Source organism: Anas acuta, chromosome 1 (genome assembly GCF_963932015.1).
Source record: "Anas acuta chromosome 1, bAnaAcu1.1, whole genome shotgun sequence".
NCBI classification, from domain to species: Eukaryota; Metazoa; Chordata; class Aves; order Anseriformes; family Anatidae; genus Anas; species Anas acuta.
In genome coordinates, this window is record NC_088979.1 from 125,730,365 (window position 1) to 125,835,724 (window position 105,360).

The 105,360-nt window shown below is 41.6% G+C and overlaps 6 protein-coding genes across 6 annotated transcripts; 3 read left to right on the top strand and 3 right to left on the bottom strand.

Moving 5' to 3' along the window:
- Positions 1-4,166: 4,166 nt before the first annotated feature.
- LOC137865791 (ovostatin-like) lies at positions 4,167-34,686 on the bottom strand. Its single transcript, XM_068701242.1, has 35 exons — positions 34,385-34,686; positions 33,352-33,535; positions 32,471-32,627; positions 31,522-31,574; positions 31,014-31,034; positions 29,991-30,159; positions 28,363-28,447; positions 27,548-27,665; positions 26,702-26,822; positions 26,373-26,482; positions 25,597-25,755; positions 24,598-24,825; positions 24,313-24,370; positions 22,930-23,075; positions 22,338-22,487; positions 21,449-21,619; positions 20,742-20,871; positions 19,283-19,370; positions 18,333-18,561; positions 17,624-17,750; positions 16,683-16,804; positions 16,011-16,062; positions 15,638-15,721; positions 14,446-14,622; positions 14,059-14,140; positions 13,034-13,190; positions 12,497-12,571; positions 11,034-11,199; positions 10,201-10,421; positions 9,539-9,754; positions 9,275-9,399; positions 8,892-8,982; positions 7,221-7,292; positions 5,837-5,939; positions 4,167-4,840 (listed from the first exon to the last, which is right to left on the bottom strand). The coding sequence occupies exons 1-35, from the start codon at positions 34,447-34,449 to the stop codon at positions 4,788-4,790; spliced, it is 4,365 nt and encodes a 1,454-aa protein (XP_068557343.1). The 5' UTR covers positions 34,450-34,686; the 3' UTR covers positions 4,167-4,787.
- A 22,956-nt stretch (positions 34,687-57,642) lies between these two features.
- On the top strand, positions 57,643-59,804 carry LOC137850234 (late histone H2A.2.2-like). Its single transcript, XM_068670343.1, has one exon. It carries the CDS (start codon positions 59,245-59,247, stop codon positions 59,752-59,754), a length of 510 nt encoding a protein of 169 aa, XP_068526444.1. The 5' UTR covers positions 57,643-59,244; the 3' UTR covers positions 59,755-59,804.
- A 4,801-nt stretch (positions 59,805-64,605) lies between these two features.
- LOC137850233 (olfactory receptor 2A2-like) lies at positions 64,606-65,544 on the bottom strand. The gene has a single exon (XM_068670342.1). It carries the CDS (start codon positions 65,542-65,544, stop codon positions 64,606-64,608), a length of 939 nt encoding a protein of 312 aa, XP_068526443.1.
- Positions 65,545-70,506: 4,962 nt separating this feature from the next.
- LOC137850235 (late histone H2A.2.2-like) lies at positions 70,507-71,982 on the bottom strand. Its single transcript, XM_068670344.1, has one exon. The coding sequence runs from the start codon at positions 71,064-71,066 to the stop codon at positions 70,557-70,559; it is 510 nt and encodes a 169-aa protein (XP_068526445.1). The 5' UTR covers positions 71,067-71,982; the 3' UTR covers positions 70,507-70,556.
- Positions 71,983-82,516: 10,534 nt separating this feature from the next.
- LOC137841092 (C-type lectin domain family 12 member A-like) lies at positions 82,517-91,383 on the top strand. Its single transcript, XM_068653570.1, has 7 exons — positions 82,517-82,781; positions 86,022-86,120; positions 86,845-86,988; positions 87,777-87,934; positions 89,476-89,588; positions 90,424-90,618; positions 90,713-91,383. The coding sequence occupies exons 1-6, from the start codon at positions 82,691-82,693 to the stop codon at positions 90,593-90,595; spliced, it is 777 nt and encodes a 258-aa protein (XP_068509671.1). The 5' UTR covers positions 82,517-82,690; the 3' UTR covers positions 90,596-90,618; positions 90,713-91,383.
- A 3,091-nt stretch (positions 91,384-94,474) lies between these two features.
- Positions 94,475-103,286, top strand: LOC137841085 (natural killer cells antigen CD94-like). Its single transcript, XM_068653557.1, has 6 exons — positions 94,475-94,926; positions 97,062-97,160; positions 98,310-98,396; positions 98,698-98,852; positions 101,586-101,698; positions 102,053-103,286. Exons 1-6 carry the CDS (start codon positions 94,695-94,697, stop codon positions 102,171-102,173), a joined length of 807 nt encoding a protein of 268 aa, XP_068509658.1. The 5' UTR covers positions 94,475-94,694; the 3' UTR covers positions 102,174-103,286.
- Positions 103,287-105,360: the final 2,074 nt, after the last annotated feature.

Genomic DNA, 105,360 nt, shown 5'->3' on the forward strand with positions numbered 1-105,360 from the left:
CATGTGGAGAAGATATGGAACTCATATGGAAAAATATTTTAGTGGACAACTGACTGACTGCAAGATGACATGCTTGTTATTGTCATAGTTTTCTATGCAGCATCTAATTTTTTGCATTATTTAAGAATCAAGACTTTATTACGGAGCTCATAAATCAATTTAAAATTAAATTTCTTAGGTAGTGAAATACGGGGAGAAAGAATGAAACAACATAACATAGAGATAGACAAGTTTCCCAAATTTTCTGTGTGAGCTACGGGATTGTATAGATATATCACAGTGAGTCAGGTGAAATAGCCCCAACGCACTATTTTTTACTTCATGACAAACAAAATTAAAATTTCAAATAATTGAGAGTGTGGGATATAGTTTAACTTGTCAGACTTGTATTACATTTGAGTGAACTCCCAAGTTCCTTCACCAGCAACTTCACATGATGCAAGCTCCGTGAGAAACAGTCTTTAGGTCACTAGATGTACTGGAGGTAAAACAGGAAAGTTATAGATGTAAAAGGTTATAAAATGCAGATTTTACTAGATACCATTGACATTGTCACAGCCACTCCCTCTCAGCCTAGCATTTTGGAAATTTGTAACAAAATTTAAATGCTGTGCTTTAGAAATAAGCTGCATTTCATATCAGTTTCCATCTGACCAGTCTTGCAGTTGACCATTCATTGGAATGGCATTAAACAAAGGCCTTTGTTTTACAGCAGATTGAGTGTACACAGCTGAAGAAAGTGGTTTGAACTAGCCTGATTTACCACTCTTTAAGCTCACACAATCTCTGCTGACAGGGATGGGAGAGTGAGGAGGAGCCTGGGGTCACTAAAAAGGCAATTTGGCACCATAATGTCCTCAGAGTCATAGCTGATTCCTCAGCAAGTGGCCATCTGTAGCAAATACAAAAACATTGTTTTGTGTGACTTTTTAGGTCAGGTATTGTGCTCAGGGGAAAGTTTCTTATGGGGATAGAAATACTGGGGACAGGACTTTTGGGTTTTGAGCAGAACTAGAAGAAGTTAAAGCCAATCACCTCACAAAATCTTTTTCTCAAAAGGTTATTCTTTTTTTTTTTCAAAATGTGTAGAAGCTCTCAACATTCACATTGCATGGCATTCATTTGGAATTGCCAGAGAACTATTTATTCCTGTCCTTCAATAAAGCAGCACCTAAATTCAACCCAAAGGAATGATCCCCATCCCCTTTTCTGTCTTTTCTCAGGAGAGTATCCAAAAACATGACATGATGTGCTTGTAAATATTCTTCGTTACAAGGGCCCCTTCAGACTTATCTGTATGCACTGTGTTTCCACATGAAAAGCTGCCAAATTCTGGGCACTTTCAAATGTCAGGTGGTATATTTGGAAAGTTGAAAATAAAGTCAGAGCATGGATTCAGGTTTTTGTGGGTGTCAAGGCACTTATCCCACATCAGCCTGCATGCCTGCATTTAAATTCACAAAAATATTGTGTCACTTTAGGGTCCTATGCCCAAACCTTCAGCTGTTTAGAACAACTGTCCAGCTGGTTTCCAAGTTTTCCCAGGTCCTGATGTTGCTGAATTACTCTGAATTCTACTTTTTTTTTTTTTTTTTTTTTCCCTAGACTGTGCTGCCACTCCATACTGAGCAGAACAGAGGGGAGATTCACCTCCCTTGACCTGCAGAACATGCTTCTTTTGATGCTGCTCAAGATACAGTTGGCTTTCTGGGCTGCAAGTACACATTGCCAGCTCATGTCAAGCTTCTCTTTGACCCAGACCCCCAGGTCCTTCTCATTAGGGCTATTCTCAATCCATTCTCTGCCCAGCCTGTATTTGTGCTTGGGATTGCCCCGATGCAGGTGCAGGCCTTGCACTTGACCTTGTTGAACTTCATGAAGTTCACATGGGCCTACCTCTCAAACCTGTCAGTGTCCCTTTGGATGACATCCTTTCCTTTAGTAAATTGTTTGGAACTAACATTATTGAAGCCCAGACCTGTCTCCTGTAGAAAAATATTGAAAGTAACCAGGTAAAATGGGAAGACTGCAGACTAGAAAGTGGCAGCTTTGGTTGCAACATAGGTGTGATATTTCCTTGCAACCTTCCTTCTAAAGAAATGCAGTCCTAGTACAAAGATCTGAGACCTGATAAACTCTTAGCAAAATAATGGGATAACTGTGGTTGGACCTCAGGAAGAAAAAGACATTTTTTTCTTTGGAAGGAGCGGGCCACTCAGGAGGACTATAAAAATGTTATGAGGTTGTGCAGGGAGAAAGTTAGAAGGGCCAAAGCCTACCCGGAGCTCAATCTGGCTACTGCTGTTAAAGAGAATTTAAAAAGTTTTTATAAATACATAAACAAGAAAAAGAAGACTAAGGAGAATCTCCATCCTTTAATGGATGTTGTGGGGAAACATAGTGACAAGAGATGAGGAAAAGGCTGAGATACTTAATGCCTTCTTTGCCTTGATCTTTAGCAGCAAGGCTGATTGTTCTCCAGGTATTCAGCCTCCTGATCTGGTAGATAGGGACAGGGAACAGAACGAAGCTCTTACAATCCATGAGGAAAAGCTTAGTAACCTGCTACTCCACTTAGACATACACAAGTCTATGAGGCCAGATTGGATCCACTTCAGGGTACTTAGGGAGCTGGTGGAAGTGCTCTCCAAGCTACTTTACATTATTTATGAGCAGTCCTGGTATCAAGGGAGGTCCCAGTCAACTGTCAGCTAGTAAATGTGATGCCCATCTACAAGAAGGACTGGAATGAGGATCTGGAAAACTACCGGTCTTCCAGTCTGCCTTTGGTGCTGAGGAAGGTTATGGATCAGATTATCTTGAGTGACACCACAAAGTACCTACAGGGCAACAAGGGGATCAGTCACAGTCAGCACGTATTTATCAAAGGCATGTCCTGCTTGATGAACCTGATCTCCTTCTACAATAAGGTGATGCACTCAGTGGATGAGGGAAAGGCTGTGGGTATGGTCTACCTAGACTTCAGTAAGGCTTTTGACACCTTTGACCACAGCATTTTCCTGAAGAAGCTGGCTGCTCAAGTCTTGGATGGGTGTATGATTTGTTGTGTTAAAAGCTGGCAGGGTGGCCTGGCCCAAAAAGTCGTGGTGAATGGAGTTATATCCAGCTGGAGGTCAGTCACTAGAGGTGTCCCCCAGGTCTCAGTACTGGGGCCAGTTCTCTTCAATATCTTTAGCAATGAACTGAATGAGGGAATTGAGTGCACCCTTTGTACGTCTGCAGATGACACCAAGTTAGGTGCAAGCACTGATCTGCTCCAGGGTAGGAGTGCTCTAGCACAACAACCCCATGCAATGCTACAGGTTGGGGAAAGAGTGGTTGGAAAGCTGCCCACTGGAAAGGGACCTGGGGTATTGGTCAATTCTGGTTGAATGTGGGCCAGCAGTGTGCTCAGGTGGCCAAAAAGGCCAACGGCATCCTGGCTTGTATCAGAAACAGTGTGGCCAGCAGAACTAGGGAAATGATTGTCCCTCTGTACTTGGCTCTGGTGAGGCCACACCTCAAGTACTGTGTTCAGTTTTGGGCCCCTCACTACAAGAAGGACATTGAGGTGCTGGAGTGTGTCCAAAGAAGGGCAATGAAACTGGTGAAGGGTCTAGAGAACAAGCCTTATGAGGAGCAGCTGAGGGAGTTGGGTTCTTTTAGCCTGGAGAAAAGGAGGCGCAGGGGAGACCTTATTGCACTCCACAGTTACCTTAAAGGAACTGACAGTGAGGTGTGGATCAGTCTCTTCTCCCAAGCACCAAGTGACAGGACAAGAGGAAATGGGGAGGTTTAGGTTGGATATTAGGAAAAATTTCTGTACTGAAAGAGTACAGAAGATCATCTGATTATGTTTAAGATCATCTAATAATATGAAAGATCATCTAATTCCACCTTCCTTCCCCCTACCCACCATAGGCAGGGACACCTCCCACTAGATCAGGTTGCCCAAGGCCTCATCCAGCCTGGCCTTGAACACCTCCAGGGATGGGGCATCCACAGCTTCTCTGGGCAACCTGTTCCAGTGCCTCACCACCCCTTGAGTGAAGATGTCATTGATGTCAGTAAGTCATTGTCACTGACTGACCTGTTGATTATATGAATCATTTAGTTTATGAAGAACCTTACAGTCCCCATTTACAGCAAGAAGTGGAGATTGAGACTATCAATCAGAAGGTTTTATTCCAAAGAACAGTAAAAAATGAGAGGTTAATCTGGAGAGAATCCCTCTTTCCAAGTGGAAGTAAAAATTGCATAAAGTTGTATTCCTGTGACTAGAAGTCTAACATCTGTAAACAACATTCTCCAAGCTCAGTCATTGAAAAATGTGAGAATCAATGTCATTTCTTCAGTACTTTCCTTCAGGATAAATGGAAAGACCAAAACAAATCAAAATCTACAGAAGCAGCAACAGATTATTCTCCTAATTTTAGGTTTCTTAAGAGGAATCGGTGGCCAAAAATACATGTTTCAGGAGTTTACTTTTACATAAAGCTACCACTGAAATATATGACATGAGTTTCCAAAAAGATGGGTGGTTGCACAGTTATCTCCCTTATTAGGAAAACCACTTTATTTGCAGTTTCTGATCCTCACTGACCCAAAACATTTTTAAAGCCTGGGCCAGAATGTGTCATTTTAATCGATGTCACATTGGGATTTATTCTTCTATACACTTTTCATTGCCCTCTCCATAAACAACCAAGTCTCTTATCCTCTTCTTCCCCTACAAATGCTTGTTTTATACCTTCTGACCCATTACTTCTTCTGGCACGTATCTGATTTCAGTTGGAAGATGCAGAGCAGGGTGTTTGGTATTCTGCAAGGGCATATTCATCTGGAAAGGAAAAAAGAAAGATGACAGTTGTATGAGAGTAAGAAATCATTCCGACCCCAGTCCCTGTGCATAAGATTAACACATTATGCTGAATTGGAAAACATCTTATAAATTTTGCTGTGGTCTTCCAGTTGTCAAGGCATTCAGTTGCAGGTCTGCACAGTCAGTGCCTAATGCACTCCTCTGGCAGTGTTTGTGATTACTGTTATGACATGGGATGTGGATCAGGTAGTAGAACAGGCACTCCAGAATTCTCTGGATGCTGCTGCTATTCTGCTGAGATAGTTCCCAAAGGTTATACCATTGGGTTATACTTGAGAAAAGCTTCTGAGAACCTGAGTCACAGTTTTGATAACAAAACTGCCACAATTGGGTAATGCCTGATATATTTGTAGTTCCTTGAGGACATATCTAGAAAGGTGGTCAGGCTCTTAATATTCTAATTACATGCTTAAGCTTCTGTTGAGTTCAGCAGTACTGACATTCCTACTTAAGTATTTGAATTCCAGTATAGGCTAGTTTTTTGAACACAGCCTACTGTGGCCATGTAAAGTAAAAATATGAGACAAGCTAGATTAGTGAAGTCATGAATGCTGTTGTCTTTGGGTTACTGATTTTATGTCATCATGTCCAAACTGGGGAAAGAAAGCGAAACCACACTTCTTTCTGTATGTAATTTGCAAGAAAGCAACTCATGACACATCACTTTCTAACCTGCTATATGTTTAAATGAAGCAAGAAATGAAAAGATGGGGACATCTGCTGTCTATGTTTCTGAAAACCCTTTGCAGTCTGGTAAGAGAAAGCAGAAAAATTGCTAGCTTGCTTCTCTAACAAAGAGAAATAAAAGCAGCAGAAACATGAAGAGAAGCTTGCACAGAGACAGTAAGGGAAAATCCACTGTCCTCACCCAGCAAATGCTGAGATAAATATTTTTAATTATTATTTTTTATTTTATTTTTTTGGTGTGCGTGTGTGTCTGCTGAGGTCACCTACCTGTTTCATAGTAATCATAAATATGTACTGCTGCTGGTTTGATATTTGACACAGGCAGGCTTTGCTCCACACTGAAGGAGAAGCTGATTGCTTTCTGGGAGAGCTGGAAATGGCAAGACAAAAAGATGAGGACTTTTTCTTTACATGTCTAGTCCTGAGGCTAAGGTTGAGTAGATGCATTTGGGCCAGACTAGATGACAAAGTACCATTCTACACTTCTCTCCAGATTGTAATCTTTAAATCAAATCAGACATTGTTTAAATGTTGTTGCTAAACACGTTTTGTTGCTAAATATGTTTTGTTGCTAAACCTGTGAGCTATTTTCCTTCTTTCTTTTCATACTTCCATTGCCTATAATACAACCATTCTGTGATTACTGAAGCTTTCAGCACATCACCATTCTTCCTCTCACTAAAAGGTAGTTATTTTATTTCCTTGCTTTTTCCCAGCTAAAACCACCTTCCTATGAACTTTCCCCCCCCCCCCTTTTTTTTCTCTAATCACATTGAATTCAAGGCTCCCACCCCCCCCTATTGGTTTGTTCCTCAATCCATACTCTTGTAGCCAGACCCAAACATTCCTCCTTACTCCTCTTCCTCATCTTCAAGCTTTCTGCTTTATGTCTGGGACTGTGACCCTGCTTTCCTCTCCATTTCTTCTTGTTTCTATCTTGCTGATCTCTTTATAGGAATGGAGCCATGGACAGGGGTTCTGTAGAGCTTTCTGCAATACCGGTGCCCTGCTGTGTAAACATTCCCATCTCAACATCTCAGCCTCTCTGTGAATTCAGAATACTGCCTCCGATCTTCCTTACTAGATCCTTGCAGACCAACTGATAACAATTATTGTATAAAAGGTAGATATAATTCATTTTGCTTCCTCCCTCCTTCCCCTTTTGGTATTTTAAGATACCTTGTGTTTTGATTTTCTTCCTTCTCCCTCACTCCCTTTGTTAATGTCACTGATGTGGGAGGAGCACTCTTTTCATACATACCTCTCTCTAAAAGGGAGGGGATGATATTGACTTCATATGATACACTTTCAGCTTTCATCAAATGATGAAAAGTGTCACTTAGAGGCTCAGGAATATTATGCTGACCGTGATTTTTTGCAATATGGAATGCAACTTTGCTATGTTTGCAAAATGTTATTTAATCACATAGCATTCTTCATGTATTAAAAGTAGTAACAAAGCTCTTCACAGTACACTACAACTATTGTATTTCTAGGTAACTTACTTACTTGAGGTTGGACAGGGTAAAGTCCCTTTAATTCTTTAAGGTTTGTATTCTTAATCTGCTTTTGATATGATTTTTCTTTTTCTCTGGGAGCCTATTTTAAACTTCCATTTTAACAAAACCCAAAAGAAACTTCCCAAACTTACCTTCTGAAGGTAAAAGAAGATGTGGTTGTTCTTGATGTCTACGCGATCCACAACAGAATCTTGGTACTGAAGCTATGAATAAGGCAAGTGATACCAATTTTAACGTGAGGTTTGTCAAGGAGACTTACAAATAGCTATACGCTAGCAAAATGTTTAAAGTGGTCGCTGTGCTCCTGTTGTGCCACCGTGACATCTAGTGGCCAAAATAAAAAATGCAAAAGGTCGGGTGTTTTCATACAATGGCAAGCTGAAATAAACCACAATGAAAATTATCCTGGTTTTACTGGTCAGGTTTGGTGTCTGTGTCTACTTATCAGCTTAAGCGTAGTGTCATTTCAACGAGAATTTAAAATCACACGATAATTTATGCAGGTTGAACTAACTTGCTTTCTGTAGTATATTTTTTAAAAATATTACAATAGTACCAAAAAGTTTTAGAAAACTACATGAACAAAATTATTTTACTATTAAAAAATAAATAAATAAAATATAATGTTTCAAATGTTAAAACAAGCTATTTTTTTTGCCAAATGGATGCAATGAGTGGGATGTCAATAATGTCATCATCAGGGGGTTTCACCTTCCAAAGAAAAGTTACGAATGTCTTACAGTTCTAGACAAAAAAAAAAAAAAATCATGCCTGAATGATAAGTGCTTTTAGATGTACCAAGCTGTGAGAAGATTCTAAAATAAATTGCATTGTTCTTTTTGTTTACTTGGAGTTTAAGTTTCATGATTGCTAGTGTATATCAAAATAGAATAACAGGAATAACAAGTTATGTGGTTTGGCAGCCAAGTTTTGAAGCAGCCACAAGTCTGGGCTAAATACTGAAGAGACCAGAGGATCTGACTTGGAGGGACCAGAAAGTCTGGGTTAGTTACTGGAGACACTAATAAGGTCTTGGGGTCACATACTGGACAGGCCAGCAGTCTGGGCTAGCTAGCAGAGCAACTTGTTTTTGTGTGTTTGTGTCTGTATGTGTCTTCATGAGGCAACTGGGAAAACATACAAGTCCGGCTATATTATTGACTACATACCTAAGGTCTATGTATTGGAGGTGCCCACCGTGCATATGTGTAGGTGCAAGAGGTCTCAGTCCCAGACACTGGAGTGGCTGGAGTGGCCCTGAAGGTGTCCAAGTGCCAGTATAAGGCAGTGTGTGGCAGACCAAAGAACCAGGGGCAGCTACTGGTCAGACTGAGTGTCTGAGGCCAGCTACCAGGGGATATTCCACATTATGTTAATGCATATATACCTATATCACTTCCAGAAATGAGCTTTCATCCTAATCAGACAGAAAGAGGAAAAGGATAAGGCCACCTGTGCTATATGTGCCTTTTCTGTCTTGATTGATCTGTGTGGCCAGTCATTTATAGCTGTGTAGGTGTATTGTGTGCATGTGTGCCTATTGGGAACACATGCTCGGCCTTACTTGCTGACTGGACTTGGAGAACGCAGTCTCACCTTTTTTGAGCTACTGAATTTGGCAGATCCTAACAGATTTGTCTTCAGCAGATGAAGAGCTGCAAATTTGACAGAGTATGTGACAGAAGACTGTGACCAGGGACTTTGTAGAATCCCCATTGGTCCACAATTTGCTAATCAGTGACTATTTTTGCCAACCTCCTCTATTTTCAAGGTTTACCATTCACTTTGCTCCCATTCTTTACCTTTTTCAGGGAAGATCTATCGGGAACAAAACCTGAGAGCATTTTCACATCAATAATAGCCATGTTGGAGACGTGGCGGTTCCCTGTGTAACTGAAATGAGAAAACTTCTATTAATGTCCAAATGAAGAGGAGACTGGTGAATGAAATTTTCAGCTCTAACTCACAATCAACTCAGATAATCTCTAAACTGAATGGCTCTGATGTTCCACTGGTTTACAGCAAGTGAGAGAAATTTAGTAGTGAAGGATGAGAGAGTTAGGATATTGTCCTGTTTGTCTTCCTGCAGGCGCACAATAATGGTTAACTGCCTGTACTTAAATCCTCCCTTGGGTATTTTACCAAACTGAGAATGCAAGAAGGTAGATCAAGAAGAGGAAGTTACCTGGCAGAGATGACAAGGTCAAACTTTGGTGGGAAGTTGTTTGTGCAGGATACATTGGCTGTCTGTACAGAGAGAGAAAATCCTGCAACTTGGATTGGCAGATGCACGTTGTATCTCAAGGTTGTCTAAAAGAGATGGAAAGCATGAGATGGTCACAGATCTACAGATTTTGGTGGCTTTGGCATGAGGTATAGAAAAAAATGAGGTAAAGAGGACCCCTGCTTAGTTCTCACCAGGGTCGTGGTGAGTCTCCAGCTTGCTTACCTGCAGATAGACACAGCCAGTGCCATTCACATCCATGCTGTAATTCCCTGGAACAGTGGGTAAGGAAGCCTGCTGCAGTAAGAAGCGGTTCTTGTCATTCACCTGGAAGGCCTTACTGGGCAACTGCATGAAGCTGACCTTGACTGTGTTACGGCTTTCCTTAGAGAAGGTCAGGTATCCATACTTGGCTAAAGCTTGGAGAGCAACAACAGTGTCCTGAAAAGAACAATACGATCCCTAATTAGACAGATACACAACTGTGAAATAGAGCATGAGATTGCAAAATTACTGTTTTCCATTGTCAGTGATCAGTCATAAAAGGAGGAGGCCTTTGTAAAGAGTTAAGGAGAGAAGATACAAGTTCTGGGTTAATGGGATCGAATTATCCCAGAAAATCTGGTATACATGTAATGCTCTGTCAACAGTTACCCTTATCTTCTGCTAACTTGAAAACTGGGTAAATTCCCATTTCCTGAAACTCAAAAATGTATGAAGCTGCCTACGAAGACCATAATGTGCCCTACCAAGGGGACTTATATGAGCACCATTTGTCAAATATTATTCAAACAAATATGTGATGAAGAAACATGATACTTTTGAGATCCAGCTTGCAGGCTGGACTGTTCCCAGAATCTATTCTTTTTACCACACCCATTTGTCACCTGGCTGGATGAGAAACCTCCATATGGGTTCTGTTGTTTGACAAGCCAGTACACGATGCGAGAAATGTATGATAAGTCATCTGGAGTGAGTTCAGCTTTGTTGAGCAACGCCAGCAGCACATAGCTGGTCATTTCAATCTCAGCAGAAGGGGCACGGGAATAGAAGATGGGGTAATGTTCTGCTGGTGGCTTATTTTCTCTCTGCCAGTGAACTGAACTACCTGAAAAGAGAAAAGCAGGATGTAAAAAGCATGAAAATGTTACTTGCTGATTAATTCACTGCAGAATCACATGGGAGATATGCATACAATTCCTCATCTTCCTTTACCTAAGAGTTTTTTTTCAGCCTATAATGTTCTGAGTTGTATGAGTTTTAGTTTAAGTACAGAAAAGAACACAGGAAGGGATGGGAAAGGAATTAATAAAGTGAAGCTGTACAAGTCAAAGTGGGGGATGAAGTGGAGGCAGAGCAGCAGTAGGATGCCAATACGGTCATGGAGTGGAGCACATGACACAGTAAAGGGAAGGCTGGATTTGTCCAGCCTGTAGAAGAGGAAGCAATGTGCAGTCTTCCACTACCTTGGACTGGAGTCTTCCTGACATCAATTACCACTTAGATTATTTCATAATTCTAAGAACACCAGGCCACAGATCAATCTTTTGTGAGGCCAAAAGACATGAAGAGAGATAATAGAGGTAAACTCAGTAGCATAGCTGACAGGAAATGAGAAGGGAGCAACATGAATGAGAATACTGTACATCAGAATAATTGCATCATAACAAAGGCCTTCCCATCAGCTGTATTGCCTGCATTAAGGCCATACTTCACTTACCATCTCTGGTAGCTCTTTTATCCAACTTCTCAAGGAAAAATTTGGATTTTTCCTCTTTGTCAGCTAAGCCATAAACATAGGCAAAGAGGGCCTGGTTATACAGGTTGTGGATCCCATTGCTAAATGCAGCCTCCAAACAGTTCATGCCACTCTGAACCACAGGATGCTAATAATACAAAATATAGTAGGGTTGTCAGGTTACTTGGGGTTGTGTCTCGACATCTTTTTAAAGATCTTCATCACTTCTTAAGCTGCCATCACTGACACCTCATGCTAAGATATATGCAGTCCATTACATGTTTAAAGGCCTGCGGTGTGTGTTCTATAAAATATGGTCTTGCAGCAGTGTTGCCTTCTTTCTGCATTTATTTAGAGGCAGCATGACTAACAGAGCACGGTTTCTTTTCCTGACTTGTGTGATGATCTTATGCAGGTGAATCCTTTGACTCTTGGTTGCTCCATTTATAAAACAGAGAATATTTTTACAGAGTTATGTAAAGTATATTGAGCACTCACGATGAAGTACATTCTCTCAGATGGATGTTATTACTCATTGCTAGCTATAGCTATCAAGAAAACTCTTCACCCTTTTAGCCTTACAGAGTCTCTCTATGAGCACTGCTTCAGCTCAGGTATCACCACCACACTGTTAACTGTAGTCTGACTGCAGCCTTACTTTATAGGGGTGACACCAGGCTTCAGAGATTCTCACAGACATTGGGAACTAAGTCCACAAGACTGAATCATCCTGTAAAATGTTTTTATCCTGTCTATCTTAGATACAGAAATGATGCCTCATCTCGCAGCATCTAGTCTTGTAAAACTCAGTGTGCTTAGAATACATTTGTCAGACTGGGAACAATTCTCTTCTTCCCTATTTTATGGAAGAACAAAGATTTGGGCCAGGGTCTCGAGGATATACAGGAGGCGTATTACAGAGAACAAAATTCAGTTCTCATTCCCCCAAACCTATTAAGTATTCCAGCCAGCTAAGTATTCAAAAATCTCATCATTTCCTTCCAGTGTTAACAATGACACAGGAATATAGAAACATAACTTGGATATAAAGGCACAGAGAAAGTTGTAGGACTGGAGATTTGGATAGCTTAGACTTTGGACTGGACAAATTCAGAGAGAATTCTAGACTGGACTCTGGATGGAGTGGGCAAATTCGGTCCAGATTTTACACCTACATAGACTGTGATTGTTTAACACAGTTGGATTCCTCAGGGATTTTACACCTTCAGCTGAACTTATACAAACTAGATAAGTAACTAATCTATAATACACATCAAATGCTTCTGGCAGCTGCAGAGTTCTGTAGACAGATTTCCCGAGCTGACCATACTGTCCTAGAATCAATATTTAAGACATAAAAAATATGGATGGGAGGATTATGACTTGCACATTATTTCATACATGGCTGACCAGACTAATAAAAGATAACAATATCAAATATCTACCTCAACAGAGTGTCCAGCCTCCAGCAATGCTGCCACAACGTACGCTGTGAGCGAGTATTCACCTTCTTTTCCACCCTGAAGAAAACACAAGCAAAAATAGGTCAGTACAGCTATCCTAGAAAGAAATGAAATATGAATTCATTCACGGTCTAGATAATAGAGTAGAGACCAGAAGCAACTTCCATCTCCCTGTGTGCACAAGAACAAGAAAAATAAAGATCACTCAGGATAAAGCCAAAATTGTAAATTTTTGGTGTCTTTTTTTTTTACATGTCTTCAATAAAGCACGTTATAGCCTGGAGCTAAATGCAGTGGTGGAAAATAAAAGCTGAGACTTCTAGCTTAGAAAGTTCTACTTGTTTCTACCTAATAATCAATAAAAGACATAACAATCTTGCCCAGCTTATACACGAGCAACACTAGAGAATGGTACTAGGAAGAGTACGGGTGTGATAATAAATTTGGGTCTGGCAGAAATAATATAAATCAGTCCCAGTGGCAGGACTGGAAGTTTCAGAATATACTGAACTCAGTTACCTTCAAAGCATTGTTGAAATGTGACCCAACATTTTCAAAGCAGCCATCTGATTTCTGTTTGCTTGCCAGCCAGATCAAAGTTTGTGACTGGACATTGTTGTCGATGTAGATGTATCGTTTGGCTTGTGCAAATGACTTGTACACAAAGGCAGTGAGCCTACAGGTGAGCCAGAAACAGAAAGCAAATAGTTGTGAACAAGATAAAGAATGCTTACCAGCAATTGGATATGCATTGAAACAAACATAGAATGAATTCCATAACGTTTGTGGTAAAAGAAATGAGTACTTTATAAATTTTAAATAAATTATTAAAATCCTGGTATTACAAACTGCCATGAGACTTCTCTATTACTGTGCTAAAGCCATTCCTTCAGAGCAGGGGTAAAGCATAGACACATCTTGATGACTGATGATAGTAATTTCTTATCATAACTAATGGAACTATGAAATAATCTGTGTGGGAAGGAACTTCTGTAAGTCTGCAGTCCCACCATCTGCTTAAACTAAGGCCAACTTCAAAGCTTGATCAGGTTGCTCAGTGTCTTGTCTAGTCCAGGGATCCAGGGATGGAGATTTCCACACCCACCCTAGGCACCTGGTTGAGTGTTGCACCCTTCTCATGGAAAAGACTTTTTTTCATTCTGTCCAGTTTTCTCTGTCGTAATATTTGTATGGAAAACTCTTTTCCTTACTCTGTGTACCTCTAATAAGAGTCCAACTCCGTCTTTTCTACAGATCTTCTGGTCTAGGTAGTGGAGGGCTGCACCTAGTTTATCCATTAGACTCCTCTTCTAGAGGCTGAACAAATCTAGTTCCTTGTCTCTCCTTGAACATCATGTGTTCCAGTCGATAATCATCTTATAATTGTTCTGTTGCATTCTCTCCAGTTTATTAGTATCTCACTTACTAGGTGATCAAATTAATTGAGCTATGTCCATTTAGACAATTAAAATTAAAAACCATTTTAAATTTTGAACTTGTTTCAAAGATTCTGAACTAAGGAAATAGAAAGTGCCACCACTTACCACACACTCCCTTCCCCATCTCGTGTCCCAAAGGAGCTGTAGGATCCATCCCGGTGTTTGTATGATAGCTGTTTTTGGTAGCCTAAAAGTACAATAAAGAAGACATATTCTTATCACAGAAAAGGACTAGTCCTGCTGTTTATTCAACTGAAGCAGTAAGACTTTGGTATTTAATATTAAGTACTACATGTCTGGTGAATAATATCAGCCATTAGGATTTCTAGCTATTTTTGCTCCTGAGAGTACCAACTGCTTCTTTGGGGTGCTGTCATTGACTGCTTATGTGCAGTACATGTGGTGCTAGAATTCAGAGATCTGTGTTCACTGTCTAGAGTTCAGTGTGTACAATCACAATGATCACAATGGAATAATGTGAAAGGCTCTCACCTGTAATTAAATAACCAGTACCCTTGGCTCTAATCTCTTCAGTCAGCTGCCCAGTTTTATTCAGATAATCAAGGGCATAGATGTTGGGTGTGAACAAGGCCATGTTCTGTTCTCCACAGCCATATGGCATATGAAGGAGGTTTTCCATATTCCTCAGAGCTGTGCCCAAGATGTCTCCTGAAGAATGAAAGGTATAAGGAATCCAGTTCAGTTCAAATGTTTATTTTCTTACACATTTTTTTACATTGTTTTATTTTACATTATTATGAGCACATTATTATGATACTCTATATGACCAATACATAGTAAGCACAGTAACCAAAGACACAGCTTAGAAGAAAGACCGAAGTACCCCCATGTTGATTTTGATTTTTGATTTTTGGTGCTGAATGCCTGCAAAACTGCAAATTTGGGAAGGAACCAATCACTGGAATGATTGATGCTGACTGGTATGTTTTCTGAGAATTAGCTGTGAATGCTTAGAAGGGTTAGAATACCCTGGCCTTTACAATGTGCTTCCCATTTGGTGGGTACATATGAAAATGAGGTTTGGGGGTATATTGCTGATGGGCTACAGAGGCTGTATTCCACAGTACCAGCACACCACACACTGACCCAGACATGCAAAACAATTACTTTTAGAAAGCAATCGGAGTTCAGAACCTCATTGAGGAGAACTGTTGGTCTTAATAATGACTTTAAGGTTCACAGAGCTGATTGGGATGTATAAGTCTCATTCTATGTGTATTTATAAACTGACAAACGTTTTTCATTATGCAAAAGTATAAATTTGAATTGTGCTGTCAGCATATCTCTGAAGTCTTCTTTCCAAGAAATAAAAATGTGTTGGTTTTGTTTTTTCAAGAAGTCTGCTCTAGCTTAATTTTCAGCTGAATCAACTGTTTTACTACACATATACATACACATACTACACTATATGCTAATGCGATATCACCTGGAATGTAATATATTATAATAATCTGACTGTTTTTTTCTATCCTCTTTTGATACAATATGAGATAATTCTGAGCAACTTCTGTCTTTGGCATTTTGGAAAGTAGAAAACATTTTCTCTAAATCCAGATCAGTAGCTCCTCAACTTTAGTTTTGCATATGTATACATGGTGGCTCTGGGTTCATTGTAAGGGAAAAAATGCTTTACTTTTAATTTTAGTCTAGATACTAAACTTACCGATGACAGAGAAATAAGCTCTGGCTGATCCCTCCACCAGGTTTCTTGGCAGGTTGAGAGACACTGGTTCTGAAACTGTTTTGCCTGACAAGAAAATACAGCTAAGAATTGTTGAAAACATCCTCCTTCCCCCAATCTTTACTTTCTATGCATTACTACAGTTATTATTTGCTGTCTTGGTAAAGAAACCACTGCAGAGCCCATACCCAATGAGTCTAAGGTATCTCTGAAAACTCTGAATTGTAGCCCAGCTCCTTAACCCTGAGACCATCCCTCCTCCCCTGGGAAGATCTCTGTTTTCATAGGAGAAAATCAAGAAGGCAGTGAGGTATTTCCATCAGTTACTTCAAATGAATGAATAAATTTGCCTTACCTTTTGTGCAAACTAGGGAGCTCTGAGTCAATTCTTTTTTGATACCTTCAGGCTGTTTGATTGCAGAGAAGTTGTCAGAGAGAGAAAAAAAGTGTAAAATGTCACTATGAAATCAGGAACAATTAAGCAGTGCATAGCATTACATGGAAGTGGCTATCCAGAGAATGCACCCTCCTGTACCCTGTCCTGCCATCTCCACTGCAATATCTCTTGAGCTGTGGCTTACTCTCTTTCTTAAACCACAGACTGTGCTGAGCACCATCCTTCTTAGAAAACAGTTATAAAATAGACAGTTCCAGCCTCTGAGAAGGACTTGAGGACAGTCATGTGCCTGCTGCTTTATGATGCTCAAGGTAAATCCCATTCCTTTCATATCTGTCCTCTCCTCCCTGGTATTACAGTCACAGGTGAAAGGCACATACAAGTAAGGAATTAAATGTCCGCTATGGCTACAGCTCTGCTCACATTCGAGGAATGTCAGGACGTGTATGCTTTTGGATGCCATGGATCATTGTGAATTCCACTCTTGGATTCATAAGGAGACGCCCTACTGCACATAGCTCCATCTGTCAGCTGTCTTGCCTCCTCACACTAGTTAACTGCTTCTAACCCACAGCCATAGGCACTGAATTTTCCAAAAAGAATTAACCCCATGCAGATTTTTTACTGTACCTCAACTTGTAATGTTCGAATCAGGGTGTCCCTGCGAATTGTCCTCTCTTCTGAAGACGTGTTCTTTCCGGCATCCTTAGTATCCAGTTTGGCCTCAGCAGTAATTGTGAATTTCACCTCACCTGGAGAGCCAGCCACCAGCCCAAGAATAAAAAGTTATTTTCATCATCTGCAGTTACACCTGGCTTTCACTGCCTCCTCCTAGTCTGACTGACAGCTGATAAATGTATTCACTCTGAAGGCAATGTAAACAAATTTCATTAAAACTCCACATCTGTCCACTAGTGGCAAGGAGTACTTGCCTAGGGACATAGTACAAGGGATGAAATAGGGATGGATCCTGGCTAAACAAATGACAGTACTCGCTATCAGTTTTCACCATCTTTTAAAGAAAAGTCCTATCTGTAGTTCATTTTGAGAAGAATCTTTGCTAATTTAAGGTTTTGTTTGTTTGTTTTGTACTTCAGCTTTTGAGGCACTAACGTATATAAACTTATAAACTACTGTGATTGCTTTTTTAAAAAGACAATGTTGACTTCAAGGCAGTGTAAATAGACCGTACTGTTAAGCTGTGAAGGATCAATATCCTCTGCCTATTGAGAAACCACTACAAAATTATTAGCAAATTATTGAATACAGTTCATTAGGTGTAAAACTGTAAACTGAAGGATCATAGGCACATGAAACCCTGCCAGTATTTCATACATAATGAGGCAAGTGAACAGTTCTTCCTAAAGTAGACAGGAAATGAACAACTCACTGATTTTTCAGTGCATATAAGAGAACTTTAGCAGAGGTCCAATATTAAATTTTTGACACAACTAATGGAGTTGTCCAAAAACGTTTGCCTGTGGATTATTGATGCTTCATTAAAGAGTCAGAGCAACAAAGGTAGAAAGATAAAATAAAGATAAATCAGGGTAACCAAAAGACAACCTTACCAAGACTGAGGGGGCTAACAGCCCAAATATAGGTTTTTCTTTCATTGGCACACACCCTTGCTGTGTTTCCCTCTGGTGAAAGGACTTCTGCCTTGTAGTCACTCGACTCTGCCAGTATGGCACTGACCTGAGAAACAGAGAGAAAGAGCAAGATTACAAATGAAGTAGACTGTCCCTAAAATTAAGCTGCAAGTCACAGGAGATGGTTACTTGCTGGAGAAGCTATTTGTCATCTGATTCTGAAGGATGGGTCTGGGAAATAAGGATGGCACGTTTCTCTAAGGAGGTAGCAAGCCTGTTTCTTTTCCACCCACTGTTAATGGCTGTTTTTTTACAGAAGTGTGCTGAGGTGTCTGAGCTTGTTTTATCAGTCAGGCCTTCTTATGACTAACTGCTACATACTACATACTCAGTATGTATTGTTTTGTACTGCACAGTACCCATACCCTCCACTCAAGTTCCTCCCTCAAGAGCAAAAATAACTGAATTGTGTAGGGATAAGGAGCAAACTTCTGTGGACTAGTTGGCCTTTTCTGATGAACCAAGAATGGATCTTGGCAGAGAGGGTGAAAGAGTAATATGTCAAGCTACGGCATAACTTAAACACTTATTTCTGTATTTCTAACGTGTTATGCAGGATACAGAAGCAATGTTAGGAACTCTGGGAAACAGGCAAACCGTATCAGAATTGAAAGGGGACTTGATGTACCTGGATGCATTTGTCGAGGTAATTGAAGACGTTGGCTATTAAATTAAATTTTTCCCCCCGAATGACAGAGTATGGCAAGGTGAGATCCACAAAGAATGGTTGGAATGCTGTCAGCGAAACAGGTGATGAGATGCCAAAGCCAACATCATTCTGCAAACAGAAAGCACTGGCTTTCCATTCTGTGATAGTGTCGGGGATGGTGTAAAATACATTAGCCTGTCCACTGGAACTGAGGAAAACAAGAAAAACAGATTAAGAAGTTATCTTTGGCACTTTCGAGGCAAATGACAGAATAGGCCCCTGGCTGAGTTAGTACTTCTGTTTTCATTTCAGTTTCTATGAGATATCTCTCCATATTTTAAAAGCTATAAAGTTGGAGGTAAAGATGAAGGTGTTGGTGAGCTATGTTTTAAAAACACTTGGAAGAGAACTTGTTTTTTTAAATTTAGAAATATAATTTGTAAATGTTGAACATACTGAAAAAAAATGAAAAAAAAATAGAATGGATGCATAGTTAAGACAGAGATATTCTCTTTGCAGAAGCTATTATAACTTGGAAAGAAACAAAAACAAAACAAAACAAACAAACAAACAAAAACAACAATAACAACTGAGTTTTCTGCTGGTGGAAATAAAAAATATAATGAACAATAACAAGTTTTCCTCCTGTTTTTGTCTAAACAAATTCTCTTATTTTATTCTTAGCCCTTATTCTTTCTCCTCATCAGAAGAATAGTAGCAGAGAAAAGAGCAGATATGAGTCACGGTTCAAGGAAGCTTGATACTGTAAACAAGACTGGGATGTCAAAGATCTGTGAGCACAATGAGTAAAGGAGACTCATATCTACAGAGTAGACATACATTCCATTGCTTCTTCCCAAAATTAATTTCAGCAAGATGCAGCAACTCAAAATTCACAAAAGGTAAGAAATGAAGGTAAAAATACTCACTCAGTATGAATCAGATCCCAAATCCATGTCTCAGGGAAGTATTTCCGAACAGTGTTAACAAGGCTATTACCGATAATCCTTGACTCATCTAGGAAGATTGTATATGGTTAAGTATACTATTAGAGAGGTCAGGCCAGAACAAACAATTAAATGAGATCTGAACTGCAATCAAATATGCTTGAGAGCATAAATGAACACTAAGTATTCCATTGGAGCATTTTTCCATTTTTTCCCATATGAAAAATGAAAACTGTAACAAATATAGGGCATAAGAAGGAACATTTTTTTTACCTATTTTGCCTTCCCAAGGGAAAATACTGGAAAATGTAGATATTTCACAAGGCACTTCACCTTTTTTCACATTGAAAGGTCTCATCATCTAGTTACAAAGGCATTTTTTTGTCCTCTGTCACTAGCTCTCTACAATTTGCGAATGTCAACACTGACCAGAATTTCACCAAAGTATATACAGCTTTACAAACCTCCCTTAGAACTCGATCATTTTACCCTGTCCAGACAACTAAAATAGAGCTGAATACCCACTCAACTGGAAAACTACTTTGATTCAGATGACCAAACTACATGACTGAGATTAAAAACCTAAGACCATGGTCCTGTGGACTTGGATGAGATGTTAAACAAACAATGTAGCATGGAGGTGTTTCCAATTTCCTCAGACTTGTCAGTTATATCATGGAAATTATAGTACTTTGCTATTTTGCTGAAATTAGAATCACAGAATCATAGAAAAAAATATAGGTTGGGAGGAACTTCTGGAGTTTTCCAGTCAAATCTCCTTGAAGTAGGACAAACTTCAAAGTCAGCTCATGTTGCTCAAGGGTCTTGTCCAGCTCTGTTTTGAAAACCTACAGGTATGGAAATCCCAAAACCTGGAGAACCTCTTCCAGTGCAGCATGGCTCTTATGGGGAAGAACTGCTTCCTAGTGTTGAACAGTAATTTCCCTTGTGGTAACCTATGATGATTACTTTTGCTCTTTTGCTGTGAAAACTTAACTAGGAGGAAAAATAAATCATACCATTTGCTGATCTATAAAGTGCTTTTGAGACTATTTGCTAAGTATGCTAAATGCTGTGTGAATTCTTAACATTGGGAATTTGCATTATTTTTCTTCATTGGCATTTCCTTTTATTTAAAAGGAATATATATATATATTTAAATATTTAATTGTGAAAAAAATAAAAAACCTTGAAAAACTGATATCAATTTATGAAAGCAGCATCCCAATATTCTCTGTCTTTCCCATATTCACCTTGTACCTAAGTGAGAGGGAAGTGACTTCACTTCTGTGAGGACTGTCAGCAAGAGATAACAAGAGGCAAACTGTGAAACAGAGACCTATTTCCCAAAACTCATCATGCTATCTGGTATTTTCTACATGCAGCAATTTTGAAGACTAGGCATACTGGGAATGGAGACACATCATGAACTTTCTTTTACCTGCGCCATAGGCACCACCAATGACACCATGTTCTAAATACATATGGTCATCTCCTCGATTTGACATGTCTTCGTTGCACAGAACTGGCTTCCGCAGCACAGAGTTGGTGAAAACCTTCAGGCCCATATCCTGAATGTAAAAGAATCAATGAATTTTGTCACTCAGTGCATGTACTAGCTATCATGCTATGCTATGTTATACTGTGCTATGTTTCCCATCTGGGTTATCATCCCTCATCTCTCTTCTCCCTCCTCACAATGCCAACCTTTCAACCTTGAATGTCACAGGTCACTCTTCTCTCCTACATCTATGTCATTTCTATGATGCAGACACCTGGTGTTCTGTGAAGAGCAGTATTGACAGAGGTTCATTGCAACTGGACAAGGAAAGTCATGGAGACATCCATGGAAACCAGTGGCCTGCATAATGGACTCGGATCTTTACTAGGAATGCTGAGGTCATGAGCCAAGGTCATTGTCCTGTTTAGGAAATGTGTACTGAAACGTGGGCAGGTTCCCAGTGAACATGTCTAATAGTGATTCTCAGTCTTCCTGAGTAAGATGTAGGGTTGAGAAGGCAGAAATTGTGTGACTGGAGGGTTAAGGTAGTTCCAAGGATCAGAATCACCGCCTGAGAAAGTTTAATTCTAATGTGCATGAATTCTTCTGGACTACTTCTCACTTAAAGAGCCACATAGAGCACATACCCTGAAAATCTTGTAGGCATCACCATCACGACTGACATTAACAGGTTCATAGTACAAGCCATCAAAAAAGGTGGTTTTGACTGGGGTGCACTCCTGGGTTTTGTCATCTTGCAGGTTGAGTCCATTGTAGTAATAGCCATGTAAATCACTCAAACGAAGCCGGTAGTACACCTGGGAGGTGAGAACAACAGATGTAAAAACAAGGAAAGGTCCCAGGCAGGTGCAAAATTCTGCTTCACCAAAGCCCTGGGCTTTGGTGAGCCAGCTCTAAGACACGGTGATACAGTATAAGGGCTCTCTCTGTTATACCATGAAAAACTTTCATGAGTGCAGACTGAAAGTGTAGTAAGTCCAGTGAAAACTATGTGACAGGATTTACAATGCAGTCCATTCTAAAGCATCCTCATGGTGCAGCATGTATCCACTCTCTCACTTCAAGACAAAATGCCTCTGAAAGCATGAAATGAGCAGGATCTCTATAGTTTTTCAAAAGTATGGGGCTCTTTCTTTCTTTCTTTTTCTTTCTTTCTTTCTTTCTTTCTTTCTCTCTCTCTCTCTCTCTCTCTCTCTCTCTCTCTTTCTTTCTTTCTTTCTTTCTTTCTTTCTTTCTTTCTTTCTTTCTTTCTTTCTTTCTTTCTCTCCTTCTCTCTTTCTTTCGGCATACTGTTGAAATGTGTAATGCTGCTGTGCATTCCAAAATTAAGTATTCCACTACCAGCTTTGAAGTGCACAACTGCTATTATTTTATTTATTTTTTTCAATCACTGAGGTGCCTGTTTATATAGGAAAAAGAAAAATGCAGTCAGCAACAGAGAGAGAGATGGGCATTGGAATTGTTATTCTGGATTTCCCTAGATCAAAACAACACAACCCGGGGGATGTGGCTTACGCTCTCAGCAGATAATTCTCGCTCAGGCCGAAGAAGAAAGACACTCTGATCAACAGCTCTCAGAGCACAGTAGGAGTTGGCAGCAGCTTCAAGGTGGAGACTGATGTTAGAGCCTGGGAGACCCTGCTTCTCAGAGAATTTGAGCCGGAGCTGGAAAAGAATAAGTCAGACAAACAAATAGAAATTAGGAGAATTAGCTTGGCACATACATCTAAATCTTGCCTTTCACCAGCATGCATTCTATTCTCTATTCTCTGTGGGGCAAAGCTCCTGCTGTTAGACAGCCCTTCTGAATCTCTGTTCACTGAAAATTCCTAGTCACTGTGATTCCCTAGTCATCTCTTCCTCCCCACTTCATTGAGAACTTAGTCTGAGTTTGAGCATATGTGTCAATTCCAGGGACAGCTTCTCAAGTTACTAGGCACGTCTGTACCTTTTCCATTCCTAAATGCCATCCTGAGTGCAGAGTTCATAATGAAGTCATTCCCTAACTCTTCCCTCAGGAAAACAAACAAACAAACAAACAAAACAACAACAACAACAACAAAAAGACACCAGGTGTAGCCCTCAATAAGAAAGCAAAGTTTTTCACCTTGTTCTTGAAGCATATATCACTGTGTATCCAGGAGCTGTCAGCCACTATCTCCCCATGAGGATGCACTGTGTAGAGCAACAGTCTAGCACTGGGGGCAAGCTTCTCACTGACGGTCAATGTAATGGAGAATGTACCTCTGGGAACTGTGGAAGAAGCATGGAACAAGGGAAGAGAGGCCAACAAAAGAGATCAGACATGGTCTCAGCATTGGTGGAAGGACTATGTATTTGTTCATAACCTACCTACACCTGCAACTTTTAAAACAGGGATGCTGGATACTGAGAGACTGATCTTTCAGTGGCTGAGGAAAAACTCCTATCAGCAAAATGCCAGATACAAACTAGATAATGCTGTGAGCAGGATACTTTGCAAAGAGGGTTCTGAGCTCGGTATAAGCTAGACAGCAAAATCTGTGCATGATTCTACAAAAGAGCAAAACTTTGCCTTTGGATCTCAAACCTAGAACCTCCTATATCAGATGAGATAGACCAGTTATATAGACCAGCTAAAAGATCATTCTTTAACACTAAGAACTATGAAGTTCTTGTCAATATGGATCACAACTACTAGAGCAGGGGCTAAGCTTTCAAATATATTTTGGTGAGTTACACATTGTTGCATACCTTACTATTGGTTAGCCACCAATAATATGGGAAAACCACATGGCTTCAAGCTGATTTAATGAAGGGAGAACCATGCGACAGGGCTGCCTTTCTGTAAACTGTGGTGAAATACATACTGTGCAGCCATAGTGCCTGAGTACCCGGAGAAAGACCAAAGGTGACAAATACTAAACTACAGGTCCTATATGTGGAGTTAGGCTTACTTAACACACCTACTGAAGACTGGAAACGGACCTGGTTCTGCAAGAAAATATGTTTTTAACAATGAAAAAAAATTTTGAGTTCTATTTGTTGCATTTGCAGGATTAAATTCTTCTCATTCATTGGAGATTTCCAAAACTTCAATGAATTCCAAGCAGTTAATTGCTAAATATCCCTCTCAAAGGGGACACCCATTCTTTAAATTTCAGAATTTTTTAATATTTAATTGGTGAAGGCTTGGATGTCACAGAGTAACTGAAATTGTAAATATTCTTTGAAAAAAAGAGATAAAGAAGAAATAAAATAGAAAAGGTTACATTCCTCCTGTTTTCATCTTTCAACTTACAAGATCAATTTGATTATTATATGGAGTATTAGTTAGAATCTGCATCAAAAGTGAATGATACTGTAAGTGGTGAAATTTGATGAAGTTTAAGATCTAGCATCTGATTTAGCTGTAGTTTTCTGCTTTCATCTCATCTTACATAACTTACTAATGCTCTGCTGCTAGGAATGGTGCTTTGAAGTAACAGCAGTAATGCAGCCTAGAACTTACCTTGAGAGATGCTGACTTGCTTTTGGCCATTGAGAACAATTTTTCCTTTTGCCGTCACCTAAGCATAGAAAAAATGTATGAGATGGAATCAAAAGCACCTCCTACCTTCCCCCACAAAATGGCATTGAGTGGTATTCTGAGAAGCTCTTCAGGGGCTATCAAGTCAAGCTGTGATTTATAGCCACTGGCTGACCTGGAGATTTCTACCTGGAGATTTCTGCCTTGTATAGTGTTCAAGAGAAGGTGGAAGAAAAGAGGCATTGTGGGAACTGAGGTAGCGCTTACCACATAGTAGAAGTTTGTGTGGTTGGCATTTCTATACCCTTTTCTGTTCAGGACATAGTGAACATTGATCTTTCTCTGCTGGCCACAGCTTAGTTTCTCCTCCACTGGCTCAATTCTCACAAAGCTGTTGGTCCGTGAGTAGAAGCGACGGACAAAGAACAAAGCTTGAGGTTCATTGTCATTTCTCCACATCAAGAAGTCTGCACAGTCATCTGGTGCCTGTGTGGCCTATGATGCAGAAGAGGTATACATGAGGAATCAACAAAGTGGAAAATAATAAATTGACAGGTGAGACTAAGGCATCTTTCCTCTAAAATAACCTGTTGGGAAATTGGTTTTGTGGGGTTGTTTAAACTAAGAGCAAGAGCTGGTGTGAAAAATTTGTGTTCCTTGAGTCCACAGTGGAAGCATTTCTGGATACCTCAATATATCCACACATCCATGGCACATTGCAGGAGGAATGGTATTTCAGATTCTTGATGGACTGGAACAGGTTGTTAGGACTTAATGTTGAGTTGGAATGGCTTTGGTCTCAAACACCATGCTGATTCTCACCTCCTCCCATCACAACAGAAAAAAGACATGAGAACATGAGAAGACCATGTTGTGGTAATGGGCATGGACATCTGCCAGCAGAAATGCAGGGAAGAAGGTGGGTGTGCTACCAAGCTGGGTGGGGAAGGCAGGGCAGGCTGTGAAGAAGGTCCTCTAGTCCACAGAATAAAAAGAAGAAAGATGGCAGCACAAAGGGCTTCTAAGCTGAGGAAAAAGTAGGGAGGTGATGAAAATCACTGCAGACAAAACGCTCCTGAGGTGCAGTCTGCTGCTTCTCGGGAATTAACATTTTCTCATACTGGTTTTGCACAAGTTGCAGGTGTTGGTGGACTGAGTGCCTGCTTTCCCCACCTGAAACAATTTGCCAGCACCCGCTGTTTGCTTCTATAATTCCTCTCTCTGATGAAGTATTTTTTCAGGAGTTAGACTGGGGCTCATACTTACTCTCAGCTTAAAACTGGGATCAAAGAAGTCAGATGTGTTGATGGAAAAGGCAGCAATGCCATTCTTGTCAGTGGTGTAGTTGGCATGGTATTCTCCATTGACCTCCAGCACGACTATCCTATTGGCAAGAGGCTTGTCTTCCATATTTGTCACACTGATCTGAACACAAAAAATACACAAAGGATTTGGGTTGGAAAAAAAAAAAGTAAGAAATTTTCTGCTCACCAGAGGATAATAACTTAAGCACTAATGACATTTTCGGGGAGTATAATTCAGTAAGCTTCTGGACATCCATATGCAACCTTTCTTCTGCACTGCATATACGGACAATGCTGAATAGCTCATCCTTATTTCTGTGCCTGGGTTTATCCTGAATGTGCAGGTTGGGAAGAATTTGGATGTTCTCTAGCACTTGTACTGCTATAAGTAAACATCTGCATGACTGTGTGATGCAATGTAGGGTAAATTTTGCCTTCAGTTAGGCACTGCTGTTGCTGCAGTAGTTTCTTGCAGACCTGTCTTCACCACATATGACCTTTCACTTACCCATCTCTCAGGCATTCTCTAATTATGGCTGAGGGCATTATCGATACAATTTTCTTATTTTTTCTAGGAACATCTAATATAATGTCAGAACTATGCAGCAATCATTGCTATGCAACATTATCAAGGGAAGCTATCAGTACATACTAAAAGGGCAGCCATAAACAGGGCAACATAGAAATCATGCTGGACCTGAGGGAGTTCTTTCTAAATGTATCTTCTCAGCTACTCACCTCACCAAAGTAAGGAATTCCCCTCTTGTAATACAGATCCATATTCCTGAACATCACTCTGTCATTTTCTTGGTTAACTGCAACATAGTCATAGTCTTTTATCTGGATACCTGTAAAACACACCCAGTATAAAGGGGAGAAAACAGAAATGGGCAGAAAACAGTTTCTTTTGAAAGTTATATGGAGAAGTGGTGTTCTGGAGGAAGAGCTACACATAAAATGGTGATTGTTCACCATTTGATGCACAGATTGGGATCCAGGAGATTCCTCTCAAGAAGTATTACCCTTTAGACTTACTCAACTACTTCTCAACCTTCACTTAGTGTTACCTGTCCCATTTTCAGTGACGATGGTTTCTACGTTGAGCCTGGCATACATCCTGGCATAGCTGCGGTAGAGCTGGAAAGTTTTGGTGGAGATGACAGTGCTGAGACAACCATCCTTCCCAAGCTGAAAAAAGAGCACAAATAGAAAAGCCCATTGTCCTCAAGGTTTGGAAAACTGCTCCTCAACCTGTATTATCAGGTCTCTGAAGAGCTTCATGCCTCTGCTCACATTTCCTTCAGCTTTTACTTTTTACTCACTCCCCTTCTACCTTACACTTCTTACCCTCCAGCTCCCCACCATTTCACGGAGAATCTTCTCTCCTCCCTGCCCCTCATCCTCTCTGCACTCACATCCCTTCTCAAACCCACCTTGTATGATGCTTGAGCTCTATTATAAGAGCTTCTTTAAAGCACTTTGAACCTGATGTAGTTGAGAAATTAATAATCAGTTTAACAATGTGTCCTCAAAGACTCCCAGCAGAGGTCTGCTGATTATCCCCAGTAAGAACACAGACCTAGCATTTTAGGAATAATCACAAATTCATAGTTTTATAAGTTTCCATCCCTCCAATTGACTCTTAAGTGTCAGAACTTAAATTTCTAATGAAAAATTATTTCCTTTCTCCCCCTTTCTTGAAGGGGAATGGCAAAAGCCAGCCTCCTTATGAGGTCATTGGTAAAAACTACCTTTGTGGTCTTTCAGCATTGCCTGTAAGATACTGAGACAAAAATATGCCTCTGGGATTATCTCTCTGGTGTTCCCCAGGAAATGAATGGGGCCTTCATACACTGTGTTACATGCTGAGTAGTAAAGTTCAACAGGAAGAAAGCCTTAGGCCTGTATCATACCAGTCCGGTGACAGCTTCACAGGTTGGTTTCCGGCTTTGCTTACATCGTGGGCTATAGAAACGCTCCTGACACACATTGATTCTTGCATTCCCCTGCACTGGTTGGCCATAAGTGTACCTAAGAGAGGAGAAGAAACAAGAATCCAATTATGTCAAATTAGCATGAAACCTGCAAATACTGTGGGGTGTTGCAGGCTCTAAATCCCTCAGAAGTGCCCAGAGCACAGTCAGAAGAGCAGCTAGGAATTAGGACTAGTTAGCCCTACCTGAATTCCCTTCAACTATTTTTAGGCAGTCTTTGGCATCTTATTTTAAAAGCCCGCTTTATGATTGATTTGGTGCAGCCATTCTTTAAGGCCTACAGCTGGAAAAGGATGCTGGACTCAGGTTTGGGATATTATTCCCTCCTGCTTGGTTTTCCTCATTATTGCCTTACACAAAGCAGGACGTATTGCAGTCCTTGGTGCTCAGGCTTATGCCAATCTGTCTTTTGGCAATGTTACAACCAGAAATCCTATTTATCGTCTGTCCTCCTTACTATTTCTCTCCTCTGTACTATAAAATCAACAGCTATTGAGCATGTACCATTTGACACCTTCAGACTGCTGAACAAACACAAATCCTCCCGGTTCTAATTCTTCTATGGAGCAGAGTGGAGTTATCATCATGTTTCATGCCATGGAAGCCATAGCTAAAGGAATTCCTACAGTCCATACATGAATCAGCAGCAGGCTTCTTGTTTCACAGCATGTCACACCTTCCTCTTTCCCATGTTTCTTGTTCACATATATGTCATTCTCAGCTTTAATACTTACGAGGCGCAAACATTCACCCTGATTTCTTCATCAAAGAAGGAGATCCTCCTAGGCACACTAGTTGTCACTTCAAACTTTGGCAGCACTGGGAAAGCAAGGTGAATATGATTGATCAGCGGTAGCATGCCATAAGCAGGTGTGTATGAGGAAGACAGTAAAAAACAGTAGTTGGCAAAAGCATTTTCACCAACATGGGAGAAAGAAGTCTACCTAGGATTTCACTGTATAATATTATTGGACAATAAATTTAACTTAAGCAGTAAGATGAATAACTTTTAATGCAATAATAACCATCATAATAATGATAATAGCCGCAGTAGAAACTATGATAAATCACTTTAGTTGGGCATGCATTTTCTTCAAGGGAAATGTGGGAGTAATACTGATGTGTAAATATAGTTAAGCCCTGTAGAGCAGAAGATACTACGTAATCCAGCCCTACTGAAGAAGAAAGGTCACTGATTAAGTGAAACAGTAAAATAAAACAGGTCCCACTCCTTTGTCACACCCTCTTTTCAGCCTATCCTTTATTCCAGGTCACCAGCAATAACAAAAACGCAGCTGGAACAAGCCTTTTTTTCACACACCTGTACACAGGAGACTGAAAGGTATGAAAGAAATCTGGTGGGTGAGCAGGAAAGGTGTTACACTGCCATAAAAAAAAAAAAAAAGAAAGAAAGAAAGAAAGAAAAAGGAAGGGAAAAAGAAAAAGAAAAAGGAAGGGAAAAAGAAAAAGAAAAAGGAAGGGAAAAAGAAAAAGAAAAAGGAAGGGAAAAAGAAAAAGAAAAAGAAAAAGGAAGGGAAAAAGAAAAAGAAAAAGGAAGGGAAAAAGAAAAAGAAAAAGGAAGGGAAAAAGAAAAAGAAAAAGGAAGGGAAAAAGAAAAAGAAAAAGAAAAAGAAAAGGAAAAAGAAAAAAAAGAAAAAGAAAAAGAAAAAGAAAAAGAAAAAGAAAAAGAAAAAGAAAAAGAAAAAGAAAAAGAAAAAGAAAAAGAAAAAGAAAAAGAAAAAGAAAAAGAAAAAGAAAAAGAAAAAGAAAAAGAAAAAGAAAAAAAGGCTGGGAGTTGTCCAAGCCTTCTCTAGGCATTATTAGGGAAAACCTGCCACAACCTATAAGATGAAAAAATTGTGAAATTAAAATGAATTGGGTGACTCCCCTGTAAGGGGATCACTATGAATGCTTTGACACCTCCACTGCTCATTATTTTCCATCTTGCACTTCCACTGGTTATCCAGCGTCTTCCAGTAATGACCTGGTAACCATCATCTACTGTCTGATAGAAAACCTCCTCAGATTTCTGCTGCATATTTTATCCTAGTGCTCTTCATACAATGATACCTCCACAAAACAGGACAGGAACGAGTCAGGTCTCATTAATTTTGCCTCTGAACAAATGAAGAATGTAACACCTGAGTGATAGGGCATGGATCTTAATTCATGAAAAATGTTGTCTCTTTCAGCATTTCTTTTTTAATTCTTGCCTTCTCTTGCTCCACCCAGCTCTCTCCATGTGTTTCTTTCTTAGACATAAACAGGATATTTCAAAGATCTTAAAGTCTTTACTAAAACCTCCCATCCGACTTGGACAGAGCCAGCTTCTGACGCAGTGAAGTTCACAGCACCTGCTTACCATATTCCTCCACTGTGAAGAAGTGGTACTCTTTATCCCCTGACTTCTTCTCCACAACGATGTGGTAGGACCCCAGGATTGGCTCCTGGATTAATGGGAAGGAAAGCTGGACAATGCCATGTGTAGATGTTACGTCCAACCACTGCAGGATCTGGTTTTGCTCTGGGTCCTGAAGAGTGGGATAAAAAGAAAAATGAAAACCTTTGTCACCCTCTTTTTTCTCTTCTTTAAGTTTTGTATCCTGGCATGCTGGCTTAGTGCATTACTGTATGAATGGGAGTTTGGGCTGATAATGTGCATTCTGATTTACCATTAGTTTTCCAGATCTTTTTGCGCGTTAAACAAGCCTAAGTTTTTTTTTTTTAAAAATGATTGTTAGAATTACTTGAGAAGGAACCACTTGCAACCTCTACAGCAGTGTGTAATTATTTTCTATCCAAGGTAATAAAGTGCATGGGAAAAGGTGAAAACTACGTCTTCCATCATCTAAAGATGTTAAGTCCTGCTGACCTAAATCAATGCTGACTTCCAAAGATTCTGGGAGAAAACTTTCAGTTTCAAAGTTGTATTAAAACAGTTGTAAAAGAGGTGGAAGACCCACATCTTCTGACTTACAAAAATTTGACACATTTGACATCTGTGATTCTTAAATATAATACATCTCTATTAAGAATGAATGATTTGAGCTTTATTTACAATTCTGGTAAATACTCTTGCGTAGTATTAGATAAAAACCTTTTTCACACAAGCATTTGAAAGTGCACTACTTGTATACTAGAGCTGATATCATCTAGGAACACTTTTCTGTGAGCCTTCTCCCATAATCTGTGTATGACAAGTTTCCTAAATTGTGATGGAAATAGATTTCATTTGTTTTGGATACTCGGTACTCACAGAAGGGCTAGTGAGGAGTATGCATTTGAAATGGCAAATGAGAAAACCATGTTTTAGGAATGCTGAAGCATTGCAAAGGCTGTGGCCTTTCCAAAGAAATTTACACTTTAATGATGTGGCGTATCTTACCTCAATGATGATTCGTGGATACTGGAGGAGAAAAAAAAAAAAAGAAAAGAAAGGAAAAAAAATAATCAAAACTTCAAGAAATTAACTGTGGAGCTTGAAAAATACTAGGCTATAAAGAACACTGTGAACCCCTTTCTCTGAATACAGAAGACTGTGTCAGGGAAATGATCTGAAATTCATGTCTGTAATTTAAGAGATAATTCTAGGGGGATAACTTGTTTATGAATTTATGTTTTCTACAGAAGCATCCAATCTCTTTCTACAGATCTGGGGCAGGTGAAGTGAAGTGACTACCAAATCTGAGCACTGTGAGAGATTTCCAGGAGTGCTTTCAGAAACTTTGCCCTCTATAAAGGCAGGAAAGAGATGAGGTGTCAACTAACAGAAGTTCTCCCAAAATAGCAGGAGGCCTGTTCCAGTCCCTTATTCAATATACAAGTGAGAGAGTCTCTTTGAAAAGGTACCCCACAAGAGAGCTTGAAAAATCTTGACTATCACTCTTACTTACCATCTCCTGCACAGGTCTGAACTGGCTATCCAAACTGACCACACGAAACATCACTGAAAAATATATAGGACAAAAAAATATTATTTACTTTAGCAGTGGTAAATTACTTTCAATGCATAACTGAAACAAAATTTGTTCAGGCTTTTAGGAGGAACTAATAAGTACTTGGAAATTAGAGAACGAGAAAACATTTTCTTATCCTAGCCAGTGAAAAACAAAACAGAACAAAACAAAACACTTATCAGCTGAAATGTCTTTGATACTGACCATCCAGGACTAAACTAACTTATAAAGTGAATACAAATATCCTACATTATCATCAGTTGTTCTTGAAGGATTCAGTTCTTTGGAGTGTTTCCTAAGAAACTACCTATACAAATCACTTCAATGAAACAATCAAAATGAAGGAAGACGGTATCTTTATTCTGATTTTAAACCCTGCAGCACTGTAACTTGCTTAAACAAAAGACACAACTAACTATAACACAGACAGTAGTCATTTAACTATGGTAATTAAACCAGCTCTAAGAATTAGATTAGCAGTTAACTATAAAGAGCTGTTGACAGGAAACAACATGCTCAAATTATTTTTATATGAATTTTAATTCCAAGCTTAACCTATTATTTTCTGTATTTTTTCAGGATGCTCTTTGCATGATTGATCTCAGTAAATCTGGCAGAACTCAAAATTATGTAAATGAAATTAACGCAGAAAAGGCACATGAACCTTATTTGTTTCTTGCAATTCTATGAAATGGTTCTGTTTTTCACTGACTTTTGATGTGCCCAGAGTCAGATGACAATTACACACTATCTGATGACAATTATACTCTATACACTGTCTTCGCAGTCTGCTGTCTTTTCCTCCACAAGAGAAGTCCTTGTCATTCATGACCCACCCTTGCACTTATTTTCCCAGGTCACTATCTGACTCAAACTCCCAAGCCACCTTTTTGCCCTGGTTTGTAGATGGGTTTGTCCGTCTGGATGAAAAGAGTGTTATCCACATTCTCGATTGCCACTGATCTTCTCTCAGCTAAGTGAACTGTGGAGCCTTTGGCAGAGAAAGAAATGAATGCCAAGGGGTCAGAACCAGCAGGAGGAACCTGGAGAGAAACAAAACCCCAGAAGAAAAGTGTTAAATGAGGCATGTTGAAGTGAGCTGATGCTTCGGATTCTTGAGTAAGATACTGACTGTGAAGTGAATCATTAATAGCTTGTGCTAAGTCATGAGAAACCCCACATTTACCAGTGACATAGTCTCTGGTAAACTATGCTGTGGAAATTTCTGTCACCATGTAGCAAGGTTTTAAGCTATGCCCTATCCTAAGCATTTGCTCATCTCATGTAGCTACGTGCCTATAGGCAAGCAAGCTTCCTAGCTGTACAGCTCAGTTCTGATGTGTTTATCCTGCTGCATTCTGGAAGATGTAATCTTGGGTCTTGTTTGTCATATTTGTCCTGATCTTGCAGAGTCATAGAAAAGGGAATGAGCATTTCCCTTCTGGATTCTCCAGTGACTTGACAATTCTCCCTTAGCAATTATGACAGTTCCATAGGACATATGCACCTGGGATGGCAATTAAAAGCGTTTTTCTATTCACTCCATGAAGGGAGATGAAAAGCCTTTCTCCAGCTCTCCTCTACAACCCAGATATCTTTATTATTTTTTTTTCTGTCTTTATTGTCAGCTTTTCCAACAGTTTAATATTATTTTTGTCATATTGTATGCCTGCACTTTTCACCTTTATACTCTCACTGACAAAGACAGTGGCACTGAAATATTTCCAGCTTCTACACCCTCTTTAGTAGTCTCAAAAGAGAAAATACCTTGAACTCGCAGCACTTGAAGAAATCATTCTTTGTTACAAACTCCTCAAAGAGAGTTGTCTGGATGTTGTTGTATTCCAGGACAACGCTCAGGGACAAAGGCTCGCTGAGGCTGTGGAACTGCACACAGGCGGTCTGTGGAGAGTCGCTCCTCACTACTGTTGGTACCAGCAGCACATACTGACTGCAAGAAGGCAAGACCAGTTCAGAGAGTTCAGTCACAGAGGAAAGCAATAGCAAACAGGACAGGAAAACACCACAGAAATGCTATACATGTGAAAGAAATAATGCATGACAGCTGATGATTTAGGTCTTCAATGCAATATGAATCACAATCTTTTCTTGATAATTCGATCCATTCCCTCCTTTCCCTCCATCTCGATTTTTGCTTACTCATATTGTCTTTATTGCTATTTTCACTTGCTTAAGTCAGAATGTATGATATTCAAAGATCAAAATTAAAATAATAATTAAAACAAAAATTAAAAACAACAGTGTATCTGAGAAAGTTAAACACCTCACAGTGCTTTCCTTTTGCACTTTTGAGAAGGGTTAAATCCTTTTCTCAAATGGTGTACTTTTGAAAACTGTGACTGAAATCTTTGATTTTCATAAAGCCATAGACACTGACAGTAGTGTATAAGCCCTCATAGCATAGCAAGTGTAGCAATAACAATAACAATAATAACAACAGGATTACTGTTCAGCATAGCTCCTTGGAACCAGACATTACCTGCCCAGTAGGACACTCTCACTCTGTACTGATCATTAGTATTACTTGCTAAGCTAGTCTTGAAAGTCCTCTCAATGCACTTCAGATTTTACCTACTCTGGTTTTAGGTTTCTGTCACTCAAATCAGATTTTGCAGCAGGAGAACATCATTCCAAACCATACTTCATTGTTATCTACTTCAATTTCAAACATATTTCAGAATCTAGGTTACATTACATATTGATGTTCCATGATAAATTAACTACAAGGAAAAAAAATGAAATATTGTATCATAAAAACACATAAGGTATTATCTCTTACGGTTCAGAAGACACTGTGGTGATCCAACTCAAGCAGAAAATACTGAGAAGTATCCTTGACCACATCTCTGTCCTTGAGGAAGAAAGAAGAGAGACTGATCTCAAGTGGACAGCCTGTCTTCTGGCTTTTAAACTGGCCTGGGATGGTGCTCCTCCTTCACAGCTTCAGTCATATTCTAACAAAAAATATCTACATAAAATTTGCATAGGTTCATCTTCCTCTCACCTGTATGTTCTCACACTCTTAGAATTCTCAAACAACAGATTAGGAAAGCTCTCATACTTCACATAGCTTTGTGAGCTAGCCAGACCGGTTCCTGCCAATCTGTTTTATTGAAGCTTAGCTCTGTGATTAACGTCATTGTGTGAAGGTTGCTTAATGTTTCAACTTGTTAATTTTTGCCATTGCTAAAGTATTTCCTTGTTCTGTGAAAATTTTTCCCTAGGAACATCTCACCAAACAGAAGTAATCATAACTCAGGGCTATTGTATGTCTACATAGGAATCTGGGCAGCAAAAATACAACATTCAGTACAACACAGAAGGAAACTCCTATTCCTAATCTGTCTCTGTTACTGCACTCAGTACTATTCAGGAATGGTGTTGGCTAAATGTCTACCATTGTCTACCTGTCAGTGGACAGGACAAGTATATCTCTAGGGAAAGGAATTTTATAACCTTATTTTATTTGTTCATTCATCTCTCTGTCAGTCATCTTTTTCTTCCTCTCCTGCTCCCCTCATCATAGAACTTTTAAGCCGGTTGGTGAATATTAAGTAAATCAGACCAAGAAGGAGAAGTTTTAGAGTAATCAAGCTATATATTTAATCATAAAATATTTTTTCATTGAAAAAGACCTTCTGATATTGTCTCGTCCAATATTTCATTTTAAGTAAGGCTAACTTCAAAGCTTATCCAGTCAAGTTTTGAGTATCTCCAGGGATGAAGAGTCCACATCATCTGCTCCCATGCTTAACCATCCATTGTTGTGAAAATATATTTTCTATAGATATATATAGATAGATAAATAGATAGAATATATATATATTTATATATATATATATTTTCTCTATATTTTTTTTCTTTAAATCAGAATTTCTGTTACTATATTTTGTGTCTTGTCCTTTCACTATGCACCTCTGAGAAGATGTCTTCTCTATAATCCCACTTTACATCGTGGAAGACTGCAATTATATTCCCTTTTTGTTTCTCCAGGCTGAGTAAAACAGACTGTCTCGGTTTCTCTCTTTGTTCCAGACACTAACCATCCAAATTACCTTCCACTGGACTCCCTCCAGTCTACTAATGTTGTTCTTGTACTTGGGAGAAAAATCTGAAAACAGAACTCCACCTGTGGTCTCACAGTTGCTGAGTGGAGGGGAAGAGTGAATTTCCATGATGTGTTAGCTACACTCTTGCTAATATATCCTGAACATAGAAAACTAAATAATCTATGTTGGTAGGGGACTGCATTCACACTCTTCTGTATGAAAAGGAAAACCAAACCAACCAACCAAAAAACAAAAAACAAACAAACAAACAAAAAAACAACCAACAACAAAGTAATCAACATGTGTGTAACTGCAGCCTACCCTAGGTAGTTTCCCCACATTTTCCTCTTCTTCTTCCTCTTCTTTAGCCAAATAAGTGATAAAAGGGGAGAGAGAGCTGAGTATACTGTAGGAATAATTAGGGACACAGAAGAGAGCTAGGGGCAATGAAATAAAGGTTAGGCAGTACAGGGTGGGCCTGCAATTATCTAAGGGTTGTAAGAAGGAAATGAGGACTATTACAGTAATGTGGTACAAATGGATGTAGAACTGCTGAAAGCCTGACTATCAATTTTATTTCTCGTGATATAATACATGCTTACTAATGACTCAGCCATACAGGGGTTATTATTTCTGTCAGCACAGGCAATACTCTAAACTACTCCTGTCTAACCAGTTCCTCTTTCCCAGAAACTTTCTGATGACCAAGTTAGGACACAAACAGAAGTGCCTAAGGTGCTGCTGGAGCTGTCTATTCCCAGTGAGTTCCTAGCAAGAAACATTGCACAAAGCTTCCCCAAATGTCCTGTCACTAATGGGACAATTCTGCATGGCAAGTGGGTGATGTGCAAACAGGGCAGAAATGTTGTGAGGAAAGCAACTGCATTGTTTGGAATCAGGGCAGAAGGCAGCTAAGTGTGTTGGGTCTGTCTGAGCTGTGTTGGAGATGTGTTTGCATTTGTAGCTTTGAAGTACCTCAGATCCCATGTATCACTTCTAGCAGTCCACAGCTCCTAAGCAATAGACAAAGAAGAATTAAAGAAGGAGAAGGAAATGGCAATCAATTCCTAGGCTTAGGTGCAAATCATTCCAGAACATCACCTTTTATTTAAGTGCAGCAAGCCTTGTTCTGAGTTCTTGGCAGTAAATGAATAGACTTTAAAAAAGGAAAAGATAAGGCACTTGAAAATCTGAAATTTTATGACTTTATGTTCGGTTCAATTAAATGGCACCTGCTTCTCTGGAAGCTTGACATTGAATTCATTACATTAGTTAAGTTACTGATCCCAGAAGACCACATATTCCAACAGCGGAGAATTCAAACTCTCAGTCAGTATAAATCTGAAGTCATGCCTGTTTTCTGTTGTGTCAGAGAAAAAACAGCTAGGATAGAGTTAGTTTTTCTCCTAGTAGCTGGTATGGTGCTGTGTTTGGGGTTTAGAATGAGAAGAGTGCTGATAACATGCTGATGTTTTAATTGTTGCAGAGCAGTGCTTACACCAAGCCAAGGACTTTTCAGCTTCTCCCTCTGTCCTGCCAGTGGGCAGGCTGGGGGTACAGCAGGAGCTGGGAAGGGACAGACCCAGGACAGCTGACTCCAACTGGCCAAAGGGGTATTCCATACCATAAGGCGTCATGCTGAACAATTAATATGGGGGGCTGACCAGGGTGGGAGGCCTGGCTGCTCAGGGGCAGGCTGGGCATCAGTCAGCAGGTGGTGAGCAATTTCATTGTGCACCACTTGTTTCATACAAATTATTATTAGTACTATTATTATTATTATTATTATCATCATCATTTCTTTTCTGTCCTAATAAATTGTCTTTATCTCAACCCACAAATTTTCACTTCTTTCCAATTCTCTCCCCCACCCAGAGAGGGAGGTGGGAGGGTGAGTGAACAGCTGGCTGTGTGGTGGTTAGCTGCTGGCCGTGTTAAATCACAACACAGTGAACATATGTTCAGTGGAAGAATGAAAGGCTTCCAGCAGTTCAATAGGAATGAAATAGGAATGGCTTTCAGCAGTGAAGTCTTGGATTTTCCAAAAGAATGAGTAATATGTAATTACTGGCTTCTCTTTGGCAGTTCCACTTTACATTTGCATAACAGTCAAGAACTGGGAGTACTTTCTAAGTTGTGACTTAACCTGAGATGAAGGACAAACAATCCAACCTACACTGCATTACCTCTTCTTCTCCTCCTTCTCCACCTCCTCCTCCTCCTCCTTCTTCTTCTTTAAAAATTTGCCTCATTTTTGTCTCTAAAAGAGATACATCAGGAGTCAGAGCCCCAGCTTCCATATCACTTATGCAAATACCTTCATCAAAGGTTCCAGACAGTTTGCTAGCTTTCTAAAGGAATTCTGTTGTAATCTGAGAAATGCTTTCCCATGACACATTTATCAAACCCATTCTGACAAAATATTTTGTTTTAAAAAGCCAACATGTCTCTTAATAGTGTTGTATATATCTCAGAGATTAGATGTTTTAGATGAATTTACCTTCATTGCCTTCCACTCTTCCAAGGCCTATCCTTATCTGCAAGGTTTTAGGCTATCAGCTGATGTCAATATGTTTGCCAGCAGCAGGCAGTGTGTAGTGCTATTGATATAGTATGCTGCATCATTTCATGTTGAATGATGGAACATTTTCTGATATTGGATGTTTTCTGTAATAACAAAGATCAAGTAACATTAAGCATGGTAACACCTATATATGGAAAAGTAAACAGAACACTGTTCAGCTCCCACAAGATCTTTGTTATAGGTAGGCTATTAGTAAATATACTAGCATGCTATCAACATATGTTTTACAACCTCATATGGAACAAAACACTCGAAATACCATTGATTTTTCTTATCTATAAAGTTTAACATATAAGGAAGTCTCAAAAAAGCCTGCTGTGTCCAAAACATGAAAATAGGAGGACATTAAAGTAGCAAGGCAGGCCAAGAGAGAGTTTATAAAAGAGTAACAAAACCATTCAAAACTAATAATAAATCTTTCTTCAAAAACAATGGGAATAGGGAGAATTTTTTTGCCAGAGAATCCACAGAGACTCATGACAAAAAGGATAGAAGATAAGGTCAAGAAGAGTGCAAGAGCAGTGCAATTACTGTTACTCACTATTGTTTTAGTTAATCTAACATGTGTTAAATATAACTGCATTTAAAGAAACTATTTTATATAAAAAAATCAATTTTTCAAATAATAACCAACAATCTATGGACAATGTAATTCTGATGCTTTAGTTACATCACTGTCATTCTGAATTAGCTCAAAATCTTCAAACAAAAGCATACTGATTTAACTTAAGGCTTCGTTATTACAGACTTTTGCCATAAAGAACCATGAACATGTATTTCACTTGATCACAGAGGACAAAAACAAAACATTTTGAAGGGTAAAAACCAAACCAAACCAAACTAAACCAACCAACCAACCAAAATAAGCAAAGGAACAAACAAATAAACAAACAAAACAAACAAAAAACTTCCTTCAACAGAAAAGTTTTCCAGTCTTTATTATATCCCTTGTTCTTTTACTCAAATTGTTTTTTGTTTTAGCTGGAGATAGATGAAAAAAAGGCAAAGAGTAATTGAGTTAAAATAAAGAAACAGACTTCAGACTTTCCTTTTTGAAAAAACAGCATCTCAGATTTTGCATTCTATTATAAAGAAAATGTATTAGAATCACTTCCTCCAGGTTCAGATTTTAAATAACCTACCACTCTCTGTGGTTAAAGGAGTTAATTTGGGGTCTATATTTAATTTTTCAAAGAGAACAGTAAGTCTGCCCTTATGCTAGCCCATTCAGCAATCACCCATTTCATGAGATACTCTTGTGTTCACTCTCCTGGAAACCTGCAAACTCTGTAAGTCAAAAGAATATTTTGCAATCACAGGAGAGCAGAGCTTGACACCTGAAAAAATTGCTGCTTTTACTGCTTTGAGATGATCCTTGGTAATAGAGATTTCACAAGGTATGCTCAGTTTGAAGCTGTAGCTGAGCCATGAGCCAGAACAGACCCTCACTCCTTAGTCTGTACCATCAGCTAGAATCAAGTCAGAACAGACACCACGGAGCAACAGTTTCCCAGCTCTTTGGTCCAATGGATCACTACCAAGTGAACTACCACATGCAGGTAAACAGGCATCTTGATCATGAAACTGTTAATTGAAAACATTACAAAGACTATATGACTATATTACAAAGTACATGTATATATGTATATATTACAAAGACTATATGAGATCATGGATAAGCTAAGAACTAGTTAATAAGTCTTATGAGATGCCAGTGGTTCAGGCAAATCACTAGTTTTAATAAAAGATACTATTTAAAGTGATGACATCCCACTTTGTATTTTAAGACCTGCTTTTCCCAGTCTTTTGAGTAATGCGTGAGTAATGGCTACAGCACGCTTCTCAACTCTCAGACTTCCATTTAGTACAAGACATTTTTTCAAGCATGTTATTTCCTGTAACAAAGGCTTAGAGGCTGCTGAAAATGTCTTCCTGATGGTATGACCTAACTGCAGTTTGCCACATGTACCTCCCGTGGTACCCACTGTAACTTTGTAAAGGGTAACACTAAGCAAACTAACCTGTAAGTGACCAGAAACTGGAAAATACTTCAAGAGCAAATCTTCAGGCAGCAAAAACAAGGCTTTTGCATCTGCCTAAAGATCTTGTCACTCTTGCAAGGATCAGGGAACAATGATTACCCAGCTCAAATTATTTTGTCCACCTCACCTTTTCTAAACAATGGGATCACCCTGCACTCATCTTCTTGAAGAACCTTCATTTTGCAGGAGAAACACCTTAAATACTACAAAGCCCCAAGAGGGTTTTACCACCTTTCTACACCTGTATACTCTCACACATCACCTCTTCCACTGGTACGTATCATGTGGTCATGACCTTCTCTTTCACCAAAATCTCATTTTCTGTGTATGTGGGTATTTTCTGCACTATCAGATCACCTGGCTCCCATGTCCTAGTTCCTGGTTTGTCCACCTTAGATGGTATCAGTTCACCTCAGTGAACCATTATGGAATGAACCAACCAGTTCTGTAGATAATTCATTGCAGGTACCAGTACTTGAGTCATGAGGGGTTGGACCCATCGACATTAGGTCTGCTTTTTGTTTTGCCAGTAGGCTTTGTACTTGCAGTCACCTCCACATGCTTCCATTAGACATGTCAGGACATATAACACATAGACCTGTGGATTGCAGCAAAGTCCTCATGTTATTTCTGCATTTACAGAAAAGACGTGGCCTAAGACTGCGCGGTTCAGACACCAATTTGTTCTAGACCCCTGAGTTGGTGGACATAGGGCATTTATCATCACATGGTTTGATCAGAGAGCCCTCCCTAAGGACGATGCATTTAGCAGTGGAGATACTGTCTCCATTGTCTCCTTTTGACCGTCCATTAGTTACAGCAGGAAATATGAGTGCAGGACATGTGATATTGAGGAAGGTCACTTTCCTCTGGTGAAGTGGAGGCAATCTGTTTACATCTCTTAGTGGAGTTGCTCTTTCCTATTGGTGACTTGAAAATCTGTAGCTCATACTGAGTAATTTGAGCCCTACAGATCTGCTTGTGGGGTAGTAACCACCAGCAGATGATTAAAAATTACCTCGGTGTGAGCTGCTTAGATAACACACAAGCTCCAAAATGCAATACAGGTCATGCTATTTTCATTGTCTAAAGGAAAATATTCAGCCTATAGAATGAAAGAAAGTGAAGCATGGTACAGACAAGGGTTGTGATCTTAATCACAATGCATCAGAAATAAAATGCGTCAGAAATAAAATGCGAAGCACATTTCCATGTTTTAACTACCAGATTTTTCTTTCTCAATCGGCTTGTTGATAGGACCTGATGTTTGAGGAGCACTGGGTTGCACCACAGCTGATCAGACGCAAAAACAAAAACTTGATTAATAGCTGCCTTCACTCAGTGACAAAAGGAGCTCAACACCAAAACTCATCTGATGTCGAAAGCTGGATATTTTCACTGTTATGAGGACAAGAAGCTACTTCTGACAATGAGATCTCAAACCAAATGACAGAAATATATCAAAAGCATTTTTTTTTTTAATTCCAAAGTTACTTCTGGAATTTCATCTATCTTTATATAGCATATCTAAGCCATGGAAATCATTGCCTATCTTTTTTAAGTGACTTGATAATATTTTGGATTTCACGAGAGTGGTAAATTGAAATAAAAAAAGTTAACTAGTCTTACATGTAAGTAAACTGTCTAGATGAAGTGAAGGCAATCTTTGCTTTCTAGGTACATCTGTTCTTGGCTCCTTCTGTACAGAAGCTTAAAACAGGTACTCTTTCCTAAGCTATTAATGATCAAAATTATATCCACATTGTCATGGAGAACAGTTCTTAGATTTATCCAGAGAAAATTAAGAAGAGAAATCCTTTCTGAGAGTTTGGAAACTGAAACATCAACATGAAATCATTATAACAATCAGAATATTGTGTTTTAAGATGAATAGCAGGAAAGGGATATTGTTAGTTTATGTGACAAAAAGCTCCTCTGCACATCCATAAAGAAGCAGAGAGAAACAATGGCAGATGGAGGAACCCAAATAATACTGTATCCCAGCTAACCTTTGGCCCATCAGCTCATTAAGGGCCCATCTCCAATGGTACAATGGCATCTGGGAACCCAAATTAAGGACTCAGAAGAATGGATACCCTTCCTGGGCCCCTCCCAGGGCTGTCTCAGCCCCCATGTTCCAGGTGTGAAACCCATCTTAGGCAGACTGAGTATCCAAGCCCAGCTGCTGGAGGTACCTTCTGTATATACTTATGTGCTTCCCACCAGTGGACCTCTGTCTGGCTCAGCCAGAGAGGGAAGCAGGATTGAGGCTGTTGGTACCGTTTGTGTTCTTGTGAGTGCTCCATGTGTCTGTGTAGATCTGTGTGGCAGCCATGTATGTATATATGTATATGTGGTGTATGTGTGTTTGTGTGTGTAATGGGAATAACATGCTCAGACTCACTACTGGCTGCACCTGAGAGCAAGGAGCTGCAACAACTTCACCTCCGTTGGGCTTCCAGATTTTGCCCTCCCTAAGAGAGATCTTTTGAAATGTATCCAATAAGCAATATGTTAAAATACTGAAACACAACATAAAGCTCTGTATACTGGTTAGGGAAAGACACTTCATAAAAGAAAATGTCCAAGACATGAAATGTCTGTCTTAGGAATTGCTAAGGGTAGTGAAATTTGTACAGAACTCAATTAAGTTTAACAAATTCATCCAAGACAGCAGGAAAAATAGAAATGGAGTAGTAATGTGTCTCTGTGCTGCTGTGGCTATATAAGCAGAAGGTGGGAGTCTGCATTTCAGCTTTAACTGCAATACATATGATACATTGTCTACTGCACAAAGCATGTTTCAGAGTGTTAATAATGTTGTCTCTGCAAAATATAGTACATTGAAAGACAAGCTATTGTGAGTTTGTAACAAAAAAAGCATGTTACATGAAATCCACTTCTATATAAACTCGAACTTTCCTAACAGGAACGGAAGATGGACAGAAGCACCAGTGTTCCAGTATCTCTCTGCTCATCCATATAAATATAAGGAAATTATTAACACTTTTAGCTGAATGCAAATGTTTAGGGACACTGACAACTGGAAGAAAATCTGAAGATCCCTAGAACTGAGCTGTGTCACCTTCCAGTCTGTTACGGTATGCCTAGGGACTGGTGCTGCTGTGGAAAAAGCTACTGAATTCAGACTGCTAAGACGAGACTCAGACAGTAAAAGGATATCCTGCATCTGAAGGAATAAGCCCTTACCACCACAGTAACACCGATCACTACATGATTTCCCCATACTAAAATGAATGCCATCCTCACTATGCGTATAATCATTATAATCCTGGATTACACTTTTGTGTTGTAGCCATCTGCCCTTTTTTCTTCAGGCTTCAGAGAAGTAAAAATTGTAGTTCCTGAGTGAACACAAGAACTAGTCCTGCTGCATAAATCAGGACTGCCCTGGACAGAGAGGAATGAGACCCTCCAACCACAGACTAAAGCTACGGTGGTGCTGCTGCAGCCATAGGATCTTCCCCTGTGGCTCTTAGACAACAGTGCCAAAATACCCTTACAATATGTACAGAGTGGCATCATTATAAACCATGATTACAGTTTTCATAATCTGGGAATGATTACTCAGTAATTAAGGAGCTATCACACACAGCTCTCTGGATGACGTGCTTGCGACTGCCAGGAATTGGGAGTGGTGAGCACAGGCGTGGCATGAAGTGCATGGACGAGCAAACAGGAGGCAAAGGGAAACTAAATGGAAAGCTGACACTGGATAGATGCTCCTGTGTCAAACAGAGCAAGGCAAATACTGACAAATGCTGAAGACAAATGCTGAAGTTGCAGATGGGGAAGACTGCTAAGGAGAGAGAGGAGATGAACCAGCAGCAAGTTGGTGGGGATGCCTGTAGACGTATCTCTGTCAGCAGGCTAGAGTTGGGCAGTGGGCAACCAACATCTCAGGGACTCCAGGAGCTGCCTGAAGACCTGCTCTGCAAGGCTATGACACCTGCAACCTCCTTACATCGTGCTAATGAAGAAGCTCTGGCTTTCCAGGAAGCAGGCAAAGCTTTCAACCAGAAGAGTGGAGAAGATTATGCAGTATGAGCCATAGTAGTATGTGGAGTCAATAGCCTCAGTAATTCATCTACTTCTCTTCTGTATTGCCCCAGAAGGGAGCTGTTGGGCTGTGGGGAACCCCTAGCTTTGCAGTGCTGTCCCTCCCAGTGGCTGAGGAGAGCTGAGGAGACAAATTCCAGTGGAGCATCCCAGGGAGTTCATGGAAAAAGTGGCCAGGCCACGCACTCCCAGACCCTGGGCTGGACTGCCATGACTACTACAGAGGGGAAGTGCCCAGCCCTGGACTGGCAGGGAGGGATGTGCTGGGAACAGGGCTGGGGACAGCACAGTCCGGGAGTAGTCTGTACTCTGCATGTCCTGGTCCTTTGCACTGCTGACAAGACGGCTGTTGGGAGCTGGCATGTTCCCGAGCTGCACCCTGCCCATTGCCACCCTGCCAGGCCCTGGTGGGATGAGCTGAGAGGCTCAGTCAGAAGCAGGAAGCAGCTGTCGTGGTGGGGCACCAGCATCCTGGGACTTGTAAGATGACTGAGGGTGGCAAGGTAACTGCAGAGAGACAAGGAGGATGTTTACAGCATCAGCATCAACCCATGGAATGGAAGCATCTCATTGCAACTTCAGGTGTGTTGCCCTGCCTCAAGGAGATTTAAAATAGCTTTTGTGCCTCCACTAACCAAACCATAATGACAACCCAAAGGTGCTGCCAGTGAGGTTACAATACACCTTTCTTACACAAGTGGGCAAGTAGCATATTGTACCTTACAGGAAAATGCTCTGTAAACTCCCAAAAAGGGGTACTGAAGAAAACAGTAAGTAAAATTTGTTATCTGTGTTAAGGAATGTAACAAGCATTTCAGTGAAAAGCCTGAGAATCAAGCAGACCAAACTTCCAAAGCTGTGAGTGGAGTAGGAAGCATCAGCTCTCAGATCATATATAATTTTTTCTTGCTGTTGGTGTACCTTTTAGTAAATCTTTCTGGCAGCATATTCAGACTCTCACAAGACCTCCTTTAAGTTACCTACTCTTAGAGAAGGGCAGCTGATTGTTAATTCATAATCCTTCACTAAAATGTGCTGGCAGGCTAAAAGCATGCCATTAATAAGAAAACAAAAACAAACATTAAAAGTGGAGACTAGTCTCTACTGCAGTCTACTGAAATTAATAATCTGCAGTTGAGTTAGGAAATTAGTGTTTCCATGTGTGCATTTTTTCCTGAAGCCTAGCTCTGCACTCTTGGGTATCCTTAAAAGGACACTTGGTTCCTTCTGGGTCACAATGGTTTCCCTGCTTCCCCCTTCCACAAGTAGAGATTGTTCCAAGTGAATGAGTGTTTTCAGGCCTTTGCTGATTCAGAATTCGCATCAGATTATTTATTTATTTATTTTACATTTAATATCTTGAAAAGACCTTGAATTTTAGATTTCGTCTCTTGCAAATGGTCTCCCTCTCTTTCTGAGTTAGCACAGTGGTGTTTCTCAGATGAGATGGAATAATGCAGCCTTTGCCAAGCCAGCTCTGAATTTTTTATTGAATGTTGAATTTGCAGCTTGATATGAACTGCAAGTGTTCCTCTATGCAGTTGAATTGCAGTGGGATGTGCTACTCCTCTGGAGGACTGAGCACTAAAGTGAACTATATCAAAATGTACCTTTTGGTCCCATGGAAGGGCAGATATAAGAAGTTGACCAGTTAGTTTCTCTCAAGATTTATAGCACAGCCTTTCTTACTAGCAGTGTTTTGAGGGAAGATAGTGAATTCTTTTTCCAACTTAGTAGCTTCCTGTAGTCTGTAAGAAATGTTGACTTCTTTGTTTTGGACAGCTTGGATTCTGATGTGCTGTCTTGTGGCTGATTCAAAGCATATTTTAATTAAAAGCTACTTCTGTAATCTGTTTAACATGCAAATATGGTTTCAGAGGGACTTAATGAAACTGAGTTGTGTTCTAGAGTCCAGTCTCTTCAGCCTGCTGGAAATGGGAAACTTGCATGTCAGTTAGTTGAGCTCTGATGTTTAAACACCAGCTGTAAGAGTATGTCCAAGTCACTATACCTGTTTTCAACACATAGCACTACTTGACAATTAGTTGACATGTGGAGTTGAATGAAGTCACAGTCTCTACAAACTAGAGAGTAACTGCAACAAGGTTATGGTAACTGCAACATGCTGAAAGCAATGACACTTCTCAAATACCTGTCTCATTTATTAAATGTCAGGTTTTCAAATCTCCCTCATGTTTCAAATTTTAATTAAAGTAACCAGTTATCAAAAACTGTCAGTGTTTTATCAGTAAATGAAAGAAATGTGTTCTGTATGCTGCCTGTATCTGCTGAATGTAAATCTGCTATGTCTGATTCAATCTCTATGGCACTGACTTTGGATTTGTTCCTTTCTGAATTTTGCATAATTGCAATATTGTCTTCTTTGAAATGATTTCACAGTGACAAAACTGCTCATCTGACTTCTCTTTGTCACTGTCTTAAAGTACTAGCATCCAACAAGGAAGGCTGTTCCACTCTGCTACTGCTTGACTTTGGGGAGGATACAGATCAACACCTGAGTGATGCTTACTGTCCCAGGCTTGCAGTCTGAGCTGCACTTGTATTTACACGAGTCAAAAGGAGTGTAGCTGAGGATATGTGATTCTTCAGTGCACATAGATGATCCAGCATTCAGCTACTATCTCTGCATCAGCATGACCTGTAGGGGCAGGATGTGACTCCAGTAATTTTGTTATATCATATGCTTTTATTCCTTCTGAAAACATGTACTATATTAAATCAGACTTTGAAGACGTCAATCTCCTATTTTCTTTAAAAGGGGGATTTAGTATTTACAATGGAGTGCCACCTTTCCCATAAGTTTGTGAAAATCATAGTGCTGTAGGTAAAATACCTGCAGCGGGCCAGCAGATGAGCATTATCATCTTAATTTCTTTCTTGGTGTAACAGTTTCCTTGCTGCAAAAAGTTAGGTGGACATTGCCATTATATGCTCTGTTCTGCCCTCTTGGCTGTCTAGAAAGTTTATGGTGAGGTTTGGAAACAAGTCTCAAATTGGAGAGATGTTCTGGAGAAATGGAGAAATGTTCTGTGTGACCTAACCCATCATTGCACAGAGAATCTCTAAACTGCTGGAGATCGCTGCCACCAGGATGAAGTACCCAACTGATTGTTTTGCAGTTGTCTCCCTACAGATGTGTGTTTGGTAATGTTGAGACAGTAACCATTTCTTTTTCCTTGTGTAGTCCCTTTGTATGACAGAGAAACAGTTTGAGCTGAATGAGAGAAGAATATTCTTGCAGTGATTTTTTTTTTTTTTTTGCAGAGTTTCACAGTGATTTGATACCACCTGCAGTCTTGATATCAGTGATAGACAGGGATTATGTTTATTCTTGGGTAACAAGTGGTCATGTTGGAAACCTGCCTGAGTATGGGAAGGTTTTTCTCTCCCTTGAAGATAGAATCCTGTTATCCTGATTTCAACATGGACAAGAGAGACTTTGTTCCACCTTACCCAAGAGGGTCAAATGCTGGGTGAGACAGACCTGTTTTTCCACACTGGCATTGAAATTCAACTCTCAACTCAAGCTTCATCTGTTCTTCTGACAAGGCAGGTTTCGAAGAGAATTGTCTATTAATACTCCTCTTATCCTAGTGTATCCTAGGTATTTCACAGTTGGGGGACACTGAAAGACTCTTTGGTTTAGAATAATTGCTGACATCCAGGAAGTGGAATAACAGCATGTATGTACAAGGCTCAAATATATGATACCTCTTGTGCTGGTATATTTTGATCCTAGAGATACTGCCTCCTCCCTGAGTGACTGATGGAACTGAATCACAACATGATTTAAAGTTAGGAGCTACGTTTTTTGAAAACTTTGCATTTTAATTGGCTCTTTAGTTTCTCAATCATGATGAACGTAGGCTGTTGTTCAGAAAACATTATTGAATTAGATTAATTTCTTTCAAACAGGAATTAAAGTGTTAGATGCAGACTGATATTTCTGTGAGTCCTGTTGGTCTGATGTGCTCATTAGCAACATTACAGTACATCCTAAATATTTGCACATTCAAATACTGTTCTTAAAATAGCATCTATTTATGCATCAAACTGAGGGAGAGAGCAGAAATAGAGATACCAAACCCTTCTATTTCCCTGGACCTACTCTCCACAATGTGATTAATTAAAAGACCTGTGTTTTGTATAAAATTTCAGTGTAAGAAGTTTCAGTTGTTATCTTGGCCTATAGCACAAATTGGCGTCAGTTTCTGGAAAAAAAAATGGCAAAAAAATGACTGGAGGAGGAAAGACATAATAAAATTGAATAGGTGAGGGACTGTCTGTTATAGGTAGAGATAAATGCCAAGAAACCTCTGTTTTCTTTGCTCTTCTTTCAGGATAAAAAGATTATTCTGATGGACAGAGACTGCTGTTTTTACCCCAGGGCCAAGAACAATAACAAGATTCACAGAAACAGCGTGTGCCAGGTGCTTTTTGAGATCAGACTAACCGGGATTATTGTCACTGATGCTAAGTGGATGGAAATATTCATTTATATTGACTATCATTATTGACTTTTTCTCTTCCTCTTCTGCTCTAATACAAAAGGAAAATATTATTTTCCAACTTTCCCATGCTCTGGGTATTTTTCCTATTTGAATAGCATGCCATTCATCTAAAGAAGTAAGTAAACATGTGTGGCAATAATCAGTTGCTAGATTCAGAAAACTTTCAGAAAGGAACTCTGTAAGTGAAATGGGTTCCTTTGAAAAGGTAGTTGGGCTCCTCAGTCATTTCAGTACTCCAGAAACTGCTGCCTTTCATATCTGGCTTTCTGAATGCAATTGTGAAAAAGTCTTGGCAGGGGACATGCATGTACTGCTTCCATGTGAAGCAGCTGTTCTCAGGACAAGTTGAGGCAGAACTAGGCTTGTCCTGCCTGGATTGCTCCAGGCCTCTCTTGGCAGTCAAACACTGAGCATTGCTAATAATGTAGGCTGGGTTTGCGGTCTCAGCTGAACTCAAAGAAGTAAAGGTATTAGGGCACTTGGGTGCTGCAGATAAATCAAATATGCCAGTCTTATCATATTAGTGGGGGATGAATGATTTGGTAAGATGACCAAGTTACACTGTGCCTGAATTTCAGAGGCAGGTTCTGGACTTTAATGCCGTTCTTCTGACTTTCAGCAGAAAAAGGGTCACATTTTTGCATGGTTTGAGTAGGAATGTGCATATACATGCATGATCAACTAGAATTAGTTTTAAATAATAATAATAATTTTTAAAAATAGTAGAGATCAAATGCTTACAGTTTTTAACCTTGTTTTCAGTGGAGAAGAAAGTTTATTTAGATTTGATGCAGAATTCCATTTCTACTGCAAGCGTTCAAGCCACTGTGCCCGTGTATGTGCAAAGGTGTGAGTTTTCTTAGTTTTCATGGAGACAGTGCAAACCTCCAAAAGATGAATGAATATTCTTATTTTAATCCTCAAATACTCCGTGTTTTCAGGATTCTGCAATAAGGTGGTTCCATTTACAATTCAGAGCTCTGCTGTAGGACTGTTCTGCATATATACGAGGCATAGATATTCTCAGTACAGAAACAGAAGGCAAAGACTTACAGAAAACAGGTAGCTTTGGAAGGAAGTAAAAGAGAAATCAGCTCAAAGGAAATGAGGCTTTATTATTCCTTGAGTGTTCTGACCATTTTTCTTGAAAATCTGAATCCGTACTTCCAAATGTGCATCCAGCTTTATTGAAGGCTTGAATTTGATCTTTATAATTGCACCCTGCTCTTTCGTGGGTGCTCGTTTCAGCCATGATTGAATATTGCTGCTGTGCCCCAAATGTAACTCTTCAGTCACATTGATGTGGCCCTCAAGAATCAAAGTATTTCTGTTGAAATGACACCTTGGGAATCAAGTTATGTGGAGTAACTTCTGACGTGAGCATTGTGACCAGAACTGACCTGCTGACCTTCAACTGTGTATTTGCATGTATGTGCACATGAATTTGCATATGACCATGCAGTTAGCCAGGTGGAGTGATATGGGATGAAATGAAATCTTGTAGCTTAGTTCTAGGTTCAATCAGTTCAGCAGTACAGCATGCAGTTAATTTTGTAGTTTTGTGAATGTTTGTAGAGGCAAGATGTTGTGGTTTAACTCCAGCAGGCAGCTAAGTACCTCACAGCTGCTCTCTCCCTCTCTCCATGGCAGGATGGAGTTAAAAGTGAGAGAACTCACAGGCTTAGATTAAGATGGTTTGTTAAGTGAAGTAAAATCTGTGTGTGCAAATGAAAACAAGGTATTCATTCACTGCTTCCCATTGTCAGGCAGATTTTCAGTCACTTTCAGAAAAGCAGGGCATATCACATGTGATGGTTTCTTGGGAAGATAAACAACAACACTCTGAACATGCCTCCCTTCCTCCCTCTTTCCACCAGCTTTTATTGCTGAGCACAACGTCATATGATATGGGATGTCTCTTTGGTCAGTCTGGGTCAGCTACCCTGGCTGTGTCCCCTCGCAGCTCCTTGTGCACTCCCAGCCTCCTTGCTGGCAGGGCAGCATCAGTAGAAAAGTCTTTGAATCTCTGTAAGTACTCTATGCAACAACTAAAAGCATTGGTGTATTATCATCACTATTTTCATCAAAAATCCAAAACAGAATTATGCAAGCCTGTACAAGGACAATTAACTCTTTCAGACAAAGCCATGACACAAGGGTAAGCAGCAACAGCTTTTAGTAATTTAAACTGGCCATGGGATGGCAGCTTTCTGGTGTTAGTCTACAGATGAAATTTGGTTATCAAGTACCTTATATATGTGTCCATTTTCTAGCTTCTTACTATTGGGCTATGTAGCAAAGAGATTTTTCCAGCACAGGCTACTCAGTGTCAACACCCACCTGTTTTGAAGAAGTCTGTTAAATGGAGTATCCTGGAGTACCAATACAGATTACAGAGCTGTGGAAGCAGCAGTTAGGGACTCAGGAGTACAGGCAGTTTTTTCATCAGTCCTCCTGGTTAAAGGAAAATGATTTGAAAGGGCCAGTCAAATTGGCAAATCAACCGATGGTTACAGGGCTGGTGCCACAGACAGGGGTTCAGCTACATAGACCATGGGACACACTTTGAGAAACCTGGTCTGCTGGGGGCTGATGGGATCCATCCATCAGAAAAGGGGAAGAGCATCTTAGGTCATAGGCTTGCCAAACTGGTGAAGAGGTCTTTAAACTAAAGTTGCTGGAGGAGTGGAACCTCAATCCATACCATTCCTTCCAGTTTGATGCCAGTGTCAGTGACAAAGGGGTCAAAGTAAGCTGGTTAATATCCAAGGATAACCTACTCCAAGCTCAGGAGAAAAGCATCCCAAAAAAAGATGAAGTCAGGCAAAAATGCCAGGAGTCATTCATGGATCAACAAAGAAATCCTGGACAAACTCAGGCAGAAAAAGGAGGCCTACAAAGGGTAGAAGCAAGGACAGATATCCTGGAAGAATACAGAGAAATCATCTGAGAAACCTGGGATGAGGTTAGGAAAGCTAATGTCAAGAGCAAGAAGAAGGGGTTCTATAGGTACATTGGTGATAAAAGGAAGACTAGGGAAACTGTGTGCCCTCGCCTGAAGGAAATGGGAAAGCTGATTTCCTGGGATATGGAGAAGGTACTCAATGGCATTTTTGCTTCACTGGCAAGAGTTCAGCTCAAGTTACAGAAGGCAAAGGAGGGACTGGGAGAATGAAGAACCACCCACCATAGGAGAAGATCAGGTTTGAAACCATCTAAGGAATGTGAAAGTCCATGGGACCTGATGAGATGCATTCATGGACCCTGAGGGAACTGACAAATGAAATTGTTAAGCCACTGTCCATCATATTTGAGAAGTCTTTGTAGTCTGATGAAGTTCCCCCTGTCTGGAATAGGGGAAACATAACCCCCATTTTTAAAAACGGAAGAAGGAAGACCTGGTGAAGTACAGACTGGTCAGTCTCTCCACTGTGTCCAGCAAGGTCATGGAGCAGATCCTCCTGGAAACTGTTAAGGCACATGGAAGACCAAGAAGTAATAGGTGAAAGCCAAAGTGGTTTCACTAAGGTCAAATCATGCCTGAGAAAACTGGTGGCCATTTAGGACGGGTTTACTGCACTGGTGGATAATGAAAGAGCAACTGATGTCATCTACCTGGACTTCTGCAAAGAATTTGACACTGTCCCACATGATATCTTTGTCTCTAAATTGGAGCAATGTGAATTTGGCCATTCAGTGGGTAAGGAGTTGGCAGGATGGTCACACTCAAAGAATTGTGGTCAATGGCTCAATGTCCAAGTGGAAACCAATGACAAGTGGCATACCTCAGTGGTCAGTACTGGAACTAGCACTGTTTAACATCTTTGTCAGTGACATGGACTGAAGGACTGAATGCACCCTCAGCAAGTTTGCTAATAACACCAGGCTGTGTGGAGCTGTCAACATGCTGGAGGGAAGGGATGCCTTCCAGAGGGACCTTGACATGCTTGAGAGGTGAGCCTTTGTGAACCTCATAAAGTTCAACAAGGCCAAGTGTGAGGTCCTGCAATCCGTAGAGACCTTATAGTGGTCTTCCTGTACGTCAAATAGGCCTTCAAGATAGCTAGACCGGGCCTCTTTAACAGGAAGTATAGTGAAAGTACAATGAGTAACGGCTTTAAAATGAGAGGGTAGATTTAGATTAGACATTCAGAAGAAATTCCTTACTCTGAGGGTGGTGGGCACAGGTTGCCCAGAGGAGATACAGATGCTCCATCCCTGGAAGTGTTCAAGGCCAGGTTGGATGGGGCTTTGAGCAACCTGATTTAGTGGAAGGTGTCCCTGCCTATGGCAGGGTAGGGAGGGGGGGGTGTTGGAAGGAACTAGGTGATCTTAAACATCCCTTCCAAGAAAAATCATTCTATGATTCTATGATAAATCTAACAACCAATTTCAGGCAACCTGACATTTTGTTGGTACAATATCCACAAGCCTGTTGCAGGATCTACATTTTGCACACAGAACTATAATGCACAATTACCTGCTCAACTATGTGTTTAGGAGGAAGACAACATGCAGTCTGAGGCTGTTTTCTCTCAGGCAGAAGACATCACTGAAAGCAACAGTGAAATACACAATATTATCTGTTGTCCTTCCATTTCTTTTTCCACATTGGAATAAAATAAGGAATTTATTCTCCTATAGTTTATAGTACTTTGCAGTACCTTTAAGGCTGGGTCTTGTACTATGTTTGCACAGAAGTTTATTACATAATAAAATAAACATTTGCTTTTAAAAGATAAGCCCTGTTATTTATTTGGATTTCCTTGATGTAATATCTTTCTGAGCCTTTGTGGTGTATGGCACGGAGGCACAGAAAGTTGAAGTTAGTTGAAATTAGGTAAAATGAAGGAAGTGAAGATGGATTGTTTAAAGTTCTTCTTCCAGAGAAGAATGCACTTTAATTTATAAAGGTGCATATTGGTGAGTAGGTTTTTAAAATGAAAACACATGTAGTAGTGTAGGATACAGCAGAACAATCAAAGAAAACAGAAGAAAATTATGGGGTAGAAGCAGTGCTCTAAAACTTTATGCTATGCTCCTTGTTCTCTAGATACCAAAAAAAAATAATAATAATAAAATACCTGTTGTAGATAAGCTCAATGTGACTCCTTCTGAAAGTGGGAGGTGATTCCTATTTTAAGCAAAACTAACATAAATTATGCTCATTCTGCCATAGATTTCACTCTCTCATTCTCTCATACTTGCAAGTGCAAAGGTATATATGTGTCCAAGTATTCTGGGAAGAAACAGTAGTGCCACAGGTGAGACGTACCTCAACGTGCCTTCAGAGCTTCTTTTTGATTGGCAATAATTATTAATCTTTATTAACTGAATTTTAGTTGTGCCCTTTATATCTTCCACAAGTAGAGATTTCCTGAGATGCATGCATGACTATTCTCTCTTGCCCCTTGAAACTATAAGGAAAAATTACTCAGTCTCAGCATCCTGTATTTTCCTACCTGAGTATTTTATGGCTGCAAGACTGTTTCTCTTCTCTTTCTCACTGTATTTTTATGGCATTAAGTTACTGACCTGGTATTCTGGGTATTTGAATGATAACATTCTGCAACACTTAATTTATTCCTAGTTCTAACTCTTTATTAAGATGCCACTACATAAAAATTTCTAATCAAATACCATTTATACCAAACTTATTATTTTCGTTACAATGCTCTGCAGTTTAGAATCATAGAATCATAGAATATCCTGAGTTGGAAGGGACCCTTAAGGATCATCAAGTCCAACTCTTGACACCGCACAGGTCTACCCAAAAGTTCAGACCATGTGACTAAGTGCACAGTCCAATCTCTTCTTAAATTCAGACAGGCTCGGTGCAGTGACCACTTCCCTGGGGAGCCTGTTCCAGTGTGCAACCACCCTCTCTGTGAAGAACACCCTCCTGATGTCAAGCCTAAATTTCCCCTGCCTCAGCTTAACCCCGTTCCCACGGGTCCTGTCACTGGTGTTAATGGAGAAAAGGTCTCCTGCCTCTCGACACCCCCTTACGAGGAAGTTGTAGACTGCGATGAGGTCTCCCCTCAGCCTCCTCTTCTCCAGGCTGAACAGGCCCAGTGCCCTCAGCCGTTCCTCGTACGTCTTCCCCTCCAGGCCTTTCACCATCTTCGTAGCCCTCCTCTGGACACTCTCCAACAGTTTCATGTCCTTTTTATACTGTGGTGCCCAGAACTGCACACAGTACTCAAGGTGAGGCTGCACCAGCGCAGAGTAGAGCGGGAAAATCACCTCCCTCGACCTACTAGCGATGCCATGCTTGATGCACCCCAGGACACGGTTGGCCCTCCTGGCTGCCAGGGCACACTGCTGGCTCATATTCAACTTGCTGTCTACCACGACCCCCAGATCCCTCTCTTCTAGGCTGCTCTCCAGCGTCTCATCGCCCAGTCTGTACGTGCAGCCAGGGTTTCCCCGTCCCAGGTGCATACCTTAATTAGTATTTACCTCAGAAAAATACATAGTGCAAACATGAATAGATTTTCATTGCTATGGAAGCCAACTGTAAGGTATGCTGAGAACAAATGTGATCCAAGAAACCAATATTTACCAGAAAATACACTTTCTCTGACACAGAAATTAAACCAGTAGGATTTTATACTTAAAACCACCACCCAATACTCAAATGTTCTTAATTATTTTAAAATTACACTATAGTATAAGTATTCTAAGTAAATTTAGGGTGAAGTTTTTTTACTAGAATGTTATCAATCAGAACCTGAATGCAGTATGAAATCTCATCTGAAGACTTTAAACCGATGTACATTCATCCGTATATAGTCAGTGTAAAATTCTCATTTCAATAAGAGCAAGAGAGATTTAAAGATGAAATAGATGTCTAGAAGTTGTGGTTGGCTAAAGATGGAATGTAGGGCTCTCATTTACCCTAGTCATACAGCTCTGTGCAGTTGTTTGTGCTTAAAATGGATCAAGAATGTCATGAATCTCATAGCCACACATTAAGTCTCCTTTGTATGCAGGTGAAACCTTCATAGAAAGAGCAAGGCAGCAAGGCAAGAAAATCCTGAAATGCAGTCTGTGTTGCTTCACGGTGTGGTCTCCGTGCAAGGGTGCAGGGAGTTCCGACATCGTAGAAGTGTCATTGTATGCAGGTGTTCCTGGGCAGAGTGCAGGGAGTAGTAAACCTTAACACTGTAAAAGCTCTCTCGAAGGCTTTATTGTTGGGAAAACGCTAAGAAACTGAGGTAACTGACAGGCAGAAATTGGCTAGGAGTTTGAGGGTAGAAGCCAGTAGATTTGAGGTCAGAGCGTTATTGTTCCTAGAATCGCTGTAGTTCCCAGAATTTCCTTCACAGGGTGAAGGAGAAGGAATTGGACTTTTAAGGTAAGCATTTTCTTTTTCCATGTGTCCTACCTATAATTGCCTGTAGGACAGAGATCAATAAAGTTTTCTGTTGTAGGACGACGAAAAAAATGGGCATCTCTGCAGTGAACGGAGCATCCCTGGATGCTCTCAGTGTCACCTGCTGCCATCTTCTGGTCGTCGTGTCGCAACCAGCTCACAGCGGTTCGCGTGGGACAAGGTTTTCCCCCGAGCTGCAACCGTGAGCAATGCCATCCACTTCCTATTTCAGAACACCCTTAATGCTCTCTGCCTTTCTTGGAGGGCTCTGTATGCAGAGTTTTAAGCGGGTGTTTTTTTATGTTTGTTTGTTTGTTTGTTTTAATTTTTTCGTTTCCCTTCCATTATGATTAGTAAAGCCTTAACCCCCGTGACCCAGAGTGGAAGGGGGTTCATTTTCCCTGAGCAGATGGTCAGGCCCCAGCTCTCTTATATGGAGAAGCAGCACTGTCTTCCTACTGTCTCCCAATTCTGCTTTTTACTTACTCTGAAGCTACTTTTTGACAAACAAGTGTCCTCAGTGTGGTGAAAGCTGGGGCCAAAGCGCAGTTTCAGAACTTTATCTTCCCAACAGCAAGACACTCGCTATGACTATAACAGACAAGAGACCTTGATGGAATTCCAGAACAGCATTTTGATGTCTGCTGTTGCATATGAAAACTCCTACAGTATTGAGTCTTTTACCTGGGCTGTTTGACTTGTGGGACCTTGGGAATCCTGACTATTAATTTTAAACATAGACCTCTATTTTTCAATATGCTAAAGATATCCAGGAAAACCAAGTCCAAGGGATCTGTAAAATACTGCCACCCAAACATTTCTTATGCTAAGCGGTTCCTATGGTTCAAGAGAAGACCATGTAGTCAGAGACCTCCATTCATGGAGCTCTCGCAAGCAGCAATGCCGCAAAAGCAGCATACTTCATAGATACCAATTTGGATCCGTGACTGCTTACAGAGATGGAAGCTTTAAAAATCACATGGCATTGATGCTATGAACTTGGGGAGACTGGAAATCAACAAGGATTTGCTGTAAATACCAGTAGACAAATATAAAATTGATCACATTCCTGCCAGTGGTACGGGTATCTGAAAAGACTCTGTTTCTGAAGTGACCTCATGCATGAAGGAGAGCTGAATTCCTGTCATCCCAGAGAGTGGTTCTAAATCTCCACGACTACAGCAAATACAATATTCTCAGAACACAAACAAACAAACAAAAAATAAAACAACCAAAAAAGGCAAAGCTCTGGGTCTGTGAGATATTGCTTCTGTTCTAAGCAGCATGGTTTAACTCCTCCACACCTCTGCTAGCGGTGACCTGGAGGGAAGGAAAGCAACTCCAGCTGCCACCCTTCTTTGGCAGGCACTGCCTCTGCACTTCATCAGGCTGCCACTGGTAAAGCTATCCTGAAATTCTCGGATTTGTGTGACAGCAAATAGTTGATAAATTACAAACAGCGGGGAAACAGGATTGGTTGGGATTTGCTTTAATTGGCATCTCTCTGGATACTTAGAGACATGAAGTTTTCTTCAACTAGGGAAGAAATATGGGGCTAAGGGGAACACCTGCCTTCACTGTTTGAGTTGGAAGTGTGAAGCCCGCTTTGGGCAATGTGAGCAGATAGAGGACCTACAAAAAGCTTAAATGACACCTCGGCATGAGTTTCTTAGTTTAATAAAAATGAAAATAATAACAATAGCATCAACCAAAACAGCAACAACAAGTGTCATCTGGCAATCTCCCTGTACTGCTACAAAAAGCCAAGAAGGCTGAACTTGCAGAAATCACCAAGAAAGGTCTCTGAAACTTTTCAGTCTTGAAGGAAGGCACTTGAAGAGACCTCGGCTCTGCCTCGCTGTGGCTCGGGGTCCACATCCAGGCGGAGCATGTTGCCTGCATTGCCTCTGGAGTGAAGTTCAGCAGGTACAGCACCCCTGCCAGCAATATTGTGCAGGTGTTCTCAAGACATTGCTCCCTCACAGCTCTGCCCACATGAACCTGTCCCAGGCAGCCACACCCCAGGGACCTGTTTGTTGCTTAGCCACAGCAGGCGTCGGGCTGGGATTGGCATTCCTTCCGTCTGGGTCACTCTCCACCTTGACCTGCCCAACTGCCCAACAGGGAAGGAGAGGGAAGGGGAAGAGAACGAGGAAACGGAAGATGCAAGAAAAGTACATGGAAGGCTAGGGAACATGAGGGCTTTGGTTGGAGGGAAAGGCTGAGAGCACTGGGACTGTTCAGCCTGGAGGAGGTGCAGCAAGGTCACCCTGAGAGGTTGCAGAGTCTCCAGCTGCAGACCTCTTCCAAACCCAGCTGGACCCCGGCCAGGGCAAGCTGCTGTAGCTGACCCCGCTCAAGCAGAGGGTGATATGATTTGGGTCGGAAGGCTCCTTGTGACTTCAGAAGCCCTGTGCTATGGCCCCGTGATCCTGAGACATGGGAAGAGGCAAGGGGACGGAGGTTGTCTCCCCAGGAGTGGAAATGTGGGCTTGGGCTGGAGACGGGAGGCAGCCTCTGATGCAGAGAGGTCACAGGGCAGGGCCAGGCCGGAGAGCAGGGAGGAGGCTCATCCAGGCAAGGCCAGGTGTGGGGACAGCCTCTGCCATGGCAATGGAGGAGCAGCAGCAGGGTGGTCCCTGAGCCCCCTGCTGGGTGATGTCACAGGCAGGGGGGTGAGGTCACAGGGGGACTCCTGCCTGCTGGTCCCCTCCAGGGGATAAAGGACCAGAGCCTGCGCAGGAGAGAGCCTGGTGCAGAGGGGTGGGCGCTGGGCAGCGCACGTGGGGACACCCTGCTACACGCAGTGCTCGGACAGGCTGGGCACAGGCACGGGCAGGGGCAGGCAGGGCCTGCGGTCGGAAAGCAACCGCCAGGGCCAACAAGGACAGCGAGAGCAGGGGCAAGGCAGTCAGGACGCAGGGAGATCCTCCCGCGCAGCCTGGAGACGCCTCGGGATTGAGCCGCGAGCAGCATGTCCGAAGCAGAGGAGGTCTGCGTGGTGCCTGAGCAGGAGCGGGAGCCTGAAGCGACGTGCTCTGGGGGCCCCCCCAGAGGCAGGGGAGCAGAGGCCAAGAAGAGCCGCTCCTCCCGCTCCTCCCGGGCTGGGCTGCTCTTCCCTGTGAGCCGCATCGAAAGGCAGCTGCGCAAAGGCCGGTTCGCCGAGCGTCTTGGAGCCAGGGCCCCCGTCTTTCTGGCTGCTGTGCTGCAGTGGGTGACGCACAAGACCATGGACATGGCTGGGAAGATTTCCAAGAGGAGCAACCAACATCGCATTTCCCCGAGCCACTTGCAGATGGCTGTGCGGAACAGCTCTGCACTCAAGCAGCTCCTGCTAGGCAAGCCCAGGCACCACAGCAGGGCTGTCCCCCAAAGCCAGCGCGTGGCCGCACCCTCCAGAAAGAGGAAGGCCAAGGATAGGAGGAGAAGGCGCAGGCAACGGGCTGCACCTGCCCGTGCCACCGCTGCTGTCGCTGCCAAGTGAAAACAGAAATTCCTGCCCCAGAGCAGCATGGCCACTTGCCCGTCTCTTGCCAAATCCACCGCTCTGGACAAATGGTCTAATAAAAGTCCTTGAAAGGTTGTGTTGTGCCTGAGTCATGCCTTGTGGATGCTAGGTGGTGCAGTGGGGAGAGGGAGGATGGGGGACAGCAAGGAGGGGACACCCCGTCAGTGGACTGCTTTGTTAAACAGTGACACCTGGCAGTGTCGCAGCGGGGAAGAATCTGTGGAAGAATTGCTCAGGGTCCCAATCTGCCTTTCAGCATTTTGCCAGCAGCTGAGCTTCCAGCGCCTTCTCACTGCACTGCCTTCCCTGTCCAGGAAAGAATGGTTCCTGCACAAGAGACTAAGCATGACAGCAGAGAGAGGGAGAGCATGTGGGGCAACAAGGGGTCATGTGGGTGATCTAAGTGGCACCCGACAGTGAGCAGAGAGGAGCAAGTCACTCTCAGCCCCTTGTCCATGTGACAGGGTTGTCCAAGCATGGTCCCTCCACCGCATCGCTCATTCCCTTCGTGGGAGGAACAGGGGATGCTCCTGACGATGCAGGGCAGCTCTTGGGCCAAAGAAAAGGCACTTCTCTTCCACAGCATTGCCCCATTCTTATCTTTTTGCCAGGGGGAAGGGCCACCTGCCCATGGGGTCTCTAAGAAGGCCTTTGGGATTAGGGTTCTTGCGGGCGCTTCTTCTTAGAGGAGCTCCCACCTGGGGGTAGCATCTGTTTGCACCGTCTCAGAAAATCTCCTCCTGGCTGGTCAGATGGAGAGGTGTGTGGAACAGGCGTGGCAGTGGCCAAGGGGGGCAGAGCTGCAAATGGTCATCATTGGTCTTTGTCTTGAGGGAGGGACTGTGTGCTGCTGCATTGACTTTGCTCACAGCCCTGGGGACTTCATGAAGTGTTCCTTGGATGTTCTGTGTGGCTAGCCCCCAACATCATCCCCGGCAGACAGAAATGCTTTCCAATACAAGAACTCTTTAACAACCTCCACCGTGGCCTTCAGCTGCAGCACAACGACGACACTGGGGAGTTTATCCTCAGAGCCCCCTGTGCGATTATCAGAAGCCCCGTCAGGCTTGTTATCATTTATGCTGCGACTCCTTAATGATGCCTCATGCGGCTCATCTCTTGACACAGGCTCCATTACCCATAGCACTGAGCACTGGCCCTGTGTCCCACTGGCTCAGTTCACACTATGGCAATGCATTGGCTTCTGGGAAGGTCAGGCACGGGCACTGCTCCTGGAGCATTTGTTGCCTGGTCACCATCAGATAAAAGTTGGGATTTCCCCTGTTCTTAGCTTACCTTTCAGCTCCCCTTCTCATCCATTTCCTCCCCCATTCTTCCACCTGTTTCACAATCCACCCCTGCTCGCTGGAAGAGAGCCATTTGCTCCCTTCCTTTGTACTGTACAGCAGTGCTTCTCTTGCCATCTTAGGGCTCAGGTGAATCTGATTTGTAGCTGTACAAACACTCTGAAACCCCTCTCCAAATCCCAGAGGCTGTCAACTACCGGCCAAACCAAACAGAGATCCCTGCTGAGAAAACTGCCAGAGACTGTGCGGGACTGGAGTTGGGGAGAAAGAAATGCTCTTCTGAGCACCTCATTGTGCAACATACCAAACACTGGCTGCAGTTCAGATGCTTAGATGCCCTGGTGGCCCTGGCCTTTGTTGAGCCATGAAAGGCAAAGCTGCTGAAGTCCTGGCCCGTGACGGAAATACAATAATGCCTTGTGATTAGAAGGAAGGTCTTGAAAGAAAGACACCCGTATCTTGTGCACTTGGTTTGGGTCAGCTGTGTAAAGTCCAGGGGAAAATAACAGTGGGGTAGAGGGCAGGTTCATGCTTGAGTGGCCAAACGGAGTCATATCAGCAAGGACTTGCACTCAGGAAGTTAAATCCAAATAATATCAAAAGCAAAACATCGCTAAAGTCTGATCTACCTCCTAGTGATTCCCATCAATGTCCTAATGAGGAAGGACGTGTGAGAGAGGAGCGGAAGTAAGGCTCAAGCCCGAGGAGAAAAAGCCCTTGAGCAAGGTGTTGGATGAGCATACTGGAGATATATACCATTCCCTCAATCCCCAGTACGGGTGTGTCCAGCCGGCTCAGGCACTCAGCAGGACAGCGTTTTGCTGAATTAAAATGTTACCTGTTGCTACTGAAAGCTTCAGGTTCTGCTGAGCTGAAGCAGCACCGGGCTCCAGAAGATTCCTTCTCTCTCTGTCCTGGTTTCAGTTAGAACAGAATTAATTTTCTTCCTAGTAGCTGGTGGAATGCTGTGTTTTGGCTTAGGATGAGAAGAGTGCTGATAACACCCCAATGCTTTAATTGTTGCAGAGCAGTGCTTATACTAAGCCAAGGATATCTCAGCCTTTTGCTCTGTCCTGCCAACGGGCAGGCTGGGGGTGCAGTAAGAGCTGGGAGGGGACAGACCCAGGACAGGTGACCCAAACTAGCCAAAGGGGTATTCCATACCATCTGACGTCATGCTAAACAATATATAGGGGTGGCTAGCCGGGGGGAGGGGGCCGGACTGCTCGGGGTTAGGCTGGGCATCGGTCAGCGAGTGGTGAGCAATTGCATTGTGCATCACTTGTTTGTACATACCATTATCCTTTCATATTATCACTATTGTATCATTATTATTATTATTGTTATTATTATTTTTGTTATTATTATTTTCCCTGTCTTATTAAACTGTCTTTATCTCAACTCACGGGCTTCACTTTCCATTTCTCTCCCCCGTCCCAGAGAGGGAGGGGGGAGGGTGAGCGAACGGCTGCGTGGTGTTTAGCTGCCGGCCGGGTTAAACCACGACACTCTCCATCTTCGTTGACCACCAACTGCGGGCCACCAACAGAGCCACCTTGTGCCACAGGTGCAGCGGAACTCCAGGAGCTTTGTTGCTGGAGGAAAGGTCATCCACAGGGGGGCACAGGGAGACTCCTACTTCACTGAAAGGCTCTGCAGCCACCTGAGTCATAAGGATAAGACCATTCTTCCCTCCACAAGGTGGTATGAAAAGAGAAACTGGCAGGAATGATGTGGAGGATGTGCAAAGTATCTGGAGTTACCGTGCTTCAGAAATGAGGAGCAGGAACACAGGAGCCAAGCAGTCCCTTCCAGTCTAACTTGTTCTATGACTTGGTGCACGCCAAAATTATCTCTGTCTCTGAGCTGCAAGCAAGTGGGAGGATAAGAGTATAATAAAGGCTGTGCAGCTGTGTTACAGACCCAGATACTCAAACACTGCAGGTAGCACGCTAATCCTTTGCTTACTGGTCCTTCACAATGTTCTCCTCAGCTACCTCAACATGTCCCTCCCATCCACTGTGTAAATGGTACAGCAACAGACAGAAGTCACTTTGACGGTGACTTTTAATGGGTTAGAGATTTGTTTATGGCATAGGTGCCTTGGGAGAGGGATTTGGCTTCCTCAGTCATTTCTGTCATCTAGAAACTGCTGCACTATCTGGCTATAGCTTCTGCAGGGTTCAAGTAGGAATGAAATAATGCATCTCTTTTGTCCGTGCTTAGGGTTGGAAAAGAAGGAATAGTCTTCTCTAGTAGATGAACACGTCTTCAAACCAGACAGGAGGTGACTAACCATTTTTGACATTTAGCATATTTGTACGAGTGAGCAGAATTATGGCTGGCTAGTGTTGCTGAAGTGTATGCTAGCCTTTCCATTTCTTCTGCATTGAAAGATGACAGATGTCTCAATTGCTGCATGTTTCAAAGGAAGGTCTTAAGAACAGGCAACTGCAGTTATTCTCCTGAATGTATATGTAAGGAAGGAACCTAACAAAGACCTGCTTCATATGAGGGGCAGGAAGATTTATTTTCACATCCTCCATACTCTTGCCAAGTAGAACAATGCAGATTTAATTGCCTTTGCAGAGGAATTTTTTGTTGAATGTGCTCCATCATTTTGAAAACCCCTTCCCAGTTAGTGGCCTTGTTTTCTTGGAGGGATGATCCTGCAGGCAACTAATTTAAAGGGAGCCAGTAGAATAGTGGAATATCTAGCACTAGTTAGATGTGTAAACACAGGGACTGAGGAAGATTTTCCAAAGCATAATTGTCAGCAAAGAGAGCTGCAGAAAGAAAGATATTTGAAATATGGGTAAACAGGAACGCACTAAGGACCTACATTCTGAGTCGGGGCCAATGCAGAGTGCAGGAATCTCCACTGGCTCAGTCAAACGAACTTTTGTGGGCACCAGCCTGGCAAAACCACCCACAGCTATTTTCTGCACTGCAGCTGTCATCATGTTCACTTCCTGCATAGGAGTTCTCAGAGCTAAAGGTGTGCAGAAGCAAAAATCTTCACAGGATGATTCACCTTGCTAAGAAACAAACCCCTTTAGCAAAATATTTTCTCTCTTCTTTATAATAACTGAGTTGAATCTCTAGTATCATAAGGATATAGGAAATACAATTGTCGTAGGGAAAAATCACATCTTACTAAATCAACTGGCATACTCAAAAAAAAAAAAAGAAAAAAGAAGAAAAAAAATACAACTCTTAAAAAGTATTTTATTCTGACTCCTACTTAAAATGAAGAAGACAGACTATCTTCTTCCAGCTGTCTCAATAGCTCAGTTAAAACCTAGTGCCTGCTTAGAATGTCTGTATGTGTTGAAGAGCAATTAGTTATCTCTAATAAAATGAATAATAATTAGTCATTTTGTTGCGTTATTCATCAGACTGTACAAAGAAACAGAAATAAATGCATTTGTTTTGTTTTGTTTCATTTTAACTATTTAAAATACCAAAAGAGCTCAAGAAGAAACAGCAGAAAGAGACAGGTAAAACCTTAGAGCCTGTACTACACTGAATGAAAGACTCTTTTCCTTCCCTGGAGATTCAGCAAGGCTTCCTTCACCTGTTTGTTCCTCAGAGTGTAAATCAGGGGGTTCAAACTTGGGTTGATGACACTGTAGAAGAGGGAAAGAACTTTTTCCCTCCCAGATGCATTTCCACTCCCAGGAACCATGTACATGAAAATGGCATTTCCATAAAACAGACCCACCACAATCAGGTGTGAGCCACAGGTGGACAAAGTTTTATGCCATCCTGCCATAGATTGGATGTGCAGAACAGTGGCCAGGATGTGCAGATAGGAAATGAGGATTAAGACCAAGGGGAAGAGGAGGAAGCACACACAAACAGCAAAGATCAGAACTTTATTGACAGTAGTGTCAGTGCAGGCCAGCTTTAAGACAGCAAGAATTTCACAGAAGAAGTGGTCAACATTGCAGGGGCCACAGAATGGCAGCCGTAAAGCCAGAGAAGCTTGTAGTGTACCAAACATGAACCCAAAAGCCCATGAAACTGCTGTAAGGGTGAAGCACAACCTCCAGTTCATGATGAGGAAGTAGCGGAGAGGATGGCAGATTGCCACATAGCGATCATAAGACATAGCAGCCAGCAGCACGCACTCTGTAAGTGCAAAGATTAAGTAAAGGTGTATCTGTGTCCCACACCCAGCAAAGGAGATGGTTCTTCCTTGTCCAAGGAGGTTCCCCAGCATATGAGGGACATTGTTGGAGGCATAGCAGATATCTACGATGGAGAGGTGGCAGAGGAAAAAGTACATAGGGCTGTGGAGGCGGTAGTCCAGGCAGATGAGCACAAAGACGAGTGCATTTCCCATCAGAGTGGCAGAGTAGAGGACAGAGAAAAGGACAAAGAGAGAGACACGCAGGACTGGGTTGCTGGAGAACCCGAGGAGGATGAATTCTGTGACAGCTGTTTGATTCTGCATGTTGTGCTGAAGGTGCAACAGCACAAACCAAGACTGCTAAGACCTGGAAGAGAAGGAATGAGGGAAAGAAAAGAAAAATGAGAGTTTTTGTATGAATGTCATGTCCTTTCTTCTTCCCACTGCAGCTTCCATCTCACCTCTTTTCCCCCCTTCTTCACTGGAAGGTGCATAATACTCTAACCATGCTGAGCAATGTAGATTTGAATTTCAAGCTCTAGACTTTGCATAAACTTAAAACTTCTTTAAGCAATCTTGCACAATTGTACTGTCTAGCTTTCCCCTGATGTTTTTCTTTTTCTGTTGTTGTTGGGTGTTTTTGTTGTTGTTGTTGTTTTTTGGTGTGTGTGTGTGATTTCTCTGTTGGAGAAAATAACAGCTTTTTATCATGATGAAAATGGCAGATGTTGATTAAGATGAAGGTAAAACATCCTAAATAGCAGCTACTTTAAATTAAGTCAATATTAAAATAAATGCATCATTTGCAGAATAATTGTTTTTTCTATTAATCCAGAACAGTGTTTCTAATCCACCGCTGTGAGTCCTTTAAGTCAGTGAAGTGCATTCATATTGAATCCTGCAGTTGCTTGATATGTAATTTTATATCTAACTTCACTTCAGATTACTGAACAAACAGAGCTATGCTTGGAGGTACAGTACATATTATTGCTAAGAAAATGTTACTAGTATTTATACAAAGGAGTTTCCTTACCTATAATATCAAAACAAATGTGCTTTTCTCAGCTCTGTGTTTCTTATTAGGGAAATCTTGTTAGCAGGTTCTGAAGTACTTTCTCAGGCAGTAGGTGAAACCAGACTGTTCCACTCCTTTCAGCTTCCTTAATTCATTTGTTTTTAAAGCCAAAGTTTTCTATGCAATGTGTCTGAAGGGATACTGTTTTGATTGCCAACAGGCAGCACAAAAAGGAATCTCAAGCAGAAATCCCCAGGGTTCAGTGTCTGAACTCTAGGGATCCTTTCTGAAAGTAAGCACTTACACTTTATTCCGAATTGGATGTGGCATTGTACTTACAAAGGCTTCTTCTCCCACCTCTACTATAAGAGCTACAACATGTTGTCTTGGGAAGGCAGATATCTATTCCTGCAGATAAAGTAAGATTAGATTATTTTTAATATTTGGTAGCTAGAATACATTCTGAATGTAATACAGAAGACACAAAGCCTTGTCTGAAACTTCCTTATTTGTCTGATACACCCTTAGGATTCCTCCTAACTGCAGATCTATGTGATTCAGCATTCTGCTGCAGGCAGTTCTGGCTGCCAAGGTTCCAGTTTCTTCTTCTAAAACTATTAATATGTATATTGTAAACAGTTACAGTGAGGCACAGTAATAGCAATAAAAGCCACAGACAAAATGGAGAGTGGAGAAAACTTCTTTTAAATTCCACTAGTTTTTGCTCCCAGCAAGTAGTTTATGGGTGCTAGGCCTGGGTGAGCACTGTGCCACTTACTCATGACTGTAGAAAAGGGAAAGAACTTTTCCCCTCCTACATGCACTACATCAGGGGCTCACATCCAGGATATCACCAAGAGACTACCAAGCCTTGTACAGCCTAATGACTATTATCCACTGCTATTGTTTCATGTCCAGGCAAACCTTTATTGAGAGGTCCAATCATTCCCACAGCAACCATGGCCTGTGTCAGCTTTGTTCTGCCCACAGTAGCAAGCAAACAGCTGTGTATGAGACGTATCAGGGAAGTGATCCAGTGGAAACTACATCATGGTAAATGGCTTGGCTTTTAGCCAGCTCATTTTCTGTTCTGCTTCTCTGAACTACCTTGCAAATGCTCATAATAGCACCAAAGATGGGTCAGATGTGCAAAGCAGGCTTGCATGGTCATTTCTGGCTCAAGAATGTAACTTTTATGCTTATAAATTCAGAGACGTACTGCATGGAAACAGAATTTTAATATGTATTTTCACTGAACAATACTGATGTGTTTTTACTCCAGTAGGCAGCTAAGTACCACACAGACCACTCAGGCCCCCCATGGCAGGAAGGGGGAAAGAATTGGTGCTCACAGAAGTTTGTTTGACTGAGGCAGTGAAGATTCCTACAATCCATATTGGCCATGACTCCAGATGTAGGTTATAGACTCAGGAAGGTTATAGCCAGAGAGTGCGGCAGTCTCTAGAAGACAGAGATGATTGAGGAAGCCAAATCCCGCTCCCAAAGCACCTATGCCACAAACAAATCTCTAACCCATTAAAAGTCACTGTCAAAGTGACTTCTATCTGTCGCTGTACCATTTCCACAGTGGATGGGAGGGACATGGTGAGGTAGCTGAGGAGAACATTGTGAAGGACCAGTAAGCAAAGGATTAGCGTGCTACCTGCAGTGTTTGAGTATCTGGGTCTATAACACAGCTGCACAGCCTTTATTATATTCTTATCCACCCACTTGCTTGCAGCTCAGAGACAGAGATAATTTTGGCGTGCACCAAGTCATAGAACAAGTTAGACTGGAAGGGACTGCTTGGCTCCTGTGTTCCTGCTCCTCATTTCTGAAGCACGGTAACTCCAGATACTTTGCACATCCTCCACATCATTCCTGCCAGTTTCTCTTTTCATACCACCTTGTGGAGGGAAGAATGGTCTTATCCTTATGACTCAGGTGGCTGCAGAGCCTTTCAGTGAAGTAGGAGTCTCCCTGTGCCCCCCTGTGGATGACCTTTCCTCCAGCAACAAAGCTCCTGGAGTTCCGCTGCACCTGTGGCACAAGGTGGCTCTGTTGGTGGCCCGCAGTTGGTGGTCAACGAAGATGGAGAGAGAAGGAATCTTCTGGAGCCTGGTGCTGCTTCAGCTCAGCAGAACCTGAAGCTTTCAGTAGCAACAGGGAACATTTTAATTCAGCAAAACGCTGTCCTGCCGAGTGCCTGAGCCGGCTGGACACACCCGTACTGGGGATTGAGGGAATGGTATATATCTCCAGTATGCTCATCCAACACCTTGCTCAAGGGCTTTTTCTCCTCGGGCTTGAGCCTTACTTCCGCTCCTCTCTCACACGTCCTTCCTCATTAGGACATTGATGGGAATCACTAGGAGGTAGATCAGACTTTAGCAATATTATTTGGATTTAACTTCCTGAGTGCAAGTCCTTGCTGATATGACTCCGTTTGGCCACTCAAGCATGAACCTGCCCTCTACCCCACTGTTATTTTCCCCTGGACTTTACACAGCTGACCCAAACCAAGTGCACAAGATACGGGTGTCTTTCTTTCAAGACCTTCCTTCTAATCACAAGGCATTATTGTATTTCCGTCACGGGCCAGGACTTCAGCAGCTTTGCCTTTCATGGCTCAACAAAGGCCAGGGCCACCAGGGCATCTAAGCATCTGAACTGCAGCCAGTGTTTGGTATGTTGCACAATGAGGTGCTCAGAAGAGCATTTCTTTCTCCCCAACTCCAGTCCCGCACAGTCTCTGGCAGTTTTCTCAGCAGGGATCTCTGTTTGGTTTGGCCGGTAGTTGACAGCCTCTGGGATTTGGAGAGGGGTTTCAGAGTGTTTGTACAGCTACAAATCAGATTCACCTGAGCCCTAAGATGGCAAGAGAAGCACTGCTGTACAGTACAAAGGAAGGGAGCAAATGGCTCTCTTCCAGCGAGCAGGGGTGGATTGTGAAACAGGTGGAAGAATGGGGGAGGAAATGGATGAGAAGGGGAGCTGAAAGGTAAGCTAAGAACAGGGGAAATCCCAACTTTTATCTGATGGTGACCAGGCAACAAATGCTCCAGGAGCAGTGCCCGTGCCTGACCTTCCCAGAAGCCAATGCATTGCCATAGTGTGAACTGAGCCAGTGGGACACAGGGCCAGTGCTCAGTGCTATGGGTAATGGAGCCTGTGTCAAGAGATGAGCCGCATGAGGCATCATTAAGGAGTCGCAGCATAAATGATAACAAGCCTGACGGGGCTTCTGATAATCGCACAGGGGGCTCTGAGGATAAACTCCCCAGTGTCGTCGTTGTGCTGCAGCTGAAGGCCACGGTGGAGGTTGTTAAAGAGTTCTTGTATTGGAAAGCATTTCTGTCTGCCGGGGATGATGTTGGGGGCTAGCCACACAGAACATCCAAGGAACACTTCATGAAGTCCCCAGGGCTGTGAGCAAAGTCAATGCAGCAGCACACAGTCCCTCCCTCAAGACAAAGACCAATGATGACCATTTGCAGCTCTGCCCCCCTTGGCCACTGCCACGCCTGTTCCACACACCTCTCCATCTGACCAGCCAGGAGGAGATTTTCTGAGACGGTGCAAACAGATGCTACCCCCAGGTGGGAGCTCCTCTAAGAAGAAGCTCCCGCAAGAACCCTAATCCCAAAGGCCTTCTTAGAGACCCCATGGGCAGGTGGCCCTTCCCCCTGGCAAAAAGATAAGAATGGGGCAATGCTGTGGAAGAGAAGTGCCTTTTCTTTGGCCCAAGAGCTGCCCTGCATCGTCAGGAGCATCCCCTGTTCCTCCCACGAAGGGAATGAGCGATGCGGTGGAGAGACCATGCTTGGACAACCCTGTCACATGGACAAGGGGCTGAGAGTGACTTGCTCCTCTCTGCTCACTGTCGGGTGCCACTTAGATCACCCACATGACCCCTTGTTGCCCCACATGCTCTCCCTCTCTCTGCTGTCATGCTTAGTCTCTTGTGCAGGAACCATTCTTTCCTGGACAGGGAAGGCAGTGCAGTGAGAAGGCGCTGGAAGCTCAGCTGCTGGCAAAATGCTGAAAGGCAGATTGGGACCCTGAGCAATTCTTCCACAGATTCTTCCCCGCTGCGACACTGCCAGGTGTCACTGTTTAACAAAGCAGTCCACTGACGGGGTGTCCCCTCCTTGCTGTCCCCCATCCTCCCTCTCCCCACTGCACCACCTAGCATCCACAAGGCATGACTCAGGCACAACACAACCTTTCAAGGACTTTTATTAGACCATTTGTCCAGAGCGGTGGATTTGGCAAGAGACGGGCAAGTGGCCATGCTGCTCTGGGGCAGGAATTTCTGTTTTCACTTGGCAGCGACAGCAGCGGTGGCACGGGCAGGTGCAGCCCGTTGCCTGCGCCTTCTCCTCCTATCCTTGGCCTTCCTCTTTCTGGAGGGTGCGGCCACGCGCTGGCTTTGGGGGACAGCCCTGCTGTGGTGCCTGGGCTTGCCTAGCAGGAGCTGCTTGAGTGCAGAGCTGTTCCGCACAGCCATCTGCAAGTGGCTCGGGGAAATGCGATGTTGGTTGCTCCTCTTGGAAATCTTCCCAGCCATGTCCATGGTCTTGTGCGTCACCCACTGCAGCACAGCAGCCAGAAAGACGGGGGCCCTGGCTCCAAGACGCTCGGCGAACCGGCCTTTGCGCAGCTGCCTTTCGATGCGGCTCACAGGGAAGAGCAGCCCAGCCCGGGAGGAGCGGGAGGAGCGGCTCTTCTTGGCCTCTGCTCCCCTGCCTCTGGGGGGGCCCCCAGAGCACGTCGCTTCAGGCTCCCGCTCCTGCTCAGGCACCACGCAGACCTCCTCTGCTTCGGACATGCTGCTCGCGGCTCAATCCCGAGGCGTCTCCAGGCTGCGCGGGAGGATCTCCCTGCGTCCTGACTGCCTTGCCCCTGCTCTCGCTGTCCTTGTTGGCCCTGGCGGTTGCTTTCCGACCGCAGGCCCTGCCTGCCCCTGCCCGTGCCTGTGCCCAGCCTGTCCGAGCACTGCGTGTAGCAGGGTGTCCCCACGTGCGCTGCCCAGCGCCCACCCCTCTGCACCAGGCTCTCTCCTGCGCAGGCTCTGGTCCTTTATCCCCTGGAGGGGACCAGCAGGCAGGAGTCCCCCTGTGACCTCACCCCCCTGCCTGTGACATCACCCAGCAGGGGGCTCAGGGACCACCCTGCTGCTGCTCCTCCATTGCCATGGCAGAGGCTGTCCCCACACCTGGCCTTGCCTGGATGAGCCTCCTCCCTGCTCTCCGGCCTGGCCCTGCCCTGTGACCTCTCTGCATCAGAGGCTGCCTCCCGTCTCCAGCCCAAGCCCACATTTCCACTCCTGGGGAGACAACCTCCGTCCCCTTGCCTCTTCCCATGTCTCAGGATCACGGGGCCATAGCACAGGGCTTCTGAAGTCACAAGGAGCCTTCCGACCCAAATCATATCACCCTCTGCTTGAGCGGGGTCAGCTACAGCAGCTTGCCCTGGCCGGGGTCCAGCTGGGTTTGGAAGAGGTCTGCAGCTGGAGACTCTGCAACCTCTCAGGGTGACCTTGCTGCACCTCCTCCAGGCTGAACAGTCCCAGTGCTCTCAGCCTTTCCCTCCAACCAAAGCCCTCATGTTCCCTAGCCTTCCATGTACTTTTCTTGCATCTTCCGTTTCCTCGTTCTCTTCCCCTTCCCTCTCCTTCCCTGTTGGGCAGTTGGGCAGGTCAAGGTGGAGAGTGACCCAGACGGAAGGAATGCCAATCCCAGCCCGACGCCTGCTGTGGCTAAGCAACAAACAGGTCCCTGGGGTGTGGCTGCCTGGGACAGGTTCATGTGGGCAGAGCTGTGAGGGAGCAATGTCTTGAGAACACCTGCACAATATTGCTGGCAGGGGCGCTGTACCTGCTGAACTTCACTCCAGAGGCAATGCAGGCAACATGCTCCGCCTGGATGTGGACCCCGAGCCACAGCGAGGCAGAGCCGAGGTCTCTTCAAGTGCCTTCCTTCAAGACTGAAAAGTTTCAGAGACCTTTCTTGGTGATTTCTGCAAGTTCAGCCTTCTTGGCTTTTTGTAGCAGTACAGGGAGATTGCCAGATGACACTTGTTGTTGCTGTTTTGGTTGATGCTATTGTTATTATTTTCATTTTTATTAAACTAAGAAACTCATGCCGAGGTGTCATTTAAGCTTTTTGTAGGTCCTCTATCTGCTCACATTGCCCAAAGCGGGCTTCACACTTCCAACTCAAACAGTGAAGGCAGGTCTTCCCCTTAGCCCCATATTTCTTCCATAGTTGAAGAAAACTTCATGTCTCTAAGTATCCAGAGAGATGCCAATTAAAGCAAATCCCAACCAATCCTGTTTCCCCGCTGTTTGTAATTTATCAACTATTTGCTGTCACACAAATCCGAGAATTTCAGGATAGCTTTACCAGTGGCAGCCTGATGAAGTGCAGAGGCAGTGCCTGCCAAAGAAGGGTGGCAGCTGGAGTTGCTTTCCTTCCCTCCAGGTCACCGCTAGCAGAGGTGTGGAGGAGTTAAACCATGCTGCTTAGAACAGAAGCAATATCTCACAGACCCAGAGCTTTGCCTTTTTTGGTTGTTTTATTTTTTGTTTGTTTGTTTGTGTTCTGAGAATATTGTATTTGCTGTAGTCGTGGAGATTTAGAACCACTCTCTGGGATGACAGGAATTCAGCTCTCCTTCATGCATGAGGTCACTTCAGAAACAGAGTCTTTTCAGATACCCGTACCACAGGCAGGAATGTGATCAATTTTATATTTGTCTACTGGTATTTACAGCAAATCCTTGTTGATTTCCAGTCTCCCCAAGTTCATAGCATCAATGCCATGTGATTTTTAAAGCTTCCATCTCTGTAAGCAGTCACGGATCCAAATTGGTATCTATGAAGTATGCTGCTTTTGCGGCATTGCTGCTTGCAAGAGCTCCATGAATGGAGGTCTCTGACTACATGGTCTTCTCTTGAACCATAGGAACCGCTTAGCATAAGAAATGTTTGGGTGGCAGTATTTTACAGATCCCCTGGACTTGGTTTTCCTGGATATCTTTAGCATATTGAAAAATAGAGGTCTATGTTTAAAATTAATAGTCAGGATTCCCAAGGTCCCACAAGTCAAACAGCCCAGGTAAAAGACTCAATACTGTAGGAGTTTTCATATGCAACAGCAGACATCAAAATGCTGTTCTGGAATTCCATCAAGGTCTCTTGTCTGTTATAGTCATAGCGAGTGTCTTGCTGTTGGGAAGATAAAGTTCTGAAACTGCGCTTTGGCCCCAGCTTTCACCACACTGAGGACACTTGTTTGTCAAAAAGTAGCTTCAGAGTAAGTAAAAAGCAGAATTGGGAGACAGTAGGAAGACAGTGCTGCTTCTCCATATAAGAGAGCTGGGGCCTGACCATCTGCTCAGGGAAAATGAACCCCCTTCCACTCTGGGTCACGGGGGTTAAGGCTTTACTAATCATAATGGAAGGGAAACGAAAAAATTAAAACAAACAAACAAACAAACATAAAAAAACACCCGCTTAAAACTCTGCATACAGAGCCCTCCAAGAAAGGCAGAGAGCATTAAGGGTGTTCTGAAATAGGAAGTGGATGGCATTGCTCACGGTTGCAGCTCGGGGGAAAACCTTGTCCCACGCGAACCGCTGTGAGCTGGTTGCGACACGACGACCAGAAGATGGCAGCAGGTGACACTGAGAGCATCCAGGGATGCTCCGTTCACTGCAGAGATGCCCATTTTTTTCGTCGTCCTACAACAGAAAACTTTATTGATCTCTGTCCTACAGGCAATTATAGGTAGGACACATGGAAAAAGAAAATGCTTACCTTAAAAGTCCAATTCCTTCTCCTTCACCCTGTGAAGGAAATTCTGGGAACTACAGCGATTCTAGGAACAATAACGCTCTGACCTCAAATCTACTGGCTTCTACCCTCAAACTCCTAGCCAATTTCTGCCTGTCAGTTACCTCAGTTTCTTAGCGTTTTCCCAACAATAAAGCCTTCGAGAGAGCTTTTACAGTGTTAAGGTTTACTACTCCCTGCACTCTGCCCAGGAACACCTGCATACAATGACACTTCTACGATGTCGGAACTCCCTGCACCCTTGCACGGAGACCACACCGTGAAGCAACACAGACTGCATTTCAGGATTTTCTTGCCTTGCTGCCTTGCTCTTTCTATGAAGGTTTCACCTGTATACAAAGGAGACTTAATGTGTGGCTATGAGATTCATGACATTCTTGATCCATATTAAGCACAAACTGCACAGGGCTGTATGACTAGGGTAAATGAGAGCCTTTGGCAGTTTTACTCAGTTGGGCAGCTGAGTTCTACCACGGCTGCTCTCTGACTCCCCCTCCTCAAAGGGAAAGAGGGAGAAAATATGACACAAGGAGCTCAAGGGTTGAGATAAGGATGGGGAGATTGCTCAACAATTATTGTGATGGGCAAAAATGACTCAGAGTAGGGAGATAGTAAGATTTATTGCCTATTACTAACAAGCTAGAAAAGTGAGAAACGAAGGAAAGAAATGGCAGTGAGCCCTGGCAGCCAGGAGGGCCAACCGTATTCTGGGGTGCATCAAGCACGGCATCGCTAGTCGGTCGATAGTAGTGATTGTCCCGTTCTACTCTCTACAGTAATCACCTAGAATACTGTTTGCAGTTCTGGATACCACAGTAGAAAAGGATGTGAAACTGTTGGAGAGTGTCCAGAGGAGGGCTATGAAGATGGTGAAGGGACTAGACAGGAAGACGTATGAGGAATGGCTGAGGTCACTTGGCCTGTTCAGCCTGGAAAAGAGGAGGCTGAGGGGAGACCTCATTGTGGCCTACAGCTCACAAGGGGGAGCGGAGGGGCAGGCACCGATCTATTCTCTTTAGTGACCAGTGATAGGACCCGAAGAAATGGAGTCAAGCTGCAGATGGGGAGGTTCAGGCTGAATCCCGGGAAGAGGTTCTTCACTGAGAGGGTTGTCATGCACTGGAACAGGCTCCTCAGAGACGTAGTCACAGCACCAATCCTGTCAGAGTTTAAGAAGTATTTGGACTGTGCTCTTAGTCATATGGTCTGAATTTTTGGGTAGACCTGTGTGGTGCCAGGAGTTGGACTGGATGATCTTTGTGGGTCCCTTCCAACTCGTTATATTCTATGATTCTATGGTTCTATGAAACAAAAAATGCCTTCCCCCCATCCGCCCTCTTCCACATTATATTGGGTCTGGCTAGGATGTTAACTTTACTTGCAGCAGCCCATACAGTGCTGTGCTCTTGACTTGTGGCTAGAACAGCAGTGGTATCACACCAGTGTTGTGTCTGCTGCTGAGCAGTGCTGGCACAACATTAGGACTCTCTCTAATCCTCCCATAGTCAGCAGGCTGGGGGTAGGCAAAAAGTGAGAAAGCGACATCACCAGGGCAGCTGACCTAAACCAACCAAAGGGATATTCCATAATATGATGTCACACTCAGCAATAAAAGGTGGAAAAAGGAAGAAGAGCAGTGGGGTGGGCTCTCATTGTGAAAACATCTGTCCTCCCAAACACTGGCTACGTGCATTGAGGCCCTGCTTCAAGAATGTGGTCAAGCGTCACTCGTTTGTGGGAAGCAAAGAGTAATTTCTTTCCTCTGCACTTCCACACAGCCTTTACTTGTTTTGTTTTTGTTGTTGTTTTTGCCATTTTCCCCTCTCTTTTTCCCTTTCCCTTTTTTTTCCCCTTTAGTTAAATTGTTTAATTAATAATAATCTTTCCTTAACGATTATTTTCCCATTAATTAAACTATCCTTTGAGAGGATACCCGTGAGTTGTTCTTTTCTCTACTTCTTCCCCTTCTCTTCTGAGGAGAGGGAGTGAGACAGAGGTTGTGGTGGACCTAGCAAGGTAAAACCAGCACACACCTCCTTCCACTGAGCAGTGCAGGGGAATGGGAAAATGGAGGTTGTGGTTAAGTCTGTAGCACTTCATCTCCACCGCTCCTTCTCAGTCACTCTCTGCCCCTGCTCCACGTGGGGTCCCTCCCACAGGATGTCATCCTTCTTGAACTGATCCTGCGGGGGCTGCCCACAGGCACCTCCAACATGGCTCCGTACCACGGGGTCCATCCCCCAGGAGCAAACTGCTCCAGCACGGGTCCCCCATGGGCGGCAGCTCCCCCCAGACCCCCTGCTCCTGCGTGGGCTCCTCTCCATGGGCTGCAGCTCCGGCCTAGGGCCTGCTCCTGCGGGGGCTCTCCATGGCCTGCAGCCTCCTCCAGGCCACATCCACCTGCTCCACCGAGGGCTCCTCCATGGGCTGCAGCGTGGAGATCTGCTCCGCCACGGTACTCCACAGGCTGCAGGGGGGCAGCCTGCTCCACCAGTGGCCTCACCACAGGCCACAGGGGACTTCTGCTCCGGTGCCTGGAGCACCTCTCCCCCTCCTTCTTCACTGACCTTGGTGCTTGCAAGGCTGTTTCTCACTCCCAAAAGAAAGAGTCTCCTAGCTGCTGTGTGACAGAGTTTTTTTTTCTTTTTTTTCTTTTTTTTCCCTTTCTTAAATATGCTCTCACAGAGGCAGAAACAATATCGCTTATTGGCTCAGCTCTGGCCAGCAGCAGGGTCCTTATCTGGCATGGGGCTCCTTGGGACTGCACAGGAGGGTCATCTAAGACCTTTTGCTCTTCCAGTAGCGTTGATCCTCAGAGTCTATTATAACCTGTGACTGTCCTTCTAGGTCCAGATATTATTTCAGCTGCTTTCAGAAGCACAAAACCACTGCGGGAGGCAGGTCCTGCCCATCAGGTTGAGTCACCCAACAGATAGATTCCTGCCTGCCTTCCCAAATGGTGTGTACTCCAGTCTCCCTTTGAAGAGTTTTTTGCAGTGTCCAGTTGTGCAGCCTAGGTCAGCCTATGAAGATACTCCAGCAGACAGAAAAAAAAAAAAAGAAAAAAAAAAAAAAAAAAAAAAGAAGGTTACAGCAAAAAAGTGTTATCAGTCTTGTTCCAGCACTCACTAGCTAGAGTCCAGGGAGGGCTCGCAAACATGACTGTACTCAAAAGGAGAACATCCATCTTTGGCCTAGCAAGATGTTTCCTGTCCACATTTCCCATAAAAAATGTAGAAACATGGAATAGTTTGGATTGAAAGGGACCTTAAGGATCATTTATTTCCCAGCCCCTGCCATGGACAGGGACACCTCCCACTAGAACAGGTTGCTCAAAGCCCCATCTAACCTGGCCTTGAACATTTCCAGGGATGGGGCATCCATAACTTCTCTGAGCAAATTGTTCCAGTGCCTCACCACCCTCTGAGTGAAGAATTTATTCCTAATATCTAATCTAAATCTACTGTCTTTTAGTCTAAAGCCATTACTCCCTGTCCTATCACTACACTCTCTGACAAAAAGCCCTTCTCCAGCTTTCCTGTAGGTCCCCATTAACTGCTTGAAGGCCGCTCTACAGTCTCTCTGGAGCCTTCTCTTCTCTAGACTGAACAACCCCAGCTCTCTCAGCCTCTCTTCATTGGAGAGGTGATCCAGTCCTTTAATCATCCTCGTGGCCCTCCTCTAGACTTGCTCCAGCAGGTCCGTGTCCTTGTGTTGGCAACTCCAGAGCTGAAAGCAGTACTTCAGGTGGGGTCTCATGAAGGTAAAGTAGAGGGGGAAAATCATGTCCCTCAACCTGCTGGCCACAATTCTTTTGATGCAGCCCAGGATACAATTGGCTTTATGGGCTGCTTGTGTACATTGTTGGCTTGTGTTGAGCTTTTTCATCAACCCCCACGTCCTCCTCAGAGATACTCTCAGTTCATTCTCTGACCAGTCCAGGCTGTATTGTTCTTGGGATTGCCCTGACCTAGATGTAGGACCTTGCACTTGGCCTTGTAGAACTTCAGGAAGTTCACACAGGCCCACCTCTCAAGCCTGTCAAGGTTCCCCTGGATGTCATCCCTTCCCTACAGCATGTCAACCACATCACATAGATTGCTGTCATCTGCAAACTTACCAAAGTTTGATTCAATCCCACTGCCCATGTTACCAACAAAGATGTTAAATACTGGCAGTTCCAATACTGGATATGGAGGAACAACACCTGTAGTCACTAGTCTCCACCTGGACATCAAGCTGTTAACCACAACTGTTTGAATTTGACCATCCAGACAATTCCTTATCCACCGAGTGGTCTATCCATCCAGCCCATGCCTCTCCGATTTAGAGACAAGGATATTGCATAGGAAAATGTTACATGCTTTGCATAAGTCCAGATAGCTGACATCAGTTGCTGTTCTTGTATCCACTGATACTGTAACCCCATCATAGAAGGCCACCAAATTTCTCAGACATTATTTGTCCTTAGTGAGGCCATGTTGGCTTTCACCAGTCATTTCTATGTTTTCCATGTGCATCTGGTCCATGTTCTTGCTAGGTACGGAGATCAGACTGCCAGGCCTTTAGTTCTCCAGATCTTCCTTTTTCACTTTTTTAAAAATGGGTGTTATGTTTCCCATTTTCCAATCAGTGGGAACTTCACTGGACTGCCACAACTTCTCAAATATGACGGACAGTGGATTAACAACTTCATCTGTCAGTTGCCTTGGGGTCTATGGATGCATCTCATCAGGTCCCATGGACCTGTGCACCTTCAGGTTCCTTGGTCTCAGACTTGATCTTCTCCTACAGTGGGTGTTTTTTCATTATCCTACTCCCTGCCTTTGACTTCTGTAACTTGAGCAATGTGGCTAGAGCTCTTACTGGTGAATACTTAAGCAAAAATTCATTGAGTACCACAGGCTTCTCCATATCTTAAGTAACCTTTTCTTTTGCTTCCTTCATGAGAGGGGCCACATTTTCTGTAGCCTTTGTGCCCCCACAGGTACAGTACATCTCCTTGCTGTGTAGTGCAAGTGGTCTGCAGCTTTGGGAGTCCAGAAAGGACCGTCTGGCTGGCAGAATAGGCTGCAGGAACTCAAGAGCTTCTTTGTTTGCTTCTGCCCTGGAACTCAAGTGCTCAAATACCATTGGACACTGAGCAATCCCTTTGCAGACTCCTCCCCACTAGACTGTGCTGGTGTCACTGTTTAAACAAAACACTTCAGTGATAGGTACTCCCTCCTGTTGGTGAGAAATAGTTTCTGTCCCCCAGTCTCCTTCTTCCCACTTTGCTGCCTGACACTTGCAAGGCATGTCTGGGGCATAGAATGGCATTGCAATGGCTTTTATTGAACCATTAGACCATAGTGGTGGTTTTGACAAGAGTCTTGCCTTTCCTTGGTGATGTGGAACAAGAGCTTCTTCTTCCTTAACGGTGACACTCCCACATGCAATCACTATGGCTGATTTATTAATACTCCTCTTTTGGGGAAATGAAACAACTGACTTCTTTCTTTGGTGTGCCCCTGTCTTGCAGAAGGTGATTTCTCCCAGGAGCTTCTTAAATTCAGACCCTCTATTGACAGCCTGGAGAATAAGCCATGGAGAAATGTTCCTTGTTATGGTTGGAAATTTCCTTATCCAGGGCTATAGCATCATATGTCAAGCACTGGAACACGGAAGCCACATACACAAGGGGATCCAGCCCCAACACCTGATGCTTATTTCCCTTTGCACAGCTGCTTGTTTTTGTGGCTCACAGATGAAAACTATCCCAGTCCTGGAGAAGAAACTCATTTTGGTCATTACTTCCTCCTCTTCAAAAGTGTCTGCAGAAGACAAATTTCATGTCCCATTTCCTTCTCAGGTGTTTTGAAAGATAATACAACAATACTTGCTTAATAATAATACTTCCTTTTTTTGTGGAACTGGTTTGTCTAAACATTCTTTTCAGTGGATAGCTCAATTCTGTCTTCTTGGCATTTTTACCTATCTGTGAATTGCTTTCTCTGTTTTCTTTCTGTACCAAGGTCGTACAATGGGTATAAGCAACTCAGGCACTGGAGATTTCTTTTGTGATAGAGACTTTAGCCCCAATTAAGGATATAAATATCCTTTTTGACAAGATGAATAGGAACCAGTGGGAGTCTATACCTTCCTTACACTATAAGAGGAAACAGCTCATCCTTTTTTTATGTGTTGATACACTCTCTGGCAAGTCCTTTTCTAATTTATATGGTTCAGGAAAGTAAACTTCTAAGTTTCCTAACAATGTAACTGTAGTGGGTGTACATGGCAAGGTTTTGGTAGCAGGGGGTCCATAGGAGTGGCTTCTGTGAGAAGAATCCAGAAGCTGCCCCATGTTAGATAAAGGTCCCACTGCTGGCCAGAGCTGAGCCAAAAAGCAATGTTGTTTCTGTCTCTGTGAGGCAGAAAAAAAGAAAAAAAAAAAAAAAAAGGAAAAAAAAAAAAAGATCAGGTTGATTTTCTATATTTTTCCTTATGAATAACAAAGTTGTTGGTGTTCTCACTGAAGTACCTCATTAAAATTTGAGACAATATTTGCTACAATAATTGTTCAGAATTGTTCCAGATGTGTTCTCTATATCAGATCAGTACCATTTAATTAGCTAATATAACATAAGTACATGTGCAACACAAGCAAAGTTTGATTTCCAGGAACCTTGGCTGATTTTTCAATATTTTATCTTAAAATATAGTTTTTGGATGTTCTAATTACACAGCTGACAGAGCAATTGAAAGATTTATTTATTTATTTATTTATTTTAAGACTGATCATTTTGATTTTAGCATTGATAAAAATAATAATTTTTATGTTAATTTTCATAGTACGTAAAAGGAAAAATTAAAGACTAAAATCTCAGTTGTGTGGGTCCAGAAGTACAAAGGAGAGCTACTTCTTATCCCTGCTCATCTTTTTAACCCTTGCACTCGTAACACGGGATAGATTAGTGTACATAAGCGTCATGCCCATTAGGTTATTCAATCAAGTGGTACCTTATGTGCGTTCTTCATTTTTGTTAAATAGTACAAACAGTACCAGCAATTCCAGTCATCCTGTTTTCAACATGCGCATGCAAAGTTTCACAACTGCAACAGTGTTAAACAACGTAATGAACCGGGGTTAAAACACTGTGAGTAATCTATTCTCCCGTTCCTGTTTTCATGAAAGCATGTACCTGTTTTCATGACAGCATGTACTTATCTGCCTTTCTGCTTTAGTTAGAATCACTGACATTTTAATCAGCTATATGTTTTGCTGTTGCACTAGAAGGCATTGTCTTATGGTCTTAGTTATGACAGCTGTTACAAACTTTGTCCTAGGACAGTTTTTGGATAATAGAAATCACAGAATCACAGAATTGTAGGGGTTGGAATGGACTTCAAGAGATCATTGGGTCCAACCCCCCTGCCAAAGCAGGTTCCCTAGAGCAGGTTGCCCAGGTAGGCATCCAGACGGGCCTTGAATATCTCCAGAGAAGGAGACTCCACAACTTCCCTGGAAATAGTACAGCAAAACACTGACCTATCAGGATATCAAAGAATCACTGTTCTCCAGAGAAGTGTAGTGAACAGTGGACCCAGGGGACACAAAACAATGGAGCAGCTGGCTAATTTCTCATAAAATGTAATGTGAGATCCCTCCTTGGCTAACGAGGTCCCCTGTTACTTTTTTCCCCTGTAGGATTGTTAGTTCACCACATAGAAAGGTAGTTTCTACAGCTGTGTCCATTCCTGTGAAGGAGATTTATGAAACTTATTTTCCTGGAGAATCACTTCACTGTGCAGACTCAAAACCTGAGTGTTAGTGTATGCTTTTCCTCATATCATTGATCTGGAGGAGAAATGACATGTGAAGAAATGTATTCCAAAAATGGAAAAAAAAAATATGTCAGGTTACTGAGCAAAAGTAAATATCTTCTAAGATGTGGCCCTTGTCAGTAGGTCCTTCTAGTTCAGTAGTTTCTAGTCTGAAACATCTAAGATGAGGTTCCAACATCAAACAGAAGTGCTTAGTTCTTTTTGACAACAGTGCAGCTTGCCAATTTTAAGATACAAGTTTACATTCTGGTTTACTATTGGCATATTCTGGTAGGATACAGAAAATAAAGCATAATCACAACTCTGCTGCTGAATACGTCTTCCCAAATTAAAGGACAGCCAAAAGGTTTAAAACATGTTATTCAATTCTTTGCTTCATGACTGAACCTGAAGTAATAAGGAATTAAACGCTATCTTCCTAAAATAAAGTTCTAATAAAAACAAAGTTATAATAAAAACAGAGGTATTATAAAGAGGTATCTGTGTTTTCTTCAGTTGTAGCAGAAAGAAATATGTGACAGTCAGAGAGGGTAGAAGTGAGGTAAAGAGGAAGAAAGAGAATATAGCAATCAGTGAGAGGGGAACTTTTGCTTGGCACTATCCAAACTGAGGAAGTTCAGATGTATTTTGATGTCTTTGCTGTTTCATTTGTGTCTGCTAGTATAAGGAGACCCTGCAAAGGAGTAGACTTTCTTCCTAGCTCACTAGCTGCAAATGTTAGTTCTTTTTTCTTCTTTTTTGTTCTGATGCTTTTTCAGCTTTACCAGCTATGACAGATGAAATAATATATGCCAATCTGAAATTTGAAAACTGCTATGAGCTGGATAATGTCCCAGAGCCTGAAGTTCCTAAGGAAAAAGGTGTAGTATCTATTAAGCTTTTATGATTTATTCTTGCTAATGTAGATAGAATGGGGAATACTTTTAACTTAATTGCATGCCCAATGGGCCTTTGTTAGCTTTTTTTACCCTTAGAAGAGTTATACTAGTTATACATGTGTCCTGTTTTTTGTTGCTTTCATTTCTACCTGAACTTTTCAGAGTTTGGAAGGTGTACCTCAAACAATTAACTTATTATTTAATGAAAATGTATATTTTCATTAAATGAGTTATTAAATGAGAGTTATACTAAGTTTGACAAATAGTTCTAATTGTTTAAGCCTCAAAAAGTGTTAAGTAAATTTTTAAAGTTTATCAGATCCATTTAATTCCTTCATATGCTTACATTCCAGTTTAGAAATCAAATAACTTTAATTGACTTGATTGCTCTCCTTAAGTTCTAGTCTGAATTAATGCAGTGGTCTCTGAAATGGTTATATTTATTAAAGCAATGAATGTATTTTAAATTCTGGGAGTTCTGCTTAATTTGTGTCAAATTGCTTACAAGTGTCTGTGAAGATGAGCTCTTGATTTGAATGATGCAGCTGATGAGCACAAAGGACATATAAAGTGCAAACTGTGGAGTCAGGCTCTGGGAGCAGAGTTTTACAGACAAGAGGACAAGATACTTGTGATTTAAAGAGAATTTTGTACGGAAATCTTTGTAAAATAGCAGTGTTCCTTAAGTTACAGTTTTGAATATTTCCAAAATATAATTCAGGGGCTAACAAACAAACAAACAAACAAAACAAGCATATAAACTAAACAAACAACAACAACAAAAAAAAACTTAACTGTCTTTGCATTAAGCTCTAATCTCTTTCTTTAACATCTGATGACAGCAATATCCTCACGTGTCCCCATATGTACTCCTACAGTGTCCCAGAGTGGAAAACATATATTTCATGAGAAAGCCCCATCCTGAGATGGCGCAAGCATCAAAATGGGGGAAGAAAGGAAAGAGAAAAACAAAACAAACAAACAAACAAAAAAAACCCACAATCTATAAATATATCCATTCTGGGACCACAAGAGGCCTACTGCAGAGGAAGGAGGACCTAGCCCAAGAATCATTTGGCTGTGCCAGATGTAGCAGCAGTAGTGTGAGGTTGCACAGTATTTTACATGGAACCTTTACTTAAAAAAACTCTTAAGGCAATACTTCAAATAAAACAGTCAAAGCTAAAACTACTCCTCAGTCTTACTTCATACTGCTCTCCAGAAAATATTTTGTATTTATATATGAAACCTCATGATCAGACCATAAAATCTTTCTTCTCATCTAAATGTTTCAAGGAATGTGGGCTATAACAGCTTTCAGTCTTCAGCCTGGAACTCTAGCTTTGTAGGGGTGGGAGCAATTTATTTTTGTTCTTTAACTCCAATTCATACTAGTCTACTTATAAGCCTGTCTTATTGAGTTAAATTTCTACTACTGAGACTCTCCAGATACCTAATATTCATCTTCAGAACACGTATAGAAGCACCTTGACTGTAAAAAATATATGTGCCAGCAGTCAATGTATCCTTATTTCTTGTTAGGATGTGAAAAGCATATGGTTCTCCTGTGCAGACTTTATCTCCAATTGCCTTTTATTGCTCACTGCCTGTGAGATAAGTCTTTGCAAAATAATGCAGAAGGGAAGTGTTTTTTTGTCAATGGCCTGGGTATTTCTACTTTTATACAATACTAAGTATTTATAGCCCCTCTCTAGAGTGGGGTTGTATTTTATGATGAAATGTGGGAGCCGGGAGAGAGGAAGATGTAACATATATTTAGCAAGACTTTTGTCAGTGTCTCTTGCTGATATTGTCATTTTAAAGCTGAGGAAGTAGAGGCTGGGTAGTGGGCCGTTAGGTGGGTTGAAATCTGTGTAGACTACTAGGCTCAAAGGGGAATAAATGATGTCTGAATGTCTGTTTGGTGGCTAGAAATAAGCAGAATACCTCAGGGGCTGATATTGAGACAATAGTGTTCAATCTAGAACCTGAAAAATTACACTAAGCATGTCCTCAGCAAATTTATAATGATACTAAATCAGGGGCAGTGGTTGACCAAATAAATGACAGAACTTCAATACAAAGGAATCTTGAGAAATTTGAGGACTGGGTAAACAGACACTCCATCAAATTCCACAAGATGAAGCATGAAGTTGTGCAGTGGGGCTGGACTAATCCCAGTCAGTGATACAAACTGGGAAGCAATCAGGCTGTGGAGAGCCCTGCTGGAACATTTATGGCGAATGGAGGGGTTAAATATGAGCCAGCAGTGATTTACTATTGCAAACATGCTTTCATCGTAAGCTGCCTACTGAGCTACATGAGCAGGATAATGGCCAGCATGTTGAAGGAAGTTTTTACTTCCTTAGATGCAGTACAAGCACATCGACACTTTGAATACTATGCCACAGTTCAAGACGTCTGGTATTTGAATTTCTTTCGATTGTTATAGTTCCTCAGCTTGAGTTTCTACAGTGTGAGGTCTTGTATTACATTCTGCTTGGGCTTGCTTCACCACAGATGTTGACCACAGATTGCACATTTCTCTTCATAGTTTCCACTCCTGTTCCTTCATCCTTTCAGTTCCTGTTCCTTAAGCACTTCACTGTCCAATTTTAAATCCACCTTTCTCTTTTCTAGACTAGCAATTTCTTCTCCATGTTTCTTTTTTTTTAACTGACTTTATTGTACTAAGCTTTACTGTCAAGCTGTTTGCAACTGTCCACAAAGCTTGTATTGTGGCAGACTTAATATCTGCCTTGGATTTAGTGCTTTCCCATTTTTATGAAATACTAGCTAGAAACCTTAAATACCAAGAATTGCCACAGGACTTTACTATGGCATGCAAATTTACCAGATTACCACAGAAATATATTGCACATCACAAATTGCCACAACAATGTATTACATATTTGTTTTAATCTTTCAGTAATTTGTTTTCTAAAGTTCACAATACCTTGATTTCACAGTTTATTGCCTTGTAAAGGACTGAGGCTGTCTACTTTCTCCACTGAGTTGCTGTGGTCTCTCAATTTCTTACGTTGTCTGGCCATCTACTACTGTGTGCAAAGACTCTCTGCAGCAGGAATATACTACCGTAATATAGAAAACAATGATTTATTAACTAACACATCACAAAGATCTCTGGAATTTAATGAAGCTAATGTGTGTTCACCATTCCCTTAGTATCACAATACCAATTCATGACTGAATTATTCCTAGGACTTCCCACTTCATCCCACTCTTGGTGGCCAGTAGTCCTGATTTTGATCACATTATGCCTGGCATTGCTGATGGGGCTGATGACTCTGGCAATTTTATGTAAGTACCACTGCATTTTTGTTTGCTGGGGGGCTCAAGCTACTGAATGATGTCAGATGGACATCTCCTTCAGATGCAATTTCTGGTTCAGCTGAGAACAGGTAAACCAAGACAACAGCAGGTCAGCCTTCCCAGATATATCCACTTGCCACAGCATCTTTGTTCTCTTCTAGATGTGATGAGGCTGGAAGTGAGCAATAAGGAGAGGAGGTGGAAAGAACTGGAATAGGAGATTAACTGCTTTCTGTGGCTGCCGTTGTCTGGTCTCTAAAACTGCGTTCACAATCCTGCTGTACTGACTAATGACGGGTTAATTTCCTGTTGACAAGTTCGAGTAATTCTGGATCTGAAGGGAAAGGAAAGGCTCTGTGTCACAGTAAAGAGGCTGTTTCCTTTATTTCACATCTGTAACAATTCCAGTGTGTGATCCAGAGCTAAGTTCATGTTTTTAGAAAAGAAGCAAAGTCTGGAAAACAATACCATGGAAATATATGCTAAAATTGACACTGATTTTTTTATTAATTCATGGTCAAATGAGAAATAGAATTCCACTAGTCAAACAGCAATAACTGTAGAAATACACTATGCAAATGTTCTCCACCTCAGCAGCCCTTACAAGTAACTGTTCAGGGAGGAACATCTCTCATATTGTTTATTTTTCCCTACTAACCTGCTAAGCCATTTCCTGGTGAACAGCACAGGGAGTTTTTACTGTGAGTTTCAGTTTCCAAAGGTTCCAAGGATTACAGGACACAGATTAGAGACCTCAACATGACAAAGAATGATCTGCATGCAAATTTCTCAAAAATCCTGCAAGCAATTGGAAATCAGCTATGCTTGGGAGGAAGAAAAGATCTTCAAAATAATGGTAAATTAATATGTTTCCATGAGGTTTTGCCTTTCAATATGACAGGGAAGAAAATGAGATGTGTCTTCTGTGTCTACTCAGGTCTGCCTCCCCAGGTAAGACAGGAATATCCTAAAGTCTGAGCAGATGTGTGCTGAAGCATCAGCTAAAACAGCCTGAGAGTTTGTTTACTGTCTCCTGACTGTGTCCAGTGTAGAACTGTTTGTGAAATCAGTTTGCCACAGCTCAGTTACTTAAGTAGCATCTGACAATGAGCCAGTGAGAGAAGCAGTTGCCTTCAGAAACTACATTCAGAGAAGTAAGAAATCCTGTTGTGACTGTTGAGAAGGGGGTTTTCATTTGTACAGATACTGTTCAACATACAAACTAACTGTCTAGGACTCCTGCTTAGTCAATGAAGAAAAACTGTCAGTGCAAGGATACAGTCCATTTCCTTCCAAGAAAGACAACTGAAATGACAAAAAATGTTTTTCACACCTGTTTTTTTCCATTGACTAAAATATGAATGCAGATGGGTTCATTCACATGAAGTGAAATCACCATTGCAGAATCCTGAAATAAATCTCATCTGCAATACCTGAATCTCCCTCAAGGCCTAATGAAATGAGATAGGCAGTGATTAAGTTTTCATTACTTTCATTACCCAGACCTTCTGGGACCTCACTGAGACTTTGACTGAATGAGGACAGTTGCAAACATCCCCATTCTATAGGAATTTTGTTGCCACAGGTCGAGAATGATCAAGGGCAGCCTAGGAGCAGCAATGGAGTGATGGTTTTCTTTTCCAGATCTAAACTGTGTGCTCTGCCCTACAAACTGGAATTGGCCAGGTGATGGTGATATGTGTTACTACTACTCTACTGAACAGAAGACATGGCAACAGAGTCATGGGTTTTGTTCCTCACAAAACTCTACTCTTCTGCTGGTAAAAGAGATGGCAAAGCTGGTATGGCCTGTTTTCTGACTCCTTAGCGTGAAAGAATCTGCCCTATTGCAAGAACAGCAGTGTTAGCCTGATGAATTTGGTTGAGGGCATAGACCGTGTACATTAGGACAGTCCCAGTTCTTCCATTACACAGCAGAGGGACTATGAAGTTAGCAGTTTCCTGGCACTTCACATATCATTTTTGTAAATGGCACTGTGAGCAGGAAATTTTCTGCAGTGTTTATGTTGCTCTGTGAAGGGCTAAGACATAGATCTTGTCACTGCCCCAAAAAATGCTGCCCTTCCAGTTGCTGGTGGTCAGCAACAGCACATCTTACCATGGCTTGCTGTGGTACTTACTACTAGAATAACTGGTGAAAGTAGGTTTATGTCTGTTTAGTCATTAATTTAACAAGTGTTATGGATCCTTACGAGGATTTGCTAAGATGTGAGTGTGAAAACCTCTTTCAACCTGTTCTCCCAATAGACAAAACATAGTTATCCCAATTTTGTGAAAGTTCTTTCCACCAGAGTTAGTCTCATGTTCTCAAATAAGAAGAAAACACTTGGAAATGAGTTGCTGAAGTCTGGCTTAACGTTTTAGGAAGTGAAAACAAACTTGGTTGGGAAGATAAAATGCCAGGTGTAGACTGAAATAATGTTTTTACCACAAGATTACAGCACACCCATTGGAAGTGAAGGCAGAAAATATATTCCAAGAGCTAGTGGTTAGAGCTTGGCCTGTCTGCCCTCCAACACATGACAATGGCAATTCTCCTCTTTATGAGCTGCAGGGTGCAATGTTTCCTCCAGAATGAAGAGAAAGTAACTTTATTCTCATCTTCCCAAATTGGTTACTATAAAGATCGAGAGGTGCAGTTTGTTCTACCTTTCTTAATCAGGGCACCAAGAGAGATGAAGAAAAAAAGAAAATGGAGAAGCACCCTAGGAGTGACAATGGGAAGTGAAGGAGGAGAGCAACAGAAAAAGAAAAGAAAAAATCTTCAGAGATTTCCCTCAAGTAGGAGGGAGAAAGGCAGCATCATTTCAGTTTACCTTCTTACCAGTTCTGGTCAGAGAATTTTTTAAGAAGAAAACATCACTAACTGCCTAACTGTAAAACCTCCTCTAGTTGTCATGTTTCAGCTTTTGGAAATTAGTAAATGGTGCTACAGCCACATGTAAATGTTCCACAAATCAAACCCAATAGTTCCTTGGAGCAGCTTTCCTTTCACTGATGAAAAGTGCTAAGGGCAAAGTAAAAGGGGAGGAATGACGCACAACTGAAAGGGAGAACAGCAATTCAGTATTTCTCTCAAAGGGTTTAGATCAGGTAGATAAGGGTGACATTGTCTTTCAGGATCGTAAGTGTATCTTTGTGATTAAAAATAGTTCTCCTATCACCTCTCCTTGGATAGCAGGCCTTTCCTTTAAGAGCAGAAATTGTCATGATAGGTTAGCAATTTGTCATTATTTATGTTCTTTGAGCAGTTTCCATCACGGTTTGCAACTTCTGAGACAATGTCTTGATTATCTATTTGAATTATTCTTACTCTGCATAGGAACTGGTTAAAAAATTTCCTAGAACATTCTGGCTTGGATTATCATTTAGAGCTGATAAGAAAGGCTGGTTCTGGGCAGACAACACAACTGTTACAGAAGAACAAAAGTCTTGGTAAGTTTTAAAAACGTGGGCAGATATTTCCTGCAGTACATAAATTTGGTCCTCACCCACGTGCTACTCTCACTTTTTTTAACACCAAAAAGACATAGGATAACCAACTTATATGCAATTTTTTGTGTATTCAGGGTCCTCTTTTTCCATTTCAGATTTTTCTTGGCCTCACTAGGCTAATCTAGGCACTAGTACTGGGGAGAAAAAAAGGTGCCTGACAGTTTCTATTCACAATTTAGTTTCAGACTGACCATAAATGTCATACATTTCTCTTGTATTTGATATCTTGCCTCAGTGAAGATACATGGAAAAATTCCAACAAAAAAGCATTTTGTTTTGTGTTTTTGTTTTTAATTTATTATTATTATTGTTATTGTTATTGTTATTGTTATTGTTATTGTTATTGTTATTATTTCTTTTGTTTTAATATAAGGCACCATTTATTTTCTAGAATCACCTCACTTCTGTTATTTCAGAAATACAATATATTTTTTTTTCTTGCTTTCCAGCCTGCTTTTTCATTATTGGACAGTGTCCTCTTAACTGATACCCTACACTCAGTACACAGCAGTTAGTGTTTCTTACTGTCAAGTACAGGAAAGGTTTAGAATCCAGCCTTACAGTCTACTGGGAGTGTTTGTTGGCATATTCACAACAAGGCCAGCCTCCTAGGTGTTATTGCATTATGTTGCTAAACTCTGTTTCTTTGTTGAGGTTATGCATTCTTTGTGAAAGATAAATGAGGACTTCTTGCAAAGACAGCTCTTTCTGAAAAGTGTGAAAATACACAGTTTGAATGAGATGGGATAAAATAATAAAGATTTTTGCTTCATAGGACAAATAATTTACAACGTTCCCTCCTCTGTGGATATATTTACCATCATAAAATATACAGCCGTACATGTGAAGCAGTTGATTACTATGTCTGTGAAAAGCCTGCCATCCAGTTGCAGCGACGTAACAACCACCAGCAAGAGGAATGGTTTGTCAGATCAAGAGGATTATGAGAGTTTAGAAGATATTCAACAAGGTTGATTTTTTTTTTTTTTTTCAAAATTATCACATAAGAATTTAAATATGTTGGGTCAGACCTAATACATTTTACCATTTTCATTTTCTTTCAGACACATGTAAAAATGTCTTCACATTAAGGAAACATATTGTGATGGGCTCCAGGAGTGATCCATGTCTGTTTTTTCAGGTTCAAAATGTCTAAACTATTACTCAGTTTTAGCCAACTTCAGTGATGGACAAAATGGGCAAAAGTGGTTGCCCAAGAAAAAAAAAAAAAAGCACAGTATCAAGGCAAACACATGAAGAAATTGCTCCTAGCACCATCCACTGATAACAGTCTTAATACCACTTGTTGGAACTATGTAGTTGGAACATAACACCAACTATGAGGATTAAATGCTTCCATTCAGGACACGCTTCTGAGGTCTTGTTGGTCTGACAGTACTAGGATGGAATATACAACACACAAACACAGTCATTCTCAAAGGGTGGGCCAGGGTGTTCACAAACAGTATAAATAATGGTAACTCACCATTCACTTCTCTGTGGTAACATTTCATAGCAGTTCCTTTCAATTTGTGTTGTACCTGTTCCTGTCTTTTGCAGATAAAATGCAGGCCTTCTGCCCAGTGACTTCCCAGAGTCTCTCTTGGTCTTTATACTAGGTATATGAGAAATCTGACGTAGAAGCTGTCCTGAACATGACACATCCTTTCTTGCTAATGAAAGGCCTTTTGCCATAAATAATTTGTCATAAATAAATAAATAAATAAATAAATAAGTCTGATTTTATTTTCTCTAACAGTAGAGTTACTGCAAGGTAACAGAAAAGATGTTTCTAGGATGTTTCTTCATTTGTGAGATAGGCCTAAGAGCAGACAGGACTTTGTCAAAGACAGACATGCACTTTGTCAAAGACAGACATGAGCTGAGATTGACAGCTGTCCACACAACAGGCAGCCACAGAGCTACATCGTACCTTTCTGCAGCCTTGGTCTTTCAGGTGACCTTACTTCTTGTCCAAAACCACTCTCTGGTGCAGGAACTATATTTATTACTGTAAAGGCAGCTGGGATTAGAGTAGTTTCACAGTGCACTGTGCTGCTAAAACAGAAGCAGCTAGTTTTTTCTTCTCAAAAAACAGTAACTAAAACACTCAAACAATCGATAAACAAACAAACAAAAACACTCCAGAGAAGGAGGGAAGGCAGTGTCCTACCTACAGTTGTTCACATACTGAAGTGAAAAATGTAGTCCAGCAAGGCTGAAGATGGCAAAGAACATATCCTAGTGGTGGTGAAACATTGTAGGATTTAAAGGTGCATTGTCTGACTGTATTTTACATTAAAAGAAATTTTTGCTCACAGAGGGAGAAACATTAGAAATTTTCTTATTATGTATCGGTTGTGATGGCATTTTTGAATCAGTAGTATACAGCAGTGTGTTTCACTTTTCTAAAATCTACTCCCCCTGCCTCCCAAGTGATAAACTCTAGCTATTGCAATTTACAAGGTCACGTTCTAGTTAATAGAGACATTTTGTTCTGACAGCTTTTATATAACTTTTACACATCTGTTATGTTCAAGTGTAGACCAAAACTTTCTGTCTTCATCTATCTTCCTTGTCATTTTAGTCTGAAGAAACAAGAAATTTTGCCTTCCTGGATCATTAAATGGACAGAGTGATAGTGAAACCTCATTATATTGCCTTTATTAAAAACTGTTACTTCTGTTCTTGCAGCAGAATCTATTTTAAAGGGTGGCTCTGTAATAACAATAGTAATAATAATAATTTAGCAGGCTGCTTATTGAATTCAGATCTATGAAAATAATACAGGAGAATGCCTTTTACATCCTATTTTCCCTCATGAAAATTGTGTGAGATAAAAGTTATCACAAAAGATTTTCATTCTGTGCTTGAGAAGTTGTTGCAAAGACTAAAGAGGTTACTGTTTTGGAAAACTGCAGCCTAATACAGTAGCATAGACGTATTTGATTCTCAGATGTATTTTGATTCTTGTTATCTGCAGAAAAGCTCTTGACACTAAGGTGCCAAGTCAAAATTTTCAGGGCTGATGCACAAGAATTTTTGCACCATATTTAGTATGAGGCATTCATGAGGTATTATGAAGGCATCACGAATACACACTGAATGCTACACCTTTTGTATTTGGCTGCATAGGAAAACCGATTGAAAATATCCTTTACACCCAGCTTTTCCCTCACACCTTCTCTTTGCATATGGGGAACATAACTCAAGATATACATGCAGCCAGAAGTATTTCTGTTCTGAAAAAATCTACCATCTGCACAAGAAGATAGTAAGAACAGCTCAGTCATTATAGTGTATTTCCATTCTGTTGTTATTTTGCAAACAGGAAACTCTGAAATTTACACAGGAACAGGAACAGCTACCACAGAAATTCCTCTCTTGCATTTTCCTTCTGACTCACTATATCACCACAATGTGAATCACCGTGTCTGGGCAGTTGCTCTGTTACAGAGAGTCAGGCACTGTCTGAAGACATTTAAGGTCTAGATCCCAGCACTGGAAGAAGGCAAATGACTGAGACAGAGAGTGCGGATGGATAAGCCATTTCTGCGCTGTGACTTCTGCATACCCTGCAACAGCAGAGAGATCCGCAGTGTTGCCTTGTCTTTCTCTGACCCAGGCTGAGTGGCCATATCAATCCTGTCAAGCTCCTGGTTTCACCATCCTGTCAGTCTTTTTCTTCTCTCCCCTGCACTTTGAACTTTTCTTTCTCCTTCCTTCTTTTCTTTTTCTTTTTCTTTTTCTTTTTCTTTTTCTTTTTCTTTTTCTTTTTCTTTTTCTTTTTCTTTTTCTTTTTCTTTTTCTTTTTCTTTTTCTTTTTCTTTTTCTTTTTCTTTTTCTTTTTCTTTTTCTTTTTCTTTTTCTTTTTCTTTTTCTTGTCTTTTTCTTTTTCTTTTTCTTTTTCTTTTTCTTTTTCTTTTTCTTTTTCTTTTTCTTTTTCTTTTTCTTTTTCTTTTTCTTTTTCTTTTTCTTTTTCTTTTCTTTCCTTCCTTCCTTCCTTCCTTCCTTCCTTCCTTCCTTCCTTCCTTCCTTCCTTCCTTCCTTCCTTCCTTCCTTCCTTCCTTCCTTTCTTCCTTCCTTCCAATTTCACTGCTGTATCACTCACTTCCTTTTCTTCTAAAGGGTTTCTATTGATCTCTTTCCACCTGGCAGTCTCTCACTCCTCAAAAGAGAAACCCCTGTTCCTGAAAGACGCTTCTCAGCTCCACATATTGCTTTGCTGTGTCTGGGGAGGAGCACAGCTCTTTTCTTCTAAAATATCCCACAGAAATGACTGCACACTACCCAGGATATATATATTAACTTGTAGACTTCCTACTTGCCTGCTCACAGCCCTTCTTAACACAAAAAAGGCAAACACTGTCTATCATAATCACTCAGAATTCAATGCCAAGCTACATGGAGAGCCCTGTTAGCGTTTCTTGATAAATCAGGTACTCTCTTCCACTCCACTTGTTACTTTCCTTCTAGATATGATTTGATTATTTTTCCAGATTCAGAGAGATTAGGATTTTCCCCTAATGGTCCTCTTTCTGGATCTTCCTAACTAGTTACCAGTCTAAAACTGCACAAGGAAGTTAGAAAAGCATGGCTTGACATACCATTGACAGTATCTGTAACATTTATTTCCTTGAAAGTTTGCAAAATAATTTCATTTTTCATTTCTTTCTTAATAGTATTTGGAAAATCAACCTATTGCTCTCAGTGCAGTTCTTGTGCTGTATTTGTGCACTGCTGATTAAACAGGTATCTTTCACACCATAACTCAAACTAGCAACTATTTTGAGAGCATTGTATTTCAAGGAGGTAGAAAATCCTAATGTTTGCTGTATTTACAGGATCAGATCAGATAGGTAGCTGAAGTAAACAGTCTTAGACTCCAGTCTGGAACCAAGACTCCTGGTCTTCATGTTCAAGAAGGAATTACTACCCATCCTTGACAGAATAATTTTATCTTCTTAACATGTTTTCAATGTGTTACACTTCCACTGTGGCACAGTAATCGGAACAGAGCCAGCTTCCTCCGTGGTTTCATTGAAAATGCTGAAATGTAAACCATTCCCATTGCCCCAGCTTTGGTCTTGCTGCAGTGTGCCCCATCTCCCAAGTACGTTTGTTGCAGGAAAAAAGTGTGACAAGCTGGAGATGGAGGATGAGGAAGGCTACACCACATTAAATTTACAACCACCAGCTTCAGTTATTACTCGTGTATATTCAAACAGCAACAAATATCCTGCATTTAATGCTCAAGTCAACTGTGGTACAGTAGACAGTAAGTACAGATGGAAATTATTTTTCTATCTACATCAGGATGTAACCTGAATTTACATAGTCTACTCTTAATTAAAGCTCATAGAAACAGCAGAGAGAATAATAATGAAGTCTTGTGTGCTGTAGTGTCTGATGATTAAAGATACTTTTTCTGAAGTCTTTGAGATCTATATTTACTACAGTTTTTGTTGTTGTTGTTTTGTTTTGTTTTTTTTCTATTTGCTTTAATACAGAAGACAAATGTTACCTTTATATAGTTTTTTTGCTTGTTTGTTTTCTTTTATTTTGGTTTTGGTAAGACTCATTTGTAACAGCAGGGCACTGCAAGAGAGGAAGACACTATAGTTTTATCAGATAATGCAGCCTTTGGAAATTGAAGCAGTTTCCTCAGTCATTGGAATTAGAAAACTACGCTGTTTATAAGGCCTAATAGTGAATGTAATCTCTTATGGGGGGTTATTTTTACTCATTTATGCTCAAAATTTTTCTATAAGCAGATTGAGAGTTAAGTAATGCAGTGGATTGTGTTTATGGAATATCTGAGCCCATAAAAAGGTGAGCTTGAGCACAGCTGCCGTTGCTCAGAATTTAACCAGCAGGCTTACATGTGAAATAAGTATTACTGATGCTCTTTAGGGGTAGAGTAGAGTAGTCAAAGACTAAACTCATATCAGTCTGATACTGTGATTTGTGACTGCTGTATTATACCCTTCCTCTAGACTTCTGAGATGAGTCTAGCTCCATTTATAAAGCCCTTTTAGGGAGTGGAGGACTGAAATTAGTTCCACGCTTGTCATCCTTTTCACCAAGCTAAACAAGTCCAGGTACTTCAGCCACCTCTCTTGACTATCTTGATGGTCCTCTGCTGGACTCTCTACAGTGAGCTGACAGGTCCCTTGACTGGAAAGCTCCAGTTTGGACACAGTATTCCAGATGTGGCTTCATGGCTGCCAAGTAGACCAGCAACTACTTCACTCAAACTACTGGCTACAGTCTTGCCAATACAGCCCAGCGGTGGTCAGCTCTCATTGATACAAGGGCACACTGATGACTCACATTCACTTTGTCCACCAGGACCCTGAAGTCCTTTTCAGCACAACTGCTTTTTAGCCAGTCAGTGTTCCACCTGTACTGCTGCATGGAGTTGCACTGTTAGAGGTACAGGACTTCATGTTGTTCTTTCCTGAGCTCTGCTACAATTACAGCTCATTTCTAAAATGTCTAGGACCTTGAAATGGCAGGTCTACCCTGCAGCACATCAGTCTGCAATGCAGTGTCATCTGTGGTCTTTTGAAATTGCTTTGATCAATGAGGGTTAGGACAATCTCCCTCAATTTTTGCTATGTACATGAGTTACCCAGTCTATACGGACATCTGGGCACCCCTGGAGGTTAATTCTTCTCACCTTAGAAAAGGCTTTTTCTCTGGACGTGCTAGCTCTGGTACACTGGTCTCGAAGAATAACCATTGATATATGTAACCTGAACACTAGCAAACAGATTGGGAAAAGTATTATAGAAAACTGCAGAGTTCCACTTCCCAAAAGAATTATAAATATACATGAAAATATTTTAATTGGGGGAGAGTCAGCTGTGACTTTCTGGAGGACTATATTACTGATGAGACATGGAACCCTAATAAAAATGTGAAGAAAGAGTCTGAAGAAAGATGCACAGTTTAAGGCTGAAACATTGCAAACATTTAGAAATTCCCCAATCACAGTGCCAAGAATTGATTATATATCTAACACTATATGTTGTTATGTTTTTGTTTGTTTGTTTGTTTTCCCATTTGAGGTGGAGAGGCTTAGAGCTTGTTTCATTCTTTCCAGGACTTTGGGAACTGCAAAATCTAGTCTGATCTCCTTCCTCATGATACAAGGTTTTGCTTTAAAGCATTAGAGCCTCAGTTAATGAATATTCTCAGTGGATAGACTAATATTTCTCAAAGCAAACAAACAAACAAAAAATTCCTGGAAATTCAGGACAGTGATAATAAAAACTTAGCAATAAGTAAGAAAGAAGCTCTGCATAATAGATAAATATGAAATGATTTTGTCAGAGAGGAGGCAATACCACTGTGTGGTGGTGAGAACTGGTCTTTTTGTTGCTAAATGTGTTTTTGTTGTTGTTCCAGGAGTCTCTGCCTCATCTGCCAAAAGGTGGCCAGTGGCCTTTGCTTTCTTCATTTTGAGCCTGGTGCTGCTCATAGGGCTGGTGGCCTTGCTGTTCCTGTGTAAGTACTGTGTTGTCCTGGAGTACTATAATGGGAGTGAATTTCAGCAGTACTACCACTTCATCTGCCCCTGTTGACCATTTCTGCAAAGACCTATGGAAATAGTATGGCAAGAAGAGCAATTTCCTATCAAATCTCCCCTCCATTGTGCATCTGCACAAGTCACTCCAGATGACTTTGATCTGCATTTACAATCTTTACCCCATCCACACTGTCCTCCAGAATAGCTTCCAGTTGCAACAATACTCCCATACTAACAGATGAAGCTGCATTTAGAGGAGTAAACGAGGAATAAAAGACTGCACCCTTTCTCAAATTCCTAGTGTTCATAGCTAGAAGATTCATACTCTTGGCTACACTGAATAATAGTGACCCCCTGTGACTGTTACTGGAATATTTCAGTTACCATTCCCTCTTTCTTGGATTGCATTTTTTTGTTCTGTTTTGTTTTGTTTTGTTTTGTTTTGTTTTGTTTTAGGAATGACAATTTTATGATGTAATCTATGCATCAAAGTATAGTGACTGGTGAATTTGCCCAAAGATTACAACAGATTTTCTGTATGAACATTTCAATTAACAATTGAAGGTGATGCCACATTGCATATGAAAGCAGAGATAGTCTCCAGCTTCTTTTCAGGGGAGGGAAACAGTTGCAAATGCCTGGGACACTCAGGGTGTTCTGTGGTATCACAGAAGTGTTAGCTTAGAGGCAGTTGGACTATCAGTAACCCTAGATAAAATAATCTGTAGCTTTGTCTATATTACTTTGGAAAAACTCTGGGAGTGGAGATGCCACCACTTCCTTTTCTACTGCTGCACCACACTCGTGGTGAAAAACTTTTCTTAGTGTCCAACCTGAATAGACCAAATCTCAAATTGTGGCTGACATTGCCCATTGTCATATCACTTTCTGTTGTCCAGGGCAGTTTTGCTCCCTCTTTGTAAGTGTTCTTCAGGTAGTTGTAGACAGTTATTAAATGCATATGTACTCTACTCTCTTCTCCCCTTTGAAAAACGAATGAACTGCATATGATCTACACACACAAATCGACTTGCAAATGAAACAAACAGAAATTAAAAGAATGCCCAAAGCTACAATTTAAAACTCTTTAAAGAAAGTACTCTGATAAGAATTTTCATTCACTTCAGTTTTTCAGGTTCCCAAGGATTCTGCAGGAGGAAAGAAGCTGCAGGAAATGAGGGAAGCATTGTGTTCTGAAGGGAAAGAGAACAATGGTAAAAGTGGTTATGTAAATAAACCCAAATCATCCCCTTTGAGACCCCATTGCCTGAGAGACTATACAATCACAGGGAAAATAACCTGATCACCTACTCTTTGCTATTAACTGTGATAGTATTTGAGATGTGGATATGTGCTGTTAACATGCAAAATAACTTTCACAGAGAAATAATCTTTCACAGACCCCCCAGAAGCTCAGATGATTCATGGCTACTCTTAATCTTCTTTTCCCAGACAAGCCAGCAGTTAAAATCCTAGTATTCCTTGCAGATCTGCATAATACTCTCTGTCTTTTAGAAACAAAATGTGCTCTCTGTCCAGCAAGCTGGCAAAGCAGTGGAGCTGACAGCTGCTTCTACATTTCAAAGCAGAAGAAAACATGGAAGGAAAGCCAGGAGTTCTGTTCCTCTAGAAACTCTACTCTTCTTGTGCTGAAAGATAAAGCAAAGATGGTACAGCCTTAACCCCATATATTCTTTACATCATGTGTGTTTTAACTTCAAGAAATGTGGCAGGCAGAAAATGGTTTTGTCATTTACAGTGCCTTTATTTGGTTTCTCCTGGGTCAAGTGGTCTTCCTGCAAGCTACAGGATTTTCATGTCTTGAAAAAAATTCTAAATTGTGTGTTATGAAGAATAAAAGAAAACATTTTATAAAATACCTTAATTACCTATACGTTTTCACAGAGAAAACAAATTGCATACTAGTAGCATGGAGGGGACTCCCAGAATGCAAAATACATACTTCTTGCACCAGGGGAGTTTTAGGTTAGATGTTAGGAAGAACTTCTTTACCAAAAGGGTTGTTAGACATTGGAACAGGTTGCCCAGGGAAGTGGTGGAGTCACCATCCCTGGAAGTCTTTAAAAGACGTTTAGATGTAGAGCTAAGGGATATGGTTTAGTGGGGACTGTTTGCATTAGGTTAGAGGCTGGACTCGATGATCTTGAGGTCTCTTCCAACCTAGAAATTCTGTGATTCTGTGATTCTGTTATCTCTCTCCAAAAGTTTTATTTCTGAGGGCTCCTAGCATCAAAACCACATCTACACCTGATCTAGAGTGGCTGATTAACCACTGTGTTGTCATTGATGCTGTCTTTCACCACAGTGTTGTGCAAAGTGACAATAAACAGGCTGGGTTTTGTCTTTGTGTTACACCCTTCATCAATTGACGTTAATGATGGCAGAAAGGCTAGAGTGAAGAGGATTATATTATGATGACTAAATAGGATTTAGGGAGTTAACAGTTTTGAGTAGTCTTATTTATTTATTTATTTGTTTATATTTGCTACCTAATTATAAATCTGTGATTTGTTGGCAGGACCATATTTTCACTTATTGTAAACATATACCTGGGAACTTCTGTTTCACCAGCCATGAGGCTTATACAAAGTCCAAACCTCCTTATTTGCTTTTTGCTACCTAAAACTTTTAAAAGGAAAGACAGTTCCCTGAAAATTCTTCTTTTTTCCATATGAAGTCAGTTTCAGATGGAGGTTCTCAACTCTCTTTTATTTTAAAGCATAAAGTTTGCCCATTTGGATTTTTTTTTTTTTTTAATGAAAATCAGATAGGTAGACACAGAAGTGGGGAAGTGGTTTATAATGGAGTCTATCAACACTGAAGAACAGCAAAGCTGGTGAAAGGACTAGAAAACAGGACATATGAGGAGTCTCAGGGCACTGGTGCTGTTTAGTCTGGAGAAAAAAAGAAAAGAAAAAAAAAACTGAGGAATGACTTTGTCCCTCTTAACAACTACCTGGAAGGAGGTTGCAGCAAGGAGGATGTTGATCTCTTTTCTCAGGTGACAAGGGACAAGAAGTGAGGAAACATTCTCAGATTGCACCAGGGAAGGTTTAGATTGGCTATCAAAATAAATTTCTTCACAGAAAGAATGGTTAGGCATTGGAACTGGCTGCCCAGAGATGTAGTGGAGTCACCATCTCTAAGGGTATTTAAGAGACATGTGGTTAGGGGGGCTTAGGTACATGTTTTAGTGGTGGACTTGGTAGTGGTAGGTGATGGTTGGATTTGATGATCTTAAAGATCTTATCCAGCCTAAACGACTCTATGATTCTATGATCCTGAGCTCAGAATCCTGGTCCACACTGCTGGGCAACACCTGAGCACCACGCCTTCAACACTGAATTCAAGAGATAATTTTGGTATGAAATATAAATCCCTGGGTCATTGGACCTCCAATGTCTAAGTGTTTGCTTTTTCTTCCATGTTTGGTATATGCAGCTGGAGTCAGACTGAAGCTAGCCCACGTTAAGCCACCCGTAGATTTTAGATTTTGAATGAGTCCCTAAGCATGCTAATAAGCAATAGTAAAGTATATGGATGATCTGAACAGGCTAAGATGATGAGGAACCTCTTAGGTAGCACTTGGACATGTAGGGAATGATTCAGGCTCCTAGGCATAGGCGTCTAGTGCAATCTGAGATGACCTGCATTGTCCTCTTTCACATTCAGGTAGTGCTTCATAAGGGCACGGGTTCTGGGTTTTGTCTATCAGCCATATGTGAAAACTTCAGACAGTTTAAGCCATCTCAAATGGTGTTAAAGGCCTATGTTTAGGCACCAGAATCTGCCCTCTAGGCTGGGATTCATCTCACCTAACATCAGGCATCTATATTGTAAGTGGTCTGCAACTTCAAATCTACTTTCTTAGGCTCCATTGCAGTCAGTGGGAGATCTACAATACATCTCAAGCTCCACTGGCTCTGTTGGCCATATCTTTGCAGACCTTAACTGGGGCCTTGACAGTGTTCCCATGCCTATATCTGAACTTTAGATGCATAAAGGTAGTGTAGATATCTAAAAGCAAGCAAGACAAAGCTTTTTTGTTTGTTTGTTTATTTGTTTGTTTTGTTTGTTTGTTTATTTGTTTTGTTTTGTTTTTGTTTGTTTTTGTTTTTTGTTTTTTTTTTTTTTTTCCTTTATAAGAACAGTTCTTTTGCAGATCCAGGATACATTTGTCTTGACACAGTTCGATAACTAAAGATATTTGAATGATTCTATAATCAGAGCAGTCAGCGTTGTTTCATGAAAAACAAGCATAGAAACAGTTACCTATTGAGTAAGAGTTGTTTCCTTTGGCTGCAGAACCTTCTCAGCTGGAAGATATACAGCTTGGGTTTTATTTTTGAAATATTATTGTGATGATCTTTGCATTGCTACAGGTCTCTCTGCCACAGGATTCACAGTTTTATTGGGTTGGATTATCATACAAATCTGAAAGGAATGGCTGGTACTGGGAAGATGGAACAGCTCTTTCAAGAGAAGCCAAAACTTGGTAAGCCTTCGTAACTTAAGACCAGTATGGTTCTCTCCTCTGGGCTCCAGTAAACTCCATGACATTTATGATTCCTCTTTCCCATGTTTGCCACATGTGCAGTGATGAAGGAACATGTAGATCATTTTATCTGCTATAGGACTACAAATTCCTGTCCTGTGTAAGGAACAATGAGTAACAAACTATAGCTCAGTCACAGGCCTTGGACCCCAAAAGACAACATAGTAGAAATAAAATAGCTCCAAGGGAGAAATAACTCTACATTCCAGTGGCAAATCATTATGACTACAAATCCAAATATAGAGTACATGATGTCAGTAGGACATTATTAATCCATATCTTTATATTTTCTAGGACAGTTTTATATGAACACATCTTCTGCGCTTCCATATATGGACGGATTATTTATGCCAGTAATTCCTGTTTCACAAAGCAATTCTGGATCTGTGAGAAAGGTGCTATTCATTTTGCCTGAAGAAGCACTGCAAGTAGGGATGCAGGTTCTGTCACTGTTACATATCATTTCTAGCAACCAGATGTTTTTAACATATTTTTATTTTAGTTTGTTTATCATACAGCTTTCTCAGAACAGTGATCCAAATAGGTAGATTAGTAGAGACAAAACTTTCCCTTTGCCTGCATTTTGTCTCCTAGGCTTATGAATGAGAGAAAAAATCTACAAGCTAAAAGCTTAAAACATAGGAGTTACTTTTAGAGTTAGCTACAGTCAAGAAATGATACTTGCATGACTGTCTAGAAGGTCAACCACACATTTTCTTAGATCTCTATATTTTTTAAACCTTTCTTTCCTCAGCATTTTACACCTGCCAGTCATAAACCACTCCAACTACATTCTTGATGATTTTACCCACTGAATTACTGTGCATACTAACTAGTACACCCATAAGCCTTTTTTTGACCATTTTGCCTAGTCATGCCCTCATTCCTAAATCTGTTCTACCAGCTCTTCCCCTTTTTGAGATATAGGAATAGAGAAAGAACACAGATATCTATTTACCCATAAAATTCTCTTTGCATGTGTACTGATATTTATAGAAACAAAAGGACATTTGTTAGAAGAATACAGGGAATCCCTGGAAGCAATCTCTTTGAAAAGTGGAGCTAAATGTCATAGTGAGAATAAAATATTACCCAAATATAAATTCAGTGCTACTGTAAATATAATTGCTATACAAAAACAAACAAGCAAACAAAAAAACAGCAAGGATAGCAATGATGTGCTCCATTCAGAGCTACATTCAATGAGAGCTCAAGCTAATGTGCACAAATTTTACTTATGTTCTTGTTTTATCTACATTGTTTGGGAATTCTGGAGCCCAAGGAACATACTGCGTGACATGTATTATCAAAGTACTTGTCATACTTCCTAGAATAAAATGAAATCTCTAGATTTCTCAGTGTAGTTTCATTGCATGAGTTCTTTGAAGTTCTGTGTATGGAAATAGGCATCTGTTTAGCATCACATATACAAACTTTCCTTGTATATATATGTATATACACCTTGTATGTATGTATGTATCTATATGCCTTATTTGGAAATTTCCCTGAAATAAATTTTTAAAAAATGCTTTGTCATTAATATTTATTATTTAATTTGAAAATGATCTTAAAGACTGAAGTAGTTCCTTAGTTAAACAAGCAAAAAACCCTCTACCTAATGTGCTGAAAGATGTTTGTGAACTGAATAAATTCACCATATTCAGTAGGGCCAAGTCCCAATTTATCGGTACTAGAGGTTTTCAAGATTATTCTGTTCTGTGATTCTGTTTTACGAGCTAACAGCTGAACTAACTAGAATTCCTTACCATTGCAATAGGAAGTGCATGCCTGAAAGTAAGATACAATGTTTCATCTGGTAGATAGGGAGCTAGTAGGTGGGGACAAAGAGTGGAATAAAGCCCTCATATTCCATGAGGAAATGGTTAGCAAACTGCTTATCCACTTAGATGTATGCAAGTCTACATGTATGAGGACAGATTGGATCCACCTGAGGGTACTGAGGGAGCTGCTGGAAGTGCTTGCCAAGCTGACTTCCATCATTTATCAGCAGTCCTGGCTATCAGGGGAGATCCCAGTCAACTGGTGGCTAGCAAATGTGACACCCATCTACAAGCAGGGCCAGAAAGAGGATCTGGAAAGCTACAGGTCTGTCAGTCTGACCTTGGTACCGGGAAAGCTCATGGGGCACGTGATCTTGAGTGCCATCACACAGCACTTACAGGACAACCAGGTGATCAGGTCCAGTCAGCATGGGTTTATAAAAGTCAGGTCCTGATCAATAGACCTGATCTACTTCTACAGCAAAGTGATGCACTCAGTGGATGACAGATAGGCTGTGGAAGTGGTACCTAGACTTCAGTAAGGCTTTTGAAACCATTTCCGACAGCATTTTCCTGAAGAAGCTGGCTGCTCAAGTCTTGGATGGGTGTACGCTTTATTGGGTTAATAATTGTCTGGGTGGCCTGGCTTGAAGAGTCATGGTGAATGGAGTTAAATCCAGATGGAGATCAGTCACTAGTGGTGTCACCCAGGGCTCAGTACTGGGGCCAGTTCTCTTCAATATCTTCGTCAGTGATCTGGACAAGAGGATCAAGTGCACTCTCAGTAATTTTGCAGATGACACCAAGTTAGGTGCAAGCGCTGATCTGCTCGAGGGTAGGAAGGTGCTCTGCACAGGGATCTGGATAGGCTGGACTGATGGGCCAAGGCCAACTGTATGAAGTTCAACAAGGCCAAGTGCCAGGTCCTGCACGTGGGGCACACAATCCTGTAGCAGTACTACAGGCTGGGAGATGAGTGGCTGGAAAGCTGCCTGGCAGAAAAGGACCTGGTATATTGGTCAATAGCTAGCTGAATGTGAGCCAGCAGTGTGCTCAGGTGACCAAGAAAGCCAACAGCACCTCTGTCTTGTTCCCGCGGATTCATACTTACTTTCTGCCAGTGCTGGTTAGAGCACTGGAGGCAACTAACAGAAACTGTAATAAGGGAAATCCTAATAAGACATAAGGAGAAAATTCTTCACTGTGTATGTGGTCAAACAGGAATGGGTATCCAGGAAGTCTTGGAGATCTCCATTCTTGAAGACACTGTGAATTTGACTGGACAAGTCCTTAGAATCATAGAAACACAAGGTTGGAAAATACCTACAAGATCATCTACTCCAGCTGTCCTTCTATCACTAATACTACCCACTAAGCTATTAAATCATATCTCGTAGCACCTCATCCAGGCGCTTCTTGAACATCACGAGTGACGGTGACTCCACTCTGGGCAGGCCGTTCCAGTTCCTGAACACTCTTTGAGAGAAAAAGTTTTTCCTGATATCTAATCTAAATCTCCCCAGGCACAACTTGAGGCCATTTCCTCAAGTCCTATCATTAGTTATCTGGGAGAAGAGGCCAACCCCCTCTTCATCACAACATCCCTTCAGGAAGTGGTAGAGTGCAATGAGGTCTCCCCCGAGCCTCCTCCAGACTTAACAATCCCAGCTCCCTCAGCTGCTCCTCATAAGACTTGTGCTCCAGACCCCTCACCAGTTTTGTTGCCCTTCTCTGGACACATTTCAGGTCCTCGATATCTTTCTTGTAGTGAGGGGCACAAAACTGAACACAGTACTAGAGACGTGGACTCACCAGGGCTGA

What these genes read in the sequence shown, in the direction of transcription:
- LOC137865791 (XM_068701242.1), bottom strand. Translation starts at nt 34,449, where the DNA reads ATGTGGTCAAGGATACTTCTCAGTATTTTCTGCTTGAGTTGGATCACC. An exon ending in GAATTCCTTACTTTGGTGAG is followed by an intron (nt 25,756 to 26,372) that starts GTGAGTAGCTGA and finishes TTTTGTGTTCAG; the next exon opens with ATCAGTGTGACAAATATGGA. An exon ending in ATATATGCTTCAAGAACAAG is followed by an intron (nt 22,488 to 22,929) that starts GTGAAAAACTTT and finishes ATTCTTTTCCAG; the next exon opens with CTCCGGCTCAAATTCTCTGA.
- LOC137850234 (XM_068670343.1), top strand. Translation starts at nt 59,245, where the DNA reads ATGTCCGAAGCAGAGGAGGTCTGCGTGGTGCCTGAGCAGGAGCGGGAG.
- LOC137850233 (XM_068670342.1), bottom strand. Translation starts at nt 65,544, where the DNA reads ATGCAGAATCAAACAGCTGTCACAGAATTCATCCTCCTCGGGTTCTCC.
- LOC137850235 (XM_068670344.1), bottom strand. Translation starts at nt 71,066, where the DNA reads ATGTCCGAAGCAGAGGAGGTCTGCGTGGTGCCTGAGCAGGAGCGGGAG.
- LOC137841092 (XM_068653570.1), top strand. Translation starts at nt 82,691, where the DNA reads ATGACAGATGAAATAATATATGCCAATCTGAAATTTGAAAACTGCTAT. An exon ending in TGAAGTTCCTAAGGAAAAAG is followed by an intron (nt 82,782 to 86,021) that starts GTGTAGTATCTA and finishes AATTATTCCTAG; the next exon opens with GACTTCCCACTTCATCCCAC. An exon ending in TAAAAGAGATGGCAAAGCTG is followed by an intron (nt 87,935 to 89,475) that starts GTATGGCCTGTT and finishes TACTCTGCATAG; the next exon opens with GAACTGGTTAAAAAATTTCC.
- LOC137841085 (XM_068653557.1), top strand. Translation starts at nt 94,695, where the DNA reads ATGCTGAAATGTAAACCATTCCCATTGCCCCAGCTTTGGTCTTGCTGC. An exon ending in TGAAAGATAAAGCAAAGATG is followed by an intron (nt 98,853 to 101,585) that starts GTACAGCCTTAA and finishes GCATTGCTACAG; the next exon opens with GTCTCTCTGCCACAGGATTC. An exon ending in TCAAGAGAAGCCAAAACTTG is followed by an intron (nt 101,699 to 102,052) that starts GTAAGCCTTCGT and finishes TATATTTTCTAG; the next exon opens with GACAGTTTTATATGAACACA.